This window comes from Bidens hawaiensis, unplaced genomic scaffold (assembly GCF_021521415.1).
Source record: "Bidens hawaiensis isolate Kalapana, Puna unplaced genomic scaffold, B.hawaiensis_p1.1 tig00004020_1, whole genome shotgun sequence".
In the NCBI taxonomy this organism is placed as follows: Eukaryota; Viridiplantae; Streptophyta; class Magnoliopsida; order Asterales; family Asteraceae; genus Bidens; species Bidens hawaiensis.
The window spans coordinates 610,327-754,195 of NW_027491236.1; the positions used below are offsets into that span (position 1 = coordinate 610,327).

Below are 143,869 nucleotides of genomic sequence, written 5' to 3' on the forward strand. Positions count from 1 at the left end.
CATTGGCGCTCGAAAGAACATATCGGGGGTAAACGGTGGCATGGGGGGAGGAATCGTCGGTTGTTGTTGGTTTGCATAGAACGGGTTGCTAAGGTCGACTTTTGCGAGCAAACTAGCCCACCACATACAACTCGGATCCCACGGGTTTTGATTCGGGTTCGAGTTTGGGTTCGGTGTTAAGCTTGAGCCCGTGTTCGGATTCGGGTTCGAGTTAGGGTTCATGATTTGGTGTGAAGATAAATGTTGTGTAGATGGTTAAATTTGGTATGAAGATGAATGTTGTGAAGATGGTTAAATTTGGTGTGAATATGAAAGTTGTTTGAGTAAAATTAAGAAAAAAGTTTGAATTTATATAGAAATGTTAATTTAAATTTTTTTTTAAACGGCTATATTACCGTTGGTGGTGGGACCCCACCTCACCCTTTCGCGCCCATCTTTCCCTCCACCTTTCCCCCCTCCGCGCCCCACCTATCGGCGCCCCTCGGCGGTGTTTGGAGCCCACCGTGCCCGTCTCCCCCTCCCTTCCGCGCCCATAACGCATCAATACAAAAGCTTGAACACTTGAGCGGTGTGAGTAGAAACACTTGAACAACACGAAGCATCAATACAAAAGCTTGTGAACAATGTTGGACCCATACCAAATTATTGAAATCTGATTGACGATAAAATGTTAGAAATATCATAATCATAGTCAGTTTACCAAACCCCATAAACAAAATTATTGCAACTTAAATAACAATAATCAAGTTCAAACACAATGAAACTTCACTTCCATACACTCCCTTACATTTTAATTGTCTAGTTCTTCAACTAATAATAAATCGAATACCATACACTATTAAGCACATCCAAACACCCTCTAATCATCTTATTTGTTATTGTCACAATAATCACTAGGGATGAGATCTTATCAAAACAGAAAAGTAACTAAAGTGTAAGCGTACCGATTTTGCTATGGTACATTGGTACCGGTATATAAAAAATACAGAAAATATAGAAACCGAAAAAGACCAATACCAGAATTGCTGAAAACATATAACCGGTACTAGTATAGTTTTTCCGTTTGTGATCGGTCGATACGGTACCGGTTCTTGGCAAAATAATAATTTATATCCCCTCCATCAAATTCAAGACCACGATTTATTTATTTCGTTCTTTTTTGTAAAAGCTTCTTTTCATTATCATTGGTAATCACCCATTACAGTGTTACACCCTTCAAAACTCAACAACTTTTTTAAAAAATAATGTCCTTTTTTGTAATTACCTATTTTCCACCACCACATAAGTTAATCGAAACACCTTTTTAAAACTCCTTTTTAAATTTTCATAAGTTAATGAGTCATTTTAATAAAAAAGTTTTTTTGGACTTAAATAAGCAATCCCAAAGACCCCAAAAACACCCTAAGTAATTGTGGTAACCAACATCCCTTAGAGAAATGATAGATATAGAACTTGCTATGAGCCTAGGGATGCTCTAATAAATTACAACTTAACAAGTTCAGCTATATTCTCACCCTAATTTAAGCAACTAAATAAAAAGTTTTCAGAGGTTGGTTGGGGAATGGTAATGTGTAGTATTAGGCAGCTGCTACATTAGTTATATATAGAGGGTTCTAAGTATAATTATGTATCTTATTTATACCTCTTCTATTTACCTTTACAATCACAATTCAATGCAATCACAATTTAGTACAACCTATCGTTTACATCTTCCTCTTATTGATCATTTACCAAGTTTATCTTGGTATCAGAACCATATTGCCTGAACCCTAATCACCACCATCAACCAGTAACCACCGCACAGTCATGGTGTGACATTTGTCAATTTCGGGTTATTTTATACTTGTATTCTTAATGTAAACCCGACCCATTTTGTATCCCGAACCTTTCGATATTATCAAAATGTTGAATTTTATGTTATATATTTGTTTTATAGTTGTCGGATCTAAAAAAAACACCCTTTTCAGTTCTTAAAATGCCCGAAAACGCTCAAAACGAACTCCAGGGACTAAAACTACCAAAATGAAGACTTGAAAGACCCATTTGTAGTTTGTGCTTTCTTGGGTCTATAACCAACTCATTTTCATGAAACACCCTTTATGAAAGACTCATTCAACTTACCCTATATATACACACCCATCTTCTTCATTTGTGCTTGCTCATTTCTTCATTTCTCTCTCAAATTCTTGAATTCTAAGGTTGTTCTTCATAGTTTGACTCTCAAGGTCAAACTAAGCTAATATTTCATTTTAACTAACTTCCCAATACTTAAAGCTTGATGTTACAACATATATATATAATATGCACTCCTTGTTTACCTTCGGTCTTTCATTTCTCCGGTCTCGGCCGGTTGAAATGTCGGGCTAGTAAGGCAAGGTTACATTGAGGACTTTGTAGTCCTTGTTTATATATTTAACAAATCTAACCATAAAACTTGTTGTACTTGCTTAACTTCTGCATATTTTAGTTTATTATTCATATTTTAGTTCCATGGTATTGGGTGTGGTGACTAGCCTCGGTTTCATCCTGAGTTGAGAACCGAACCAAAAACCGAACTTTCGTTTAAAAGCTTTATTGTTAACTTTTTGAATGTAAAACTTAAGTATTATTATTTATAAGTTATTTTACAAGTTTCATGGTAATTGGGTATGTGGTAACCATCCTCGATCTTATTCTGAGTCAAGGACCGAACCAAAAACCGAACTAAACTGAGTTCACTCGCTTAAGACACACAAGTGTGTTTTTAGCCACCAAAACTCATATTTTTCTTCAAGATTATATTTTAAATCAATTTTAGTTTATTTCTAAACATACTTGGCATGCCGGTAACCAACTTGATCTTATAACAAGTTCGGACCGATAAAGTCGTATACTCGCTTAACGAACGTTAAGGTTCTTCACAATAGAACTACATACTTGGTTAAGTCTATTTTGATTTTATTGAGTTATCTCATAACATTTATTATTTTGGGAAGTTAACTTTGAGCTTGGTCAATTATCAAGTCTCGAACCAACAAACCCGAACAATCGTTTAAACCTCCTTTTGGTATTCTTATAACCAAGGGTTTTGCAATATTGCATTTTAACCCACATTATTACTTAACATAGGTTGAGTAAAAAAAAAAGAAAACAAAACTAATGAATAGAATACCGAGACCCGGTTTCGAGTAAACTTATTTTACAAAACTCGTTTCTTTAATTTCTCAAATATTTACATTTTAAATCCTAAACTTTATTTATTTACTTTATTTGTCATCTATTTTATTTTAAACCCTTCCAAGACTACCTACTAATACAAGACCCGTTTAATATAGGTCTTGCTCGTTAAACCGATCTCTCCGATTATTCACGACACTATCTTTCAAGTTACTTGTTAATGTGAGTACCTTTTCATCCCCCGTTTTCCATCTTTCGTTTTGGGGGTGGCATTGCATACTTATTCAAATTCAAATGATTTATACTTGAGTCTTTAACCACAACACTTATTGTATATGTTTACTTAAATAAATTCTCGATTTGGTGTTATATGCTTTACGCGATTATGTGCAAATTCTTGAATGCTAAGGCGGGTAGCCTCATCAAAGTATGATCATACGTTAATTCCGAGTATATATGGTATCCCCATATAGAGAGGTGTCGTCAATGTATTCTTATTGACGATTTCATTATTGTCGTCAATGTACTCTTATTGACGGTTCGTCAATGTATTCTTATTGACGGTTTTTATTATCTAAATTGTTGCTATTATTTATTGTTTTCTTATACTAGTTGTGGATTTCATACTATATACTTATTGTCCAAAACTATGAAAATTGCTCACTAACCTTTGTGTTGACAAACTCTATTTTATGCAATGTTACAGGTTTGATGTTAGCTTGATTGGATTACTTGAAGAAACTTATCATCTTGGCTTTAGGATATTAGAAAATGAAAGAATAAGTTATTTGTTTATCTATCTATTTGGCATTTTGTATGAACAATTGTTGTGTTATTTATGATGATATGGATTTAAATGAGATGTTTAAATATTGTAACTTCATAGTGTCGTTGTGCAATGAGCAATCATGTTTGCGCCTCAACATTCCCGCCTTCATTAGTCGGGGTGTGACACATGGCCCTTCTCTCTGCTTTCTCTACATCCGACAAGACTTCCCACTATTCTCACAAATTTGGTTTTACCCTAACTTCCACAAACTATGGGTACTGGAAGGCTATGATAAAACCCTTCCTTGTCACTAATAACCTGTTTGGATACATCGACGGAACCATACCGTGTCCGTCACAAACTTTACCATCAGCTTCATCAGATAAGGAGTCTACCACAATGCCCCAGCCAAACTCTAATTATGCAGCATGGGTTTCAAACGATGCACATGTCCGAACCCTGCTTACTTCAACCATCTCAGAATCCTCTTTTCAACACGTTCATGGTGATACCTCTTGAGATCTTTGGCTCTCTCTTGAACGTGCGTATGCACCCAACACCTCTTCAAGAGAATATACATGAAGAACACAATTGCTTAAACTAACTATGAAAGGTGATGAAACCTTTTCAGCGTACCTAACTAGGGCACAAGAGTACAGCGATGCCCTCGCCAATATTGGTGAACCAATGAAGGAGAAAGACTTTGTCATGCTTGTGATTTTAGGACTTCGTGATGAATATAATGGTCTAAAGTCAACCTTGCTGGGTAGACAATTCTCAACCGTGTTTATTGAATTACATGGGCTTTTATCGGATTATGATTTCATGATCAAGAAGTCTGTCCCAGATATTGCACCTGTTCAAGCCTTCACAACTGTTACTACAGATCAAAATCCACCTGTTCTTGGCAGACCCTCTTCTGTTCCATCTGACACTATGCAGACTCTTCAACAATTAGTTGCTAATCTTGGTTTACAGCTGCAACCAGTCTTACAATGCTCTTCAGGTCAGTCCACACATGCCTTTTATGTGAACCGGTCATCAAACAACCGTGGACGTGGTCAATACAATCGTTGCAGAGGACGTGGTTATAATAACCGCAACCAAGGAGGAGGAAATCGAAGCCTATTTGGCTGGGCTTCTAATCAAAATACTGTCTATGGAACATGCAACAGATGTGGTATTAATCATATACCATCATTGTACGCTAACCGTGACCCTGCCACTATTCGGACGAGACAACCATCTGCCAACTATGCTGACCTTCGCTCACAGGCATCTTCTACAGTACGTGGTCATTGGTTCCCCGTGTCTTTGGAACAAATGTAGTTGCATGTAAATGGGTTTACAAAATTAAAAGAGATCAAACGGGTGCCATTAAGCGTTACAAAGCGCGTCTTGTGGCTAAGGGTTTTAATCAACAACCGGGTGTTGACTATACCGAAACCTTTAGCCGTGTTGTTAAATCCACCACTATATGGGTTGTATTGTCTCTTGCTGCTACACAAAATTGGCCTCTTCGACAGCTAGATGTTCAGAATGCATTTCTACATGGTGATTTAAAAGAAACGGTCTATCTACAACAACCGCCTGGTTTTGTTGACCCAACCAAACCAGACCATGTGTGCAAGCTACACAAATCATTTTATGGCCTTAAGCAGCCCTAGGGCGTGGTTTCAATGGCTCTCTCAGGCTTTATCAGATCTTGGTTTCAAGGGATCAAAAACCGATCCATCCCTTTTTATTTATTCTTCGAAAGAGACACTTCTATATATGTTGGTATACGTTGACGATATTATCTTGACAGGTAACAACCCTAAAGCTATTGATCAGGTGGTTCATAGCTTTGGCCGTTCTTTTATAGTTCAAGACATGGGTTCTTTATCCTATTTCTTAGGTATTGAGATTTCAAACAAAGGTCGTGATATGGTTCTCTCACAGAGGAAATACATTATAGAACTGCTGGAACGTGCTGGGCTTTCTGCTGCCAAACCGGTCCCATCACCAATCGCTACAACAAGCACTCTTTATATTGGTGATAGTGCTTCTTTTGCTGATCCAGTTAAATATCGCTAAATTGTTGGTGCCTTACAATACGTTACATTGTCCAGACCAAATATCACCTACGCAATCAACAAAGTATGCCAGTTCATGCACTCCCCGACTGAAATTGGTCTGCGGTTAAACGGATCCTACATTACCTTCAAGGCACGTCAAGTCATGGACTCTTAATAACTCATAATTCCAATTCCCGGTTACATGCCTATACTGATGCTACTTTTAACTCCATCAGTGCATTCTCTGATGCCGATTGGGCTGGGTGTGTCGATGACTGACGATCCACCGGGGGATTTGTAACATTCGTTACTTTTCAAACCCGAAAATCCGACCCATTTTCAAATTTTCGATTTTGTTTCTGAAGGTATATATTTATATATATCTCAAGTTTCATTTAATGTATTTTATATTAGTCGTTTTTTTTATTATTTTATTATTATTATTATTATTTTTATTTTATTGAATTCATTAAATCATATCGATATACCGTTTACGCGCATTATTTTTCTTCATTCATCGTTAATATTGTATTCACGATGAAGTTACGATCATCGTTTGTTTATTTTCTATTCGTTTGATTCAATAAACGAAACTCCGACGTTTAACGTTTTATTAAGTTTAGTCTATTTGTAAACTTTCGGACTAATACGAAAAATATCCAAGATTATAACTTATTATTACTTCTATGTATAATTCAAAGATAAAGGTTCAACATGTAAATTTATATTAATTCAGTTTTAAAGTAACTAAAAACTTGAAGGACTAAAGTGCAAATATGCTTAAAATAACTCAAACCTAGCCATTTCCCCTTCTGGACCCGTTTTTCCGGCGATGGCCGCCGTCCGGCGACAGTTGCGGTCGCCGGCAACCCTTAACACTCCCTAAATCTCGCGTTTTGACCCGTTAACTTGGCGTAATGACTTAAGACGTTAATAACCAACCATAAGCAGCATTTAATTGCGTTTAACGGCCTAATCAGACCCGTAATCACCGCGTATAACCGCCGGTAAACGATCAAAACTCAATTAACATCATTTAATCGATATTCGTACCATTAAACCTATAAATGGATTCTAAACATCAAGCTAAAATTGTCCAAAATATCAAACTCCACTAAAATACTCCCTGTAACCTTGAATCAATCCGTCAAAATGTTTACTCCGGCGACCATGGTTCTCCAACGACCCGTAACGATACAAGGTAATTATTACATCCATTGCCATAGATTTTATCCGTACATTGAAACCCCCAACCTTAATTAAGCAAACATGGAACAAGATAATCGAATCGAATTGTAGAGTTTTGGAGAAACATGATGAACTTGAACATGTACTTATTTTTTTTATTTCTGTTTTACACTCAAAACACGGGTTTGAACCCGGGTCAATGTCATATTTTTTTTTGGAATTTTACTTAATTATTTTATTTATTAAAATAAACCAAATAAACTATTTATAAATCATAACAAATCAAATAAAATTATTTTTGAACTAAATAAAATTTTTATAAATTATAATTTATCTTTTTCAACTAAAACCCAACTTTCATTTTCGTTAAACCATAAAGATCAATATATATATTTTTTCCGTTACTTTAATTCTTTATAATTCGTTAAAACGTTAAAGTTAATTTCGTTAATTACTTTGCAAGATAAAATTCCTAATTAAAATCCATACCTTGGCATTATCGTAAATTTCACATGAATGTTGAAGTTATGATATTAAAATAATTTAGATTTTCGTTAAGCATAAAAAATATTTAATTGTTATAAAACGTTAATATTATAACTCCTTTTCGTTAACGTTACAACTCTTTTTATAAGCGTTATAACAAGTTAAATTGACGATTCCCAAAATTTCCGTTCAAATTCATGCTTCGTATTCTTCCATATAACATTAGTTTATTAATTAAATAACATTAAAATATAAATCATTAAAATTCGTTAAAAAGCTTAAAAATATTTTTATAATATAAAAATGCCGTAAAATGTGAATAAAACATATCAATATAATACAAAATCTCTTTAACTAAGTTATTAAATTAACTTTACAATTTTTTTCACTCTCGTTAGTTAGAATTTTGTTTTGTTTTCAATTATAGTACGAGAAGTTCAATTGTTTCGGAGTATTTAACGCACTTTCGGTTTCGGTTGCTTCGGTTTCGTTATTGTGCTTTCGGTTTCCCTGCAATGTTTATCTTCAATTTTAAGGTGAGTTTCTCATCACCCCTTTTTAAACGTTTTCATATTTTGGGGTAGCATATGTATCATACAAAACTTCAAGTACTTACTATTTCGATTACAAGCTACAATTCATTATATGGACTTATGTGTTACTTGATTACTTGCTCGAATTTACTTGCACGTGGTAGCCTCAATAAGTATGATCATACGCCCCCCTTTACACTCAGGTCCATTTGTATCGAGTGGAAAATGGCCTCATTATCCGAGTACGTTGGTTGTTACCAACTGGAAAGGACCTTACTTGCGCGATTACCCGAATACGTTGGTTGGTACCAACTGGAACGGACTTTACTTGCTCGTTTATCACTTGTCCATGAATTGTATGATTTTTACGTATTATATCAAACTGTGGGAACTTCACCAGCTATGTTCATAACTGACTTTATTTTATACATATGTTACAGGTGTAAAGATACGAGGATGAAAGTTAGAAGACACATAGCATGCCTATAGGATATTCAAATGACAACTTATCATTTGTTTATTTATTTGTTACAACTTGTATTATTTGATAATTTGTGTTACATGAAGATTTAAATGAAATAATCTTATTATGGTAACCTAATAGTGTCACGTGTGTTTGAGCAATTTGTACATCACACTCAGGCGTTTTCGCTTTAGCCGGGGTATTACAGGATTTGCCATATATCTTGGCTCCAACTTAGTTTCGTGGTCCGTTCAGAAGCAACGAACTGTATCTCGGTCATCGATAGAATCCGAGTACAAGGCTTTAGCGGATACGGTAGCGGAACTAACTTGGCTAGAAACACTTCTATATGAGCTTCGGGTTCCCACGAAACCTGTTCCAACCTTATGGTGTGATAATCTAGGCGCCACGCATCTATTTGCAAATCCTGTTTTTCATGCGCGAACAAAACATGTAGAAGTTGACTTCCACTTTGTACGTGAGAAGGTTGCTCAAGGAAAATTATCAGTTCGGTATATCTCTACACACGATCAAATTGCTGATGTCTTCACGAAGCCATTACCGTCTGAATGCTTTCTCCTTTTGAGATCCAAGCTACAGGTCGTCTCCCGGCCTTAGCTTGAGGGGGAATATTAGGCAGCTGCTACATTAGTTATATCTAGAGGGTTCTAAGTGTAATTATGTATCTTATTTATACCTCTTGTATTTACCTTTACAATCACAATTCAATACAATCACAATTTAGTACAACCAATCGTTTACATCTTCCCCTTACTGATCATTTACCAAGTTTATCTTGTAGTGGTTTCAAAATATTACTAAGGTAGCGTTTGGTATGAAGAAATGAAGGACGAAATGGATTGACTCATTGTGAGAGAATGGAGAAAAGTGTGTTTGGTTGATCAAAGGAATTGAATGACTCATTACCTAGTCCATTCAATTCCCTCTAAAATACCCTAATTTCATTACATCCATAAAGCATGTTTTTTTTTCATTCCATTCCCATTTCACCATACATCACCTCCACCACTCTCCCACCACCGTCAACACCCACCACCACCACCAACTACCACCGCCGCCAACCACTACCATTGTTGTGACATTCGTCAATTTCGGGTCTTGTTTGTATTCGTTTTTGTATTTGTTTATTATGTAAACCGACCCGATTTGTAAACCAAAGCTTATGTTATAATCAAAATGATGGATTTATGTTACAATATTGTTTCACACTTGTTGGTCTTGAAAACATCCTATTTTTATTTGTATTTTTATTTATTTATTTATTTATTTATTTATTTGTTGTTTTGTGTTTTTGTCTTGATCCATTTTGCATGAAAACTCTTGTGTCTCACACCCATATTTGACCACCAACATTACCCTATATATACACCACATTTCCTCTTTATTTTCCCTTGCTACAACTCCAAAAAAAAAAAACTCCCTCAAATATCAAAGATTCAAGGTTATCTTCTTAAGTGTTCTTGAAGGATTTTGGTCTTTCATCTTAATTAGTTTATGTAGCCTTATTAATACTTGTTTATGGTTGTGCAACATATATATAATATACACCCCTTGTTTACCTTTGGTAGTTACTTCTACGATTCCGGTCGGTGAGGTTTCGAACCCCATAAGGCAAGGCTTCATGGAGGACTTCGTGTCCTTGATATATATACATCTATATAACTTGTTCATACATATTAATCTTGCTTATTTTAGTTTGTTGGTCATGTTTACAAGTTCCATGGTTATGGGTTTTTAAAAGTCTATGCTTCGGTTTAACCGTAAATAGCTCTAAACCGTAAACCGAACTTTGTTACTAGTTTTGTTTGTTTAAACATACTTAGTGTTAGATCTAAGTTTCTAAAATTATTTTTACAAATTCTATGGTTATGGGTTTGTAGAATCTTACCTCGGTCTTAACCCGAAACACGATCCGAACCAAAAACCGAACTTTTGTTTAAAGACTTTATTGTTAACTTTTGGTATTTTTTTATTTGTACATTATTATACAAGTTCTTTAGTGTTTGGACATGTGGAAACCATCTATGAACTTGTTGTGAGATGGAAACCGAACCAAACCGATTCTTGCTCGCTTAAGACACACAAGTGTGTTTTTTTTTTAGCCATCAAGACTTGTATATTTCTTTAAAAATAGTTACAAATTGATTTGTAAATATTTTCTTAAGTACTTGGAAATGTTGGATCCAACTTGATCTCATAACAAAGTTTGGACCGACAAAACCGAACACTCGCTTAACGTGCGTTGTTAGTTCTAAAACAATGGAACTACTTACTTGGTTAAGTCTTATTAAATTTTATTGAGTTATCTCATAACATTCAATATTTTGGAAAGTTGACTTTGGGTTTGACCAATTATCAAGACCCGAACCGACAACCCAAACACTCGATAAAAAAAACCCGTTTTAGTATCTTTATTCCAAAGGGATTTGCATTCTTGAATTTTACCCACCTTATTACTTAACAGAGGTTGAGTAAATATTAAGGTTAGATACTTTAACCCGGTTTCGAGCAAACTTACATTTTTAAAGGGTTATTATTATAAATTCTTAAATAGTCACATTTTAAACCTTGAACTTTAATTATTTACATTTCTCAACATTTATTTTGTTTAAAGACCTTCAAGACAACCTTTCTAAATTCAAGACTTCTTTTCTTTTTAGGCATTGTGCATTAAACTCGTCGTTCCGACAAATCTCCAAATTATCATCTTTCAAGTTTACCACTTGAAGGTGAGTACTTCATACCCCATTTTCCATCTTTTATTTTGGGGGTGACATTTCATACTTATTCAACAAAATGCTTTATATTTGAATCTTAAACCACAAACGTAGTTGTATACTTTACCTAAATAATTTCTCGATTTGGTGTTCTATGCTTATATGCCTATGTGTTTATCGCTTTTGGTTGGTGGAACTATAAAATCCTAGACTATTTGGCATCCCCTTATAGCAAGGTGTCGTTAACGTAATGCAATTAACGATAACTATAAAATCCTAGACTATTTGGCATCCCCTTATAGCTAGGTGTCGCTAATGTGTTTAGCGATATCTATTTATCCAAATTACCACTTTTATTTATCGTTTCGTATGCAAGTTTTGTGGCTATCTTTATTATATACTAATATGATCAAACTTATGAATTGCTCACCGACCTTTGTGTTGACAAACTTTATTTTATGAAATGTTGCAGGTTTGCATCTTGGTTGATTTATGATTGTGAAGAAAACGACATCAAAGACCTTAGGATATTAGTAAAAATGAACAATATCAATTTGCCATATTTTGTGATATCTTGTTTATGGTTATTTTATGGATAATTGTTATGTGACATTTTCGATGTTGTGAAATGAAATGAGTTTATTAAATATTGTCACTTTAATTAGTGTCATGTGCTTATGCACAATCGTTACACCTCGGCATGTTCCGCCGCCTTTGGTCGGGGTGTGACAATTGTCGTCCACTGCCAATGCTACCTCCACCACCGCTGCCATTCGTGCCAGCCGCCCACCACCGCCACCAGCCTGTCCCTATCATCAACTATCACCCCCGCCCCTCACAGCCATCACCCGCCGCCCACCGTCACCGATGCCCACCACTGCCTGCCACCTCCACTGTTACCGCCACCACCCACCCCCACCACCACCACCATCCACCTCCAACCACCATTATCTCCCGTCACCCACCACCACCCGCCACCACCAATCACCCTCACCACCCACCATTGCCACGACCGCCACCTATCTCCCACCACGACCGTCACTCACTACCATTTTGGTTTTATTTTTTCTTTTTTTCCTACCTGTCAAACAACGGAAAGTAATCATTCATTGCATTCCCATGTAGTAACCAAACATCTCATTGGAAAGGTAATAACTCATTCTATTACTTTGTCCATTCCATTACCATGTCCATTCTATTACCTCATACCAAACAGACCCTAATATTAATTTTCAAAACCATTAAAATATATTGTGCCTCATAGGGGTAACATCACTTGTTTCTGTTTCCTATATCTCCCCTCTACTCCTATTAAACCTCTAAACTTAGATACAACACCTCGTTAAATCACATTCTCTCTTCTCCAATAAAACCTCTAAACACATACAAAACTATTACAACACAAGCACAAGGTTTTTTAATAAAATCGTCAAGACACAGTTGCTCGGTTTTAAAACAAACTTGAAACGATTCATTTTCTATTCTTTATGAGTAAAGTGTCATTTTCGTCCTTGTGGTTTAAAAATAATGTGAATTTAGTCCAAAAAGTTTATTTTTTGCATATGGACCCTCCATTTTTCTCAATTCTTGCCAATTACATCCAAATCACTAACCTCGTTAAATTTAATCGTTAAGTCAGGGGTAGACATGTCTTTTCACTATTTTTTATTATATGAGTAAAGTGCTAAAATCGTCCCTGAGGTTTGGTCATATTTCCGAATTTCGTCCAAAAATATTTTTTTTCGCAAGTAGACCCTCGATTTTTCTCAACGGTTGCCAGTTTTATCCAAATTGTTAACTCGGTCTAAATTCAACTTTAACATATGGGTATTACTGTCCTTTTACATGTTTGTTTACATTATTGTTATTATGTGTTTGTTTGATGACATATATTAGGGATGAGCTCGGTACTGTACCGGTACTAGTACCGAAAATCCCGATCCCGAAAATCGCAAATGTTTGGTACCGGGACGGTACCGGTATTTGAGGTAAAATTCGGGAAATACCGGCACCGTACCCGGTCCCGAAAACTCAAAACCTTGGTACCGACGTTACCAAATCGGTACCGATTTTGCTCATCCCTAACATGTACAACATTTCACGATTCCTATGTTTGAATCCAATATATTATCCGTTTGTTTATTCTTCTTTATTTTTAGTCATATAAGGGGTTTAGTTCAGCGTAATAATAATAACAATGTAAACAAATATGTAAAATGACAGTAACACTCCTGAGTTAACATTAAATTTAGACCGAGCTAACAAATTGGACGAAATTGGCAACAGTTGGGAAACATCGAGGGTCCAATTGCGAAAAAAAATATTTTTGGACGAAATTAGCAAAATGTAACCAAACTTCAGGGACGATTTTGGCACTATACTTATATAATAAAGAAAGAGTAAAAAGACATGTCTACCCCTGAGTTAACGATTCAATTTAACGGAGTTAGTGATTTGGATGTAATTGGCAATAATTGAGAAACGTGGAGGGTCCATATGCAAAAAATAAACTCTTTGTACTAAATTCGCATTGTTTGCCAAACCACAAAAACGGAAATGACACTTTACTCATTCTTTATTATACATCATAAATCAAAACATGTATGAAGGAAGTTTCTTCTTCTGCTAAATAGTGAAATGTATATAGCCTTTTGTTTTTTATATGAGCATTGCTATACTTTTCAACGTTAATTATTTAGTTTTCAATACTTACATTTTACTTCTTAGTTGCAAAATAAAAAAACATTGAGAATCTAATGAAAGCTTAAACAACAATTTAGTTCAATAGTGATTCGTGCAAATCATAGTGACTACCACCCTATCGAAAATACGTGTAAAAATATTTTTTTTAAAGGAAAAAAAATTATCATAAGAAAAGGATTTCGGACGGGTTTCGGATTAGTTTTGAAATTTTTCGTGGGTTTGGGACGAGTTTGAAATTTGTAATATATCCAATTACCTGATAACATTGACCCATTTACCCGATTATATACCTAACGTACCCGACATAACTTTATGTTATATATATTTATTTTAGAGAAAATTACTGTTTGAGTCCTTGTGTTTTAAGACGAAGGCACAATGAGTCCCCGAAAAAATTTTTGAACTGGTTGAGTCCCCGTGGTTTCAGAATCGAACCATTTGAGTCCCTGCCCTTACTTAACTTTCAGGGTAAAACTTTCATTTTACTGAAACCACAGAGACTCAAATTGTTCATTTCAGGGTAAAACCTTCATTTTACGACGTCAGGTTGCAACTGAAGCACCTGATAATAATGTCCTACGAAGTACGTCCCGACCTATATTAATCAAACATTAAAACCCTAACAAATAATATTAATTAATAAACAAAGGTATATAGTATAATAACCCGAACTTTGATATTGGATAATAAATATATATATATATATATATATATATATATATATATGATAATAATAAAAATAATGGATGGGTTCAAACTCAAGACTAACCACATGTGCATTATTTTAAATTTCCATTTATCATTAAGTTGGCTTCTTCAAATTCAAACTTTCGGATATATCTGAGATGATCGATTCGTTTCTTTTTAAGCACCCTAACTCTATCAACATCAAAAAAAAAAAAAAAAACCTCGACATCTGCTCTCACACCTTGCCTATCTCTCTCCGCGTGACCCGACTCCGCTGTTGCTACACATTGGCAGCCGGCGACACCGCTGCCGCCAACCCTCACAACCGACAGTATGCCATCACTTCCCTCCTTGCAAACCTAGTGTTCCTATTCGCGACACGGTTCAAATTCCGACGATTTCGCCACCATTATCACTCAACGTGTACCGCCACTGTCGTCTTAACCTGCGGTTTCGTCCCGACTCCGACAGCCTAACACCGTTTGAGCCCTCGCTTTCGAACGCAACTGTTTAAAGAAACCGATACAGTCATCATCGTTTAACGTAACGCGCATCACCTTCGTTGTCTCCGTTTTCGTTCTTTCAGTCCGAACATTGAGGTAATGTATCTTAGCCTATTTGGTGAACAATTGTTTGATTACGTATTTCTCGTCCCGACGGCTAATAAATAGATAATATATGTTGAATTGGGTTGCCACAGACTCACGGTTATGAAGGTTAAATGAGAACCTCATGTTTTAATATGTATAAATGAATTTTATTTTGCATGATAATCAGAGAATTTTTATTATTTTGGTTTATTATCTAAATTATATAATAACTTATTATAAATAGTTTTACCTTTATAAATAATAACTTATTTATCTCACATAGAGTTTTGAGTAACCTAATTGTTTATAAGTTAACTAACTAAATCTACTTGGTATCTTTATTAGTTTTATGGAACAAAAATGTCATCATTATTTTATTAGTATTATGAAAAGTAATTGTGGTCACTAAATGGTTTACGTGGAAGTCATAACTCAACAAAAGTTATTTAATGAAATATCTATTAGTATATATATAAAAGTTTCAACATTAAAGTCTTGTCGTCGGAAGGTCAATAACTCAACATGTCGCATAAGTAAATTTAGTTTCGTCAAAGTTAATTGATCCATAAATAAACCATAGGTCCTCATAATTGTTGGAGACAAGCCAATTTATTTACTTTTGCTTAGCAACTAAGGTACGGTTTCTGGTTTCCTTCACTCATAGTATTAATTATATTCCGTTACTTCGTAGTACGGATTCTGGTTTCTGTCACTCATAGTATAAATTATATTCTGTTACTTCGTAGTACGGTTTCCGTCTTTGTTTCCTTTTAGTATTATTAATATTCCGTTACTTCGTAGTACGGTTTCTGTTTTTGTTACTCTTAGTATTAATTATATTCTGTTACTTGGTAGTACGGTTTCTGACTTCTTTCTCTCATAGTATTAATTATATATTGTTACTTCGTAATACGGTTTTTCTTTTCGTTACTCATAGTATTGACTCCATTCCGTTACTTTGTAGTACGAATTCTGTTTCTTGTTACTTTGCAGTACGGTTTCTGGTTTCTTTCACACGTAGTGTCAATTATATCCAGTTACTTCGTAGAACGGTTTCTGTTTTTGTTACTCTTAGTATTAATTATAGTCCGTTATTTTGTTCTACGGATTCTGGTTTCTGTCACTCATAGTATAAATTATATTCTGTTACTTCGTAGTACGGTTTCTGTATTTGTTACTCTTAGTATTAATTATATTCTGTTACTTGGTAGTACGGTTTCTGTTTTCGTTACTCTTAGTATTAATTATATTCTGTTACTTGGTAGTACGGTTTCCGTTTTTGTTACTCATAGTATTATATTTTGTTCCTTCGTAGTACGGATTCTATTTCTTGTTACTTCGTAGTACGGTTTCTGTTTTTGTTCACTTTTAGTATTGACTCTATTCCGTTACTTTGTAGTACGGATTTTCGTTACGCGTCGGCTATATTTTGAGTTCAGTTATTTTATATAATATATTTTAGTTATACGACTTTAGTTCAGTACTCTGTTACCCGAGCATTTCTGACTTGTCGTTGGGGCGTCAACGACATGGCACTTATCGTGACAGTGCGTAATCAAAGTTCACGGCGTCTCTGAAAGTACTCATGTAGTACCTTGGCCACTTAGAGGCGTATAGATCGATCTTAGCTCCGACTCCTGACTCCTGACTCCTGACATGGCACTTATCGTGACAGTGCGTAATCAAAGTTCACGGCGTCTCTGAAAGTAATCATGTAGTACCTTGGCCACATAGAGGCGTATAGATCGATCTTAGCTCCGACTCCTGACTCCTGACTCCTGACTTCTGTTTGAGATGGAACAATGTGTGCACGCCACCCACACCGTCTCCTTGGTGCATGGACTAGCTAGCTGTGTACCCCTCTGTTTAGGCTCTGGGTGCTTCCGTATTACACGACCTTTTTATTTTAACATCATCGTCGTGTATTTTAGTAATTATATTTTGTTTCGCTATATTTATGGTCCGTTTTGATATGTGTATACGCATTTGGTTAAATTTGAGTATATTCAGATTACGTCCCGATCGTGTATCGGATTATGTTTCGCATTTAATTATAGTTCAGTTAAATGTTACACGTTATATGTTACACGTCACACATTATATGTTACAAGTTATATGTTTCTGGCTCTGGGTGTTTTTGTTATAGTTCTGATATATTTCCGCATGCGTTTGACCATGTTCTGGCCAAGTGTCGGATCATACTTCCGAATTTTATTAAGTATATTTTTAGGTATAAAGGGTTGGTTTCGAGTTTGAATTGAAGTTCGTATATTTATTCTCTTACATCTGTCCTTACCTATACTATTGTTCTTTCCGTTACTGGGCAATTTTTGGCTCAGCCGTGTTTTCTTGTTTTGTTTTTTTTCTTATTTTGTTTTCAGGTAATCCGGGATTCTGGGAATTTAGTGATGAGAGATAAAAAAAATGAAGTGCAAGCTTCTAAAAGTTAATTCATTTGGTTTAATAATATGACGTAGGTTGCATTAATTTTTGTTGTATTTTGGATTGTGGCGTTGATTTGATATCTGTAATAGTGACACGTCAGCCTGCTCCGGGTTGGGGTGTTACAGTTATGGTATCAGAGCTCAGGCTCTTTCCTGTAGAAAACTTATACAATAAATAATTAATCATGTGAGTTAATGGGTAGACGTCGGGTTAGGATTCCTCTTTTTGTTCTCCGCGTATTCCGTAAATCTTTATCTTTCAGCTCATATGCTACCTTACTTCCAGATGCCTCCTAGAAGACGTGTGAATCGCCAAAACGAGAATGATGCTGGAAACGACCCTCCTCTTGCGACCCTTGTTACTAACGCCGTCAATGCAGCTATTGCGGAAATAGTCCCTAACATCATACAACAGTTGCAGCAAAATAATGCCGGTGGGAACAACGCCGGTGGGAACAACGCCGGTGGCAACAATGCTGGAGGCAACAATCCCCCTGTTGGTATTCATGTCTGGCTTGAGCGTTTTCAAAAGCAAAAGCCAAAATCCTTTAGTACTGCTAGTTCTCCAGTAGAAGCTGAAAACTGGATCGCGCACATCGAGAAACTGTTTGAAGTGCTGGGTGTTGAAGATGTGTTTAAGGTTCGGTTAGCTACTTACAAGCTCGAAGATGACGCTCACAGATGGTGGAAGACACTGAAAGCTTCACGTGGTGGAGACAATTATGCTGCTACACTTCCTTGGAATGAATTCCGTACTTTGTTTTACCAACAGTATTTCACTGATGCTGATCGCAGTGAATATTTGAGAGAATATTCTTCAATTATTCAGGCTAATGATGAGCCCATCGTTGAGTTTAAAAATCGTTTCAGTCGATTGGTTAGTTTTCTTGGCCCAACTGTAGGCACGCAAGAACAACAGACCAACCATTTCAAGTGGGCCATTTGTGACCGAGATAGGAAGTTTATCTTGAACCTCCGTTTTAATGACATAAATGAGATAGTTGATGCGGTTAAGAACCTTGATAATGATAAGAAACACCGCCAGAAGTCTTTTGATGAAAGCCGTAAGCGGCCAAGAGAAAATAATCAGGGTCAATCTTCTGCTCAGGTTGGAACCGAACAGTCCCTTGTACCCTGAGACCGTAGACAGCGTACTGATGGGAATTTCAACAATCAGCCACGAAATGGGGGAAATCAAAATCAGAATCATAGGACCGCACAGAATAATATGCAACAACATCATAACCCCACCAGAGCTCAACCACTTAATCAACAAAACCGAAATACTCCTCTGTGTGGCACGTGTGGGAAACGTCATGGAGGTGCTTGTCGTCGAGCTGAAGGTCGTTGTTTTAGATGCGGAGATGCAGGACACATGATCAGAGACTGCCCTCAGCGGGACCCTAGAGCTAATAATGGAGAAAACGCTAGACCTGCGCAAAAAGATTAGTTCTGGGGAAATTGAAGCCATGAACCGTTTTGATTATCCGTATTTGTTTTCGTTTTAGTACCCCGTATTTCAGTTTATTTGGGTTTGATTTCGTGCGAATTTGGATTTTGTTAAGTTTCACACTCTGTTTATCTGTCATGTTAGAAGACTCTTATGTTTGGTATGTTTGAAGTTTAGCATATTTGGGTCGTGTTTCGTATCATTTATGTCAAGATTTTGACATCATTTTTTTTTTAGTATATCAACACGTCATTTTTTTTTTATATAAGTTTAGTCTTTAAGATGTGTAATGGAAGGACGTTAGGACACACTCGTAAGGTAAATTGATGATTATGGTCGCGAACGTAACCATGAATTTACAGGTATGTATGTGTGCTACTAAAATCCATTTTGCAGCTTAATGTTCCTCTAATATTTAGATACGACATTGTCTTAAGTTTTCGCTATTATCTGCTAGTGTTACGTGTCTTTTATTATATATTTATTTATTTTTATATCAGTGTAGAAATGCATGTTAATATTCAAAATATGTTTTTGAAAATTTACGTTTTAAGTCTTGATTTTTTTTTAGTATTCCATTAGTTATCACTTTTTATTTCCACTTATAAGTCACATGTTTCAGTTATCTGTCTTTCGTTTTGGTTATTAGTTACACAATTTAGTCATAGGCTTTAGCTCATCAAAATTTATTTATTTTAGTTATTAGTTATCCACTATGTTATATGTAATTCTGTGTTCAAATGAAATTTTTGATTTCCGTTTATAAGAACTAGTATTATCCGATACAAGTTTTGGGTTACCCATAGTTTCGTTCAATATCATCATGGCAACGAGTCAGCTATTTCAGTTTGGATGGTTTTGATTTCATATGAATTCTGTTTTATATGTCCTAATATTTGTTTCCAAGACTTTGCAATTGTCATGTCTGAATTTATGAAAGTTTTAAGTTTGTTTCGTTTCCGTGATATCCGAAAGTAGGTGTCACCGTCTTACAATTTCGAGGACGAAATTTTTTTTTAGGGGAGTATAATTATAATAACCCGAACTTTGATATTGGATAATAAATATATATATATATATATATATATATATATATATATATATATATATATAATAAAAATAATGGATGGGTTCAAACTCAAGACTAACCACATGTGCATTATTTTAAATTTCCATTTATCATCAAGTTGGCTTCTTCAAATTCAAACTTTCGGATATATCTGAGATGATCGATTCGTTTCTTTTTAAGCACCCTAACTCTATCAACATCAAAAAAAAAAAAAACCTCGACATCTGCTCTCACACCTTGCCTATCTCTCTCCGCGTGACCCGACTCCGCTGTTGCTACACATTGGCAGCCGGCGACACCGCTGCCGCCAACCCTCACAACCGACAGTATGCCATCACTTCCCTCCTTGCAAACCTAGTGTTCCTATTCGCGACACGGTTCAAATTCCGACGATTTCGCCACCATTATCACTCAACGTGTACCGCCACTGTCGTCTTAACCTGCGGTTTCGTCCCGACTCCGACAGCCTAACACCGTTTGAGCCCTCGCTTTCGAACGCAACTGTTTAAAGAAACCGATACAGTCATCATCGTTTAACGTAACGCGCATCACCTTCGTTGTCTCCGTTTTCGTTCTTTCAGTCCGAACATTGAGGTAATGTATCTTAGCCTATTTGGTGAACAATTGTTTGATTACGTATTTCTCGTCCCGACGGCTAATAAATAGATAATATATGTTGAATTGGGTTGCCACAGACTCACGGTTATGAAGGTTAAATGAGAACCTCATGTTTTAATATGTATAAATGAATTTTATTTTGCATGATAATCAGAGAATTTTTATTATTTTGGTTTATTATCTAAATTATATAATAACTTATTATAAATAGTTTTACCTTTATAAATAATAACTTATTTATCTCACATAGAGTTTTGAGTAACCTAATTGTTTATAAGTTAACTAACTAAATCTACTTGGTATCTTTATTAGTTTTATGGAACAAAAATGTCATCATTATTTTATTAGTATTATGAAAAGTAATTGTGGTCACTAAATGGTTTACGTGGAAGTCATAACTCAACAAAAGTTATTTAATGAAATATCTATTAGTATATATATAAAAGTTTCAACATTAAAGTCTTGTCGTCGGAAGGTCAATAACTCAACATGTCGCATAAGTAAGTTTAGTTTCGTCAAAGTTAATTGATCCATAAATAAACCATAGGTCCTCATAATTGTTGGAGACAAGCCAATTTATTTACTTTTGCTTAGCAACTAAGGTACGGTTTCTGGTTTCCTTCACTCATAGTATTAATTATATTCCGTTACTTCGTAGTACGGATTCTGGTTTCTGTCACTCATAGTATAAATTATATTCTGTTACTTCGTAGTACGGTTTCCGTCTTTGTTTCCTTTTAGTATTATTAATATTCCGTTACTTCGTAGTACGGTTTCTGTTTTTGTTACTCTTAGTATTAATTATATTCTGTTACTTGGTAGTACGGTTTCTGACTTCTTTCTCTCATAGTATTAATTATATATTGTTACTTCGTAATACGGTTTTTCTTTTCGTTACTCATAGTATTGACTCCATTCCGTTACTTTGTAGTACGGATTCTGTTTCTTGTTACTTTGCAGTACGGTTTCTGGTTTCTTTCACACGTAGTGTCAATTATATCCAGTTACTTCGTAGAACGGTTTCTGTTTTTGTTACTCTTAGTATTAATTATAGTCCGTTATTTTGTTCTACGGATTCTGGTTTCTGTCACTCATAGTATAAATTATATTCTGTTACTTCGTAGTACGGTTTCTGTTTTTGTTACTCTTAGTATTAATTATATTCTGTTACTTGGTAGTACGGTTTTTGTTTTCGTTACTCTTAGTATTAATTATATTCTGTTACTTGGTAGTACGGTTTCCGTTTTTGTTACTCATAGTATTATATTATGTTCCTTCGTAGTACGGATTCTATTTCTTGTTACTTCGTAGTACGGTTTCTGTTTTTGTTCACTTTTAGTATTGACTCTATTCCGTTACTTTGTAGTACGGATTTTCGTTACGCGTCGGCTATATTTTGAGTTCAGTTATTTTATATAATATATTTTAGTTATACGACTTTAGTTCAGTACTCTGTTACCCGAGCATTTCTGACTTGTCGTTGGGGCGTCAACGACATGGCACTTATCGTGACAGTGCGTAATCAAAGTTCACGGCGTCTCTGAAAGTACTCATGTAGTACCTTGGCCACTTAGAGGCGTATAGATCGATCTTAGCTCCGACTCCTGACTCCTGACTCCTGACATGGCACTTATCGTGACAGTGCGTAATCAAAGTTCACGGCGTCTCTGAAAGTAATCATGTAGTACCTTGGCCACTTAGAGGCGTATAGATCGATCTTAGCTCCGACTCCTGACTCCTAACTCCTGACTTCTGTTTGAGATGGAACAATGTGTGCACGCCACCCACACCGTCTCCTTGGTGCATGGACTAGCTAGCTGTGTACCCCTCTGTTTAGGCTCTGGGTGCTTCCGTATTACACGACCTTTTTATTTTAACATCATCGTCGTGTATTTTAGTAATTATATTTTGTTTCGCTATATTTCTGGTCCGTTTTGATATGTGTATACGCATTTGGTTAAATTTGAGTATATTCAGATTACGTCCCGATCGTGTATCGGATTATGTTTCGCATTTAATTATAGTTCAGTTAAATGTTACACGTTATATGTTACACGTCACACATTATATGTTACAAGTTATATGTTTCTGGCTCTGGGTGTTTTTGTTATAGTTCTGATATATTTCCGCATGCGTTTGACCATGTTCTGGCCAAGTGTCGGATCATACATCCGAATTTTATTAAGTATATGTTTAGGTATAAAGGGTTGGTTTCGAGTTTGAATTGAAGTTCGTATATTTATTCTCTTACATCTGTCCTTACCTATACTATTGTTCTTTCCGTTACTGGGCAATTTTTGGCTCAGCCGTGTTTTCTTGTTTTGTTTTTTTTCTTATTTTGTTTTCAGGTAATCCGGGATTCTGGGAATTTAGTGATGAGAGATAAAAAAATGAAGTGCAAGCTTCTAAAAGTTAATTCATTTGGTTTAATAATATGACGTAGGTTGCATTAATTTTTGTTGTATTTTGGATTGTGGCGTTGATTTGATATCTGTAATAGTGACACGTCAGCCTGCTCCGGGTTGGGGTGTTACATATAGTTAGCTAGTTAGTTATAGACCACAGAGCAATTAATGAATAGCATACCTGAGTAGCAGTTACAGGCAATTTAAACGACGGCGTTGCCATCGGATTTGAAACCCTAAGTATGAATTTGTGTGTGTGTCGTTGCGGCTTGATTTAGACGACACACATACTGTTTGAGTCCCTGTGGTTTTAAGATGAAGGCACAATGAGTTCCTGAAAAAATTTTTGAACTGGTTGAGTCCCCGTGGTTTCAGATTCGAACCATTTGAGTCCCTGCCCTTACTTAACTTTCAGGATAAAACTTTCATTTTACCGAAACCACAGAGACTCAAATTGTTCGTTTCTGAAACCACAGGGACTCAAATTGTTCGTTTCTAAAACCACGGGGACTCAACCAGTTCAAAATTTTTTTCGGAGACTCATTATATTTTCACCATAAAACCACAGGGACGCAAACAGTAATTTTCTCTTTATTTTAAATATAAAATATGATTTTGATGTGAAGAGACGTTCCAATTTTCAAATCCCAAATGAAGATTCATTCTCTCTCAGGCCTGCCCAAGCGCCCACTTCACATTCCATTATTCTAATTTCCAAATTTTCAATCTCCACTAGGTTATATTTTGTCAAAACCAAATGAGAAACCCAAAACCCGACAGGTAATTACCCGATAAATACCGATGAGTTTGAGGGCCTTTAATAATCGGGTATAGGTTTTCACCTAAACCCGACCCAAACCCAACCCATTGCTACTGACCTTGATTACTTTAAATTGAGACCACGCCAAGTTATTAAACTCACGGTTTTGAACTTTTGATTTAAGTAGTTTGATCGTCTCTAAAAATAACAAGTATGATATGTGCAGAAATTAAACCCTTGAACATTAAAGAGGAGACACCTTAACACCACGTTGTCTATATATTACCAATTAAAATCAAACATAAAATAAATGAGCCCGTAGCGTACACACGTAAACAACTAGGTCGAAACATACATCTAGAGAACTTTTTGGACTGAAAAAAGAAAAACCATTTTAGTCTCACAAGTACATGCACAGTGAAAACATAAACAAACCATAAGTATAACATGATTAGTAATCGAAATATTTAAGAAACTTGATCAAACCTTTCAAGTCGGGTATGGAACTATAACAATCTCATGTCAACAAAAAACCAAAAACGAAAAAAAAAAAAAAAAAAAAAAAAAAAACAGTGACCCCGAACCAAAACTCTTAAGAGAGTATTTTTCTTTTATCTTTTTAACACTTGAAGCTTCTTTGTTGGCTTCTGATTCTTTTCCTGGTACCTTGGAGCTGCATATAGAAACAGATATAATTTATTTTAACTTGTTTACTTATGAACAAGTCAACCCAGTCAACTCACCCCGTTTGACCCAAATCCGAATTGACCAGTTATTAAACTCGCAGCATTAGCGATAATGTAACTTAGATGTGCACGACGTACCAAGTCCACTAGTATCCGAGTTTTTCATGATTCTTAGTCTTTTCACAGTGCCCAAAAACATCCTGGTAAAACCATAAAAAGATCAAGTAAGCATGACGAAAAACCGAGTAATACAGATCAAATGATACTCATTTGGTCAAACCCGAGTCTCTTGTAGGGTTAAAGGATGACTATATAACATAATACCTCCACGGAACGTCACCTACGAGCATCCAATCTCCTTCTTTATCTTCATAGGTTAGCACAAACTCAGAAGATCCATCCAAAAGCCGAGAGCGTTGTTGCTTTTCTCCACCTGAATAATATTTCAACCCGTTCATCAATTCGGTTTTCTTCTAACGGGCCAACCCGTCTATAATATTCAGTGCATAAATATAAATAACTTTGTAAGCATATTTGAAAGTGTAATAATTTATAGAAGAGTTGTTTTGGAAATATGTTTATGATTTCGACCCATTCATCAATTCAGTTATGCTTTTCTTCTAACGGGCCAACCCGTTTATGATATTCAGTGCATAGGTATAAAATATAAATAACTTTGTAAGCATATTTGAAAGTGTAATAATTTACAAAAAAAAATATTAGTTTTTTTTTTGGAAAAAGGATTTCCGGTCAACCATGCACGACCCGTTTAGACCCGAAACCCGACCCCTGGCCTGCCCATTTTGCTTGGATGAAAAACTGCACTTACGGATAGATGTGAAACTCGTGCATGCTTTCAAGAACATAATTTCAAGAGCCAGAGCTAAAGTTTCATAGCAATCATGTGCATTCAAATCGACTTTTCTTCCAATCGGCAGCCCGTCCATATTCACTTTCACAAATCCCGAATGCCCGGTTTCTTTGGCTGTAACTTCATCGTTCTTGTTTTCGTGGTCAATGTTTTTATTCTTCTTTGAAGTGTCGGTCCCACTTTCGCCTTCATTCTTGGAAAATTTTGCTTGGTTAAGCAAACTGTTCATCCTATAAGTCTTCACAGGTGGCCATCCCACCACCTGACTGTAATCAACATTTAAGCTCATTTCAGATCTACATTTCATAATTTTTCTAAGAAAATATATATAAATAGGGTGGCCCATGTAACCCATTTATATAAACGGGTTGTCGGGTTGTAATTTTAATCAAGTTCTAAACGGCCATAAACGAATTGACAGATAGTAATGAGTTGTAATCTGTAATCAAGTTGTAAACAGGCCATAAGCGGGTTGGTAGGCTGTAAACGGGTCATAATCAGATTGGACTTTTAAAATATTTTTTATTCATTCTAAATTTAAAGGGTTAACAGGTTGACCTATTTAGTTTAACGGGTTGTAAATGGGCTGTAATCTGTAATCAAGTTCTAAACTGACCATAAACGGGTGGGCATTTTGTAATAAGTTGTAATTTTTAATCAAGTTGTAAACAAGCCATAAACGGGTTGGTAGGTTGTAAACAGGTCATAAACAGATTAACCTATGAAACATATTTTTGTTCATTCTTGTTTTAAGGGTTAACGGCCAAGCTATTTAATTAAATGGGTAAATGGGTCAACCTGGACATGAGCCGTTAGATTAAGCCGCTTTAACATGCATTTTCCAATTTTAAAGAAACTTTCAAGCAATCTTTTTTTTTTGACATGCAACAATAAATGCGGACGGTACAACTCTTAAATGCATGTAACCAAACCATGTATCTTCAAAGAATTTACCAAGATTAAATGAAACATATTTTTACAATTTAAAGGAACATTCAAGCAAGGATCTTTTTTTTCTTGCTGTGCAACTATAAATGCATACAGTGCAACTCTTAAATGAATGAAACCAAACCAAGAGTCATCAAAGCATATCCCTATATTAAATGAACCATATTTTCACAATTTAAAGAAACCTTCCAAGGCATCAAGCAAACATCTCTTTTTCTTGGTGTGTATATAAATGCCTATAGTACAACTCTTAAATGCATGAAACCAAACTAGGGATCATCAAAGCAGATCTCAATTTTTTACTGACCCATATTTTTTCAATTTTAAAGTTAAAGAAACTTTTCATCAATATCTTTTTTCTTGGTGTGCAAATATAAATGCATATGGTAAATGAACAATATTTTTCCATTTTAAAGAAACCTTCAAGCAACCAACTTTTTCTTTGTATGCAACTATAAATGCATATAGTACAACTCTTAAATGCATGAAACCATACTAAGAATCATCAAAGTTTCAAAGCAAATCCCAAGATTCAATGATCTATATTTTCCCAATTTTTAAAGAAACTTACAAAGAAACATGTGGTTCTAAAGATGAACACGACACGATAACTAATCATGTAGTTCTTTCCAAACTAATCATGTAGTTCTTTCCAATCATGTAGTTCTTTCCAAACACGCATCAGTTTAGAAACAAGTCAACAAGACACGACCTCTTTAGGGACACGATAAATAATACGTGTATATTGAAACAAAATTGCCAAAAGTTTATAAAAGTCTTAACTAATACATAATAATCCTTAAATATCTTTGAAACAAAAATCCATAAAAGTCTTCATTATTAATATATAACATACATAAATAAAATATTTATAAAAATAAAAATATAAACATGTTATTAATAGATGTTTAACTTGTTTGGATGCTTAAATATCTTTGAAACAAAAATCCATAAAAGTCTTCATTATTAATATATAACATACATAAATAAAATATTTATAAAAATAAAAATATAAACATGTTATTAATAGATGTTTAACTTGTTTGGACGCTTAAATATCTTTGAAACAAAAATCCATAAAAGTTTTCATTATTAATATATAACATACATAAATAAAATATTTATAAAAATATATAAACATGTTATTAATAGGTGTTTATCTTGTTAGGACACGAATGTTTTAAGAGGAAACATGTCAAACCTGTGAATATCCGTATGCGTCCAACCCAAAACATACACAAACACAAGTGAAAGATGATGATAAAATAAAAAAGTTAACCTGTGAGCACCATTAGAAGAGGAATTGGCATAAGCACCAGATGCAAGACCCAAGCCTAATCCCAACTCCAACTCCTCCTCACCTCCATAATCTTCACCACCACCACCACCACCACCTAGCCTGAAAGTTGTGTCCATAGGAAGAAGAAGAAGAAGAAGAAGAAGAAGAAGAATGCAGAAATGGGTTGCAGAGTACAAGCAAAAAGAGGGAGAATTTGGGGATGTTTTTGTTTTGTTTTGTTTTCAGGTGAAAATAAAATAAAATGGATTGTTTTGAACAACTCAAAAGGGTTGAAGAAAAGATGTCACCTAAGAGGAAACAGAGCAGGAGTATGTGGTTATAGCTAGGGACCCATTTGTCTGCTCTTTTCATTATCTCACTTTTCTACTAAAACAAATTCTTGTCTACACATGCTTGCTCCACCTTTTACTTTCTAGTCTTTTTTATTAAACAAAAATGTTAGAAACTCTTTATTTAGCTTCTTCTCATGGTAATATGATGATGGAATGAATGTTTAAAACGATAACTCTATGTTCACAAAGAGATTTTGTTTTAACGACGGTGCATTATTAAGGTCTACGACGAAATGGAAAGCATGCTATACTGCTTTGAATACTTACAAGATTTGAAAGTTATTTAGTTTTCAGTGTATAAGGAGCAAAGTTACTTTATTTGATCACAAGTTCTTCTCCATAGCTCACTTTTGTAAATTGTTAATCACGATCAATGTTTTTTTTGTAATTATGATTAAAATTTAAATGATGACATATTATCAAATTGGTTTTAATATGGTAGTGTTAGCTTTTTTTTTTAACAAAATATGATCTAATATTAGTTGTTTTGTTCTTGATAATGTATATATTATATAATTAGGTTAATTGGTATCGATGATTTTATAATTTAGTATATCAATTATTTTAGCATACAATGGATTAGACGGACATTGTATTTGGTCTTATATTTTTAATATATTTAAAAAATGAAGGGTTGAAACAGAGGTTTTAATTTAATTTATTATTATGGTTTGTCCAGCATTCTCAAGACATTCACCATAAAACTTTGTTTGGGAAAGGAGACCCCTACTCATTTCATTAACAGCTGTCACAATCGATAACATCCTTTGTGAGCCCCCACCAACTTATTATTATTATTATTATTATTATTATTATTATTATAACTAACACATATACACACCAACACATACCTCTACATGTGTTTATTAATTTTTATTTTTCTAAAGGATTTATACATACATACATACCAATTGACTTGAACCTTTAACCTTACAAAGTGAGACGTATTTTCTTACACCTTAGATACCGCTAGGCAACATGTCCTTTGGTATCCATTTGTTAATTCTTAAGTGGCTTTAGATACACAGTGTGGTTTGAGATGCACCGTTGTAATGATTCTACATGCACTATTGTAATTTGTATAAACAGACAATTGCAATGAGTTTACATTTGTTGCACGCATCGTTGTAACTAGACAACTTACACGATTATAAGTGCATGCGAGTTAGGGCTGATGTTTTTTACACAAACAAAAAACTGTGTCATGTTTAGGTTAAACAATTTAACCCGAACCTGACACAATTGGCACCGCAAGCAACACAACCAACTAATACATGTGTAATAAAGAACCCAGAATTTAAGAAATAAAAAGATCGTAATAGACACCAAACTTTGTAAATGTAAAATCATTGATTTAAATACTATTTCTGTAGGTCAAAACCCTTTAACCGAGAACAGCACCCGAAAGCAAATATATCAAGATGCATAAACTCAGCACAAGCTTTTAAAAACCGCCTCATTACATTATATCGCTTTCTTTCAAGACTGTATAATGTTATATGTGAACCACTAAAAACATAACCGAAAGGGTTCACTCATGGCTATTTTTAGAAACCTGGCGAGGGTTGAAATAAGCCCAGTCTTGACGACGATGGTAGCCATTGCCCCTCGGTCTGGAGTAACCATTGTCATCATGCCCATTTCCTCGGTTGCTGTTGCTATAGTTTCTGCCTCCAAAACGCCCTCTTCCTCTTCCTCCTACATGTGGTTCAAAAAAGTAACTTGTACCAGTTTTGACCCAAAACAACTTTTGACAGTCTTTTAAAAAAACTTTTTTGTCATGTTTTTTGGATGAAGTATAGCTCAAATCAACCCGTTTGTAAGTTACAGATAATTTCATATGTCCCCTCAGAACTTGGTATAACATCAAATTTGCCCGATAAAATCATAACATCAATCATACCCATTTTCATATTCATGACATTTATACCCTTCCCTCGAACTTGCATTAGGATATGCATTTCATGAAATGGGTAAAATATCAAATTTGAGGTATTCTGAACGGATAATTTGATATCAACTTTTTTAGTCAAGTAAATATAATATTTAAGTTTTCAGGGGTAAAATATCATACTAACTAAAAAATATATCATAATATCAATACACTCTTCCCTTAATATTTGCATTAGAATATCAGAGTTTAGATAGTAAGGCAAAAGATAAGAGTATAGCGGTCATTATAAATTGTATTTAATGAAATGTGTAAATACAAAATTTGAGATACTCTGGATGGATAAATTTGATATTACTTTCTTTAGTTGGTTAATTATAATATTATGCAAGTTTTCAGGGATATGTGACTATTGACCCAATTAATAAGATACGCAATCATCTATTGATGATTACACAAAAGCTTTTTATAAATTGGTTGATTATACATACACACACAAACACACACACACACACACACAATACCTCCACCTCGATATGCATTGCTTCTATTTGCTCGCCTTCCTTCAATGTACACCTGCTGCCCGCCAATCTCAACAGTAGACGCCTACATGATTAATGTTTGAAATTTAATTAATAAAAACCAGTGACATTCCTAAAGAATAATTAGTTAATTACAAGATTTAAAAAATACTTGGTCAAATCTTGATTGCGGTATGAACACTGGTGATGTCTTCAAACTCAACAAATGCATAGCACATATCAAGGTCCTGCTTTTGGCATATTAGTATATTACTCAAATTAGAATCTTTTATAGCTAAAAAAAGCATTACACCATTCATTCATTCAATATGGTTAAAAAATCTAACCTTTCGGGTTCTGATGGCAACACCATCTGGCCTGATCTTACCAAATTTCTTGAACTCCTCCTCAATATCAGAGACACTTGCAGTTGATGGCACATTTTTCACATAAATAGACTTCACCTCAGCTGGTAGAGCCAATATACATATAAATAATATGTAATAATGCAAAATGGTTAAAAAGTTTCAGATGTCTATACGTGATAAAAAGGAGCCAAATTCACTATAAATCTACTTCAAACATACAAAAAGATGCCAAAGAAAGCAAGATAATTGCATCAATTGCTACAATACAGGTTTTAGGATGTGTCTTTAAAAAGTGATTGTGTTATTGAATGAAGCTAATCACAGCATCAGTTGTAACAAAAGGGGATAAATATTGGTGTTTGGATGAGTGAATAAAAACTATTAAAAAGGCACCTTCATCATCGACAGCTGATATGTCATCTATCGCCTCAGCTGAAGCTGCAACCGTCTGCTGTCCAGATGGCTCAGGCCTATGGTTCAACTCTAAAGAAACTGTACTCTTTGTGACAAGCTGTTCTGTAGATGCTGATGGTGCAGAATGCCCTTTAGCAGCTTGCAACTTAAACAACAATATGATAAAAAAATCAGCTTAAAGACAATTACATATTGAAATGTGTAAAGTACAGCATACAAAAATAAATAACATACAATGTAAGCATAAGTATGCTTTTGAGGCTCTCTTACAACTTCCTCAACCGGTGCCATATTGTCTTGTAGTGCATTCACAGAGTTTTGAACTGAACCAGAACCATTTGCCTGCCCAACATAACCGTTTTCAAGAACACTTTCAGCGCCAGTGGCTTGCAACTGTTGCTCTTGAAAACTGTAATTGTTAACAGCACCATTTTCTACAACTGTGACAAATTGTATAAATTTAGACATTATATAAAGTATATGCAAGTAAACATTACTGATGCAACGCAATAAAGCACAAAACCTTGCTCTCTAACAGCAGTTGTGGCGTTAAAGTTGGATACAAGATCGTTAGCGTTTATATACGCAACAGGAAGATGATGAATCGGTTGGTCATCAATGAAGTGAAAGATATCATTCAACACAAAGAAACCTTTCTCCTGAGGTGCAAGGAAGAACGTCTGCACAAAATTCCTCCTTCTGTTGTAATCTTTCACATGCACCGAACCCGAAACCAACACAAGCACACCTCTATCCCATGATTCAAGAGCGTTAACCGTCCTGATTTCTATTCCAGTATAATTTAAAGACATTACAAGAGCAAGGATTTGCTGCATTAAATACCGATTGCAATGTTTGTCACCAGTTAGTGTATAAATAGGGGGTATGCATAAAATGATAAAATGATCCAAAACTGGGAAAACCGAACCGAAGCAAAAACCGACAGTTTGGTTTTACATGTAATAAAACCAACCCACATTTATATATTTTTATTTTTTAAAGTAAGTTACTAGAATTTAATTAATATGTAACTCATATATTCTAGCACAAATGTATAATAACCAAATAGTTACTAATTAACAAAATGATTTAGGCCCAAATTTTATAACTTTGGGCCATTTTTTTCAGCACAACATCTTCAAACTCAAAATGAGAAACCGAAACCGAATCAAACCCAAACAATTGCAAATTAACTTACAAAATCAGCAAAATTAGAGAAAAAAATGAGGTTAACTAGAGACACAATTACTAAAATACCAGCATTGAGGTAGCATTCTCTCTGTTAAGACCATCAACACGAAGCACCGTGCTTCCATCACTATAAAACTGGTGAACGACGTCAGGTTGCAACTGAAGCACCTGATAATAATGTCCTACGAAGTACGTCCCGACCTATATTAATCAAACATTAAAACCCTAACAAATAATATTAATTAATAAACAACGGTATATAGTTAGCTAGTTAGTTATAGACCACAGAGCAATTAACGAATAGCATACCTGAGCAGCAGTTACAGGCAAGTTAAACGACGGCGTTGCCATCGGATTTGAAACCCTAAGTATGAATTTGTGTGTGTGTCGTTGCGGCTTGATTTAGCCGACACACATATTTGGTAGTGACGACATCATTTCAAATTTATACGTTAGGTAGTGGTGGTAAGACTAATGCGTTTATCGTTTTTCGTTACGCAGCTAGCAAGACATTTATCGTTTTTCGTTACGCGGCTAGCAAGACGTTAGAGGTCCAAATAGCTCAAGACTAAAATAAGAAGTAACACTATTGTACGTTTTTATATAAGATTTAATCGTGTTTACGTCACATTTATAAGGTCTCTTTGATGGTGGACACTTCCGGCGATACATCTTTAGTAGGTGAATCCGTTAAGCATGTTATGTATGCTAACATACTCAGTGTTGTGATCCACTATTCGATTGTGTATAAATAAGTAATTTTAAATTGAGATGTAGTTCAGTACCGATTAAACTATGTTTCAGGGTTCACGTGATTTTTTATTAGGTTTTAGAGGTCCTTGCTGGTCTATTAATGTTGGGAAACTAAATGTTCAAACGCTTGGATTAAGATTCCACCGTAATATACCCCTTTGAAATGATTGTATAAGATTAATGAGATGTTTAAATATATCCGTTGTAGGAACGAAGCAAAAGGATTTTGTGGGTGTACTAGAGTGTGTTTTGAGTTTGACGTGTTATCCATCTTTATCAGGCTTAATGAGGTTTAAATCGTTGTGAGAATTCTCAATCTGTTTGACCGATTTGATTCGTCCCTGATTTAGCTAATGTTGTTGACTTGGATCATTTAACATAAAACACAACCCAAGTCGACTCCTACACTCATAAATGTATTAAATTCATTGCCAAAATGGATTATAAAATCCCAATGAGTAATGAGTTGTCATGCTCACTAACTATTTCCATCTTTTGTCTCAAGAAGGTGTAAGCCGGTACTTTTACACATGTCCAAAATAAGTGACCGAAGTTGGAGGTGAAATTTTACCTAATGCTTGGATGGAGATTTGTAAGTTACATTTTGTATATGTTATACACCAATATACTTTTTCCAACTAAAAAAAGGACAATATCATTAATTTCTCTACTTCTAATTATGTTAATTTTTAACTAGGTGACGTCATATTCAGGCTACAGGAGGAAGAATCAGTAAGATAGAAAAAAATGTCGATAAGGAGAAAATATCGCCCAAAAATAGCCAACTAATGATAAGAATTGTTCACGTTTTAAATTGTTATAGTATAGATTATAGAATACAAAGAAAGCTTAACGAACTAATGGACGATACATTTGGAAATAAATGCTTGGCTCACGATGAATCGTATTCTTTATGGAATGTTGTGGTAGTCGATTTACTCCTCTTTCACAAAACGTCAAACATGATGTATTTTTGGTTATCTTTGCTAAATGGGTTTCTAAGTATCCCTAAACGTGGATTAATCTTCACGTGTGATTTGTTTACAATAAACCAAAAATTTTAATAAATGAATGCCTAGTGTGATGTCGCTCCGCACATTCTTTGAGGCATCTATAAATTAGTTAATACACTAACTATGGTTCTAGAGAACTTTGTTTCTTAGATAATTTATGGTTTTCACAAAGAAATTTGTATTGTAGATTATGAAACTATATAACATATTGTGCTCATATTGATCCTTAAATTGTATTAGAGTTAATATCCTTCACCTTAATCAGAGACAGAATGTACTTATCCACACTTGTGTTTTCAATTATGTTAGCCTTTTAGTTATAATGCCATTGTTAGGTCTAAATAGGCATGGGTTCTCATTTATTTTATATTGAGGGATCTGGTTGTCACACATCACCTTGATTTTCACGTTAGCTTACTAGACACGTAAACTGTCAATAAATGACTGCTAAAAAGTGGCATATGAATCCAAAAAGTGATATATGAAACCATAACCTCTTATTCTAAATTGTTTATGGTTTTGTATTTGTTTTTCATTAGTGATGATTGCATGTATGTAATTAGGGGGAGTGCATAAGTTAGTGTTGGGCTAAAACATAGCCAAAACTGTATTTTGGCTTATTGGCGGTTGGAATCCAATATATTCCGGGTTTTGGTTGTACATAAGCTTTCTTTTTTACATTAGAACTTCAAATGTTGTCTTGTAAAAATTGGTCCAAAATATTAAACTTAAACCTAAAATTTCTGAGTTTAAATTTTTGTCAACTACTAATCTATTATTATACAATATATACAAGATTCAAAACAAGTTATAAAATACCATGACTGAAACAGAACTATAAAACATAAAAAATGAGCGGTTTGATTAAAAGTTTTGGTTGTTATTTTTAAGTAATTTTGGTTTGCTTAATACCAGTAACATGTCATGTCTCATTTAGTTGCACGCTTTAGACCAGAGAGTTACTTGAAAATGCTGCAAACTACAATACAAAGTTAAAAAAACCTGAAAGGGGTATATCTATAAACTTGATTCTTACATAATTAAAACAAAAAAAATCTCATTAACATAAGATGTCAAAACATGTTATTTTAACTCCGAAAAATAATCCAACACCCAAAACAAGAAGAGAAAATGATGTCCTCAAGACTCTGACTTTGTCTCACCATCCCCTTCAGGCAAACCAAACAACCGAAGGTTTCGATCCATTGACCCAACTGCTAGGTATTTTGCATCAGGACCAAATCTTACAGAGTTTATCTTCCCTGCATTTCCATACCATATAAAAAAGCGTTGGTCAGTTCTTTCAATCAATAACAAGAGTTAATACAGTTCACAAGAAATGTTTTAATGAATCAAACCTGTGCCAGACAAATCAGGGAGTGTTTTAATACAGTTCCATTCAGACTTCACACTCGCCACTTGATAAACTCTGCAGCAATGGACGTACAATAAAACCATATTATTATAATGGCATTAAGTATATTATTATATACCGTAAATTTGGGTAGCATTGGTTCGAGTTAATTCATTTTTTAACGAGTCAAAATAGCTAAATGTGTGTTGAACATGATTGTTAAAACAATATCTCTACGATACTTATATAGATCGTTGAATAAAACCGTTTAGAAGATTAATTGCATTAAAACTCAATGACCCGCTTGATATAAAAGAGAGCCTAACTAACAAAAACAAAGTTATATTTGTAACCAAGAATTACCTTATGTCTGAGCCTCCTATTGCTAGGTAACTTCCACTGTGGTCAAAGTCCACTGTAGACAACACAAGAAAATCAGATACGTTAAAATGTCTCCAAACGTTAATATATTGAATATGATTAAAAACATTATTTCACAAAAAAAAATACAGCCTTTTAGCAAAAGATATACTAAACAGTATATTGTCACCGAGACCCTGATTCAAGCATATATTTTAAACATAAAGATAATAAGGGTTAGAAAATACCAGATTGTGTAGGGATATTCTCGTCATATGGGGAAAAAGTCCGGAAGTTTCTCAGTTTACGAAGATCCCACAGCTTAACACCGTCTTGAGCAGCAGTCTGACAAATTAAAGATACAAGCGTTGGTGCATAAAAAACTAAGTTACAGTTTAAGTGTAGCTTTAGCAAAGAGACACTTACAGCAAGAAAGTAACCGTTCTCTGAAAAAGATATTGCAGTTACTGCCCCAACATGCCCATCAAACCTTGCAACATTTGCCTGCAAAAAAATGAAAATAATGGCTCATGGGTAGACCGTAGAGGTGGCAATTATGACCCGTTTACTTGTGAATGGACAGTTTGGTTTATGTTTGTATCTCGAACTAGTCAAACCAGTTGAAATTGACTAAATTACTATAGATATAATAAAGGTTCTGTAATCAAGTTTGATATAACTACTTGTGAAAAAATATTTTATGAACAAAAAAGATTCCAGTCAACTCAAACCAAACTATTTGACTAGTATCAAAAGGTTTTACAATACTCGAAATTTAAAAACCCTAAAATTTTAAATATCAAATTATTGTGCTAGAATTTAAACAAGTTAATACGTCTTAAAAGCAATTAAATTATAAGACATGTGATGGAATGTTTGATTTAGATAAATATTGTAAACAAGGATTGTTTATTTTGATTTTTAAAGCATGGGTTTATCAAATCATATTAAAAGATTTAATATGTTTAAATAATTTATATCCTAGGATGCAATTTGAAACTTGAAATTGGAAGTCAACTTCCTGATTTTCCGCTAGTGAAATCGTCATTCCGTAATGGGATTTCAATGCCATCAATTCTAAGTAATTTTAGTAATAATAATAACAATAATAGTAAACACAATGAATGTTAAATACTGTTGTGCCATGATCTATTGAGTTATTAAAAATTGTTGAAAAGGGTATTTCCTAAGAATTTAAGTTAGTCATGCATGCAAGTATGAGGTTTCATTTAAAGTAAGTTAAAATGGAAAGGTTATATGTAATTTAGCAAACAAATGAAAGTTTAGAAAGAATATATATACAAACTTTGGATGGCCATGTTTTACTTCCGAAATTGCCGTTGTACAACGTGATCTCCAAATTCATTTCAATCAATTGATTTTGACTCAAAGTTAGTATCCATGATATAGTTTCCGAAATTGTTTCAACCAATTCCACCGCAAGAAAAGGGATTGGAAGATATTTATTATTCAAGCTTAGATCTTATCTATTAGCCTAATAAAAAAATGTTGCGAGTTAATGTTCTACGGGAAAATATTGTAGTCACCAAACCACCATCGCACCACATTGCAACCACTAAAATCAGCCCTCTATTAATGGTCGTTCCTACTCCGCCGTCACTGCCATAACAACCGCTGCCGGAATCGTTGAAGAACCGCCACCACCGCCGTATTTGTCGCCGGAGACAACCACCGCCGCCGCTTTGACAGCCAGTTCGGATCGCTGGGTGCCACCATCATCACGTCACGCTACAGCGCAGTAGTTGGCTCCGCAACCATGTTATTAAACTGCCGCTATCCGTTCCTTTTGTCGTTCGGTGATACTAGCCCCGTTGCGAAACCGTGAGGGCGAACTATAGTTGCCATCTCACTCTTTAATTGTCTGACAATTTAGCCTCTAATATGTTCGATTTTGCTTGGATATCTGGCTATTATACGTGTTATGGATGGCTTTTTCATTTGCTTCGCTTCTTTGGATTAAGGTACGGTTTCTGTATACTTTTAGTCATAGTATATTAACTCTATTCCGTTACTTCGTAGTACGGTTTCTGGTTTCTTTCACTCATAGTATTAATTATATTCCGTTACTTCGCAGTACGGATTCTGTTTTTGTTTCCTATTAGTATTAATTATATTCCGTTACTTTGTAGTACGGATTTTAGTTTTCTTCACTCATAGTACTGGTTCTATATTATATTCTATGTCCGTCACTTCGTAGTGCGGATTTTTGTTATTTTTCAGTTTCAGATTGAGTTCAGTTTATCCGTATGATATGTTTAATATTAAGTTTTTAACATGCAATAGGTTGTATATATTTTGTATTCATTGTTGCATGTTTCTGTTCGAATTTAGTTATATGAATTTAGCTTCAGTACTCTGTTACCCGAGCATTTCTAACTTGTCGTTGGGGCGTCATCGACATGGCACTTATCGTGACAGTGCGTAATCAAAGTTCACGGCGTCTCTAGCTTGTGCTTGTATAGCACTCTGGCCCCTAGAGGCGTATAGATCGATCTTAGCTCCGACTCCTGACTTCTGACTTCTAAGAGATGGAACAATGCGTGTACGCCACACGTACCATCTCATAGGTGCATGGACTAGCTAGTTGTGTGCCCCTCTGTTTCTGGCTCTGGGTGCTTCTGTGTGACACGACCTATTTTATTATTATTACATCACGGTCGTGTAGTTTAGTATCTGTATATGCTCTGTTTCTGATATGTTTTAATATGTTTATATATATGCATCTAATTACGTTATGACCATGTGTCGGATTATGGTTTTGATTATGTAAATCATTTGTTTCTGTTTCGGTGTGGATTTCGAGTTTGTGTTCGTATTAGTTTTGGTGTCAATTCAGTCCTTTCTTCAGTTCAGTATATGTGGTGTTTTCTGTATGTCCGTCTTTACATTACTATTGTTCTTTCCGTTACTGGGCAAATTTTTGGCTCAGCCGTATTTTCTTTTTTGTGTTTTTCTTATTTGTTGACAGGTGATCTGGGAAATCAGGGGAATTAGTGGTGAGAGAGAGTAATAAAGTTCAAGATTTTAGAAGACTATAAATGTTTTTTTTGGTTATTTGATGGAATCAAATTTGACTTAGGCTTTTATGAGTTATGCTTTGATATCTGTAAAAGTGACACGTCAACCCGTTCCGGGTTGGGGTGTTACAGGTTTATTTAATAAACGTTCATTTATGTTCATTAGCCCGTTCAGTTATGTTCATTTATTAGCGTGGTTTTAACTTTTAATGTCCTTTTAACCCAACATATTGTTGTTCATATTTACTTGATTCGGTTATAGCTCGGTTATGTTTGTTCATCTATGTTTAGTTATAATTGTTTGTTTTACGATCGTGAACCATTCATATAAATTGTTGGCATACGAACATGAACAAGAAATCCGCTCGTTTAATAGGTTGTGTTGATCGTTTGTTCAGAAAGTTAAACAAACAAACACAAACATGGTCCATCCATGTCCGTTTATTTACAGACCTAAAGAGAAACGTTGGACATACCTGACTCTTGACATCCCAGATTTTAACAACAGATCCAGAGGTACCAGTTCCAAGAATGAGACCATCAGGATGAAATGCTGCTGATGTATAACCATCAGACGCAGATGAATCTTCTACCTGCAAATTAGTAAAAATAAAAAATAATAATCTTAACTAAGAAGCCATCAATTATCAAATACTATATGTTTCCATGTAGAAAAGAAACCTGTGCGAGGCATAAGCTGGATGATAGATCATAAAAGCACCATGAACTGTCAAGAGAAGCTGTTACAAAGTAGTTATTTGTAGCATGAATAGTCACCGCTTGCACCTGCGAAAAAAAATTAGCACAACAATAATTGTTACTAAATTTCCAGATGTGTTAAAAAGTAAGTAGAACTTTAGATAATTACATGATTACCTCAGCTGTGTGATCCCTTAAAACATGCTTACAATCATAATTTCCATTTTCAGATCCTTGCCACACGCGTACAGTCTACACGCACAAAAAAGATGTTACTTGAATGCAAACTTTAATAAAATTTGTTTTTAGGTTGAAAATCGAACTAAAGACTCGTAAGCTAACTCAGAAATATAAAGAATGGTGAAGGTTACTTTATCAGCGGAGCCGGTAACAATCAACTCTCCATCAGCTACAAATTTGATGCTGGAAACCTAATAAAAGAAATGAAAGTTTAAAAAATTAAGTTGACAATTAAACAAGAAACTAAAACAAACTGATTATTAAATAGTGACAGCACCTTCTTAGAGTGACCGCTGAGGGTAGATAAGATCTCCCCAGAAGATCGGTTGAAAACTATAGCATTTGTATCAACTCCACCAGTAGCAATAAGATCCTGAGGTGCAGAACAAATTATTCTTCATGTAACTAAAAAAACAATTAACTATTTCTAAAATTAACTATATGACACTCTTATTGGTTTAAACAAGTTCCAACTTAAGTCAACAATGTAAGATCCTACTAATTTCAAAAACGTTGTTCAAATTTCCCCCTCGTAACTTTCAGAATCACCCCCTTAGACACGTATATATAACAAAAAAATTCAAAACCACCCAAATCTAAACACGTCGTTTTCATATTGACTGTTTCCTATGTTTTTATGTTTTCTAAAATTAATTAGAAAATATACTGTTCACTTAAAACAGTTAAACAATTACATCACTAAAAAGATCTGTTCAATGTGCCAAAAAACCTAAGAGACTATGATTTGCTCATATAACTTATGGCTTGTTTTGTACAATGAAACACATTAACAAAACATGATAAACTATTTCAAAGTTCATGTTTATATTTTTCCCCCTTTCGTAATCAATGAGACATATACACTAAATTTTAATTTTTAACTTTGTGAGAATTTTACATTTATTACACCTACAATTTTATAACTTTTTATGTGTGTTGAATTAACATATAAAAACTGAACTGTATACAGACCCAATTTATATATACATATTAAACCCTCATATACCAGATTTAACTGCTTTTTTTGTTTTTCACTTTATAGTTAATAACTGCCAGGTGCTGCCTTGTCATTTATTTTAACTTTTTTCTTAGTCTGCCCTTCACACACGGGAAGATAAGATACCAATTATAGTATAACAATACTACTTATAATATTGTTTAAGATGAGCGTAGAACTATAACAGCAAAATAATGTAAAGCATCAGGTATCTAATAATCATCAGAATCAAATCAAAACACAACAAGATGACATGTGAGTGTGTGTCATTAATTTTAAACTTTTTTTCTAAATCAGCTCTTCACACACAGGTAGATAAGCTACCAGTCATAGCATAACAATACTACTTATAATATTGTTTAAGATGAGCGTAGAACTATAACAGCAAAATAATGCAAAGCATCAGGTACTTACTATTTAATATTCATCAAAATCAAATCAAAACAGAACAAGCTGACATGTGAGTGCATGAATTTAAGCAAATCAAGTATATGCCCAAAAACCAAGTAGGCACTTCAAATAATAAGAAGATAAAGAACAGATACAATAACGGCAGTTTAAAGTGTACCTTGGACTGATGGATATCAATTGATAAAATGCCAGCTTTATTTGTTTTGTGAAGAGGATAACTGTTAAGCTGAGTATACCTCTCAACAGCCTCCACAGAAGCTAATGTAGGAGGAATCTGAGAAAAAAGAAATAAAAAAAATGTCAAAAATAACTCAAACTTCAAAACTTCATGCGAGTAGAGAAATAAATACCTGTCTTTTCTTTCTTTGCTGTGAAAGTGCAGCATTGCAATCCGTTAATTCAGTAATTATATTAGCCGATATTCCTGGTCGGATCTTCTTACCATCAGGACCCAAATCATCCTCAGCAGCTATCCCACCAAATATTTGTTTAAATGAGTCATGCAAAAACTTAAAAAAACAAGCAAATTAAAAAGTTTAGAAGCAGAGTAAATAACTAACCTCTTTTCCCATTGCTCAAAGCAGAAGCACTTGCTGTAACTGCTGTTGATGCAGCCATTGGTGCCTGCCTTTCTAGATGAGCAAGCATTGTCTTGGCTTCATCGAGTTCTTTCTTTAATCTTGCAATTACACGGCAAGCTGAATCATGCTGCCATACAGAAATACAAACTGTGAGTGAACATGAAAAACAAAGACCAAAAACTGACAGAACACAAAGCCACAAGCTGCATCAGACGCTTTGATTTAAGTTTAGCAGTTTGTTTTCTAAGAATAGAGAAAGTAGACAGTCCAGTTATGGACTTAGCGGTCCAACATCATAAGTCATAACCAATATAAACTATCATAACCAAAATAAACTCACGACATATCTGTGTGTTATGAATACAATCGCTACACGTAAGCCGACTTTTCTTGCAAAGTGCAAGACTTCAACTCATTTCTTTTAAGAACTTGATGTGGTTTAAATTATTAATATAACTATTGATGAACCAAAGTAACTAACAACACAGTCGATGGGATCTGATGCTGGAAGAAACACGATGCGTGAAGCCGTCAATGCAATGTTATAATGTTATATCATGTTGGCATCATTGACTGGAATTACATTTAAGAAATATATGCACTATCTAGAGATATATATACATCCAACTTTCAGAATCACAGATATGCATTTAAGAAAGGCTTGCACAGTGCAAAAAATTAGGAACATTGGAACAGAATATAAGATGCAAGGCATAAACAACTGGTTATTAACAGTACCTGGTATAAACAGTGACTAAGTTCCTGCCTTGTTGTATGTAGTTGTTGCTCTGATGCAAAAGCGGATAACACCAAGGCATCCCATTCCTGTCATCAAGTATAACAAACAACAAAACACAAAGGAGCTACGTTTAAAACCAGTTAAGCAGCCCAATTCATAAAAACCAGCAAATACTGCAAAACCAAGTAATAAAGCGAGAACAAGCAAACACTTACATTCTGGAACATTCCAAGCATCCCAGGAATACTTGCAGCCTGCACCGGTCTAGGTTTCACTACCTGCATGCATATCCATTAAAACTACATACAAGATTCCACATGCTAATAATGATCAAAAAAACAAATTTCACAAAAAAAAAAAATAGGCTATAAAAGTCCATGGGAAACAAACCTTGCCGGTCTTTATCGGAACAAGATCATCCATGGTTAAAGCTTCCCCAGTTACCGGGCATTTTCCGTAGTCCTAGCAAAACCAAATAACAAACTTCAAAAGAGATTGAAACCAGTAAAATTAACAACAATTAACCCTTATCATGAATTTTGTTACAATCAACACCATTGTATTTACTTCTCTCATAAACTCACTTCCTATATTCAATAACAGTTGCAAAATTAGTTCTACCTAAACCAATATTAGCATAGGAAGTCAATCAGTATCCATTATTAGCTTCAGTTGGTGCAATTTTGACTCTGTGCAACAATAATTCTCAAACTCATTCGTTTTGCTTTAACTCTAGAGCACATCGACACAATTTTAAACGCTATTCGGTGTGACTAATAATATAAATAAACCCGAGCAAAGAACCAGCACTCGCTAGTATGAATATCAACTAGTAAGCTTTGTAACAATATCGAATATCAACACCTATCTATTTACTTCTCTCATAAACTCACTCCCTATATTCCATAACAGTTGCAAAACTAACTCTGTCTAAACCAAAACTAGCACAGGAAGTCAATACGTATCCATTATTAGGTTTAATCGATCCGTTCAATGACTGCTTTAACCCTAGGGCACACCGACACAAATTTAAACGATATCCAGCACAATTAATAATTCAAAACCCTAGCAGAAAACGAGAACTCACCAGTATGTTTCGTTCAATCAACCGCTTCTCGAAGAGTAGTCCGGATGACTTAGAAACAACAGGCTCTTCCGGCACCTCGCCAGAAACTGCGGTAGCAATACAGAGCAACAACAATAAGTGAAACAGATAAGGTAAACAGCGAGTTGAATGATAATGAAGCTGGAATAAGTGTATATAGGATTAGAGATAGAAGCTTACTTGAGCAAATCATGGTGGAATGAGAGCTAGGGTTTTACACAGTCAAGGAAGCGGGAAGTTAAATGGATCGGGATGTAGTGTTTTCCGACTCGAGAAATCAAACCCAATCACTTTTTATAACACAATGGGTGTAGAAACCCTAAATATAAGGTTTTTAGATTTTTTTAGTTTATAATAAGTTTCTTCATTTCTTCGGAATCCTTCAAATCGGGATACACTCGTCTAAATACTGACAAACTTCATCGTATCAGGATACACTAATGTTTTGATCCGGGGAAAACCCTAAACTAAGGCTAGCGTATGTGGACACTCGTCCAAAGGCAGACAGTGTGGTAAGATAACACTTGTTCAGTTCAATAATCCAACTGGTGAGCGTCACCTACTCGTCAGGTCTTCCATCATCACCTGATGCTGCCGAAAACTAAATTATGGCACTAGAAATCGAGTCTATGACATATGAAACACCAGGTATTTTACTAAAAGAAATGTGTGCCTAAAAATCCCCTTTAATGGCTTTGTTTTTTGTCAATGGATCACTATCTCATTGGTATCGATTACAAGTTTATAACATATGAAATTTTGAGTTTCTAAGTTTGCTAAATAAAATGATTCTTTATTTAGGTTTTTTTTAATTATCTGGTTATCTTATTATTGAAAATTAAGTGAAAAAACTCTTGTATTGTACGTGTTAAATAAACAAATTATTAAATTTAATGTCAAATAATTGATAATAATAATTTATAAATTATAAAATAGAAAGAAATGAAAGCTAAAAGTAAATATTAATAATGATGATTTGATAATTAAGAAATGAAACCGAAACCAAACTTATCTGTTGCATGAGAAAAAATAAGTGGAAAAGTAAACAAGCGCTCGTATAGGGGTGGTAATGGGTCGGGTTTAGCCATTCCCAAACCCATACCTGATTATGAAAGCTTGTCCCAAACCCGTCGGGTTTTAATCGGTTAATTACCCATCGGGTTTCGGATTTTCCCATCGGGTTTCGGGTTTCCAATCGGGTTTTGTCAAAATACCCATCGGGTATACCCGGCCCAATACCCATCGGGTTTCCATCGAATTTTGACAAAATATAAATAATCGATTACAAATAATGATTACCATAAAATAAAATATCTTAAATAACTGCTATAACGAGTTTCAACAAATAATATATTTGAAATATTTAAAGTATACTATATATAAATATAGAAAAAGTTATGTCGGGTACATCGGGTATATGATCGGGTAAATGGGTTAATGTTATCGGGTCGGGTAATCGGATATATTACAAATCCCAAACCCGTCCCAAGCCCATGAAAAAATTCAAAACTAATACCAAACCCGTCCCAAACCCTAATGGGTCGAGTATTACCCATCCCATTTATGTCGGGTTTCGGGTTTTCCCATCGATTTCGAGTTTCACTGCCATCCCTAGGCTCGCATTATTGTGACAAATTGCACTCTAATTTACTTATTTATTACTAGGCGGGTGTCCGAACGCAAACCCTGCGAAACACATAGCAATCAAGAGTGTTCATGATTCGGTTTAAAGCCTTTAAACCTTTTTAACCGGTCATCAGTTTGGTTTCACGGTCGGGTTTTTTTTTTTTTACTTTCGCTCAGTTGGTTTGTTTCAAAATTTTCAAACTGTAGCTTGGTTTAGTTCGCGATTATGCTGAAAACTGGCCATATGAAATTAGACCAAACTTAAATGTTGTATGCATTTTAATCTCTTTTATTATTTAGTATTTGACAAGTTTTGTTATATATATTAGACATAGTTAAGATATAAACAAACAAAGTGTTTTTTAATACAAGTAACATGAATATTACAACTTTAAATTAACCTAATTCCAATATGATTTTTTATAATCTCTGTTCTTGTTATAATTTCGTATCCTAGGTGTTATTAATCTTTACCATTTATGTTGCTAAAATTATCATTTTTCCTATTTTATTTTATATAAGAGAGTTGGTAACGATTCGGTTTTAATTTTCAATGATTCAATTTTTGTTTGGACAACGAAAAATCGATACTATATGTTGGGCTCACAAGTTTAACTTATAAACCATCAAAAACCAGCATCAAGCATCCCTACGTAACTTATTCATTTTTTAAAAATTGAAAAAATTAAAACAATATCATACTCAAATTAAAGAGAATAAAATGTTCGATTTTATGATGCACTTTTTTTTTTACAAAAATACTAGCGTATGAAAAAATTATGGTTGTTTAAAAATCGTGTGGGAAAGTTAGTTTAAGATTAAAATTAAAAACATAATATGGTTAAATATGAGGGGACAAACTTGTAAAGTAGGTGAATTGTGTTTAAAAGACAAGTTAACCCCTTTTTACACATGTACTTTATGCATTAGCATTTGTAAAACTCTTAAAATCAAGTGTCTTAATTACCCTTGTCTCATGTATTATATATAGTATAGATATAGATATACAAATATTAACATAGTTGATTTCAATTCGTTTAATTTGAGAAAAAGTTGATTTGAGATATGCTTCATATCACACACGTCAAAGCCACTCACAAATTTGAAATCCTTTGTTCAAACTATTTTAGAACTTCAAGTATGAGTGGGCTTAACTTGACAAATTGGCATTAAGCTATATTATATGGCTGGTATCCCAATGTTTTTAAGTGCTACAATTTTAGCTAGTACAGCATTGTAACTACAATATCATATCAGCACTATGTGTTTCATCATTTAACTAATTCATTCATGGGGTGAAAAGATCGACACATTATCCGAATGTATTCTTGTTGTCACTACAGCATGGTTCAAGTCATAAAGTTCAAATCAAGTTCACGTACATAGACAAGGTTCCTCAATTACAGTATATACTCTTGAATGCCAAATATTTACTCTATTCACACAATTTATGACGGTTTAAACTGAGTATCAATCTTATGTTCATGAAACTTTCACAAAATCTTGATAAATTTAACAGCATTTTATAACCATGATTATAAGCAAACAATTTAACACCCATGCTATTAACTATTTGCACCTTCAAGTTTAAATTGCTCACACGTGATATACATATTATAGCCACTACTTATCACTTATCGTCTTCAAATGCAACATAAATCATAATGATGCAAATAACATTGGCTAATAATAAATTGACAGCATTTAGATTTTGGCAACAACTTTCTATATTGTGTTAGCTTTTTTCAGAAACATATACTAATGAAATGTTGGTTGGCTTATAATATTGAGATGATAGGTATGGCTTAAGAAGGTCAACTTCCGGTAATGAAATCCAGGATCCAACTAAACCCTTTGAACAAAGGTGAGTGATATGAAACCTTTAAATGAAAGTGCGTGTATTATATAGTATGGCTGTGAATTGTAGAATTGGTTAAAGTGTTAAAAACTGAGACTTTTGAAGAAAATGAAGTTTTAATCCAAGTGACTAATATTGAACTAAAAGATCAATTATAACAAACATGCTGAAATATCAAAATACATTATCCTAGTTCAAATAATTGGCTATAAATCTAAGTCAGTAGTGAGGTCTTAGCCAATATGCGCTAGTCTACTTGGTAGAGAGTAGAGACACATGCATCTTAAACCGGGTATTAACTAGTACAATAAAAACCAGTTTGAAACCAATTAAACTTTTAAGACATGAACCGATTTGTAATCGGCTTTTTCAATTATTACCGCTAAAATATGTTATAGCCCGTTACAGCCGTTGGGGACCAACTGTATATCCCTTTATGAATATTCAAAACCGGCTTTGACCCTTTTAACCCCCTTATGCTAGTATAAAAGGTTATTGGTTATTAGCGTTTGATTACACGACTTCTAAAGTTCTAAAAAACACTTAATGTGCACTTGCTCAAATTGTACCAAAACTAAAAAACTAAACTGATCCGGAATCGGAAATGAAAAAAACTAAAACCCAACCGAAACAAAATAATAATAAAAGTTAACCTATTTTGATCTAAGCTTATTCTACCTTTTTTTAATGAGCCATGATGACGCATACTTATTCTTACCCAAATTCATTCTAACGTAACAATCAACCTTACCAAGCCATCCATTTTACCACCTCCAAAGATAATGTTATGGCCATTGACTGTTTCTCTTTCTATCTCTTAGCCCGAGCTTCCCACTCAATTTATTGGATGTGTCCATTGATTGATTTTGGTCATCAAACTGTGCCAGGTTCTTCAATCACATTCCAGTAAGTGGAGTTTTGAGAATTGTAAAACAATTTGAGGGTCTATTTTATGTTAGCAGAGACTAACAATACCAATGATTGTTGTTTTTTAAAAGAGCAATCAATTATCTTTGTTCTCCGGATAACTTAAATCTCAACATAATGGCGAGATGCCTCAAAAGGCAATAAATTGACTAATTAGACTGCGTGTTGTTGGAGGCGTCATGGCCACCTCACCAGCTTGTTGAACACTTAAACCATGCCATGGGCCTCTTCCCGTTATCTTGGTTGTGCCAAAAGGGATTAAAAGGTGGGGTTCTCCACTAATTACAAATAGCAGTTACCCTACACAATAACGTTATCTTGGTGAACTCATGTCTACGTGACAGTGACACCACATTGATGTGATCTTTTAACTTTTCTAGTTAAACAACAATACCCAACCTTAGAAAAAGCTTTTCAGAATTATCAAAATACTTAATAGTTAAACAACAATACACAACCTTCATGCTCGCACGTCCCTTTCCATCCTCCTTTTCTCCTTTATTCATTGTTCTTTTTCCTCACGCTTCTCTTCCTAGAAAACTAGGCTTCCTTATAACATATAAAAAGTATTTAAAGAAAGTATAATATTGACATAGACTCACGGAGACTAGATTTTACTTTTTGCTGGATTAACTGTGCTTGACACGACATGGATTAGTTTTTTTTTTTCAATATAATATAATATTCTCTATTTCCATTATGTTACCTCACATATACATATAATATTCTCTATTTCCATTATGCTACTTCACATATACATATAAGTAATATTTAAGCAATTATATATATATATATATATTAAAAACCAAAGTTTTCTATACTTATAAATAAATATTCATCATTTGTACAAATTACTTAGCTTAGTATACAAACTTTTATAGCCTAAGGCTACTCCCATTAGGGATTGTATGTTCGGTCGGTCGGTCGGTTGTACTATCTCCAAAAGAAATTGAATATTGCTTTTAATTCCACAATCTAGTTGGTCCATCAACTTTAAGTCGGTTGGTTGTTGAAAAAGGAATAAAAATGAATTAATTCTCACATTTGAATTTATTATCCATACATTTGAAGGCTTATCCGACTAAAAAAAAGGTTATAAAAAACAAATTCTATATTTATGGATTGTTAAACTACTCCCATTCTCTACTTCTAATCTTTTTTAATTTCTTATTTTCGGTTATGGATCCAAATTTTTATCTCGACCTACCTTAATGTGAGAAAAGAATTATATTTAAAGTAAATAGTTTTTATTAAAAATATAAGTTATTTTAATTTTTCTATTAAATACAATAAACTTCTCATAATATATATTTATTCAATAAAAAAATTGGCTTGGTTGGATTATGAACAGAAGAAAAAAATTGAGTTTTGTTGGGTTGTGTAGGTAAAATAGAGAGAAATTAGTTTTTTAATGAAAAGTTGGGTTTGATCAGGGAGCTGTTGCGCACGTGTTTGCCTTTTCGTCCACATTTTCGACCACCGTTAACGCCGCCGTCTTCAATCTACGTCTCTCACTCCCGGCGTTTCTCACATCTTCTCCCCCTCTGTCTGAAATTCATCACCATCTCTGACTTCGTTTGGATTGTGAGCGGTCATGGCGTAATTGTCTATTTCTATCATGTTCATGGTACTGATCCATGAACGATCCCTTCGTTCTATCTCTTTTGGAAACATCTGATTTCATAATTATGTGTGAAGCTCAACGTAAGTTCAGAAGCATACGATTGCAGGTCTGTAATTATATTTCTACTTTTTTTTTTGTTGCTTTAGTTACAATTATATGATTCTTCAATTTGCATAAGGTGTGAGGTTTGCCTCACGTAATTAAGTTATCAGTTTAGGATTTCAATTGCCTGCTAATTGGTTAGCGTTTATCTGAAAGGCGAACTACTGTTTGTTTTATCCGTTCCTTAATTTTGGTAATTACGTGCGTTTCCTGTGATGTATTCGACTCGCTGCTATTGAACACATAATTTTGAATCAGCTTGCTTTAAATTTTCAGTGTGCAGTAATATCATAAATTTATGATTTTTGAACTTTTGCGAAGTTTAGGTTGAAATTTGTTCTTTATTTAATTGTCGCTTATTTAATAACACTAATTTGCATAGATGTTCAATTCCATTTGTTTCAAATGATGGCATCTGCTAGACCTACCATGATTCGTAGACCAACAATTGAGCCATTAGTGTCGTAAAAAGAAGTGGCCAGAGCGAATAACTGGATTTCAAGTACGACTAATAATTGTGGCTTTTAAATTCAACAGTCAGGGCATTTTTGGGTTTCCAAAAATTTGAAATTTAATGATAAACTAAAACCGGTCAGACCTGTGATTCAAAGTTGTTTACAGATTAATAAATCTGAATAGGGGAAGCTGCAAATGGGCCACGGATTGTCATTTAGTCAAACAATGGCAAAATTGGAAATTAATCCTCATATATACAAACCAATGCTTCGGATACATTTTTTACGAGATAGAATTTGTTAGTGGGTGACGGTTGCATTTCAAGTTATAATAATTTGGTTAGTGGGTCAGTACTCAGTTTTGATTTTGTGTTCATTTTTTGACTTAATAGTGTTATGAAAAACAAACTGCGTTTTCTGCTGCAATAGAACATGTGTTGGCACTTCATCTGTAGGATCTCAGGTAATATAAATATAGTTTTTTGCTAAAGTTTTGATTTTGGTTGAATATGGTTCGTTGTCGATAATTGGTAACATGGGTGGTTAGGACGGGTCAAAATTAGTTTACAATTTTTCAAGTTGACAATGCAAAAACACAATTCGTTTGTTAAATCATATTTTTTTCTCATGTTGAAGGGTTGACAAAAATATACAGCAAGTCGATCAGGTGAAGATTTTTGCAAAACTATGAAAAAGCAAATCACTTTAAAGTTAAGGACAAGTAGTATGATTTAGACCTGGAGATTTTCATGTGCGATTTTATGGAAGTATTTATCTTGATTTTTGCTGCATTATTTGGTGATTTGAAGAATTTGAGAGCCTTACCTCAGTTCTTATTTCGTGTTCATATTATGATTCTTATTTTGTGTTCATATTACGAGTTATAGTGTTACATACACCGGCGCAACGCGCGGGTATAAAACCTTGTTTTTAATTTACAACAAAAATTTATCACTTACATTTTACAAATAATATTTTTACATCAATTATTTTTAATTTATGTTTCTGTTTTAAGACAATTTTTATTTTACAATTAATTTCTAAATTGTTCCTTAATTTATTTCTCTTTGTAGGTCTCCTGGTAAACACAACACATCTCTGGCACTCTTATTTCTTCTACATATACAACTTACCTTCAAAACACAAAACATACACGCAATCTCGCACACACAAAACACCTATCAATACGTCTTCATGTGTGCTTCCCGGTTCATCTTCGCACAATAGCCAAACAAGCTCCCGTCATAGCATCGCCTAACCGCCTCTTTCGACAACAGGCCTTCCTCGTCCTTAGCAAGTGCATACAATATCGCCCACTCCATCTTCGCAGCGGTCCTGCATCAATATCACCAACCGCCAATTATTAAAATTCTCGGAAAATGTATTATGTTACGGAGGGTTTGTTTTGAGCTAACCATCCAAAGAAATCAAATGCCTGTCGATTCCCTTCGGTCATGTTCCAAATCTCTCCGAGTGTGAGCTTGTCTGGTACTGTTCTCGCATACTTGCTAAAGATATTCTCAAAGTGTACCGGCATGTATCTACAAACTAAATGACTTAGAACTTGGGGCATCTCTAAAATCTAGCTAGCAATCACATTATTCACATCAAGTTCTCATAATAGTTATGATACACATAATTCAGAACAAATACCACAAACAATTAATAGTATTATCGGGAAGATGCTAATATTCATTTCTATTATTTAAAACAATTATTAGTATTATTGGGAAGATGCTAATATTCATTTCTATTATTTTCAGTCAATGTAAAGCTCCGTCACGTGCGCATATTTACTGGTTATTTTTATCAATTAGCTATAACGAGTATGAATAACCTGATATTTTAAATGTATCGTAAAAGTGTATCGTAAAAGGGTTAAAAGGTTGACCTATTTAATTAAACACGTCAAACTCAACACCAATCTGTTTAGCCCATTTGTCTAAAATGTTGGCTGATAGTAATCCAAGTTGAAAATGTAACACTTTTAAATGGGACGTAAAAGGGCTAGCAGGTTCACATGTTTAATTAGAATTAAACATGTCAAATAAGACACCAACCTATTTAGCCCATTTATCTAAACGGTTGGCAGATAGTTGTCAAGATGCAAATGTAACACTCATACCTTCCTTCGGTATCGTAGGTCCCTGTGTGGCTCCCATGATTTGCCCTGTGTATGTTGTACACATATATGGGGAACAAAAGATTCGGAATCCACCCCTACAAATTCAGGCAAAATACTTCAGCGGACCGACGCACAAATGTAGTTACAAACATGAAGAACATACAGGGAGCGTCGGATAGCTCATTCCGATATTGATAAACAGAGCGGCTAGAATGGATATCAGCACATTGAACCCTAACTCACGCATACCTACATCGTTTCACCATTGTAAATGTACCTTAAATTCATACCTGGTGAATGCAAATATAAGCTAAATGTTGGATTTGTTGAGAGCTCACCGGTATAGGTATCCCAGGGGTAAATGATACCGTCATTATCACGATCGAAGAACGAAACATGCTGCTGGAGAACTGTCATATTGTAGTGGCTGTGCCCCAGCGTCCCATTCGGATGTTCGGTATCTGGAGCTACCATACCCCTTGCTAAATCTGAAAAATCATTTGCACCGAATCATCGTCATCAAATTATTCATAAAAGTTGTTTATAAGAACTTTACGAATATGTATACGCATTCAAAATCATTTGCACGGAATCAATATTCAGAGCCGGCTATGAGGGCCGGGTGGTCGACTGACCCATGCTCGCCACTGCGACACCCCTATAGGCCCGACTTCTTATATATTTTAAAAGATATGTGTTCTTGATATTTAAACCAAACTAAATAACCAATTTAAATTTTAAGGCCCAATTTTTTTACATCTACGGCCCAAAAAATCTTCACGATTTTATATATTTTGTTTGAGAAAAATATGTACTCTTAATATTTAAACCCAATTAAATAACTAATTTTAATTTAAAGACTATTCTTTTTTCGTCTTTGACCCAAAAAATTTTCACGATTCTCGGGGACGAGATGTCGATATTATCAAAGTATTCACAAGTTGTAATAAATCTGGAAGAATATGAACTCAGGATAAACTACCAGTAGTAATATACATCAAAATTTCATAAAAAACTTAGGCGAATCTGCATATCAGCATATGCATTCACTATCAAGTAACATGACACGTAGATGAAGTCACGCGTAACTAGGCATTCATCGATGAAGCCAGGATCACGGGAATGCATGAAACCGAAAAATCCAAAACATAACAAACACCAACGATTTAGTTTTTATGTTTTTATAAATTATAAAACCAATCTTGCTATTTTATTTTGGTTTTGCATGTAATAAAAATCGAAAAAGTTGAACCGAACCCAATTATTAGCATTCCTATTTTCAAGTAATTTATAAAAATTTAATAGACAGGTAATTCAAATATGTTAATCTTTTATATAATAACCAATTCGTTGTTCACTAATTATATGATGATAATGATGTAGTTAGTGAATCCTGACTGTGCTTCGTCTGGGTCGGTTTTCGGTTATAAGTTATAATCTTAGCTTCGTCACAAGAGCTTGAAAATTTTAGGTCGGAAAACCAATTTAGCCCAAAATAACAAATTGGGGGTTTAAATGAATTTGTTGATAAGAGCAATATCAGATGCATGCAAGAATAAGATGTTCAAAAGTAAATAAGTAAGAAAGAAAGATACAAGGTTTAGGAAGTTGAGTTTCGAGGTCCGTGCGGACTCTCCTCTCGTAAGTTAACGGTTGACAATCCACCTCAGGCGACAAGGCATTGGCGTCCCCCATTCCCATAACTTTTCCGGCCATAGTTACTTCTTGTTTCTTTGAATCTATGTAATGTAATGTAATGTAATGTAATGTATGTATCTTGGTAAGAGTCAACAGTGTCCGTCCGTCTTATATAAAGTAGTTGTTGTCACCGCTTTGGCGTGGCACTGGAGACCATGCTTACTATCTTTCTGCATCTGCCACGTATCACTTACCTCCCTCCACGTGGCCCCGTTCATTTCTTCTGCAAACTACCGGCCCAAGCCCTATGGAGGTAAATGATGGGCCTATTGAAGCTTAAGAGCCCAAAACATTGAAGCCTAAGTTGATGTAAAATGAACCGCTTTCTGTCCCGGCCCACTTCATATGGTAGACTTTGCAATGTAAAGATGCACAAATCAGTTAACCGGTAAATATGCTAACCGGGTTTTTTCGGGGTTAGACCGGTTTTTTGGTCGGTTACTAACCGGTTTTGACTGGTTAGAGAAACGGTTTTGACTGTTATACTGAACCACTTAATAACAGGAAAAAAACCGGTTTTTAATAAAATAATAACAAAAAAAAATCGGTTAACCGGTTTTTAACTTGTTTTGAAATCAATAATATAAACCGGTGACTAACCGGCGGTTAGGATCGGTTAGTAACCGATTAGGATTAGACCAGTTAGTAACCGGTTACGGTTTCGGGTACTAACCGGTTAGAAAACCTGTTCGAAACCGATTAACCGGGTTCTAAGTGCACCTCTACTTTGTAGTGTTATTCACTGAAACCGGCTTTGGACTCGCGCACCCGGTTAAACAAAAAAGCAAAAGAACCAGTTTATATCCGGAACCGAATCGATTTAATGTGTTCAAACATTCTTCCTCCTAAACCGGTATTTTACAAACCAATTTTTATAACCTGTTAACCAAAACATGTATTTGATACTAAAATATACAAATCCATATGTGTATTGTGTGTGTAGCACGTTTAAGACAAAACATATACATGTTGGAATTCACCCTTTGTGTGTTGTTCATGGGCTCCGGATCGGGGTGAGAACGCACCAACCGGGAAGATGAAATGTTACATGTCGGTATTTGGACGGCTGAAGGCTCGGTTGGTTTCTGTATGGTTTGCTCGATCTTTTGGAATCGCATTTGGGCTAGACAAGACACGGCTGAAGTGCTGAACAAACTCCGTCTATGTATTTGCTAGACCTTTTATCGATGTGATTTGATTTGTATAGGCGTATGGAGAGGGGGTATAAGGTATAAAGGAGTAAAAAAAACTACATAATCACAGTATTCATTTTAAATCCTCCATAATGTAGCTTTTAGAGCATTCTCATCCTGTTCTCTATCCCTATATCCATATATATCATATAATTACACTAAAAAACACTACATTTCTCTCTCTGTTCAATTAAATAAGATTTTTTTATTACAGTTTTCTCTCTCCATCCTATAATTTACAAAAAAATCACTACATTTTTCCCTAAATTTACAAAAAATCACTACCTTTCCTCTCTCCACCTTATAATTTACACTCACAACCCCACCCTATAATTTACAAACCCTCCTCACATAATTTTAGGGGATGGACTAGGAATGCTCTTAAACATTAGGTCATGGGGTGTGATCAAGTGGAATCAAGCGTGATCCAACGCGGTCAAAACCCACCGCGTGAATCGACACTTGCCGTGGATTCCTGCAGCCTACTTTTACATCAGTATAGTTTCTAATTAAGATAGAAATTAAAGATAAAGTTTAATCACAGTTAGTAATTTTTTAATTAATGAACTGATGTGACACTGATATGGAGATTCCATTCAAGTGGAAAGTGAAACACTGCCCCGCATCTTATGGAGTTAATGGAAATGTTGAAGGTTAACAAGCATAGTGATCAGTTAGATATACAAGACAAGTTTCTAATTAAATTTGGGTGGGTTTGCATTCAAGTGTAACGTTTTTGGTCGGATTTATTCTTTTCACCACTCACATTAGGTTGAAGAAAAACAAATAATAATTGAAAATGGCGTAAGTTGCATGGAATCCTACACTTGGTTTACCTTCACATAAAGGTTACCACCCCAACTCCACCACCACCACCACCACACGCTATCATAGAAACAAATATATAGTGGGTGAACCTGTTTTGATTCAAATCCATATGACTAATTTCTTTTATGTTGGTTTAAATCACGCTTGGTAGACTTAAATGTGCTATATCGCGTTTCTAAAAGTAAGCGAGGTGTCTAGTCTAAATGGCATTAAAAGTTTTTAGACACATAATGACAATAAAGCTAAAAGATATGAAGTGAATTGATTTATATGTTTGATGGGGCACCGGATCTTCATACATACATGCATACTTTGGAGGTAAAATTTAACTTTCTCATCAAACTTACAATCTTTTATCTGCAAATTGCACTACTAATTAAGCTAGGAATCCAAGTTTTTCACCATTCTTCTTCGCCAACCGAATCAACCCTTGTCTTTGTTTTGCATCTGCCCCTATCGATTTGCAGAACTCTGTGATTACCTAGAAACAAGTTCATTCATAAGGTCACAATCAAGATTTTTATGTTGTGTTTGTTAGTGTGTTTTAAAAGTTGATTTCATTTTCAAGTAGCAAATACTATATTCTAGTGTTTGGACATAATGACATTACAATTATTATATATATTTTTGTTGGTTATTTTACATGTAAATTTTTAAATAATCATTACATCACATAGCACTTTCAAAACGCAATTGTTCATACACATGTATATGAACAATGATAGAATGAGAACACTCCCGATCAAAGGATGATCATAGATTTTTTACTCATATAATAAGAAAATACCCATTTTATTCCCATAAAGGATTGACATTGTCCTTTTATTTTACATACATAATAAACACATTTTATCTTAAAAGATAACGTTTTTTTCCCTTCCTAAAAGATCATGTTTCTTCTAAGCGAATGGCAATTCGGAAGTTCACATTTCCTCCTAAAAGGGCGGGCATTGATTTTTTATTACCATATACAAAAGAACTCATAAAATTTACGGTTTCTTCTAAGCTGGTGACAATTCACAAGGTTAAACTAAGACGCTCCTTAAAACTCACATTTGTACACAAATATCGACAGTCTAAAAGTCAGTGCACCCTCTTAACCCTCCCTTAGTAGTTAGTTCCATCATAAAAAAAAACTACTAATTTCAATAATTTCGGCTAACAAGTCACAAAAACCGCAAGTGTTAAAAGTGAGGTGTATGATACCTGCGAGTGCAACGCAATTGCTTTCCCTCTAAGCTGATTAAACCGCTTCTTTCCAACAATGTTACGCGTAATAACAACCAATGGTGCAAATATCCCTTTGCCTTCATTAACATTTCCCATCATCGGTCCGGACCGTAACGGCTTCCCAACCCGAACCGTATTGGGTGTGGTCTTAGCAACCATGGCAGCATACTCTTCACCATTTATGGATGTCCCCCAAGTTCCATGGAAAGAAGATGCAAACCCTGTTGCATTAACTGATGATACTGCCATTGATATTCTTATGAATCCAAAGCAAGGATTGGTGGTGATGAGATTGGGTTTATTGTGTGTTTGTGGGTTTGGTGTAAATTTGAGAACCTTTGGTTTGAAGATGAAGGAGCATCATGAACCACATATAGTTTGTGGCTTGAATATTTTGCTTCATGGGTTATTGGCTCCGGTCCGGTCTGGGCCGGGTTTAACTTTAAGAGTTGTGTAAGTTCATCTAACGTGGAAAATGGAAATCTATCAGTGGTTTTTGATTGGTTGTGGGTTTAACTTGGGCCCACTGTTGGATACTGGATGTGGTGTAGTGGAATTGTTTTCTTGAAAATATATCGAGCCAAATTTTTTTTTAATATATATAAATAATTTTAATGTATCAAATTATAAAATATTTATTTATATAATAAAATAATTTAAAATGTAATGAGAAGTTAAGTTATTTTATATAAAATATATATAATTTTATATAAAAGTCTCTTAATAATTTGTTACACATAAAAACTAACATAACCGTTTTTTTTTCTAATAAAAATATGTTAACATTTTTTTACTATTAATTTCCATCCACATTCTAAGTTAAACAAACTTATGATTTTTTGAATTATTAATATATGTGAGAAAAGAATTGACTTGCTTTAATTCAATATTTTGATAATAAAAATAGCATTTCACAAACAAGAATCTCAAAATAAAATAAAATTGAAAACATATAAAATGGTTTGTAAATTTTATAAGTGTTACAAAGTTACAATTTTTTTTATCGATATTATAACATAATTTGTCAAATAATATTATATGATTTCATCCAATAATAGTTAGAGAGACTTTTGCGAAGAAAAAAAAAACATAAAATTATGTAGGATTTTTAAAGTATAAAGTATCGTTAAAGGACTTGTATAACTAAAAATGTACGATACTTTCTATGTGCAAAATAATTGCTTAGAAACTTTTTTAAGAAAGAAAAAAAAACAAGAAACGTGTATACTTTCTTAATGGTATTTGACCAATTTTATACCAATTATTTGCAAATCTTTTACGAGCCAGCTAGAAGTTAAACGAAAACGTATCTATTTTTATGTGTTAATATTTATATTTTGTTTAATAGATACCGAAAACTATATATGGAATTTAAAAGTTTGAAATACAAACACAACATGAATCTAAGCACAAAGTTCTAGTTTTTTTCTTTCTTTTTTTTTCTGAAATGATTTAGGCCTATTTCGATTTAATCCATAAACATGTGTATATAAACAGGGTGCTCAGATCTACCTAGCATAATCATGTTTGTAATTATAATTTTAAAAGAATATATATTTTATGTGATAACTTAAATAGATTGAATATTTTACAATAAAATTATAATGATTTCGGGTTTCCTTTTGTGTCAACCGATACATTATGCATCAAGCTCGATTTCATGCGTCTAACACAACTGCCAGTTTTGTGTCAAATTTCTAAGTTCGTGTTGTATCCAACCCACAAGCACAGAATGATACATCATATGGAATTTTATTTTCTTAAAATCTATCATCAAATTAAACTTTTATGTGAACAAAAGAAGTGCAATTACAAATACTGATTTAAGTGCAAAATACATTGCTATCTAGTGAAGTGTGCCATCATGGTAATAGGAATAACTAATAATTTTCAAAAAAAATTTGCCATGTCAACAATCTAATTCAACAAAATATAATCCATCAAGTTGAAAAGCAAATCAACTGATCAAGTCGATATAAATTAGGCATATGTTTTTTTACCTCTCCATAGGATTATGTGAATTATTACAAAAAGATGCACATTTCACTCATTTGCAGGGTCGATGCCGAGAGAAGTCTTCAACTTTGCAACCAAATGTGGTAGCGCCTTAATATTTTCATCAATCGACCGATTAACACATGATTCCATGTCCTGTGCTGCATCAGTCTTGATCTTTTGGAGTTTTGCAGACTCATATTTGTCTTGGCAAACCATAAGTGACCGATTCAATCGTTCCTATATGCAACAACAAAAGGTTAACTATTCTAGGCAACAAAATGACAAACGACAATATTTTTACGCCTTTCAACTTCAGTGACTTTAGAGGATGATTAACATGAAAAAACACGAAAGAGAAATTTGTAGCACTTCATCAAGTGAATATGAAAAGGAAAAATGATGTTATAATGGGGAATATTAAGTGAAGATCCATATAGAAAACAATGAAAAAAAAATCATGAAATATTGTAAGCAGCAACAGATTTGTATTCCGCCATGGATAAATGTTAATGACAACCATAAAATGTAAACTAACATAACAGTGGCCTTCAAGATCATTGCAAGATGTATTTGAACCACAATTGCAAGCAAATGCACAAGAAAAATAACATGTTATGAAGGTGAAAAGGCAACAAGACAACCAACATAATGGATCCACGACACACCACAAATCCTAAAAATCACCAAGCATAAAACTTTGGAAAATCGCAAACAAGGACCATGTTATCATTGTTCTTTTTTTAACAAAAGAAAAAGAAAAGCTTGCCAATTTTCTTTTCATAGACTTCAATGTTTCCATCAACCAACAAAATAAAACTTGTGGTTGAGTAGAAGAAAATCACCAAATCATCTTACAGTTGGTAGTGAAAGCAAATATGTAGCACCATCAAAATCTAAATATCAAAAGCACCGGATGAAGCAAGTGAAAATGCCTACTTTGACTACTAAGTACTATGATGTGAAGCATGCGTGTAGATCTGACTCAGACCATGTGAGTGGGTGAGTGAGTGTTATGTATATAGTAAATTCATCAAGGACTTCCCGACGCCCTACTTGCGGCGCGCACATATTGTATATATGTGTGAGCCCTCGGGTGGGCAAAAGTGAAATTACACTAATTTTGACGTTATTTTACTAATCTCGTGAAAATAACGTTAAAAGTGGCTGAAGGTTAATCAAGCATCATGTGGTGGTGTTGATAGCCAAAAGACAACGGTACATGCACCAATCGTAACCCTAACTACAAGTACAAACTCAACCAAAGGAGCATTCATGACATGAATCCAAAACCTTCCAATTAGCTATTTTGATTTGCATCAGAACACATAAACTAGCAAACTCCTCATCACATACCATAATATACAAATAATAATTTATAATTCCATAGCATAATCACAAGCAAACAGTAAAAGCCGAACGAAAAAACACACTATACTTTAGAAGATGTTAGTTAGTGTTTATTATAATTATCCAAATATCACAACTAATGAAATCATATATCCTAATTATGATATACCTGAAACTTGGCCATCTCGCCTTCGACGAGATTCTGAGCTTGAAGAACAGGAATGCTGCAATTCTCAACGCACCTGCTTATATCATCCTGCTTCCTCCTCCTGTCAAAGCACTCGTAAGCGCATTTAAAGTACGCTTTCTGCACATCCATCAATATTCACAGATCAAACTTTACTTTAATATAAACATAAACAGCAACAACAGTATAATAATAATAATAATAATAATAAAGCAGCAACCTGGAGAGTGAAATTGACGTGATCCTGAACGACTCCGAGGTGAGATTGAGCGGCGGAATTGACCTCGTTGAGCTTTTGCCTCAATCTCTCCGTTACGATTCGTTCCTCTGCTGCGTCGATGTGATTCATTGTGTCCAATTTGGGGGATGGATTTGCCAAAGGGTTTATTGAGGGTTTCTTTAAATATATTTATGTTATGATGCCCAAGGTTAGCGGCGCACCCGCCCCCTTTCCAAGTTATTTTTATGTTTTTTCTTACACTTTTCACCCTTGTAATCTATTTCTATTTCTAATTCTGGATTACAATCTATTTAAGGGTTTAACTCTCAAGGTTTAACTTTTAACTAGGAGGTGGTACTTAAAGTGTCATGTCCTTTAACTACTGCGTTGTGGGTTAACTAGATATGTAAACAAAAAGACGTGATTGGGTGGACCCTACCTTCTGAGCCCTTTTGGGCACTAACACGATAACGGGAAGGGGAAAGAAGGGGTTGCTTGGTTTAACACCGCCTTGTGTAGTGATGTTGCCCTTCACGCCCTCGCGCGTGAGACCATGCCAAATGGTCCAAGAGTGGATGTAACTTGTGTTTTAGTGATAAAAATTTGTATTATATCTAGACTCATGCAGTCATGTTTGTAGGATACCCATTACTTATTAGTCATCCTGTTTGTGTATATCATGGATACTAGTTAATATTTGTATATTGTTAAAAACTTACCCGTTGGATGCCCTTTACCATAAACCCGTTACTATGCCCATCTTAAAAACTAGCATGAAATATCATATATATTGATTTATAATTATATAACTTAAAAAAAACTTTAAGTTTTGAGAATATTTATAATGGGGGTTCTTTAACCCCAGAACTTTGACGTGGAAAAGAGAGGGGGGATTAGAGACAAGGTGGGTGGGTTGTTGCCAAGAATTGTTCGTGGGGCGAGAAGGGTGTGAAAGGGGGGAGAGAGATAGGATGAGTGACGTCCATGTGGGTTTTTGAGGTTTATAAGGCTCCGGAGTCCGGACGCTCTAACAACTTCAACATACTATTCATTAAATTTTTTAAGGTTGTACAAATTATATTTGGTTTAGATGTAAGTAAAGTTGTTTAACTGGACGAAGATCACCTAATACTATACCTTGCTTAAAACCAAGAGGAATTTAAAGCGAAGGTTGAACCACTCACTCAATTGACATATTTTGCATATCACACTCAAAAACAACTGTGGTACAAAAAATTGTTAACGAAACTGTTTTACTGGTTCAAAAATTACCAACCATGGGTCGCCTCACGGCGCCTCATTCTTTGGAGTGTTGCCTTACTCCGCAACATATAAACAGTCCACATGGACGACCATAGATGGTGTCAACTATCATAACAATTTCTTTATGAACGTATCCTACAGACGATAACCGTCATCATCAAAACTGGCATAACACGTTCTATAGTATGTCCAACATCCAAACGACTTAAATGGGTAACACATACCAAATTCAACAAAAAAAGAAACATAACCGCTACACGACAAACAAACACCTAACATAGGTTTTAACTTTCAAGTTTCAACCTCTACCCATAAAACCCAACACAAACTTTCATCTCATTATTTAGAGCTTCACTTGCCTATCAAATATCCAACTAAACGGAATAGTGGGCCCTTCTTTCGCCCTAGCCGCAGCCCTCTCCTCAAGCCTCCTAATTCTCACAGGCAGCCTGCATACATACTCTTGGGCCTTCCGCCCTTCACCCGAAAGCCCGGTCAAATCTGCCACCTTCCACCGACCCACCAAAAACTCCAAAATATCTGCATAATCTTTGGCCGTATACACACCGAGCCTTTGTGCAACAGCGGAAAAATGTTCAAACAGGTCATCATCTCGCCCATCATACATCAAGTGTGCGGGCATGGAGATTTTTTTCCTCATCATGTCAGCAAAAGCAAGAACGGTGCCATCAGGGTCGATTTCAAATAGTTTTTCAGTTATTTTTGTGTACGCGGTTTCGTGCCTTTTTTCATCGGCTGCGATTATACCACAGATTTGGGCCAGTTTTAAGTCCCCGTGCTCCTTTGCGTGACGGGCCGTGTTTCCATGAGAGATGAAGGTGGCCCGTTCTTGGAATGATGTGTAGATGAACCCGAGGTACGGGCTGTTTTCGGTTCGCGGATCCTGAAAGAGCAAGGTGCGTGGATAAAGGGCATAAATGTCATTTGCTAGTAGATACTAATTTAAACCGATTTGTTTATGAACCACTAGTTGATTTAGGCAAAGGGGTGTCCATGAAACAGGAAAACCGATCCACAACCAAAATAACCAAATCCAACCCAAAACCGAGGGTTTGGTTTTATATATTTTTCCAAGAACCGAATTTTTGGTTTGGTTTCGGTTTTGCAAGTACCAAAAAGAACAAATAGAACCGAACCCGTAAAAACCAAGTTTTGTTATTGAATTTAAGGATTATAAATAGTGTAGACCAAAAATTTTAGGCCCAAATGTGTGTCTTAATTATTAATTAAAGAAATGAGGCCCAAATATTATTTTGGGTCATTTTTTTCGGCCCAGAAAGTTTCTAGATCAGATGGCAAAACCGTGAAAACCAAAGCCGAAATCATTGTCAAAACCAAAAACTGAAAAAGTAAATTGGCTAAAAAAGCAGGCTAAACGGGTTTATCTCTTAACAGGTCAAATGAGTAAAATGGCTAAAAAAAGCAGGCCAAATGGGTCCAAGGTCACCCAAACTGCATTTTTAATGCAAACAACTTACTATATTACTTTACTTAAAAACTTATATTTTTCGTAAGCATATTTTAACAAAAACAATTTATAAACTTTTTCAGAAAAACAAACAAAATGTGATCACCATCATGAAATGTTTACCAAACCCACTATTTTTCTTCCACCCCAGTACTGACTACTAATGCTAGACAAAGAAAAACAAGAAAACAACTTTCATAACATAAACTTAAGATGAAAAATATAAAAATTACCATTCCAGACCCAATCAGATATTGAATAGTTTTCTGAATCTGCCTCATGTCGACCCTCCCTGAAAGGTAAAGATACTGATGCAGAAGGTCACCGTGCCTATTTTCTTCAGCAGTCCAAGCCCTGGTCCAGATAGCCCACGGTGTCGGGCTAGCCCCGGTCTCATCACGCACACCATCTAGAGTATTAAGCATTGTCTGGTAAGTGGGTAGAGCTTCCTCTGTAATCATATCTCCAACCAACACAACAAAGTATTCATCAGGAATCTCTTTAGCCCGAGCCCTTAACTCCTTCACTTGTTCCTCAAAACCATCAGATGCAGGTTCGGGCAAGAAATCCTGTGGTTGCCAACATTTTTCAACTGGTTTTAAGTGAACCAGTATGTTTTCTTCAGCCCAACCTTCTATTGATTTGAAGATCTCTATCTTTTGAGGTGGCATAGAGTGTGTCACCTGGAGGTGAACCTCACGTGGAGGGGTGAAAGGCTTTTTGGTACTTTCAACCCTGTTTGCGATGATAAGAACTAAATGAGTTCAAGAAAGGTTTAAAAGATAGATGAGCAGCTTATCAAGAAGTTGTCTTGGTTGAGGGATTCTTGAAGTAGCTGGCCAATTTAACTACCAAAAGGAACAGTTTACTAAAAGTTCAAACATACACCACCTACCTAATTAACAAGAATAGAGAAAACAGCGATACGATTGCAGGACAAGATAGCAATGATCATTTGAGAACATATTATAATCATTAAAAGAAATAAGATTATAAAAAAATACCACATGAAACAGCTTAAACATGTAGATGAAGAAAAAAGTCACTCAGAAATCAAGTACTGTCAAAGATCCACATAGTTTGGTTTAAAAAGATGTGCTTGGTATGATCAGGTAAACATCTCCACCTCATGAGCATCTGGGTCAAACTTGGTCAAAGTCGGGGTTTGTGGGAGGTGATATGTGAAAACAACCAACAAAAAGAAGAAAGTATCAATGGTTTACTTATAGAAAGGCTAATATGTAGAAAAGACGAGACAAATGCAGCTTTCGACATTTAAACGCCTTGGAGCACCTCACGCTTTTTTGAACCAAGGCACATACCAAGTTAAAATAAGACAATAACAAGAGGGACAAATATAAACTATAAGTCTACATTACTACACAACTTAACGAAACAAGTCAAATAAGTAGACTGTAACAAAAAAAACCTGAGAATTTAAAACACACTTAGATTAAGTAGCCTCTACCTGTTTCAGCAATAAAAGATACAAGCACCTATATTAATATCCCACAAGAAGTAACAATACTATTATTGATAGACTCTTAATTGCATTATCAGAACAATTAAATTCACTTATAGTAGATGTGAAATCAGTCACCTACTTTATACATGCCATGAATGATGCAAATCATTTGTAGCCTAATCAGCAGCCCCTAAAACTTGAATAACTAACAATAATAATGAAAGGCACATGACAATGAAAGAAAAAGACATTATGGCTAACCAATTTCAAAAGAGACCGACTCAATACCAAAAATAAATCATATGACATCTTGAAATATCTTCACCTAATCATAAAAATACATTCACATAATTCAACTGCTAGCAATCCAAATATACTGATAACCATAAAAACAACACTATTCCAAGGCATCATCGTCAGAAAAATATACATCCACATCATAGCATTTTCTAATACCAATACCGTACTGATACCGACCAGACACATTCCGTACCAGCACTGGCATTTGTTTTTTTCATGTTTTCGGTATCAGTACCAATCAGTTTCGGTATTTTCAATAACCCCGGTACCAATCGGTACCGAAATAAATCGGTACGGTCTTCGGTGTAGGTTTTACTTGTTTTCGGTATCTATATTTTGCAATACTTTGCAATACCTAACCGAATACCAGAACCGTACCGATACCGACCTAGCACATTCCGTAACAGCTACGCTATTTATTTTTTCATGTTTTCTGTATCGGTATCATTCAGTTTCGTTATTTTCAATGGTACTGAAACCGGAACAACTCGGTACGGTATTCGGTATCTGTAACTCTTCGGTACGGTACCGATCTCATCCCTCATCACGGTATCTTATCGTTCAATCCGCCACCTCAAATCTACCAATCGTTTTCACACGAAATGAAACAATCAGTTCCGTATTCAAAACGAATCAACAACACAGCTCATTTAACGTAATCAAAACACGTCTAATCATGAAATAAACACGCCGATTGAATAACACACAATAGCCGTTAATATTACTCACTTCGGAGTTGAGGATCCGAGCGTTGAAGCCATGGCGAATTTGGGAGATCTGAGATTCGTGGTTTTAGGAACAGCAATTGAACGATACATCTCCGATTGCAACGTCACCGGATTCATTCGTAGCGCCATGATTGATTGATGATGATATCTGTGTGTGTATTTGTGTGTGTGTTAGTGTGTGTGCAGTCGGCAGTTGTTGTTCAAGTGGTTTTTTTCCTCCACACAAGTGAGAAATGGGGACACTAGCAAAGACTGTTTATAAAGTATCAACTTGCCATTTTACACCATTGCCCTTGCTTTTTATTTTTATTTACCTTTTTACCCTTGGCTTTTTATTTTGCTTTCATTTTTTGCACAAGTTTAGCACCGTCCACGGCTCGAGCTCTGGCTAGCTGACCCGCATGTGTAGGCTTGGCAAGAGGCTACTCTTCAACTTTTCATCACTAGTGCAAAAAAGGTTTTATTTTGACAGTTTTGGTGTTTCGCTACCGCTGAATAAATATAACATTACCCCTGCTTGTTTAAAGCTCAACCAAATTAAAATTTCAAACAAATTAAAGCTCAACCAAAGTTTAAGGCCCAAACCAATTAAAACCCAATGACCCATTAACCATATTTGTTTTATGTTTGTTGTTAAGTTTAAAATTTATTTTTTTATTGCATTTCATACAATGTAAACAAAACAAAAATAAAAACACGATAATAAATAAATTTAAACACATGTGGTGCAGATTTCTCTTGTTCGGTTTTTGAAAACTTGAAATCGAGTCATTACAACCTCTTCTTTTACTTTATCAAACGTTTCTTTTTCGATAGCACAGATTAAAGCATTGTTTAAATACTCATCATCCATTCGATTGCGGAAATCTGTCTTGATAAGTTTCACTTTAGAAAAACACATTTCAGCGGTTGCGGTTGCAATCGATAAAACTAACGCTAGCTTTAATATTCGATAAACCAAAGGAAGAGTGGCGTCCTTTCCGGTTTACCGAATATTGAAGCCACCACTGAAAGGTGTTTTATAAAATGAAGCTTATCAAGACGAATTTGTGCAATCGAATGGGTGATGAGTATTGAACAATGCTTTAATTTGTGCGGCCGAAATAGAAACGTTTGATACAGTAAAATAAGAGGCTATAATGGTTTGATTTCTAGCTTTCAAAAATTATAAAGGAGAAATCTGCAACCAATGTGTTTAGATTTATTTATAACTAGTTTGAAGTCCGTGTATTACACGGTCAATTGATGAAAATTTTAAGTTTTAACCATTAAGTGAAATACAATCAACAAAAATGATCATATAATGTTAATAAAGTTACAATTTACATTAAAAATAACAGAAATTAATAACTAAGATCACACAAATATGTTGCAAATAAGTAAAACCTTCAATGTATACTACATTTGTGATTGTTTTGGTCGGTATACACTGTTTATCAAAAATAAAAATCTTTAGTCCATTTCTGCTTGTAACTCTTGATAAGGTAACAAATAGGCCTGCTTATAACTCTTTTGTGTCACAAATAAGATTCTTCAAGTGCATTCCAACCCTAATAAATGAAAACGTATCCATGAAACCAACAAAAAAAATATCCATGCACATAAAATATCATACCTTTTAATTAATATGATGTCATTTGAGATCATATGCTAATGAATGAATCGGTTATGATTTACATTTAATAAAAATATTGAATTCATATATTGAAATGACTTAAAGAATAAGGACTATATATTGAAATAGGTTGAAAAATGTGAAGATGGCTATGGGATTGACTAGTGGCAAGAATATGTAGTCTTTTATTAGAGACGACGGTAGGAATTAGTGTTTGTTATTCAGGTTGGTGTGTGTTATGAAAAGAATTGGACAGAATAATAAAAGGATCCGGAAACTATTATTTGGACGGGTTGACCCGAAATAAAAACCATTTATTGAATATGGGTTAAAAAAAGTGAGGAGTCATGAGGGATTGACAAGTGGCACAATGAAGTAGTCTTTTATTAGAGTAGTAAGATAATGTTTCTATTTTTATTTTGTTTACATTGTATGGAATATAGTAAAAAAAAAGAGTTTAAACGTTACCCGCTGAGATTTTGTTCTTTATCCGCAACTGCTAGCTGAGCTGGCTCAGTTTGTAAAGGAGTTGAGCTTTAGCCAAAGTTGGTTCGCTCTTTTGACTCGCTAAATTAAAGTGTTAATAGTTTATAGATAAAGTAAAAGAGATTTAGTTTGTTGATTTTAGCTCTCTGTCATTTTGTTTGAGAAAAACATTGAATGATTATGCTATTAACATTTGATAAAAATAGTCAACAACAAAAGGCTACACATTTTGGTTACTTAATGACACAATAGTTATTGAAAGGCACGCATTTAAATAAGCAAATGTCCTAGTATTTGATAATGATTATGCTATTAATCATTTGATAAAAATAGTCAACAACAAAAGGCTACTTGAGTTTTGTTGGGTTGTTCACAAGCTCAAGGCAAGTTTAATATCGGATATTAAACCATGTTAGCTTAGTCCAAATTTTCGTTAAACTGAGAATTTGAGTTCAAACTTAGCTAGGGCAGCTTGGCTCGCTTACAAAAAACTGGCTTGTTTGTTCAATAAACAACAATGATGCTATTGTTCAATGATGTTGGCTCATTTGTTCGTTAAACTGGCTCGTTTGTTCAATGATGCTATTGATAACAACTTTGTAAATATGTGGTTGTCTTTGCTAGTTTTTTTTTTTCAAAGTGTAAACTTTATAAACATAAACAACAATAAACACGCCCCCTCCCTACATAAAAAGCTACATCAACTAAAAATTACACCATTTAAAACAACCAGTTAACTTAAAAGGCGAGTATTTGATATTCCTAATAATGCCGACAATTTAATATCCCCGGTAATCTCTTCTATCTTGATCTCTTTTCCTTTTATAGCTTCTGATTCATGGCTTTCGAGATCCTATAACAAGAGATGATCACTGTACGTCCGATGAAACAGTTCCCTACTTAATGAGTTCACTGTAACTTTTTTTAGCGTCGGGGATAAATTCATAAAAACAAAAGATAACAAAGAATTCCGATCTAATGAACGTTGTTTCACTTGATTTTTAATCCGTGGAAACGTATTCATCATAGTCTCTTCAGTTATGCTCTCAGGATGTCTTTTGTTACATGTTAATAAATACAATTGTTCTGTAGAAAGTTACAAATCACATTTAAAATTTAAAGGCACAATGAAAAGCCTTTTATACCATTCATTGATAAATTCATAATCTAACTCGGATCTTAAAAATTAGCACATTATGTAATTGTTTTTATTAATCTTCACTATTATTTTTTGGTCGTTGCCAGTTCTAACTAACGAATTGGTTGCTGATGATCTCATATTTTAACGTATTTGTTCTCAATGATCCGCGACTAATAGAATCACAATGTTGTTAGTTGAACGTCGCCGGAAAAAAACGTTTTTGAAAACTCACATTTTTCCGGAACACTCAACATTTTCATCCTAAGCATCTCTGTAACATTGGATTAGACCTTTAGGAATCTTTTTATAGTAAAAGTCCCGATTATTGAGGTCTGCGGAACCCTAGAACCATCATCAGAATCGGTTAGTGGTGCTCAAATGGTGGTGGTTGGTTGGTGGTGGCGGCGGTGTTCAGGTTCAGTTTTCCGGCAATAAAAATTTTGACTTTTCCAATCGAAAACTTTTTTCCGACTGCTTACAAGTAATGACGTTAGGATTCTGTTAGTCACGAACCGTTGGAAATAAATACGTTAAAAGATGAGACTGTCAGCAGTCAATTCGTTAACTGAGACCAACATCGACCAAAAGATGATAGTTAGGAACTTAGGATTAATAGAGCCCAATATATCTTTCTTGAATAATGCTTTAAAGATATCTTACTTTATCCATCAAAACTTATATTTTGTAAAATATATATTTTATAGATTGAGAATGGATATTTATGAAGTTCTTCCTAATACTTATATAGCATAATTGTCCACGTTTGGCTAGCTCTAATATAAGAATAATAATTAACATCAACTAAATAATCAACTAAACTAGCTATAAAAGATAAAAGAGAGAAGTATTGTTTCCGTATGCTGTGGACTAGTGGCGGAAGGTTAGGCCTTGTGTTATTTTTATGAGGTATAATAATTAAGTATCTGAGTTAGGCCTTGAGAGGTCTCAATTATTTCAAGCCCACCCGAGTTTTCGTCCCACCGTGTATTGCACATAGAGTTTTGCTCCTGTAGTTGCACGCTGACTGTCAAGTGGCAGCCGACGGTATGATTTCCCGCATGAACGTCCAAGAAAAACTCTGAAGCCAACATGAGCTCGATTAAAACAACATAATTTGGCCAGAGTGAAGCAACAAACTGATTTAGAAAGTGTGGTCGCCTAAATACAAAAAGAAAGCCACCGTTTAAATGAAAACATTGTTTGCGTCCTTCTAGTGAACAAGTGGATACATACTACAACCCCAGTTTGAAAATTTGAGAACTTTGACCCTTTAATGCCGACTTTTTCATTCACTTTGAGTTCAACCGTCTAACTCATGTTAAACTGAAATGAGGGGGATGAAGGGTAAACGTGTAAAAGGAAAAATAGGTCTAAATCAGTGTTTTGAAACCCGGCCCGGCCCGGCCCGACCGGGACCGGTCCCTATATCTGGTCAGGTTAGGGTATTTGGTCCGTTTTCTAAAAACCCGGTCGTGTTTGGCGGGTGGCAGTCAGCCCGGTGACCTAGCGGGCCATCCGATAAAACCCATTTTTTCATTAAATCCAAAATGAAATGTGCATGTCAGAATTCGAACTTAGGTCATTTACGACACAAAAATTTTAATAATTACCTTATGAGCCAATCAACCAAGTTCATTTATGTCTTTATTAATCAAACATAACTCATATATATTTAAAAAGTAATGTATAAAGCATAAATAAACATTAAAATTTGTTATTTTTATGATTTTTTTATATTTATATGAATTATACATACATATATATACATATACATATATATATATATATTATTTATGACGTTATCAGGGTCAGACACCGGTCCATCTTCCCGAGTCGGTCCGAACTTTGCCCCAGTAAATCTTTCGGGTCAACGTCAGGAGCATGTCTAAAAACATTGTTCTAAATAGTTGTTTTGAGGAAAAGTGGGAAACTGCCAAAAGCCAAGCAAGTAGTGAGGGGGTGGCCAATATTGCCAATAGGCAATGAAAGTGACAAATCTATATTTCCCTTAATACCCTTGTTACTATACTTATTGTCAATTCAACTCCTTCCACTTTTAAAATCTTTACCTTGTTATCATCGCCATTTATTTTCAATTTTCCTTTTATATATTTGTTTAATTATGGCACGTCAACTATGTATATGATATTTGCTCCACGGCCCCAGAACACAAAATACTAAATGTTTGTTTTTTAATGTGAAATGCGTGTGTACAGAGAACATAACGAATTAAGATAAATTTCAAGTGACGTGATTGAATTTTTTTTTATTAAAATGCTTATGTCGGAAATTAAAAGTTTTTTTTTCACGGTTTTATGAAATTTTGTGTTTGATTCTTAACTATGGTTTAGAAAAAGGTAAAATAAACCAACCAGGTTGGTTGGGTCAGCCAAATGACTGACCTGTTGAAACGGTTTAGTTTGACAGTTCAAACAAGTATATGCAAAATTTTATTCTTTCAGCGATTTATTTCATGTTAAATCGATTGTTTTGATTTGTTTGTGAAAAAGTATATGTTGATAATATGCTCAAACAAAGTCTCCCTCAAACAACACTTCATTTTCAAATTCAAATTTTCTAGATTAAGACGTATTTAAATTATGAAATTTTTGGAGGAGTGTGTTTGGCGATTTGTTTACATAATAACATGTGTTAAAAATAAAATGAAGATCCTTCCTGTAGGGGTATGGTACTAAACCCGGTTTTACGACCCTAAATTTATTATGTTTGGCTTATTTTATTATATGGACTAATACATTGTTATTGGGCTGAGGGGGTTTTGTGGAGGTAACCCTAACTGGGCTAGGCCCATTAGGGTACCATGATGGTGGTCATGAGGCTCCCTATATAAGCAGGTCTCCACCTCCTTATTAGGGGTTGGTCATTCTCAATAAGAGCCACCACCATATTTTTGTGTCTGTGAACAAGAGATCCTCGAGATTTCTTAGCGGTCACCTCCACACCCCCAAAAAGCCGTTGCAGATCCCAAGCAGCCGGAGAAGAAGATCAAAACGTGGTTCGTTCATCTCAAAATCCGTGGAAACATCGTCATGGATCAGGTCAGATTCATCTCATGCTTCGACATTGGCGCCATCCGTGGGACGGCAATGAACCACACTTCGCTTCTCGTCTCGGCCCTCCGATCTGTTCATCAATATCTCAGGTCTACGGTTTTTTCTTCCAGATATGTTCTATGGAAATCTAAAAATCCGTAGATCCAAAGAATACTTCCAGATCTGGAAATACACAGGAAGAGATACCACCAAACTTTTGGGGAAAACCCTTAGATCTGTGTTTTTTCTAAGTGAAATATACCAAATCTAGTTATGATTTTTTCAGATCTGGGTTCGTTTGAGCAACAGTCACACTTCATATTCATAGATCTATAAATCCTATCATATCTGTTGGTTTTGCATAAAACCTACCTGATGTGGATATTCAAAATCTCTAGATCATGCGCGCCACCGCGGATCAAAATCGCTCCCGGCGATCACTCTACGCCACAGCGGGTCGCATGCGCGCTCCCGGCGATTACTCTGCGCCACAGCTCATGTATATCACATGCTCACGCATACCACATATGCTCAAGCATCAAGCATGCTCACGCGTCACATATGCTCACGCATCACGTGTGCTCACGCATCACGTATGCTCGTGCATCAGATGCTCACGCATCTCAAACGCTCACGCATCACGCATGCTCACGCGTCACATATGCTCACGCATCACGTGTGCTCACGCATCACGTATGCTCATGCATATCAGATGCTCACGCATCTCATACGCTCACGCATCACATATTTTATTGGGCTTCACGTATGCTCATGCATATCAGATGCTCACGCATCATGTATGCTCGCGCATCACATCTGCGCGCGAGCATGATTGTACTCATGAGACGAGACAATAGTCTAATCCAAAGCAACGAATGAGTCATACTTAAAGGTTGGGAATCCTCATAATATCCCATATGGCTACGCGCCACACTTAAAGGTTGGGAATCCTCATAATAACCCATATGGCTACGCGCCACACTTAAATGTTGGGAATCCTCATAATATCCCATATGGCTACGCGCCAAACTTAAAGGTTGGGAATCCTCATAATATCCCATATGGCTACGCGCCACACTTAAAGGTTGGGAATCCTCATAATAACCCATATGGCCACGCGCCATACTTAAAGGTCCGGCTATGAGCCGCACAAGCACCTATGACATCGTTATTATTATCTGGCCATTTGTGCCTCCATCACTATTTTGAAGACAAGCCGGGACAGTCATCCTGCGCAGAAGAGGCCCTTTTAGGCCAGTCATTATCATCATATTACAGCTCGTAAGACGCCTCGCGCGCAAGCTTCATTATTTTCACAGCTCGTAAGTCGCTTCGCGCGCAAGCTTTATTTTTTCATAGCTCGTAAGTCGTCTCACGCGCCAGCTTAATTATTATTATAGCTCGTAAGACGCTTCTCACGCGCAAGCTTTTATTATTCTCATAGCTCGTAAGACGCCTCCCGCGCGCCAGCTTTTATTATTCTCATAGCTCGTAAGACGCCTCTCGCGCGCAAGCTTTTATTATTCTCATAGCTCGTAAGACGCCTCTCGCGCGCAAGCTTTTATTATTCTCATAGCTCGTAAGACGCCTCTCGCGCGCAAGCTTTTATTATTCTTATGGCTCGTAAGTCGCCTCTCGCGCGCAGCCTTTATTATTCTCATAGCTCGTAAGACGCCTCTCGCGCGCAAGCTCTATTATTCTTATAGCTCGTAAGTCGCCTCTCGCGCGCAGGCTTTATTATTCTCATAGCTCGTAAGACGCCTCTCGCGCGCAAGCTCTATTATTCTTATAGCCCGTAAGTCGCCTCGCGCGCAGGCTTTATTATTTTATAGCTCGAAAGTCGCCTCGCGCGCAGGCTTTATTATTCTCATAGACCCGTAAGTCGCCTCGCGCGCAGGCTTTATTATTCTCATAGACCCGTAAGTCGCCTCGCGCGCAGGCTTTATTATTCACATCTTATTCATGCTAGTGCACCATCATTATCATAACGACCACAACACGTCACCATCATGAAGAAAACCTCCCAAAACTCAAAGACAATAAAGATAAGGCCGAAGAAAAGGGAAAAAACCGCCTCACCTCATAAAGTCCAGCGCTCCACCTAAACCCTTGCGCGCCTAGGAGCAACGCTGGACTTGGGGGGCTTGTAGGGGTATGGTACTAAACTGTAACACCCCGACCGATGGCGGATTATACATCGGGGCGCCACGTATTGTTTCATTACTCGCGACACTATTTGGGTGTCAATATTCAATAAATACATTTCATTGCGCACGCGCAGAACATGACATAAAGTAACATAAATCATATCATAACTTAAAATATTCAAATAACATAAACTTGTCTTGTTACATTTTAAACTAGGTCCAAAAGAAAAGAAAACATCCTATGTGTCCTCAAGCTTCCAGAAACAGCTACAGCAAACCTGAACATGTGTTAAAATAAAACGTCAACACTTGCGTGTCGGTGAGAAATCAAGTTTAATAGATATAAATAGATAACAATATCTGCGCGCATCATGTGTATAACTGGTGTTCAACAAGGGTGTAATCAGATTGTGATCAAGCCTTAGATCATAGCTCATAGTTCAATCCGTGCTCCCAATTGAGCACAAAAACAAGAAAACTGTGCAAGTGTAAACAAAAGAGAAATCATAAACGATAGTTCTCCCGTGTTCATCTAATGGATCCATGAAAACTGCGGAATAGGCCGACAAGACGGTTAATGATCCACACATACAAATAAACAGCCAAGTCTACGTCCATAACACATGGGGTTTTGCGCGACAAAAGTTTATAAACAAGTTTAAGACTCAAGTTTGTACGAACACATGAACATCCCAAAACATTAAAAATAAAAAGGGATTAGGTACGAGATTACTCACCTGAAAAAGGTGTGTTGAAAGATAATGCAAGACCAACTTTTAAATAAGCACAAGTTAACCTATAAATAAGAGGTTATTGGTTTAACGATTGGTTTTTATGTCTTGAATATATGTAAGTTACTTAAACAAAATATATATATTTACCGAGATCTGGGCAGAACAGAAGAGAAGACGGAGGCAAAGAGAGTGGAGGCGGCTGAGGAATTAGGGCAGAGAGCAAAGGGAGAGAGATATGGGGAGTGTTTAAGTGTAGTGTGTGTAGTGTTAAATAACAAGAAAATAGTATTATATATAGGGAAACCCTAGGGAACACAATCCCTAGAAAAGAGGAAAAGATCTAGACAAATCAAGCAAAAGATATTAAAAAGCATAAGAATCCAAAAGCAAAAGATATGGAAAGATATGCCGGCAGCTGCAGGGGATGGAAAAGCTGACAGGTTACAGGTCAAAGCATGGGAGGTGTCAGATAAAACACTGTTCAAGGCATGCAAAAGAAGATTTCAAAAGATTATGTCAGTCACTTTTTCTGTCAACCAATAGGATTGGTGCGCATGCTGCGCCGAAAGTGGCTTTTCGGACAGATGTCGGAACTGACCTAAAGAGTTCAAACAAAAGATAAGATATCTCAAAAGAATACAGGCTGACCTAAACTGAAGAAAAGACTTAAGGTTTAGCGCGAGAAGACTCGAGCGCACGCGCGAGGGCGAAGGCAGACAGAGGACAATCCTTAGCGCGTCGCGGGAAGAACTACCGTTCTTAGCGCGTTGCGAGAAGAACTACAATTCTTAGCGCGTCGCGGGAAGAACTACCGTTCTTAGCGCGCTGCGAGAAGAACTACCGTTCTTAGCGCGTCGCGGGAAGAACTACCGTTCTTAGCGCGCTGCGAGAAGAACTACCGTTCTTAGCGCGCTGCGAGAAGAACTGCACTTCTTAACGCGCTGCGAGAAGAACTGCAATTCCTAGCGCGCTGCGAGAAGAACTGCAATTCCTAGCGCGCTGCGAGAAGAGTTCGTCTCTCGAATCGCAGGAACAAGTTGGTCTTCGCGCAGGCTTCCTTGTAAGGAGTCTGGCGCGTGGAGCTGCGCAGACATCCTTAGGCGGGAAGAACCAAAGGACAAGCAAAGAGTTAAGAGGAAAAGGGGTTCAAGGCTCAAGGGTTAAGCAAAGGGGCGGGACGGCGACAAAGGAGAAAAGAGGCGGGACGGCGAAAAGGAAATATTATTATTAGGAGTAAGTATTATAAAAATTTATATATATATATATACGATTTATTAAATGTTAAATTTACAAAGATTAATAATCAACTTTTAAATCATAAAAAGAATAGGATCAGAAAACGGGTACCTGGGTCGGGTCGGATTGGGCAGTTGTCACAGTCTCCCCTACTTTAAGAAATTTCGTCCCGAAATTTAACTCGAAGTAGGTTGCGCAGAGAAAAGGTGCGGGTACTTGATCTTCATCTGATCTTCCCTTTCCCAAGTGAACTCGGCTCCGCGCTTGGACTGCCAACGAACTTTAACAATAGGGATGCGACTGCGCTTGGTTTGCTTTACCTCGCGATCCATAATCTCAACAGGCTTCTCAACGAAGTGCATAGACTCATCAACTTGAACTTCATCAAGTGGTATGTGGAGGTTCTCGTCAGCTAAACATTTCTTGAGATTGGATACATGGAAGGTTGGATGCACATTGCTGAGCGCGGGCGGCAGGTCTAGTTTGTAGGCAACTTTTCCCACCCTTGCAAGAATCTTGAATGGACCAACATAACGAGGCGCAAGCTTACCTTTCTTCCCAAAGCGGACAACACCCTTCCAGGGCGACACTTTGAGGAGAACAAGATCACCAACTAGAAATTCGAGAGGCTTCCACCTGCGATCTGCGTAACTCTTCTGTCGGCTTCTGGCAGTCAGCAGATGATCACGGATCTTGGCGATTTTATCGGTTGTCTCTTGAACTAGTTCGGGTCCTGTGATTTGAACTTCACCCACTTCGTTCCAACAAATCGGTGAACGGCACTTTCGACCGTAAAGTGCTTCAAATGGGGCCATACCGATGCTGGAATGATAGCTGTTATTATAAGAGAACTCGACCAGAGGTAGGTGTGAATCCCAATTACCTCCAAAATCAAGAACACAAGATCGAAGCATATCCTCAAGGGTTTGGATGGTTCGCTCAGACTGTCCGTCAGTCTGAGGATGATATGCAGTACTCATGTCCAAACGAGTTCCTAGCGCAGATTGGAGAGATTTCCAAAAGCGAGATATAAAACGGCCATCGCGATCGGATATGATGCTCAAGGGAGTACCATGACGGCAGACAATTTCCTTGACATATAGATGCGCAAGTTGTTCAACACGGTAGGTTTCACGAATGGGCAGGAAGTGGGCAGACTTGGTCAATCGATCCACTATTACCCAAATGCTATCATGTTTGCTTGCGGTCAAGGTTAACTTGGTGATAAAGTCCATTGCTATACTTTCCCATTTCCACGTAGGAATTTCAGGTTGTTCGAGCAAACCAGATGGGCGTTGATGTTCAGCTTTTACCTTAGAACAAGTTAGGCATTTAGCTACGAACACAGCAATATCCTTTTTCATACCAGGCCACCAAAAAGAAAGGCGCAAATCTTTGTACATTTTGTCAGCACCAGGATGAACTGAATACCGAGATTTGTGCGCTTCACTCAGTATGACAGAGCGAAGATTCTCATCATTGGGGATCCAGATGCGATTGAGATAACAGAGAATTCCACTCAGATTAGGGACAAAATGCGCTTCCGCGCCACACGCTAACTCGGCGCGAAGGTTGCCATTGCTGATGGATGCGCGCTGCGCGTCACGAATGCGTGATTCAAGATTGCTTTGAATCGGCGCGAAGTGAAGCTGCGTGCGCGGCAAGATACAGTTAAGTTGGCTGGGTTTTCGGCTGAGCGCATCGGCTACCACATTAGCCTTTCCAGGGTGATACCGGATCTCACAATCGTAATCGCTGATGAGTTCGTTCCATTGACGTTGTCTCATGTTAAGTTCCTTTTGATCAAAAATGTGCTGAAGGCTTTTATGGTCTGTGTAAATGATACACTTAGTCCCATAGAGGTAGTGTCTCCAGATTTTCAAGGCAAATACAACTGCACCAAGTTCGAGATCGTGAGTCGTATAATTCTTTTCGTGAATTTTGAGTTGCCTTGACGCGTAAGCGATAACCTTGCCTCGTTGCATAAGTACACAACCGAGACCTTGGTTGGAGGCATCACAATACACGACAAAATCATCATTACCCTCAGGTAACGCTAGAACAGGAGCTTCGCACAACAATTGCTTGAGCTTCAGAAAGGCTTCTTCTTGCTTCGAGCCCCAAATATACGGTTTGCCTTTGTGCGTTAAAGCTGTTAAAGGCAAAGCGATCTTTGAGAAGTTCGAAATGAATCGCCGGTAGTAACCAGCTAAGCCCAAAAAGGAACGGATTTCGGTAGGAGTGGATGGCGTAATCCAGTTCTTGATTGCTTCAATCTTGGATGGGTCGACATGAATACCCATCCTGTTTACAACATGACCAAGAAACTGTACTTCATCCGACCAAAACTCACACTTGGAGAGTTTGGCAAAGAGTTGCTCGGTTTGAAGCTTTTGCAACACCAACCGAAGATGTTGCTCATGCTCGGCCTTGGTTTTAGAATACACCAGAACATCATCGATGAACACGATCACGAATTTATCCAAGAAAGGCCTACACACCCGATTCATTAGATCCATGAAAACGGCGGGTGCGTTGGTTAAACCGAAGGACATGACCAAGAATTCAAAATGGCCATAGCGGGTTCGAAAAGCAGTCTTGGGAACGTCCTCTTCGCGGATACGCAACTGGTGATAGCCAGAACGGAGATCGATCTTGGAGAAACAAGAGGCACCTTGGAGTTGATCAAAGAGGTCGTCAATACGCGGTAAGGGATACCGGTTCTTAATAGTGAGCTTGTTCAGCTCGCGGTAATCAATACACATGCGAAACGTACCATCTTTCTTTTTAACGAACAACACCGGAGCACCCCAGGGCGAAGAGCTAGGGCGAATGAATCCTTTAGCGGTCAACTCTTGAAGTTGACTTGCCAATTCTTGCATTTCAGCGGGTGCAAGTCGATAAGGAGATTTGGCTACGGGGGATGCGCCAGGGACAAGATCAACACGAAACTCGACTTCCCGAGCGGGAGGTAAACCAGAAAGATCATCGGGAAAGACATCAGGAAAGTCACGCACGATGGGGATTTCAGAAAGTTTCTTCTTTCCTTCATCGGGTTTGACCACATGGGCTAAGAATGCAACACATTTCTTCCGCAAAAGTCTTCGGGCTTCAGTGCATGACATAAGTTTAAGACCGTTAGATGGTTTCTCGCCGTAGATATGCAGATCACCATTTTCCCGAGGTATGCGAATCAACTTCTTGGCGCAGAATACTTCGGCGCGATTTTGCGAGAGCCAGTCCATTCCAATAATCACATCAAAACTTCCAAGAGGCATGGGAATGAGGTCGATTAGAAAATCGTTTTCGTTAAGGTTAAGCGTACAATCTTTGATCACGGAGTTTATTAAAATAGTTTCACCATTAGCCAATTCAACTGAAAAGTTTTCGCTTAAGTTTATGCGCGGTCGCGCAAGTTTCTGCTCAAATGCGCGAGAAATAAAACTTCTATCGGCGCCAGTATCAAAAAGTATAGATGCATATTGTCCGTTAAGTAAAAATGTACCATTAACCACGTCATTATTCGCTTGCGCTTGGTGCGCGGTTATATTAAAAGCTCGTCCGCGCGTCACTTGGTTCGAAATTTGGTTAACCGGATTAGCTTGCGTAATCTGAACTTGTAGTCTCGGGCACGCGTTCCGGAAATGACTGGGGTCACCGCAGTTATAGCACGACCTGGGTCGTGGATTAGGGTATGTTGGTTGTGGGTTCTGCAGGTAGGTTGGTGGTGTTTGCGCAATTGGGTTGGAGGGAAGGACTCTACAGTTCTCAGCAGTGTGACCAGTACGGCCACATCGGTTACATTGTCGACACGGGACTTGAGTTGGATGGTGAAGTCTACAGGTTGGGCAAAAGGGTTGGTTTCCTGTGTAGGGTTTCTTAGTTGGCGGGGCAGGGAGTGCTGGATTGGTTAAGGCATAGTTGTGGACTACAAGAGGTGTTGGGTAGGTCGACAGTGGGTTAGGCGCGTAAACTGGAGGTTGGTAGGTGGGTTGCTGGACAATGGGCGGGATGGTAAGCGCATAGGCTTTGCGCCTGCGCTTGAGGTTGTTACGGTTTGAGGGTTCTGGTTTGGTTTCTGTTGGTTCTGGGACAGTCTTGGTGGGTTTGGTCTTCTCAGCTCCCCGCAGGAACAGGGTTCCTGCCCTGACATGGTTGTCGCTGAGCACAGCGGCCAACTCGATGGCGTCAGAGATGGTTAGTGGGTTCCTGGCCCATACAGAATCTTGGATTTCCATGGGGAGACCCCCAAGGAACTTCTCGATGGCTCGGCGGGAAGGGGTAACTAGGTGTGGGACAAGCAAGCTTAATTCATGGAAGCGCGTCGCGTACTCGCGCGCTTCGCCACTGTACTGTTTCAGGTTCCAAAACTCTTCCTCCAGGCGCTTTACTTCGTTGGGAGGGCAGAACTCTCGCGTCAAGATTTCCTTGAATTCCTCCCAGAGCATGCTAGAAGCAGCCTCTGCGCCACGCGCATGAGCTACTCCGTTCCACCAAGTAAGCGCCCTTGATTCCAGGACACTAGAGGCATATAAGGTTCGTCGGTCTGGAGGGCATTGGGTATGGAGGAAAGTGTTTTCAATTTTCTCGAGCCACTGGAGCATCACGGTGGCTCCTTCAAGCCCTGTGAATTTCGGAGGGTTACCCGCATTAAAGGACTTAATATTGTATCCGGAGGGGTTGGGATTAGTTTGGTTTAAGGCTTGGGCTATCGCGGCGGCCATTTCCTGGGAACGTTGCTGCCTACGTCTGCGCGCAGCCTCTCTCCTCTGATAACGAGCTGATAGCGGAGGCATTCTATAAAAGTTTTAGTTTTCGTTAATATCTTGGTATATGAAATCGTTTTAGCGCATAGTATACCGTCGTAAAGCTTGTTTCGCGAAGTTAAATGCTGTCAAATTTTGAAATAAAAGTATGAATTTAAATGCAAACTTAATACAGGTAATGAATTCGAATTGAAAATCGACCATTCATGCATCACCATGACTTTCCGAATTCTCAATTTAAAATATACGAGTAAATGAGCATTGAAGGTTGACCATTCATGTATCACCATGACTTTTCAAATCTTCAATTTAAAATATCGAGTAAATGAATATTGGAGATTGACAATTCATGTATCACCATGACTTTTCAAATCTTCAATTTAAAATATCGAGTAAATGAATATTGGAGATTGACAATTCATGTATCACCATGACTTTTCAAATCTTCAATTTAAAACATAAAGTTAATGGTAATTGAAAATCAACTATTCATGTACCACCATGACTTCTCGGATTTTCAATCCCCACAACAAACGAATATGTAAGTAAAGAAATAAATTGAAATTTAATAAAAATCGAAAGATCGCGAATAAAACATGAAATCAAGTGCTGCGTATGCGCCAGCATATTTTATAAATATCGAGTAAATAACAATTAGCGCGCAAACATGAGATATTTCTCATGCGCGAAAAGGGACTCTTAGGTATTATAGGTCGTTACGTCTAACCACCTATCCTAAAGTCACGGAGCTCTGATACCAATCTGTAACACCCCGACCGATGGCGGATTATACATCGGGGCGCCACGTATTGTTTCATTACTCGCGACACTATTTGGGTGTCAATATTCAATAAATACATTTCATTGCGCACGCGCAGAACATGACATAAAGTAACATAAATCATATCATAACTTAAAATATTCAAATAACATAAACTTGTCTTGTTACATTTTAAACTAGGTCCAAAAGAAAAGAAAACATCCTATGTGTCCTCAAGCTTCCAGAAACAGCTACAACAAACCTGAACATGTGTTAAAATAAAACGTCAACACTTGCGTGTCGGTGAGAAATCAAGTTTAATAGATATAAATAGATAACAATATCTGCGCGCATCATGTGTATAACTGGTGTTCAACAAGGGTGTAATCAGATTGTGATCAAGCCTTAGATCATAGCTCATAGTTCAATCCGTGCTCCCAATTGAGCACAAAAACAAGAAAACTGTGCAAGTGTAAACAAAAGAGAAATCATAAACGATAGTTCTCCCGTGTTCATCTAATGGATCCATGAAAACTGCGGAATAGGCCGACAAGACGGTTAATGATCCACACATACAAATAAACAGCCAAGTCTACGTTTATAACACATGGGGTTTTGCGCGACAAAAGTTTATAAACAAGTTTAAGACTCAAGTTTGTACGAACACATGAACATCCCAAAACATTAAAAATAAAAAGGGATTAGGTACGAGATTACTCACTTGAAAAAGGTGTGTTGAAAGATAATGCAAGACCAACTTTTAAATAAGCACAAGTTAACCTATAAATAAGAGGTTATTGGTTTAACGATTGGTTTTTATGTCTTGAATATATGTAAGTTACTTAAACAAAATATATATATTTACCGAGATCTGGGCAGAACAGAAGAGAAGACGGAGGCAAAGAGAGTGGAGGCGGCTGAGGAATTAGGGCAGAGAGCAAAGGGAGAGAGATATGGGGAGTGTTTAAGTGTAGTGTGTGTAGTGTTAAATAACAAGAAAATAGTATTATATATAGGGAAACCCTAGGGAACACAATCCCTAGAAAAAAGGAAAAGATCTAGACAAATCAAGCAAAAGATATCAAAAAGCATAAGAATCCAAAAGCAAAAGATATGGAAAGATATGCCGGCAGCTGCAGGGGATGGAAAAGCTGACAGGTTACAGGTCAAAGCATGGGAGGTGTCAGATAAAACACTGTTCAAGGCATGCAAAAGAAGATTTCAAAAGATTATGTCAGTCACTTTTTCTGTCAACCAATAGGATTGGTGCGCATGCTGCGCCGAAAGTGGCTTTTCGGACAGATGTCGGAACTGACCTAAAGAGTTCAAACAAAAGATAAGATATCTCAAAAGAATACAGGCTGACCTAAACTGAAGAAAAGACTTAAGGTTTAGCGCGAGAAGACTCGAGCGCTACGCGCGAGGGCGAAGGCAGACAGAGGACAATCCTTAGCGCGTCGCGGGAAGAACTACCGTTCTTAGCGCGCTGCGAGAAGAACTACAATTCTTAGCGCGTCGCGGGAAGAACTACCGTTCTTAGCGCGCTGCGAGAAGAACTACAATTCTTAGCGCGCTGCGTGAAGAACTACCGTTCTTAGCGCGCTGCGAGAAGAACTAAAATTCTTAGCGCGCTGCGAGAAGAACTGCAATTCTTAACGCGCTGCGAGAAGAACTACAATTCCTAGCGCGCTGCGAGAAGAGTTCGTCTCTCGAATCGCAGGAACAAGTTGGTCTTCGCGCAGGCTTCCTTGTAAGGAGTCTGGCGCGTGGAGCTGCGCAGACATCCTTAGGCGTGAAGAACCAAAGGACAAGCAAAGAGTTAAGAGGAAAAGGGGTTCAAGGCTCAAGGGTTAAGCAAAGGGGCGGGACGGCGACAAAGGAGAAAAGAGGCGGGACGGCGGAAAGGAAATATTATTATTAGGAGTAAGTATTATAAAAATTTATATATATATATATATACGATTTATTAAATGTTAAATTTACAAAGATTAATAATCAACTTTTAAATCATAAAAAGAATAGGATCAGAAAACGGGTACCTGGGTCGGGTCGGATTGGGCAGTTGTCACATAAACCCGGTTTTACGACCCTAAATTTATTATGTTTGGCTTATTTTATTATATGGACTAATACATTGTTATTGGGCTGAGGGGGTTTTGTGGAGGTAACCCTAACTGGGCTAGGCCCATTAGGGTACCATGATGGTGGCCATGAGGCTCCCTATATAAGCAGGTCTCCACCTCCTTATTAGGGGTTGGTCATTCTCAATAAGAGCCACCACCATATTTTTGTGTCTGTGAACAAGAGATCCTCGAGATTTCTTAGCGGTCACCTCCACACCCCCAAAAAGCCGTTGCAGATCCCAAGCAGCCGGAGAAGAAGATCAAAACGTGGTTCGTTCATCTCAAAATCCGTGGAAACATCGTCATGGATCAGGTCAGATTCATCTCATGCTTCGACACTTCCCAAATATAATTGCTAAATATTATAGTAGAATGTTTGCTTAATAAAAATACAGGAAAATGAAAAACTATAGCATTTTATTTCTATTACTTGATTAGTCAATGAGCTGGTGGTGAAGTGCTAAGTGAGAGATATTTTGTATTTCATGTGACTCAAGTTCAATTCATACTTCTGATATTTAGTTTTAGAGGCACCAGGGCGATGATAGGAGACTAGTTGATCCTTGAATTGAACGGATTTTATCTCACTGCACTATCGTGCCTTCGGGCGAGTGTTCACAGATGTTGGCCTTAGGCAAGAGTTTCCCGGATCGAAAACGAAAGTATCCCGATGTGCTGAATTTAGGTAGTAGTCCATTTAGAGTATTTGTTGGCCGTTAAAAAAAATTATAGATTTCTCTCTTTCTTTTACGTTACATTTTATCTAGTGATCAATTATGTAAATTCTCGCTAATCAAGTAATGATGACCGATGTTAACTTTTTACTTACCCGGCGGGGATCACTAATTATCTTCCACACACAAAATACATGGCTTTACATAAACACGAGTAAATCTACATAGAAACAACAACGTAATTTTATTACATAAACACCGATAAACTTTGAAGTACAACTAAAAAGCCAAGCATTAATGATAGAACTCCATATAAAACTAAAATAACATACCTTTATTGTGTAAAACCGTTTTAACATGTCGTAAAGAAAATAATTAAGTTGATCCAAAAATCCAAGCTTAAGATAACAGTAGTACCACAAATCATCATCATACAAAGTTAAAGATGGCCATGAAGCCGATACTTTTAAGGCCAAGCCCATTGGACCCATAAAACTAGTACTTTTGGGTAGGAAATTGGGAAGTCGTGACTTCAAGTTATTTATCTTTTAATAACACCTGTAAACGAACCGAACGTTCGGTGAACATTCGTAAACCATTCGGCGAAAAGTTTGTTTATATTTGTTTATTTAATAAACGAACGAACTTGAACAAAAAACTTGTATTCATTTAATTAAACGAACGAACATGAACACATGTTCCGTTCGTTCATTTATGTTCGTTTATTTATATTCATTTATATTCGTTTATGTATTAATAGAAAATAATTAAATATTATCTAGATAGGTCATCTGCTTAAAGATTTTATATTTGTTAATTTGTGTTCATTTAGCTGTTTTCATTTAAGTTCGTTTATGTTTGTTTGTGTTCATTTATATTTGTTCATGTATGTTCGTTTATCTTTTTTCAGTTATGTTCGTTTAGATTTTAAACAAATGAACACAAATGTCCCTTTTTAAATAAACGAACATGAAAATAAATATTTGTTCAACTAAGTGTCTATTTTCTTTTTAAAGTTAAATGAAAGAACACCAACATGCCATTTTTCGTGTTCAATCGATTCCTTTATAGGCTTTCATTATTCACATTGATGAATACATCAGTCTTAATCTCTAGGATTTTCTGATTTTATTTGTGTTCGTTTATGTTCGTGAACACATTAATTTTCTTAATGAACGAACATGAACACAAAATCTCGTTCGGTAAGTGTTCGTAAACACATTATTTTCTTAACGAACGAACACGAACAAGGCCTTGTTCATGTTCGCTCGGTTCATTACCACAAGTAAACAGAGATAATAGTCATAATACTTGTTCATCTCTCTTTTTTTAGCTCGTCCTAAAAAGTTGAACTTTAAAACTTCAAATTTTGAATATTTCGATTAGATCAACTTGAGTAACTCGGAATTTGATTTATTGAACTCCAATGGGAGGGACTAGTGGGTTCAGCTTGGGTTTATATATTTCTTTTCATTTTTCTTATTTTTATTAAATTAAAATCTTTTATTTCTAATTATATATTTATTTATTTACATTTTGCATTAAAAGCTTTATCAAAGGGAAAAAGACTAACATGACGGTATTAGTCTCAGAGACTGGCATGACAAAGGAAATGTAAGCCAACGAGAGTCGTATACAAAAACAAAAGGAACCAAAACCGAGGTTTTGGAAAAACCATTATAAAAATGAAAAATTAAACTCTATATGTTATTTAATTCTTTATTGCAATTGTGTATCTAATAATATTTATTACAAATTATACATAATAAAATATAAAATGTAAGCGAGTCTAGTCAACTTCGGTATATAAAGCTCGGTTGGAACTCGTTTAGCTCCGGTTTGAAACCAACTATTAACAGACAAAAACCAACTTTTATACACTCAAAAAACAGATGCTTGTTCGTTATTACACATCAACATTCTGCATTCAACCAATACATAGATGATCAAACACTCACTATATCCCAAAAAGAAGATTAAGTAAAAAAAAAGAATAAAATCGAAGAACTCAAACCCACCCAAAAAGTTCAAATAATTCAAACAAATCTGTTAAATGGTTTCCTCCCAAATCCTGCTGGCATAGACATGGATGAATCCATACTCATGCCCCCAACTGACCGTGGTGATCTATGTTTTTCCAATAACACCCTCGGAGCTGGCATTGTCGTTTGATCCTTACCCGAACTTCTTTTATTCCATTTAAACGACGAACCGATTGTTTGCGTTAATGGGAACGAAAACCTTCGTTTCGACGACGCCTCACTAGCTGCATTGCTCGTGACCACCCGGTCCCCACCCGTTAGCCTCGCTTTGGCTCGAGCTGAAACAGTTGGATTCATGTAGTTCGGGACCGAAAATGGCGGACAGCTCATCAAACTATCGTCGTCTTTCACCGGGTAAGTTGAGCTGCTTGCACCACGTTTTGACTTGGAGTATTTCATTAAGTTTTGAGTTGTTAATGGTGTGGTGGTTCGTGTTGGTGTCATAATGGGTCGGGCCCGAATCTGGACCGTTGATTTTGATGATCTCGGTGTGGCAGTTTCGAATATTGGTGTGGGTGGTGTGAACCTGGAGTGTTTTGTGGGTTCATCGGACTGTAACTGTCGTTCTAACCAGTTCCACCACCATGGAAAGCCGCCAGACCGGATGTCGGTTAGAGCAGTTTGAGCTGATTTTGGTGTGGCTTTCCATAACTGAAGATCAAATGTGATGAAAATGGGTTTGATATTGGAGAACTAAATGATGATGTTTTTAAGGTTACCTGATGGGAGTATGCATAGGCCATGGCTCGTTCTCGTTTGATCATGGCCTCTATTTTTCTTTGTAGTCTTGCTTCTCGTACTTCTTTCGTTATTAAGCTATCGTCCCAGTGTTCTTCGCCTGGTTCCTGATGCATCGCGTATCCGAAACCGAACCGAACCAAACCAAACCATACATCAAGTTGCGAACCCACAACTTTTTAGGTAAAACCGTAAAGGCAATAATAAATAGGAACCGAGCCAAGCTCAGGTTAGCTCTAGATATAGAGCTTGAAATGAGTCAACTCGAGCTCTCGTAAGTTAAACGAGCCAAGCTTAGGCTCAGCTGTGCTCATGTACACTGCTACCAGTTTTTGATGAGTGGTTAGACTGGTTTCGAGTAACGAAAATTCTCTTTTGGAATCTTTTTATTTAAATTTAAGATTAACTTCTCTAATATACGTATGAAATTTGCCAAACAAAAACTAGAAAAATGGTGATGTTGTATTTCTGTATAGCTAAATTAAATACTCTTTCTTCAAATAAAATCTTCATTATTTTTCCTTATAAAAAAATAAATAAATAACAATGTATTTCTTTTACTCTTTAAACATAAAGAACATAATAATTTACTATTTACATGTAATATGTAGATATTTTTTAAAATTTGTTACGACGTCATTAACTTTTTAGTTAGATCCAACTAGTAAACCATAGCGAGACTAGTTCGATGACCGATCCAGTTTTCAAAATTGATTTTAGCCACTTGAATCTATGGACCTAAGTTATAAACTGAACGACATGTGGTGTACAAAAGGAAAGGAGATATTACCGGATTACTGAAGTTCCATTTGCCAAGTGAAGAGTCATTTATGTTTGTGTGTTGTTCAAGTGCTTGGTTTTCCAACATTTGTATTCTTCGTGACTGAATCTGTGTCTGGACTCTCACCAATAACTGCATGTGTTTCATTGCGTTGACTGTTTGCCTCTTCACGTTTTGGCCTCTCACCACTCCTTGCAGCCTCACGAGACCCCTCAAAGCTCGAAAATTCCTCCTCGCCTATGCAATATACTCAACCAATACAAAAATGTCAAATACTCGAACATCATATAAAAAACTTACCAGGCACGCTTGAAACTGAAAAAACATCAGTAACAGAAACAATCAAACCCAAATGAAAATCAACCGTTAGGTTTTATGTTTTGGCTTTGGTTTTGTTTGTAATTAAAACCAAAAAAAAAAAAACGAATGCAACTGAGTTTATGGATTTTCATTTTTAATATTGAATGTTAATTAATATATAAGAATTTAATAAATAGTTTATCCCAAATATTTTAGCTCAAATGCATAATAATCAATTAATCATTAATTAGCAAAAAGATTAGTCCCAACTTCATTATTTTGGGCCAATCTTAATTAGCCACAAACTTTGAAGCCCAAAATGTAAAAACGAACGGTTTTCAAATACCCCCCCCCCAAAAAAAAAAAAAAAAAAAAAAAACTGAAATTTTGGTTTTGATTCGGTTTGAGCCCAAAACCTACCCATACCTGTCCATACACACCCCTACTTACCATATAACCTCTATAAGCAGCCTGAATTATGGTGGCCAAACGATGGTGGTGTCTAATAGTTGGCTCTGGTCTATAGCTGGTTTCCTTGTGCCTTTGAACAACTCTAGGAGGTGAACTATAAGGAGAAACCACCCTAGGAGACGTGGCTCGATAAGAACTAACCCTAGGAGAAGTGGCTCGACGAGAGCCAACTCTAGGAGAAGTGGCTCGATGAGAACTGACCCTAGGTGAAGTGGAAAACAAAGGTTGTGAGGTTGTCGGTTGCTCGACGGTTGTAGGATGACCGATAAATAACAATTGCTGGTCAACTTCTCCCAAGATTTTCTCGATGCTGCTCGGTTCTCTAAATAAAGGAATGAACGATCTACTCTCGCCATGTTTCAATCGCCCTCGCCCCTTCCTTTCGTGTGAGGTTCTCCTCTCTATTTCCTGTGACCAATACAATCATTAGAAATCAAGAAACACGACGTTTTTAGCTACAAATGAGGATTTAGTTGAAGAAGTTAGCCATAAAGTTTGAATCTTTGGCTTACATTTGGTAGTTTGTCTTTAGAACTGGATGTGAAAACCCTCTTGATTGCCGAAAACCAACTCCCTGTTCTACCCATGTGTTCCTTACTTCTTTACATTACTATCTCACCTTAAATGATGCAAGTATAAGAAAACCGAATAACGAATAACAACAGTCAAAAAGTACGAAAGAAAAAAGACGAAGAGTTTGCGAATATTTTAGCATACCAAATCAACAAACAGCATATGATAAAGAAAAACATTCATATTTACCCGAAAATAAGTCTAAAATCCTATGCTTGCATTTCATCAAACACCTTATGTGCATCATAAATTTTACACACATAATTTGAAGTATAAACATGCAAAAGAACAGAATTAAGAGCCAGTTCATACCTTAGCACTTTTCAGAATCAAAAGCTGCTTCAATTAACCATCTTCCTCTGACATGGCTTGGTGTGACATGAATATGAATCTTACTTACATTCACAGCAACAGTAGCTTTAATTACAGAGTAAATGGTGGAATTAGAAGATTGATTATTATTACTATTATTAATATCACCACTTTATTGTCAGTCACCCCACCACACCACCATACATCCACCTTTGTAGTTAACAATTTCATTTCAACACGATGCAGGTTTGATTTATTTAAATAAGTTAAAGGATGGTGATGGATGGATGGATTTGGCCGCTTACCCACTTGAACAAACAAACCTTGCTTAAATTGGAAGAATAATAATATTATATTATAGGCTTAAATGAAATAGCTTTTCATCATCATTATTATTAATAATAATACTACTCTACTATGGAATTGAAACTGGTCCATCAGAATCTCCCACGGCGGCGCGTGGAGAACACGCATACGGATTGTGGTGGGCCCCAATATGACCGTTTTTTTCCCGTACTCACTACTTGCTTCGCGGAAAATTCTTCCCGAGTCATCATTTGATATCGAATTTTTACCATGTTGTACACTTGGTGTAGGGCATGTATTCGGACATCGTATTTGGATGTATGTGGGCGGGTATGATATTAAGTGAGATTATGTTTTTAGGCTTGCAAATGAATCGAACGAACACGAATAAGAGTATTGTATGTTTGTTCATTTAGCTTTAAACAAACATGAATAGTTACTTAAACAAATATTTGTTTTATGCCAGTTCGTTTAAAAAAAACAATGTTCGTGTTCGTTTGATTAAAATCCAAACGAACAGTACACAAAAAGGTTATTCATTACCTTTCTTGACACCACCATCATTGCTTGATTACCGCCACGACTGTTGTCGGCACCACCACCGACGTTATTGCGTTTTTTTGGTAATTTTTTAGTTTGAGGTACAAGTATAATTTTTTAGTTTGAGGTACACGTATACTTTTTGGTAATTTTTTATGTGCCTACCAAACAACATTAATTAATGATTTTTTTTTGAATTCTTATTGGTTAACCAAAGGTTAACCAAAGGAATGACAATGATCTTTTATAAGTGTATACAATTATGGCTAGTGAATAGTTTGACTTGTCTTTATTTTTAGATTAATTTTTTAATTGATGGACTATATATAACTTAAACATGCTTTAAATAAACAAATAAAGATTAATACATTTTTTAAAAGCATTTAGGATGAGATTGCATATATATTTTGGTTTTAAATAGTTAGAAGTGAAAGAAATTTGACATGAGATTGACACAGCAACTTCTCTAGTGTTTAATTGAATGAGTGGAGCATAAGCAAAATCACATCACTTAAAAGTCATATATTTCATCATAATAACATCTCTTTATAGCCTAATTGCCCCCCTAAACAAACTTCACTTTCAATTTTTGTTACAAGTCAATGAGAACCCTATATTAGTATACTGTTCTCACATAAGTGATATTATCATTTTTCGGTACTATTTGAAAATGAACTTTTTATATTTGTTAAACAAATTTTACATAAAAAAAACATTAAATTCGGTAGGTAAGAGGCTAAGAGGCAGCTAAAAGAAGAAAAGAGGATGGTTTTGAAGTCACTAAAAGGAGAAAAGTCGGCTAAGCCGTCGTCTTTATTTTAAGCGTACTTTGACAACATGACATAGGCAATTAAGTAACTTGATTTGTAGTCTAAAATTAGTCTACTTGTGTCACGTGTCAACTCCTTGTTGATCAGGAGGTGTGAGTGTGTGACACCGTGACCCATCTGAATTTATATGACTTTCGGTGCTAAAAGACGCCAACTAATTCTTAGCCTCCTTACCCTTTTTGGGGCAATCTGATAGGTCTATGGATGTTTAGAATAAAACAGTTAATGTATGTATGTATGTTTTTTTAAAGGCTCAATATTGTCAAACCAGTTAGAGATAAAGAAAACAAAAAGAAATAACTGACAAAGTTACAGAATTTAACAGGCTAGCACTTCTCATTTCTAGTAAATCAAGTTTCAAGATTTATTAAAAATATTAGCTATCGTCTCACCATTAACCTGTAGCTAAGATCATGAATTGGAGTTGGATTCTGGCCCAGTCTGTTTTAGCCCATTACTATCCTATGCAGGCATGCGTACTAATTACTAAAACAATAATCATACATTCATTATTCATACTCTACATTCTACAATACCATGAATATGACGTGCAAAATCACACTATACTAGTATACTCCACACCTTGCATGCATGCCATGTCATTCTATGTTTGAAAATGGAGTTTTTGGACTGAAAACTATGTAATATATATTCAAATACATAGCCATGTGATTTCCTAATATTTGAAATCTCGATTTTAGTTGAAATATATAAAACTAGGTATTGTATTGTCGTGTAATCATTAAATGTTTTAAATTGGATTTTGAGCTGTAAGTGTACACGCCAATGCGGTTTGCAAGGGCGGAACAACATATTTTAGTCCACACTACAAATTAAACTTTTCTTCTAGTTCTGCCACTGAAGGTTTGAGTTGAATAGTACATCGACTATATAATCTAAATTCATGTAGTTATCCACCTAAATTCAAAATGGGTTTCATGCGTTTAGCAAAGTGTGTTTTAGATCATGTATCAATATATGTTATTATTTTTGTGGTAGATAACCCTACATGTATGCACTTTAGTGTTTCGTTAAACATGTGTGATATGTTGTTTCGTATAAGAAACAAGACATGAACATTGTAATAACCATGCTAATTAGTAGAAGCCTTGGTTGTTGCTTGTAATATGTTTCACAAGCAACTTGAATAACTGATTATAAGATTAAATCAACACAAGGGAATAGCTTCGTAAGGGTCAGCCCCTGATGGGTCACTTTGCGGCACCCTATTGGTAGTATTTTTTTGTTTTTGATTTTTGGTTTCGGCCCGTAAAGAACGTAATGAAAACTAACGTGTGTGAATTTTGTTTTTGTTCTTTCTTTATTAGTTTGTTTTAGTTACGTACCGTGCCGAACGCGACGGAAACCGGTCGTATTTGCGTAGACTCATCGCGTTTTGTTTTAGTTCCAGTATTATAACGAGAACCGACTAAATGCTGATTTTTGTTTCTTTTAGTTCCAATATCGTAATGAACATGACGAAAATCGACTGAATTCGCGTAGACTCAACCGCCTCAACGCCCGGGATGTATAACGGTCGGGTTTTACCAACGATCGAGTTTTACCGACTTACACCACACCATTGGTCCACCCCAATTTTTATAAATTTTTTTGTTTTATTTTTATCTTAGTTCCGATACAATAACGCACGTAACCAAAACCGACCGAATTCACATTGACTTACCGTATCAACGCTTGGGTTTTACCGACCTGCCCAACGCGTTACGCCGGGAAAAACACTAGTTCAAATATAATAATTTTGACGTGCTATAACTAACTATAAACGTTGTATAATAATTAATAAGTTTAGTTTGCTACAAACTCATACAATACGTTTATTTTGAATGATGCTAGAAGAAGCCATATTATTTAACCTTACTACCCAAGAGCTATAATAAAACTGAAATTGATGAGAACCAAAAACTCACATTTGTATAAGTTCAAACACATGACTAAACTATTTATCAAATATATTGCATGCTCACAATTCACCCAATGGTTTCATTTTCGTCTCGATGTAACGATGATCGGTAACTTCCGTTTCGTCTTAACAGTAGGAAAATACACAATTTGATCTTCTTCAGCAACCCAAGTGTACGATGTTACAAGATGATGAAGAAAAATACTAATTTCGAGCCTTGAGAATTCCAAACCCGGACATAACCGTTGCCCACCACCAAACGGTGTAAACTTGTTGCTTTTAACACTCGCTCCGGTTTTCTACATACAATTACAAATATCATAAATCGCAAAAAATTAAAATATTAATATTAATAATAATAAAACATAAGTTAGTTAATGTTCTTTTATTTCAAATGAATGAACATGAAAAAAACATTTGTTCATTTAGTTAAGTGAGCAAACATGAACACACGTCTGGTCCATTCATTCAAATTCAATTCGTTTATGTCTGTTTCGGTTACGTAATTTATGTACATTAGTTAATGCTTGTTTAAGTTCTTTGTTAATATATTCATTTAAAATTTTTTGACCCACTAAAACTTAGTCTAGTTTAATAACTTTTTATGCCTAACATATTGGTCTTCACAATACTTTTAACTGGTTTTAGCCAAGTTATGTTCGTTCATCTATGTTCCGTTATGTTCGCTTCTGAACTGTTTGTTTATACCGGTAAGGAACATAAAAAAACATGAATTTGCTCATTTTTTAACGAACTAACACGAAAAAGAAAATGCCGTTCATTTAACTATGTGTGTCCGGTCATTTATTCGGTTAAAGTTAAACAAACGAATCACATATATAGATTATAAAAAAGAAAAAAAAAACAGAAACTAACATTATTTACCTCCCATCTCCATGGATCAAATTCATCAGGATTTTCATAAATCTCTTCATCCATATGAACTGAAGTTAACGATGCCAATACACACCATCCTTTCGGGATCAAATATCCATTGATTTCTACATCTTCAAGAGCTTTTCTCCAAATCGCGTTAATAATATTAGCCATCCGAAGAGTTTCACTTATTACCTAAAATTTTAATAATGTAAATTTAAAGATCTTGCTACAAACTATTGTGTTTAGTAACACGAAACTTACGCCTTGAGTAAACTCCAATGACACATAATCAGTCCAAGAATACTCTTCACACGATTCATCCTTTCGTTTCTTTAATTTGTCGTTTTCATCCTGAGGTTTATGTAAAACTTGCTCAAAATATTGTAATGTGTTGTAGTGGCCCATTTGGCCTGCATACACTTTTGTGTTTCTTTTAACATTAAATACTTGTATATGCATACATATAAACTAGGGTTATAAGCTTTTGACACAAAAAAAAAATAACACGAACCCATTTAGCTAAAGGGGTTGTTTTTGTGTCAACCTGTTGGGTTTGTGGGTTGACTTGTTTAACCCATTTATTATAATTATTATTATTTACAATATGTGTTATGTCATAAGTTACATTGGTTGGGTCAGCTTCAAGGTGAACCTACGAACCCGTTTAGTTAAAGGGGTCGTATATTCGTGTCAACCTGGTGAGTTTGTGGGTTGACCTGTTTAAGAATTTATTTTCTAAATTTAAAATGTGTTTTGTTGTCATAAATTACATCGGTTGGATCACTTTTGGGTTGAATCCGAGAGCCCGAATAGCTAAAAAGGCCGTGTTTGTCGGGTTCACGAGATGACCTTCTAACCAGTTTATTTTTTATTATATATTTTTAAAATGTGTTTTATGTTATAAGATAGATTGGCTGGGTATTTTATGCCATAATATAAAACATAAAAAGGAATTTGGCATAAGATTATATCATAGTTATCAAATGCGTTAGGCGCACTCAAGGCGCATTGGCTTCATTCGGGGCCTAGGCGCAAGGCGCAAAAAGAGCGAGGGCCTGAAGAAAAATAAGCGCATTTAAATAAAAAATAAAAAATATATTATCTATATGAAAAATCATACTATTTTTCGAAAAACAAATAAACAAAAGCTATTATATAACATTTCATATCATCTAATTAGTACCAAAATAGTCAAAATTTAGATGTAATTCCAAAACTTGAATAACAAAATGTATCAATGTACTGCCTTTGACTTCTCCTAGATCTAAGCTCCAATAGCACCCTTTGTGTTTCTTTTGCTCGGCTTTATGTTCTCATGTTCTTGGCATAGACAATGCCAAAGCGCTCGCCTAGGAACTAGAGACGCATTTATCGAGCCTCGCTTGAAAAATGGGCCTAGGCGCAAGAAGTGAGGGCTTTTAATAACTATGGATTATATAACTAAAATATAATTGTTTATATAAATTTGTATTTATTGTGGTAAAATTGTAATTTCAAAGTATTAGTATGCGAAGAAACGGGGTTAAACAGGTCTTGTTCGTGTCGTGTTCATACGCCTGGCACAATTTTTCGGGTTCGTGTCATGTTCAGGTTGGTGTCAAATCTTTGGGTTCGTGTCGGGTTGAGCCCGCAAACACAACCTGCTTAAACTTAGGGTGACTTTCAACCATCACCTTAAGCTATTTTGTTTGCTTTCACTTAGTTGACTCGTTTGAGATAAAACACAAGACGACCTACATACCACAAGACACGCGAGAGACGTAGGATTATCACTTAGGTATTTGATAGCGAGGGTCATGATCATGGGCACTGAGTCCTCCCCGGGGATCATCATCTCTATGATGTTCCCACTAATAAAATCCAACGGTAGCCGTTGGTGGGCCCCATCCGATTCACCCGTATCCCTCAATAACACATCAATCACATCACTCGGTGAACCTGAACCTTTTTCTTCGTTTTTCTCCATTTCCGTTTTCCTATCGTTTACTATCTTTCTCACCATCTTTAACATTCTCTCTTTAGCCTGCAAACACGACTTACTGTCACAATCCACTAAGATTCAACACTGTCTTAATTATGTTACAATTCACTGCGATTCAGCACAATCTTATTTGTGTTTTATCATGAATTAAATTAATTACCTGGAGGGATTTATACATACGGAAACCTGGAAGTTTTACGGGCAAACAAATCAGGCCTTTGATGACTTCCATGAATTCTCTTTTGAGGAACTCCACATCTTCACCAGGCTCCACACTCATCAACACTCTCACAAGAATTTCGAAAGTTATCTGCATGATAAAAACAAAGATGAAACTTGAGATGGATAGTTACAGAAGAAAAAAGAATTCGTACCCATGTCGAGTTTATAAAAAGCAACGTTCTTAGCGATCTTTAAGAAGTTTATGTTGATATAAGTTCAAGAAAATGGTCTGTTTGACTAAAATGTCAAACGTATTACATTTAATACAACGAAACATTAGTAATGCCCACATCAAATTTATAAAAAGCAACATTCTTCAGTGATTAAGAAATTGTATGTTGATACAAGTTCAAGAAAATGGCCTGTTTGACCAAAAAGTCAAAAGGTCTTACACTTTATCCAATGAAACTTTTAATACCTGAAAAACCCCAAATGGACATTTAACCACATCAAACTTTTTTAAATTAAAAAGTCAAAAGGTCTTAAAAACTTTCTTTAGTGATCTTGATGAAATTCTATGTTGTCGTAAGTTCAAGAAAATGGCCCATTTGGCTAAAAAGTCAAAAGGTCTTACATTTTATCCAAGGAAAACTTTTAATACTTGAACAAACAGCAGAATATTACCCAGATCAAATTTTATAAAAATTAACATTCTTTAGTCATCTTGATGAAATTCTATGTTGATATAGGTTCAAGAAAATGGTTTGTTTGACCAAAAAGTCAAAGGTCTTACATTTTCTCCAATGAAACTTCTAATACCCACATAAAATTTTATAAAAAGTAACAATCTTTAGTCTTCTTAATAAAATACCAAGTAAACAGCCTGTTTGACCAAAAAGTCAAAGGTCTTACATTTGATCCAATGAAACTTTTAATACTTAAACATACCCTACCGGGCATTACCCATATCAAACTTTATAAAAGGTTACATTCTTTAAGTGATCATGATGAAGTTGCGTGTTGACAAAACTCAAGAAATGATCTGTTTGACCAAAAAGTCAAAGGTCTTACCTTTATCAAATGAAAGTTTGAAACTTTTAATGCTTGAACAAACCCAATTGGACATTACCCATACCAGACTCTAAAACAACTAACATTTATATGTTATTTGACCAAATTCCATATATCAATCAACCTGAAGTCCTAAAATCAATCTGTTAAGACCATAAAAGTAAAAGATTTTACCTTTTTGGTTTCATCTTGAAGGTAAAGAGGTTGTTGCATATTTTCGCGATCCATCCAAGACAACAATGTGAGCTTGACTGATTTCTGAATATCTTTGGTTATTTGGGCTTTCAACTGAGGAGACCTCAAAAAACCACCAACAATGGCATGCACTCTTTTTTGTAACCCTCCATTCATTTGCAATATTGAAGACTCACCAAGCAACTCAATAACTGATTTGGGATAACTCGGTATGAAAACATTGCCTTGGTTCTGTAAAACAACTTTGTTCACATCGGGGTCGGTCGATACAATGATCGGTCTACCCAAAATGTGTGTCTTGAACACCTTCCCATAACTATGGAAATTAAAACATAAGTGTTTTAGGACTTAACGTTAGAATTTATGTAAGTACAGGGTGGTAAATTACTTAATAGAGAAGTTAGAGGGGGTTTATGTAAATATCAAAACAAGTGTTTGATAATCTAATTTCAGGGGGACTTTTACTAACCTAACTAGTTTAAGGGACAATTTATAATTTTCGAATAATGGAAATGAGATAAAGTGTGTGTTGCAAAAATCCCGACTAGGCACCGATTAATCGCTAGTCCCCACTTCACAGATTAATTTGGGCTAGTAGGCTAATTAATTGGTCAATGGTCAAATCCGGCCAAACCGGCGGTTTTCGGCAAGATTCCGACCAAAACCAGCGGTTTCCGGCAAGATTCCGGCCAAAATCAGCAGTTTCCGGAGAGATTGAAGCAAAAACTAGCGGTTTCCAACGAGATTCCAGCCAATTCCTGGCCAAAATATGTGTGTGTATGTATAAAACTGAAAATTACATATAAAAATGTGCGTGAATATATAAAACTGAAAAATATACATTAAAGTCTGACCCAATTAATCGCTAGTCCCCACCCCACCGCCCGACTACCGACTAGTGATTTTAACAACACCGGATAAAGTGATAAGATCATAAGGATTTGTATCTAGGGTCCCATGGTCATGGCAATCATAAAATCAAACATTAAAAAAAACTGATTTTAAGTAAAGAACTAAAAGTTTTTAGTTGTGTTAAACAAATTGTGAAAACTTTTAAAGTTTTGTTTACATATTTCTGAGCTCAATTATCCCTCTGAATTTTATTGATTAAAAAGTAGCAAATTATAAAATAGAGAGAAAAAGTCTATAGTTCATGTATTTATAAATAAAAAAGTGATCATTAGAAATGTGATAACATCATTGCAGTTATGAAGCTGTTGGGATGATCAAATGCACTTTTACCTATTATTACAATTCTTTTGTTTTAAATCATTTCAAAGATGTTTTTTTTTTAATTCTTATTACTTTTTAGTAAAATAGATCAATCCTAAACCTGCTTTATATTCCATTTGACCACTAATATTCATTATTAACTTAATAAAAATGTTAAAAAGTAATGGGAATCTCACTATAAGAAAAATATAACTTTGTCCCTAACTTTCATTTGTATCGTTTAAACTATAATATTATGCTTTGATTTATGACAGTTTTAAAATAATCATAACATTTTGTTTTGGATTAAAAAAAAGTTACTTGCTCATTAGAATGTGTGTTATGGTCCTTGTGGAGAGGCGCCCAAGGCACCACCAGCATTACTGCCCCCGCCCCGTCCCTATAACGCCCCAAAACACCTGAGGCAAGGTCATGGGGCATTCTGTTGCCATGTCGGACCAGCTAACGGCTTAAGTGGCGGATAGAGGTACTTTTCGTTATATTGGGGTCATCCTTGAAAAGTAAAAATTTAAAGGGTGTCACATTTGTTAAAAATTATTATCGGCCATGGGTAATAATTTAGAAAAAAATAGGAAAATTGGAAATAAATAATACCAACTTCTGTCTATTTGCCGATAATAATCCCAACTTTAATAGTCACTATTTGAGGTCCCAACTTCAACTATTTTTGTCAATGAACCTCCATTAAAAAACATTTAAAGTTGTTAAGTTTTTTCCCGAGTTTCAAACCGATGTTTTAGGGCTTTTGATCAAAAAAACGATATGAGTCGACCGATGTAAAAGTTATCTCGAAAAATTGATCCAATCGACAAAACAATGTTTCAATTCAGGTGTTTGAATTTCCAATTAACAAAAATCAAGTCAAAAAAAGATAAGTTTTACATCAGTCGAATCGTATCGTTGTTCCAATCAAAAGCCTAAAGCATCGGCTTGAAACTCGGGAAAAAAGTTACCGGCGTTAAGTGCTTTTTAACGGAGGTCCATCAAGACAAAAATAGTTGAAAGTAGTGATTTTTAAAGTTGGAATTATCATTGGCCAGTACACAAAATTTAGGATTATTTATTTCCAATTTGCCAAAAAAAATATTATAACATTTTTGAAGTATGTATATGAAGTAGATAATCCATTTGGATTATTATTATTAAAATTAGAAATAATAATCTAAGTAACAAAGTACAAGTGAACAAGGAGTTAAAACTTAAAAGAGGCTTACATAGACTTCCTTTTCTCCATGAAACTGACCGGACGAGAAGTGAATCCAGCGGCAATGAACTCTAATGTTTCTCCGATCAACGGCCAGCCGGCGGTGCCTCTCGGCGGTTGCAGGCGGCGGCCACCGCTCTCCTCCGCTTTATCCCGACTTCCGACCACCAAATACTTGTACAATAACCATCCAATTAACACCACTGTGCAAATTGATTCCCAACTTCCAAACGTCAATTTCATATCGATCGATGAAAATGGGTATTGTATTTCTTTTTTATTTTAGTTATTATATTATTAATGAGATTTTGTAAATGCAAATGAAGCAGACAAGAAAGAGGGGTTTTGTTTTGGTTTTGGGTGATGATTGTGAGTGTGAGAGGGGAAGAGAAAGGACAATCGTGTCCTTGTCTGTGTTCTACTTCTTTACTGCTACAACACCGTATCTTTCTATTCAATTCTATGATATTTTAATTTAATATTTTTCCTTTAATAATTCAAAAGGCAAGGCCTTATTTGGCATGTAAGAGGCAAATGGACGGGATCTTACCTTACTGTACTATTAAAGTAAAATTATGTGGACGCATGATGCTTAATACAGGTCGCACACATCAGCCTACCCATGTTTCTAGTTCATGCATCAACTCAACTTCATGTTCTCATGCATGCACCACTAGTTTTAATTCTAGTTTGTTTTATTATTTAGTATTATTATAGGTAATGGGTCTAAATATTAGGATAGTTTGTTGTTTCCTTGTTTACTTGTTTTGCCTATAAAAGGTTGTTTATATTAGAACCAGGGAGCAATCCGCCGCTTTGCGGCGATGGACACGGACTCTATTGGTATTAGCTATGTACGTACCCGTACATACATTAAACCCAAAACACAAATTGGTAAACACCAAGAATATACTTGTATAGCATATGATACAAAAAAGTTACATTTTTAAAACAACGCTTATTCGGTCGGTAAAACACAGTTGTTGCATTTGGTCGATGTCAGCTAACTTTGTTACGTTTCAGAACTAAACCCAAAAAATAGTTCCGTCAAATTAACATTACTAAAACAAAATCATTGGCGTTACGACGACTCTATGCGTATTATATATCAATTAGGTTCATTATATATAAAAGAACTAAACCTAAAAAATAATTTTGTCATGTATAAAAGAAATAAACAAATAAGACCTATAACAAAAAAAAAATAGCAACAAAAAAATAGATGCTAATGTGAGGGCTAATTTATATATCAATAACTATGGAGCATTCCATCAACCACCAAACCAACTCAACAATTTGAACAAATCTTAAAGGTAAATACATAAATAGTCAAGGCCCTAAACCCTATAAAACTTTTGTGGCACAAAAGTTTTCAATTATACTAATTTATAATTGAAGTAATGAAAATTGTGATGAAAAGTTATTTTAATATCTAGTTTTTTTATCTTGTTCTTTGGGAGTGTTTGTCTACTACAAAAGGCTATCTATCAGTGTCGTCCACATAGGATGCCACATAGACTCTTACCAATTTTAACAATTGTTCAATTAAGTAATTTAATTTATAATTAAACTCAAAGTTTCATTAATTTGTATTAATTACAATATTACATTTCAAGGTTACTATAATTACATAATTGACTATGTTTTAAATTTGTAGGCGTGATTATATTTTCAGTTATTTCAAACTTCTAAAACTTTGTAAATTAAATATGTTTTAATATGTTTCTTATTTAATATTTACGTAAAATCATTTGTTAACATACATTCATAATTTTATATTTCTCCAAATAAATAATCATATATGTTCCGTCCGTGTGATACACGGGCAACTAACCTAGTAGATTATTATGAAGGAACGAAAAATAATTTGTTTGGTTGGTAAATTAATATTCAAACGTGTTTGGTTGGTAAAAAGAAAAAAAAAGAAAAACACCTAAATACAGTTTCAATTATATATCCACTTTGAAAGTATAAGGACTAAATTGATATTTTGTGAAACTGACCATTGACGGACTATCGGGGAATAGCCGACGGACCACCAGAGGTCAGGTTAAGCGGCGGTCCTTCGTAGGTTTATGCCAGCGGCTCGCTACACATAATCATCTAGTTTTAAACATCATAGCAATTCCCAACTATCGTAACATCAATTAAGAACAAAAAATTAGTTAGCTCGAAACATAAAAAGCACATAAATAATTAAACAGCCAAATGACGATACAAAATACGTGACAACATAAATAAGAATGTCGGTAAATACAAGACAAAGTGGATTCCACGAATCATAATTACGGTTTTCAGTTTTCATGATATTAGATCTATTTTTCTCAAAATTCTCGCATGTGAAATGAATTTTATCAATAAGTTTAACAAGCTTAATAAAATACTATGATGAAAACCTTAGAAAGAAAATATTAAAAACTTAAGTCCATAACACACCAAAAATTGAAAATTTTGATGTCCTACACATTATCTTCTTTGTAAAACCTCTCTTCTTTTGATAAGTATGAACTTGGTATCATACCGGTAACACGATCCTGATTTTCATAAAAGTTTGATATCAGTTACGAAAATATTCTATTCAGTACTAATACCGTAAACAAAAATTCGACAAATATCGATACTGAACCAAACTATACCATACGGATCCCAAAACATCAAATAATTGGACCTGTTTTGATACCGGTAACCGGTTCCATTTCCAAACTTCCAACCATTTTTATACAACCGTTCCAAAATAAGAATCAAAGCCATCCAAAAAACGCCACTCCAATTATAACAAAGTCATCGATCCATTCAAAGCAATTACTTGATCTTTCCGTTTCACTTGCACGTTCTTCTTCATATTATTATTATTAATGGAACATCGTTCTTCAATACTAATCCCTCTGTAATTCGTTCGTTCCCAAATGACGATCACCGAAACGAGTATTGATGCTTTGCTTCCGTCATGGTGGGAAGTGGAAGTGAGCGTTGCCGCCTCGTTATTCGTCATTGCCGCCTACTGGTTCTTCACGTACGACAGCCACACCGCCGCCGGTGATCGATCTCTCTTCGATAATGCATCTATTGGTGCCGCTGATGGCATTGATGACAGAGATAAGGTATATTTGTGTTGATTTTGTGATTATTTAGGGTTTATGAATTATAACAGTGATTGTGGTTGTTGATTTTGTGGCATTGATAATTATAATGTGATCGTGTTCGGTTTTTGCCCTAATTTGCGTGTGAATGTGTGATAATGCCTTGATTGTATCAATGTGATCATGTTGATTGCAATTTGAATATAGTGTAAACATGATTCTTAGAATTGTATGCAGTTTTCTGATTTGGTGTTTATTTTAGGCGAAATCGTTACAAAAGTAGAAATTAATAAGGGAGTAAACCGAACCGAACCGAACAAGGCTTTGTTCATGTTCGTTTGTTGCGAACAGTGCACGAACACACCTAATCGAATGAAATTTCTTGATCATGCTAGTTCATTAAGGAAATGAACGTGTTTGTTAACAGTTCAAAAACACAAGCGAGCAAACACAAGTGAACTATATGGCAAGATTAGAAAAGTTAATAATGTTGCTTAAATTTATGTCACAAGATTAGAAAAGTCATGAAAAAAATATTAAAACACGTTGATGAACAAGCATAAACAAACAAACATTAACGAACGTAAACGAACACATGATTGAACATTCACGAACACAGTTGAATGAACATAGCCTGTGTCCGTGTTCTTTCATTTAGTTAGTCGAATTAAATTCCTTGTTTGTGTTCGTTCATTTGTTAAATGAACGAATATAAACGACTTCCCGACGAACGTTTCGGTTTGCTTACAGCCCTACTAACACAGGTTCTAATGGGCTTAGGATTGTATTCTAACGGTTTCAATCTGACCCCAGAGAAGTCAACAGTTGACTTTTTAGTGCTGATTTGTTTACTATTACCTTTCATCTTCCAAATGTGAAAAGAATTTTTGATTTGCTAACTGCATTTCTACAATTAATTGTAGATGGATCAATTGAAGGGTGACTCTAATGGTGGCTCTGCTTATATAATAAAGGTATTTCTAAATGAACTGGTCTTGAATTTCTTTACAGTTAAGTTTGTCACCATATTATAATGTATTGATGTTACATTGATGCGCAAAATGGTCAACAATGTAGGTGGAACTGTTAGCAGCAAAGAATCTTATTGGTGCTAATTTGAATGGCATGTCGGATCCTTATGCAATCATCACTTGTGGTACAGAAAAGCGGTTTAGGTAATCCTTTTAATCTGCAATCATGCAGATAATAGTTATTATCTCCAAATTGCTAGTTGATGTTGGTTATGCTGGATGATATGATAATCATTATTCATATTGATTCTTTAGTTCAATGGTTCCCGGTTCAAGAAATCCTATGTGGGGCGAGGAGTTCAATTTTTCTGTTGATGAATTGCCTGTAAAGGTACCTATTGACCATTATTATTTTTATACTGTACCATTCGTGTTGAGAGTTAACATATTATTTGATTCTTGATTATTGAACAGATTAATGTGTCAATATATGATTGGGATATAATTTGGAAAAGTGCTGTTCTTGGTTCGGTTACCATTCCTGTCGAAAAAGAAGGTCAAACCGGTGCAATATGGCATCCCTTAAGTAGTTCTCCAGGGCAGGTAATCTAATCTTAGTATTAATGTTAACGATGCCTTAATTTGACTGATCAAAGATGTTTAACACATTGGTATTTCTTTCAGGTTTGTATCCAAATTAGAACAACAGATCTCTCCAAAAACTCTTCCAGGTAGAATTGTGTTTTATGTCACATGTTAGTGTTGTGTTTAATAAAGATCACTAATTTGTTATTGTTTCGTAGGGATTTAAAGGGCTATGCTGGTGCTAACCCTAGAAGGCGGATCTCAACACATAAACCAGGACCAGTAGTTGTTCATCAGAAACCCGGGCCTTTGCAAACCATATTTGATCTTCTACCAGACGAGGCAGATATCTTTAACTGTTAACTTCTATGTTATTATATTATATCAATAATAATATATTTTTTATATTTCAGATTGTTGAACACAGTTATTCATGTGCAATGGAGAGATCATTCTTATATCATGGTCGTATGTATGTTTCAGCTTGGCATATATGCTTCCACTCTAATGTATTCTCCAAACAATTGAAGGTTAATCTCCTTTTTTTCACACATAATATCGGCTTCCAATCACATAGTGCTGTATTGTTTGTAACATTATTTTCATTAGTATTCGCATACTATGATATCTCTGTTTAAGCATTATTGGTTCTGTTGACGATGGTCTTCTTCACTTCATTTTGCAGGTGATTATTCCTTTTGGTGATATAGAAGAGGTTAGTTATATTTTCTGGGCTTGGCTTCAGTATTTAGTATTAAAAGTTACGATAATAATGGTTTTTATATGCAGATAAGAAGGAGCCAACATGCTGTCATTAATCCTGCTGTAACAATAGTTCTTCGCCTCGGTGCTGGTGGACATGGTGCTCCTCCTTTGCGCAGTCCAGATGGTTAGTCTCAGTTATTTGCTTATTTACAGATGGATCTCTTTCTCTTCAGAACTCCAAAAAGTTTTAAGAACTTCTAGCAACCAATCATTTTATTTATTTATTTATTTTGTATATTTAGTATTATTTGAGGGTAGTGTTGTCATTATAATTTGTGATTACATATATGTAATCACAAGTTTACATACATGCTATAACCAATTTACATATGTGTGTAATAACCAATTTTGCGTATATGTGATCATAAAATTATGTATAATAAAATAGTAAATTGCAAAACTACTCTCTGTTAATACTATATTATAAAATAAACAAATAAAATGATTGGTTATTTGGAGTTCTTAAATGATCCTCATCCCATATAACACATAAAATTTCATTTTATTACAGGCCCGATGATATATAACTGCTGTATATACAATGCACAAAATTTCATTTTTGGTTCACTGTTTTTTGAATTAATTTAATTACAGGTCGAGTTAGATACATGTTTGCATCATTTTGGAACAGAAATCATGCAATAAGAACTTTACAACGTGCAGCTAAGAACTATCATTCAATGATTGAAGCTGAGAAGAAGGTATACCTTGCTCCAAAAGAATTTTGTACAAGTCGCAACTTTGATCCATTTACTTAGAAACAGGCCAATTTGTTGTCCATTATATCTTATCGAGTCAAACGGGACAAATCAAAAGTTGGGTCAAACTGCATTTTCAGTGAATACAGACTTCAATCTCTCTATTAATAAAAAACTTAGATTACTGTTACCATGATAACTTTTCAAAAAGGTTATTATGGGTCAACCTGACCTGCTTCATATAATGACACATTTACATATACAGGAGCAACAGCACTCAGAGTTACGTGCGAGCAGTAGCTCTCTAGTTCACAAAAAACCAGCTAAGGTTTTAGCAGAAAGTGTGGTGAAGAAAAAGGAACCATTCGTTCAAGAAGATGTTCTCACTGGCATATACAACGTATGCACCCTTACCATTATTAAGTGGCTATTTTAATAATATAATTATATTAAAGTTTTAAATATTTATTCAGGAAGTTTTTGCAAGTACCGCTGAACAGTTTTTTGACTTGCTGTTGAGTGATGGTTCAAATTTCACAAACGATTATCGTTCATCCCGAAAGGATACGAATCTCAATGTAAGGATTATACTTTGTAACCTTCATTCATAGAGTTTCTTCTTAGGCATCTAGTGAACCGAACAAGACATACTCGTGTTCTTAACGGTAATCGTTTGTTAAGAAAATGAGCGTGTTTATGTTCATTCGTTAATAGTATAAACGAAGGGTTTGCAAACATTAACGAACAAATATAATTGAAAATATGTGAATGAATATATATGAACACAACTGAGCAAACACCAATTCAAAGTAAACGTAAATATCAGTTGCTGGGCCTAAAATATTCATAATACTTGACTAAAGGGCAACACGCCTAACAATGTGAATGAATGCATAAATGGACAAACTTCAACAAATGTAAACTAACAAACATAAATGAACGTTAGCGTATGAACAGAAATGGACATAATCGAATAAACATAAACAAACGTGCACAAACATAAATGGAAGAACGAGACATGTTTACTGTTGACGTTCCTTCATTTTACTAAATAAACAAAATGTTGTGTTCATGTTCGTTTGTTTACGCAAATAAACAAACACAAACGAAACTCTGGCCAAACGGTTCACTTACGGGCCTAAATATCTTCTCATGCTTTTCCCCTATTTTCATATTTAAAATTTTATTATATATCTTTTTGAAAATGTAGATAGGCCAGTGGCATTCTGCTGATGAATATGATGGTCAAGTTAGAGAAATAACATTTAGATGTCTTTGTAATAGTCCTATGTGTCCACCTGATACTGCGATGACAGAGTGGCAACATGCCCTGCTGTCTGCTGACAAAAAATCCCTGGTGAGTATTTTTTTTATTGGTTTTTTTGAAATTAAACTTTATTAGCACCTTATTGTTAGTTTGCTTTATAGGTGTTTGAAACCGTACAACAGGCACACGATGTTCCATTTGGATCATACTTTGAGGTATCTTTCAGCATCATTTACGAACCTAACACGAAATTTGCGGGTTTGGGTTTAGTCTAAGCGGGTTTGGGTCGTGTTTGTGTCAACCTGGCGGGTTGACCTGTGTATTCTGTCTTTTATAAACATGTTTTGTATAATAACTTTTAACTATTTGTTTTTTTTATACCAAAATTTGTAAGTTTCAAAATAAATTGGCATAGTATGAACACAAATGTTTAAAAAGATAAAAGTAATTTATAAATTTAGTATTTTAAAGTATTAACATGTAAAATGATTAATTTTCTGGTAAAACTATAACAGGCATGTCACTTCTATTTGGCAAATAATCGTAATTTTGTTGACACTTGTTTTTCTTCTTTAACTATAGGTGCATTGCAGATGGATAGTTTTGACTACATCTGAATCTTCATGCACTATTGATGTTAAAGTCGGTAAGTTCCATTCTACTATTCTAGATTCCATTTATATTCGATAATCACGTATGGTTCTAATGGTGTGTCTGAAAGTACTTAATTACCCTGCTGGTTGAGTTGCAGGCGTGCATTTCAAGAAATGGTGCGTAATGCAATCTAAAATTAAATCGGGTGCCATAAACGAGGTAAGACTTGACCCTTATAAGTTATACCTACATTTAGCTATCCACTAATTACTACTATAACATAATTAATGTACATAATTGTATATATTATGCAGTATAAGAAAGAGGTGGAACTCATGCTAGAAGTGGCTCGTTCGTGTATTAACTCCAACACCACCAATGAGACGACACAAAATGTTCCTTCCACATAATACAGCGCGGAACCTTGCCATACACGACAATGCTTCGGTTTTAAACATTTTCTGACATTTTTCTTTAATTATTTTTACTTTTTTATTTATTTATCGGGTTACAAAAGAGTCCGTGTCAGTCAAGGGATTGTTTTGTGGTTAAAATGCTGTATGTAGTTGTCTTTTCACCTTTTTTATATAAATTCTAATTCCTAATAGCATGTATAACTTTTTAAAAAAATTGGGGACTTAAATTTTGTTTTGACATCTTAGTCTTGGCTGAAGTAGTAACCTAACCAGTCTTAAACATTCAGTTACTGAATTGTTATAACTTATAAGTAAGCTATTAAAATCTAGTGTTGCTTGTCATTTGGAGTAAAGCCTACTACATCCAACTAAAACCAAATCAAACCAGCATCATTTCCAGTCATTTGTAGACTGCAACGAAGACACTAATTCATGTGTGTATATTTTAAACAGTAACTTCTACGTAAGAAGTGTATGTGCAAGCATATACTATGCAACTGCACCCATTAGGCCATTACAAGCAGACACTTTTAAGTTTTCAGTTGCTTAAATTGACTTGGGCCGAGAGGATTAAACATGATTTGCTAGATCTGCATCTCTCCGAGGACATGGTTGAGGATAATAATTCTTAGAGACGTAGGATTAAGGCTAATGACTTTTAAGAGAAATGTAGAGTTTTGGTCTAGGGACTTTTCTTTATCTTATTTTGAGTGCTAAATGATATTTTGCTATAATATCTTATTCTTAAACTAGTATAACACATATTTGCTATTCATTACTAATATTACTATTTTTATTTAGAGAAAATTCCTAAAAGAGCCCTTTAATAGTGAGAGATTCCAAATTTGTCCCCCCAAAATCATTTTTCCAGATTTGTCCCTCTTTTAACACATCGTCAACGACGTGTTAAGTAGTCCCGCCGACGAGATAGCTAACACATGGTCAACGATGCGTTACGCATCCAAACATATGGTCAACGATGCGTTAGGCCTCTTGTTTGTTTTTTTAATATTATATTATCATAACTAATTTTACTTATATTTGGTTTTCTTTTATAACTTTTAATATATAAAGTTTTATATAATTTCGAATATACCGTTGAGACGTGTTTTTTTATCTATCTGTTGACATAAGATTTTTTTTAAACCATGTCGGATCAAATTTTATTGAATATTTCGATATTAATTTAATACCGCTCGGTTTGAGTAAAGTTTATGTCGATCTGTAAAAAAAAAAGCATGTCTCAACGGTATATTCGAAATTATATAGAACTTTATATATTAAAAGTTATAAAAGAAAATCAAATATAAGTAAAATTAGTTATGATAATATAATATTAAAAAAAACAAACAAGAGGCCTAACGCATCGTTGACCACGTGTTTGGATGCCTAACGCATCGTTGACCACGTGTTTGGATGCCTAACGCATCGTTGACCATCTGTTTGGATGCGGATGCCTAATGCATCGTTGACCATGTGTTTAGATGCCTAACGCATCGTTGACCACGTGTTTGGATGCCTAACGCATCGTTGACCATGTGTTTGGATGCGTAACGTATCGTTGACCATGTGCTAGCTATCTCGTCGGCGGAACTACTTAACACGTCGTCGACGATGCGTTAAAAGATGGACAAATCTGGAAAAATGATTTCGAAGGGACAAATTTGGAATCTCTCACTATTAAAGGGTTCTTTTGGGAATTTTTCTTTTTATTTATCTACATCTATTGCTGACTACTTTAATTATTTTATTATTACCTATTTATTTATTTATTTATACATGTATGCTTTTTCTTTATTGACTAGAGGTAAAGCTTAGTGTTTCTTTTACTTGGTACCATCCATATGATTTTGGAGCTGGATGTCTCTCTGGAAGCAACTTCTTTATTTTTTGGGATAGAGCTATTGTTTGCCTATATCTCATCTTCTCCAGACTCTGCTAATAGCCTATTGGTAGGATTTTACTGGTTATAATTGTTGTATTAATGACTTAAACGGGAGCATTGAGAAGAAACTATTCAGTCTCATGACAACCATAATCATGCTCGAGCATTAGAGGCGTAAAAAACCGCCTTAGGGATAAAACCGATTTCTAAACATACCTAGTTATCGGTTTGAGGAAATATTCGTTGAGACCGGTTCGTATCCCGAAACTGAGCCAACAATCCGTCACAAACCGAACCGATTTAGCCCCAATCTGGTTTTAACTTCCGTGAACCCAGCCCAAACCGAATCTCAAACCGGCTCGATTTGGCCCAAAATCGGTTTCTATCACTCTTAAACCGACTTAAACTAACCGACCAAATGTGAGCCAGTTAAATTATAAGTTATAACCCTCCGTCTCGTTTAATACCGTTTCTTCACAAATCATCACACGTTTCGTTTTATTCATTTCATTCGCATCCGGAAACAAGCACTCCGTCTCATCCGTTGATCCCGATTTCCGGCCACCACCGCCGCCACCACCACCACCACCACAGTCGGTACACCGTTAATTGAAGTTTCGTACTTTGTATCATTTCCATACGTAACAGACACCGGTAAGCCACCAAACTTCTCATCTAGGGTTTATTTGTTTCCGTTTATAATAATTAATTTTCAATTCGAATTATTAATTAATACTTTTCATCATACAATTAGGAATCAATCATGCAAGCACCTGTTGCACCGAAGAATAGGTTAGAATTCCTCAACACACGCCCTCCGCCCAATTATGTAGCCGGATTAGGTCGTGGCGCCACCGGTTTCACCACTCGTTCCGATATCGGTCCTGCCCGTGCTGCGCCTGATCTTCCTGACAGATCCGCTGCTGCGGTTGGTGCTGCGGGTCCGTCTGGTGTAGGCCGCGGCCGAGGGAAGGGTCCCGGTGAGGAGGAAGAAGAGGAAGAGGCTGAGGATAAGGGATATGATGAGAACCAGAAGTTTGATGAGTTTGAAGGTAATGATGTCGGGTTGTTTGCTTCGGCTGAGTATGATGAGGAGGATAAAGAGGCGGATGCTGTGTGGGATGAGATTGATAAGAGGATGGATTCGAGACGGAAAGATAGGAGGGAGGCTAGGTTGAAGGAGGAGATTGAAAAGTATAGAGCTTCGAACCCGAAGATTACTGAACAGTTTGCTGATCTTAAGAGGAAGCTGGTTACGTTATCTGCTGCAGAATGGGATAGTATTCCGGAGATTGGGGATTATTCGTTGAGGAATAAGAAGAAAAGATTTGAGAGTTTTGTGCCTGTTCCGGATACGCTGCTTGAGAAAGCTAGGCAAGAAAAGGAACATGTTACTGCTTTGGACCCAAAGAGTAGAGCTGTGGGTGGAACCGAGACGCCTTATGCTCAAACGCCAGATTTGACTGCTGTTGGTGAAGGTCGAGGGACAGTTTTGTCTTTGAAGTTGGATAGGCTTTCGGATTCTGTTTCGGGTTTAACTGTTGTTGATCCAAAGGGGTATTTAACTGATCTGAAAAGTATGAAGATTACCAGTGATGCTGAGATTTCGGATATTAAGAAAGCTAGACTTTTGTTGAAGTCTGTGATTCAAACTAATCCTAAGCATCCACCTGGTTGGATTGCTGCTGCAAGATTAGAAGAAGTTGCTGGAAAGATTCAAGTAGCCAGGGATTTGATTAAGAAAGGCTGTGAAGAATGTCCAAAGAATGAGGATGTGTGGATTGAGGCGTGTCGGTTAGCAAATCCAGATGAGGCCAAAGCTGTGATTGCTAGAGGTGTTAAAGCAATCCCTAATTCGGTTAAACTCTGGATGCAAGCTGCAAAACTTGAACATGATGATGCAAGTAAAAGTAGGGTTTTGAGAAAGGGTCTTGAAAACATTCCTGATTCTGTTAGGCTATGGAAAGCGGTTGTGGAACTTGCCAATGAAGATGATGCAAAGCTTTTGCTTCAAAGAGCTGTTGAGTGTTGCCCGTTACATGTGGAATTGTGGCTTGCTTTAGCTAGATTGGAAAAGTATGATGCAGCCAAAAAGGTGTTAAACAAGGCACGTGAGAAGCTTCCAAAAGAACCTGCGATTTGGATCACTGCAGCCAAGTTAGAAGAAGCTTTTGGAAACACATCAATGGTTGGAAAGATTATAGAAAGGGGTATTCGGGCTTTACAGAAAGAAGGTGTAGAGATTGATAGAGAAGCCTGGATGAAGGAGGCTGAAGCTGCTGAACGGGCCGGGTCGGTTGCAACGTGTAATGCGATTATTAATAATACAATTGGGATTGGTGTGGAAGACGAGGACCGTAAGGTGACATGGGTTGCTGATGCTGAGGAATGTAAAAAACGAGGGTCGATTGAAACCGCCAGAGCTATTTACGCGTGTGCAATTGCTGCTTTTAAATCAAAGAAAAGTGTATGGCTTAAAGCAGCCCAGCTTGAGAAGGCTCATGGAACCCGTGAGTCATTAGATGCATTGCTTCGTAAGGCGGTTACATACACCCCTCAAGCCGAGGTGTTATGGTTAATGGGTGCTAAAGAGAAGTGGCTCGCGGGTGATGTTCCTGCAGCAAGACACATTCTTCAAGAAGCGTATGCTGCAATCCCTAAATCTGAAGAAATCTGGCTTGCGGCTTTCAAGCTTGAGTTTGAAAACAATGAGCCCGAACGGGCTCGTATGCTTTTAGCTAAAGCGCGCGAACGTGGTGGGACTGAGCGTGTCTGGATGAAGTCTGCTATTGTTGAACGAGAACTCGGTAACAGTTCAGAGGAAAGGCGGTTGCTTGATGAAGGGTTGAAGTTATTCCCATCTTTTTTCAAACTATGGTTAATGTTGGGTCAGCTTGAAGAACGGTTAGGTCGATTACCACAAGCAAAAGACGCATATGAGTCGGGTTTAAAACAGTGTCCGAATTCAACTCCTCTTTGGCTCTCACTTGCAAATCTTGAGGAACGAATGAGCGGGTTGAGTAAGGTTCGGGCCGTGCTGACGATGGCTAGAAAAAGGAACCCGAATTACCCTGAATTATGGCTCGCTGCGATTAGAGCCGAGTCGAGACACGGGTCGAAAAAAGAAGCTGATATTTTAATGGCGAAGGCGTTGCAGGAATGTCCGACTAGTGGGATATTATGGGCTGCTTCTATTGAAATGGTTCCAAGACCACAAAGGAAGACCAAGAGTTCTGATGCTTATAAGAAATGTGAACATGATGCAAATGTGATTGCTGCTATTGGGAAACTGTTTTGGCAAGATCGGAAGGTGGATAAAGCGCGCGCGTGGCTTAACCGTGCAGTTACTCTTGCACCCGATGTTGGTGACTTTTGGGCTTTGTTATATAAGTTTGAGTTGCAGCATGGAACTGAGGATGAGCAGAAGGAAGTGTTGAGGAAATGTGTTGCTGCTGAACCGAAACATGGTGAAAAGTGGCAGCCGATATCGAAGGCCGTTGAGAATTCACATCAGCCTGTTGAAGCAATTTTGAAGAAACTGGTTGTTGCTCTTGGGAAGGAAGAGAAAGCTGCAGAAGATAATAAACATCAGTGATGTCTGTTTTGACTTCTTTCTAGTTATGTTTTCTGTTCTGTTGACCGTTGACCTGGCAGGTATTGTTTTTATATTTTGGAGTGTTTTTGCTATATTTGTTTTACCTTTAACGATATGTTCTTATCCATAAAATACTTTTGAAATGTTTTCAGGTTTAAAGCCTCTCTATGCTCTCTGTGTTCCTTTAGATTTATTGATGTCTTCGTGGTGCATACTTAGGTAAATCAATTTAAAGAGTTAAAAATGCATGTGTTATTTAGATTTGTTGATATATTTATGGTGTATAATTTATCAGTTAGATCACTCAAAAGAGTTTAAAGGGAGTGGGGAGCAAAAGGCCGAGTTGGTTTTCAATTTTAAGCTATGTTGGTATTTAACTTGCATTTTTTGAACTACATAATACATATAGTCCCAAGTTGCATTAACCATATTATGGTCTTCTGCTGCGATTACAATTTTGAAGAATCTTAGGACCGCTTCTTGAAATCTTCAAATTAAACCGATATTTTGCCTTATAGAAAAGGTTGGTGTTAAAGAGACTTGTTTGGAAGAGGTTTTTGCGGGTTTGAGATCTAGATAATAGAGATCATAGACGTGCTTGTTTTTAACAGTCCTACTATTTTTATGGATTGTGATATGCTCACCATTGATAATCATATTTATGAATACCGTGAAACGAACACGACCTTAAGGTTAACATATTGAAATGCTGATATATCTAGTATTCTATCCATACATTATATATGTGCGTGGCCTATATAGATCATACATTATGTATGCGCTGTGATGCCCAAGACAGAAGACATTCATGGTTCATACTTTTATATGAATTCTACTTGTAGATAATGTTATCTTTTTTATGTTCATCTAGGATACTAGAAAGATAAATCAATGAATATAAAGGGTAATGTGGATTCATCTAAATAAATCCAAGATTTTTACATGAATCTGAAGGTATATTTACATAATTTATTCAGTTAAAACAATCATCAAATAACTACCCATTACCCAATAACACCATATTCAGTCTGATCATCCAAATGACCTTAATGCACATTTATTTGGTGTACTCAACTACCTAATTAATTCGAGCACGAATTCTGGCACTTCAGCTACTCAGGTGTCTCTACTCCTCTAGGGTGAGTTTGATTGATCAAACCATATCTGAGAAGGTACAAAATCTTCATAATTGTACCATTTTGTTCGCCACTATAATTTCATGTCTAAATTAGTATTCTGATTTATTTTTCGCTATACCTAAATTTTCAGACTCACATTCGTTATGTGACTAATCGAATTGAACCTAACCAATGCTTAAAACCGATTAACCAAAACTGATCATCGACTATCTTCTACAATCAATAGTTTTGATTTTGGTTTGGTTAGGACCAAAACCAAACTAAATCACACAACACACCCTTTGTTGCCCACATTCAGTTGGCAGGGATGGTAAGCGAACCTGAAACCGATAAACAGACCTACCCCGAAACATACAAGACGAGTTTTTTAAATATGAGACCAAGTATGATATTGTTTCAACAGTTTTCATAGGCATAAGACGAAAATAGTACTAGGTGATACCTGACATGATTACACCTAAATACACGTTTACCTAAATTATATAAATTTGTTTTATTAAAATAGTAACAATTTTATCTGGAGACCCGCCAGAGCAGAGTAAATAAAAACGGATCCGAATGGGTGAAACCAGGAATTAAAGCTTCGTCGTCTTCAAGTCAAAACATCATTCACTCATCGATCGATCGATCGTTAAACTTAAACATGCGGAGCTTAATTTGTGCCACAGTATTAATATTAGTGTTATTATTCGTTTGTTCAAGAGCAGAACAGCCGAGCGCTAAGGAGTGTGAGGATCTAGGGTTTACAGGTCTCGCCCTCTGTTCCGATTGTAACGCTCTCGCTGAATACGTCAAGGACCAAGGTTCTCTTTTCTTTTTAATTCTCCTCTACGATTACATCTTCATCATATTATTAATATTTTATACATGTAAATTGTTGAATTTCAACGGTGTTTATTGCTGTTTTGGATTTGTTTGAGAGATTTTGTAATTCAGTACTCTGATTTCAGTAAAACCGATCGAGATTTGTTTCAAGCTAGGGTTTTGACATTAGTAGGCAAGACTACCCTGATTCAATGCAGAATTTATTTTTTATCACAGCAAGCTTTCATTCCAATACTTGCTTTCGCCGCCTTTAGTCTCTTTTGTTTTTACTGATCTGAAACCCTAATTTATTATTTATGAACAGCAAGCATTATCATGTTTTTTTATTTCTAAATTAATAATACTGATTGCTGAACAAACTCGCTAGACGCAAGTTGGGTGGTGGGTACCGACTAGCGATTAACCAGATTCAAACTTGTATATGTAATTTTTGAAAAAATATATATGAAAGTTTACATAAATACAAAGTTCACCTAGTATAGTTCAAACATAAACATAACAAACCCGTGAGAAAAACAGGTTAAAACTAAGATCTGGTTGTCTTTCAAAAAACATACAATTTGGGCCGACTAACGATTAGTTGCACCTGTCAGCTGAAAATTATCAGTAGCCCACTAATTTGCGAGTAATTCACGATTAATCGACGATTAGTCCCAATTTTTACGACACTGTATGACACCCTAATTTAATGCGTAATCATGCTTTTGATTTCTACATTAATCTAAGTGAGCTACTTACACTTGTTTGATCCATTGCAGAACTGCTGTCTGATTGCAGAAAATGCTGTACTGAGGATTCTGATGACTCTACCAGCAAGGTCTCAAATCTGTACTTTCTGTTATTCAATATTGTTCTTTATAGGTTTGTTTTTTTTACTTCATGTAGTATTTGTGTTTGTCTATGATGGATTACAGATTATCTACTCTGGTGCGATTGTGGAAGTATGTATGAGGAAACTCGTGTTCTATCCAGAGATTGTTAGTTTCATTGAGGACGAGAAGGAAAAGTTTCCGTCTGTTAAAGTTCAATATGCGTTTAACGCGCCACCAAAGCTGATCATGTTGGATGATGCTGGACAACATAAAGAAACTATAAGGTGTGTTTATCGCTTAGTTTTTATATGCTTCAGTAACGTTTTATGTGATAAAAGTGTTTGATTTTTGGAAAAACATATTTATTTCTAACATTTGTATGCATAAGCAAGTAGCACATAGTAAAGAGAACTTAAAGAAAGTTGAAAGGGCTATATGACTGTACCTTTGTGTATGCTATAAGTTGCCAAATATGATCAAAAAAGTTTCGGTCCATTTGACTCTATTTCTCTTTTTAGCCAATTTATTTATTTTACCAATTTGACCTATCAAAGATAAATATGTCAAATTTTTACATTTACATCTAATTAAGTTGTCTGCATTGTGCTTATTGCTTGAAACTTTTAAGGCCTTATGCTGATGTTATTTTACGCAGAATTGACAACTGGAAGCGTGAACATATACTTGAGTTCTTGAAGGAGAAGCTGAAGCCAGCATCAGCAATTTGATCGGTCAGTTGGGTTTGTTCTTGACATTATCTTATTATACCAGTTTGAACATTTTTCATAACGTTTTATTTTTGCAACTTGTAGAACAACTATTACTACCTTTTTTATTATATGGTTCAGTTCTGTACTACTTTATATACTTGAGTGATGTTTTGTCGTAGCGATATTTGCTGTCATGTGAATTTGATGATATCCCTTGTAAGTGTTTACAAAAATATGTACACCAACCCGTAAGCACATGCAACCTTGCGTTATCCCAGGAACATATGATAGTTCTTTACGCTCGCTTTATTCGGGCAATAATCTACCTGAATTGTCATGTGGATTTGATGATACCCCTTGTAAGTGTTTACAAAAACTATGCAAACTGAAACGGAAGCATGTACAACCTTGTGCTATCTCTGGCAACATGTGATAGTTCATGCACGCTTTATTCAGGCAATAATCAACTTGAACAAGCCAAAGAGTGAGTTAACCAGTGAGCTTAATTCGAAATTAACGAGTCAACTCGACTCGTGTATTTACGACGCTGTTTATAGGGAGCTTTCTTCGAGCGAGCTTTAAAACGCTGAACTGTTTGAATATTTTAGGAATTAAGGCCACTCTATTGGTAAGTGTATATAGCATGATGAAATAATAAACCAACAGCTTGAAAAGAAAAAAGAAGACAGCTAATGAGTGACCTGTATGGGCTTATGGAGAACTTGCACTTCACTCCATTCAAATGACCCGTATTTTGCACTTTTATTAACTTTTTTAAAGGGTTTTTTTTTTTTGAATATTTTTTTATTTACTATTGGGTATTTCTAATGATGAAATTAATATTTTTTATCGAAGGAAAGGAATTTTTTTATTGAATTAAGCACCCTTATACAAATATTTCTACCTTTTATATGGTTTTAAATATATCCTTCTATTTTTTTCTAAAATATATACATAACAAAATATTTGTTTATGAGAGGTTGTAGGTTTGAGTTTCATTTGTGACAAAATGTCATGTGCGAGCCAAATATTTTACTACATTGGGCCTTCTGATGGTAAGTTCCCTTGAAATTTGTTGGTTGTTCAATAGCAAAAAAAACTTTGTTATAAAACTTAAACCTAGCATTAAACGTTCATCAAATCTGTTAAATATCATTGACAATATTAACAAAGTGTGGAGAAGTTGAATTAATAAAAATTATTAATTACCTTGCATGCACTAATTAATGATTACTAATTGATTAATTAAAGTAATTGATGTAACAAATTAAATATTTTTATTATGACCTCACATAAAAGGTTTTACTTTGTAGATTGGTTTTTAATTTCTCTCTTTCTATAACTACAATTTTTTTATTATGATTTTTCTTTTAATACTTTGGCATAAAACTTAAACCCCGCATTAAACATTCATCTTCAAATCTATTAATTATATCATTGACAGTAGTTAAAAAAGAGTCTTGAGAAGAAGTTGTATTATTGAAAAAACATTGATGACCTTGCATATACTAATTAATGATTACTAAGAACAGTTTTTATTGCATGATTATCATTGATATAAACTCGATTTACTCAATGCTGGTTGTATGTTTCTTCATTTCGTTAATAGTTATGCTAATGGGCTTGCTCTTAGCAACAAAAATAAAATTTAAGATTGTCATTAGTCACACTGTTAATATGGATTATTGTAGTGTTATGACTTGAATTATTAAAATTCCATTGATGTGTATTTAATGAAATTTGTTGTAAATCTATATGTAATTATATACGATACAGTTTTATTTAAGATGCGATTAAGTTTAATGATCACATAAAAGATAATAAGGAAATAAGGCTAAGAAAATAGGTATTTTAAATAGTCTTGACGACTAGATTCTTGATGTTAATGACTAGTTTACAAAGCTAGCCGCAACAACTATTTTAGGCCAAGAAAAATTCATGGATGAGTATTTTGACGTCCTAAACTTGTCGGGACGACTAGTTTAGGTAAAAAAATAGCCTGGACGAGTTTTTATGATTTTTTTTTACTTTTCTTAAAATTATATAATTATATTTAATTTTACTTATAATTAGTTTTTCTTTTATAACTTTTAAAATGTACAGTTTTATTAAAATCCAAATACACCATTGAGACGTGCTTTTTTGTTATCTACGCCCGGATATAAGATTTATTCAAACCGAGCTGGCTAAATTTATATCGAGGTTTTTTTTACCTGCTCGGTTTTGAATAAATTTTATGTCAGCACATAGATAAAAAAAAGCACATCTCAATGGTGTATTTGGATTTTTGTAAACTTTATATTTTTAAAAGTTATAAAAGAAAAAACTAATTAAGAGTAAAATTAAATATAATACTATAATAATAATAATAAAAGTACAAAAAAATTCATAAAAACTCGTCCAAACTATTTTTTACCTAAACTAGTCGCCCCGATAAGTTTAGGGCGTCAAAATACTCGTCATTGAATTTTTTTAGCCTAAAATAGTCGTCGCGACTAGATTTGTAAACTATTATTGACACAAAAAATCTAATCGTCATACTAGTTTAAAATACCTATTTTTAGCTTTTTTTTTATAAATAATATCTAAAACTTAATATTTGTTTTTATATTGAGAATTTTAGAAAAAAAAATGATGGTAAATAGTTTGTTTGTTGTCATTAATATTTGATTGTTTGGATTATTAAAATTTAATTTTTTATAATAAAATAAAAGACACATTAAATGAGAGTATCCGACGAACGAGGTGAGAAGTGGAAGCATGTGTTTGCCAGCATTTAATAATCAAAAACTATTACGCAACACACACCCACTCTCTTTATTTTTCTGCTTCATTCACCGTCACTGCCTCCTCTTATCCTTCACCTTCATCTTCAACCTCAACGTCCATCCATGCTTCTTCATCCTCCAACTACATGGAGAAACAACGAAGTTTCTCAATCAGACGCCCTAGATTCTTCCTCCTCTCTCTAACCCTCTGCTTCTCCATCCTCTTTCTAACCACTTTCTCTTTCTGGGTCTTCAAATCCGACCCATTATTCCTCAATCAAGAAACCCATTTCCAGTTAACCCAAATTAAACCCACCTTCAATTCAACTCGTCTGCTCAATCTGAGTCAAACCCATTTCACAAAACCCACAAATTCGTCACAAAGCTCGTTAATTTTTGATGGGTTTGGAAGAAAACTGAATCTTGGTCAACTCCCAGATGCGGGTTCGCGCCAAAATCCCAACTCATCCACACCACTTCTGGTCAATCGGAGTCAAACCCATTTCACAGCACCCTCGAATTCATCAAATTCATCAAAAAGCTCGTTTATTTTTGATGGGTTTGGGAGAAAACTGAATCTTGGGGTGGTTTCGCGCCAAATTGTGGGCGTGAATAATAATAGTTTTTCGGTTATTAATAATGTGAATGCGAATGTGTCTAGTTTGAAGAAGGTAGTTAGTGACAAGATTCAAGAAGAAGTTGAAGGGAAAAAGGGTGAAAGATTAGTGTGTGATGTGACAAATGGGAAATGGGTATTTGATGAGGAGGGTTATCCTTTGTATAATACTTTTAGTTGTCCTTTTATAGATGAAGGGTTTGATTGTGAGGGCAATGGGAGGTTGGATAAAGATTATATCAAGTGGAGGTGGAAACCTCAAGATTGTGACATACCAAGGTAAGTTTTTTTTTTTCTTTTTTTTTTCACTTGCAAATATTTATCTTTGATTAGATTGTGTTTTGGATATGATTATCTTGGGTTGGATTGTGTTTTTAAAGTGATTATTTTTGTTAGATTGTGTTTTAAAAGTGATTATCTTCAATTAGATTGTGTTTGGAACTTGGAAGTACTTATGTAATTCTTGTTTTGTAAATGTGGTTTGGTGTTTGATTTCGAAAGATTTGATTCTACATAGGTTCAATGCAACAAACATGTTGGAATTGATTAGGGGGAAAAGAGTAGTGTTTGTTGGTGATTCTATAAACCGGAATCAATGGGAATCTATGCTATGTTTGTTAATGAGTGCCATAAAAGATCCAAAAAAGGTGTACGAGGCACGCGGCCGACGGATTACCACAGAGAAAGGAAACTATTCTTTCAAATTTGTGGTAATCATTTAATAACTTAATAACCATTTGTATCAATCTTCTTGAATTTCTTACATGAATTTAACATTCATGTTTAATGACTTAATTTCTTGGTTTTAGGATTATAAGTGCACGGTTGAATACTATGTTTCCCATTTCTTGGTTCACGAGGGCAAGGCAAGAGTTGGTAGGAAACGCATGCAGACGCTGAGGATTGATACGGTTGATAGAGGCTCATCAAGGTGGAAAGGCGCTGATATTTTGATCTTTAACACTGCGCATTGGTGGAACCACTATAAAACAAGATCCGGGTGAGCTTACACTATTCGACACCTCATTATTAACTTGTCCCGTTAAATTTGGTTTCTATTCGTTAAGAAAATCTTGACTATTCTAAAATGTCCAATATGCAAATTATTTCAGGTTCCAACCTTTAAAACATGCTTATTATAGTTTCTCTTTTATTTAATATCATATCATGTAGTTAGCTCAAAATTGAAGTGAGTGTGCATCAAACTTTTGGCATCTAACACTATAATTTGCAGTGTCAATTATTATCAGGAAGGCGATACCGTCCACCCTCGTCTTGATGCCACATCAGCTTTCAGAAAATCCATGACAACATGGGCAATATGGGTCGATAAATACATAAATCCAAGAAAAACTCATGTCGTGTTCAGAACTTCCGCCCCTTCCCATTTCAATGGAGGCGAGTGGAACGCAGGCGGTCATTGTAAAGAAGCTTCTAGACCCCTAAACCGAACTGCCACCAATAACCATCCAGACAAAAATGTGATTGTTGAAGAGGTTATTAACCAGATGAAAACGCGTGTCAAGTTGTTAAACATAACGAAATTGTCAGATTACAGAATCGATGGTCACCCGTCAATTTATGGAAGAAAGGGTGGAAGTGGATCGAAAGGCGAAGATTGCAGCCACTGGTGCTTACCTGGAGTCCCAGATGTTTGGAACCAAATCTTGTATGTTCATTTACAGTCTATGGTTAGAAAAAACATGTACATTCAATGAAATATTACTCCATTCTTTTTTTTTTTTTTCAATCAGGTTACATAAAAAGGTGCACTCCTGTAAGTCGGTCTTTTAATCCCGCATCCTTCTTGCATCCAAGCCCACTGGGTCTCCCCAACCAACAAAACAGAGGCCCATATGCATATTACAAATATAAAGAATAATAGCTTAGTTCAAGTAATTATAAGAAGGGAGACAAATGAAAATGTTGAGAAGGATAAAAAAACCCTACAAAAAACTTAACTTAAAATAATAAAAAAAAGCGAAAAAAGTAAAAAACTAAAGTATTTCCTCATTTTTTCTCGTTCAAAGAAAAAAAAAACAATGTTGAAAAAAAAGATTATTGTGTCTTTTTATTTATCATTGTGTTTTCTTGTTTGTTTTCGTCATTGATTGTACATTTTTTCCTAAGCATTGTGTTTTTTATTCCTTGATATTGTGTTATATTTTGCTTAGTATTGTATTATATTTTGTGATCTAATGTACCTATAATTTATTTATCATTGTGTTTCTTTTGTTCATTTTTGTCATTGTGTCTTTTCCTTGATTTTTTTTAACGAGAAAGACGGGGGAAACATTTTAGTTTTTTTACATACTTTTCACTTTTTATTTATATTTTAAGTTATGATTTTTTTTTCTTGATTTTTTTTTATTTTTAAGGGTTTTTTTTCTCTCTTATTTTTGTCTCACTTTATGTTTTACTTTATGCTAATAGCTTATATTTCCAATAATTTGTCGACTGCCCAATTAAAAAACAATAGCATCAACCGAATCAGTATTTTGTTTTTTGTAAATGCCACTTAGATACACCATAAAACCCTTGATATTAGCTAAGAAAAGGATCCATGTTTTTGAACTTACCAGGACCTTATTTATATAAAATATTTAGTTTGCATATATATATATATATATAAATATATAAATATATATATATATATATATATGTATATGTATATGTTTGTTGTCTTGCCGCTTGAAGGACATATTTTCTTGTATAAATAACCACACATAGTAACCCAAAAACAAGCATAGGCACAATGATGATGAGCAGGTTTATGACGGTATGCATGATCATAACACTCGTGGTGGTCGGAACTACGACTACTACAATGGCATCAAAACCATTTCCGTTTGATGAACGTCCCGATGAGGTTTGCTGCTACCCCGGGTACCCATGTTGCACTGTCCCCATTCCTCCCAGTACCGATGAGGAAGATGGCATAGTCCTTGCACCATCACCTTCACCTTAATTATATATATGGCTCATGGCCAAAGGAGATAATACTTAATACTGTCTTAGTTTGTAAGCAATATAATAAAAGATGATGATTATACCAGCGTTTATGTAATAAGAAGAGTTTATAATCTTGGTGGTTCGAAGCGATTAGTGTTTCGTTCGTTCATTGTTGAATGTATTATATATCAATAGTGCGTCGGGTTAGAACTAGACCAAAACGGGGCTTGAAATAAAGAGGTTGAAAATAATAAAAACCAAATGATTTAGAGAAATGAACCAAAAGGCGGGTTTGTGAAAAGTTAAAATCGATAACCAAACCGAACATAATAAGATATGGGGTATGTTTGGCAAAAACTTTTAGGAGCTTTAAGCTACAAGCTTTTAACAAAAAGCTCTTATTTAATAAAAAGTATTGTTTGGTAAGAGCAGCTTAAAGCTTTTGAGTTTGGAGAAAAAGCTCCAAATTGAAACGCTTACGACAGTAGCGTTTAAAATAATTTACAAGCTTTTTAGAGTTTATAATTACCTAAATAGCCTTCCAATATATATTTATCATTCCCCACCTTCCTTCACACCGTCTTATCAATTATCAATACAAAGCAATTATCAATACAAAGGTTTCTGCAAGCAAGTTTCGTGAATTCGTGATCTAAAAGCAGTGAAAGTAAAGGCGAGTATTACTTGTTTTCTGATTTCATTGATTATTACTTGATTCTGATTTTATATATGATCGTTCGTGACTTCGTGAATTCGTGCCGTATGCGATTAAGCTGTTATTGATTACGTATGATTAAGCTGTTATTAATTCTATATATGATCTTTGATTATTACTTGTTTCTGATTTCATTGATTTCACATGATGAAGAGGTAGGTCCCAGCAGAGACCAGTTGGTCCCGCAAGACTCACCTTGAACAGGGTTGTCTGCGCAAAGGCCATCTGCTCCCGCAGGACCCACCATGCTCATAGAATCTTACGCGCAGTACGCAAGCTGTACACGCAGGGAAAGCCTCCCAATGGTGAAGTACCCCGCCTGTTCCCGCAGTTGCGGATACAAGCCATCAGGGAAGGCTACCCGCAGACAGCAGGGCTACACGTACAAGATTAGCTACTTCAGCAGTCACGTGAAGGCATGAGCAAGGCGGGAACAATCCCGCCCAAATGAGCCAGTCTGATTCTGAAAGATCTTTTGTACCATACCTACCAAGGTATGGATAGGACAGACGATCTGACCAGAACAGCCCATGAGCCAATCACAGGGTGACAGCTCACCGACAACAGTGCGAGGAGGAGCACCCTCTAGTACTGTTTGTCACTATTAGCCGCTGCCTACTCACCAACCCTCACTGTGGAGCAGGCGCAGCCTACAGTTGGTGGAATAGTATTACTGTTGGCCGTAACCTATTCACCAACCAGCATGGCCTGCGTACAATCCACAGTCAGTGGGACGTGCATGGTCTACAGTTGGTGGAATAGTGCAGCCGACTTTATTACTGTTGGCTGTAACCTACCCACCAACCAGTATGGCCTGTGCGTAATCCACTGTTGGTTGAACAGGAATACTATTCAGCCGGCTGTACCTTCTAGAAAACCTACCTTCGGCTATAAATACTCCAATATCTTGGAATGATAAGATCATCTACAATCTCGTATAACTTACTTGATAACTGCTCTTATAGTATTCATATACTTTTATATTCAAAGAGCAATATAGACTGATTCTCACGCCGGAGGGTGGTCACAAGGAGGAACCCCCCCTTCTCAGTGACGAGCTTACGGTGTCTGTTTTGCAGGTTCCCTGAAGTACAACTTACTCTGCTGGACCTAACCTTCGTGGGAAACATTACCTGGCCCCCAGATTACCTATAATCTGCCCGGGGTTACTTAGTGTTTCTTCATTGGCGCCATCCGTGCATAAAGCTAGAACTATATCTTTCTCCAGTTTTTCAAAACTTCCAAGATGACTAGAGAAATTCCGGTAACCACAACCCCAGCCACTGGGGTTAACACCGGCAACACAATGTTTACAAACACTACCCCAGCCACCCAGGCTGGGGCAAGTGAAATACATTTTACGAACACTACCCCAGTCACTCATGTAGGGGCAAGTGGAGTAAATATTCCACTGGGATTCCCTGATGCCCAGCTGGAAAAGCGACCTCGAGCCCCTCGCCAAACACTTGATCAAGTGAAGGCATGGGCCGAGGCACGTCAAAGAGAATTTCAGGCTGAGTTGGACGAACGCTTGCGTTCAGTCCAACAAGCTGAGGAATTCGGTAGTACTCGCCAGCACCTCAACATGAGTAGTGAGTACGAGTACTCAGACGGCGAGGGGGAAGACTCCGACACCGACGCGAACCCTCGCCATAGGGCGAAAGGGAAGCGTAAGGAAACGGATCCCCAGCCAAAAAGGAACTTTGGGGAAGCATTCCAACCAGTCACGGAAAAAAGCTCTCGCGACTTCTCCAAGGCCTTTAGACCTACTGCTACAAACGCAGGAAGGTCAAAATTTGCAAGGGACATTGCAGAAGCAATCGCCCCGAGGAGTGCCAAACAAATGTCCAACGTTGGCACATACGATGGTCTATCCGACCCAGATGACCATCTGAACAGGTTCATTGCGGGGGCAACCGTCAGTAACTGGACGGAACCCACGTGGTGCTACATGTTCCAGATGACTCTGGTAGGAGCAGCCAGAGCATGGTTCGACCGTTTACCGGTCCACCACATTTATGACTGGGCAGACTTCCAGAACAAGTTCAGTCAACAGTTTAGTCAACAGAGGAAGCACACTGAGGAGCAGTGGACGATCCTCAACTGTGTCAGAGAAGAGGATGAATCCTTACTGGACTTCATCACCCGCTTCAACTCCAAGAAGGTGAGTCTGGGCAACATCAGTGAAGACCTCGTTCGCGCCGCTTTCATTCAGGGCGCTGAATACCCAGAACTCATCCGCACTCTGACGGGTAAAGACGGTATGCCATCCACGTGGGATGCCATAATGACGGCAGCCAAGCGCTTTGCCGAAACAGAGAAACAGCTGGGAAGAGATCTCCCCCACAATACAAACCTCTACACGCAGAGGACAAGGGAGAATAATGTGAGAACCGCCCGGCTAAACAAAAAGAGGCGGCAAGGTATTTGGCAGTCAAGGATAAACTTTGATGCCCCCTCAAGCTCTCGCCCTTTGGTTGGCGGAAGGGACAAAACGCACCCTTTGAACCGGAAAAACCGCTGGACGCCACTCACCAAGAGCGTCACGGAGATATTTGCCACGGAAAAACTGCCATGGCCAAAAGCTCCAGTGATCCGACAGAAACCCAATGCGGATCAAAGCAAGTCTTGTGACTTCCATGGGACAAAGGGCCATAGCACTGAGGAGTGCACATCCTTGAGGGACATCGTCGAGACATTCGTCAAGGATGGGAGGCTCGCACACCTCGTGGCATCTATCAAGAAGGGAGGAAGGAACGACAACAGGTACAGGGGTAACGGACGGAAGCCCGTCGACATTAGCATCAACATGGTCCATGGTAAGGTCAGAGGAAGAAAGAGACCAATGACCGAACCATGCGCATGGAAGGAAGCAGAAGTGCGCTTCCCGCGAGTGCCGGGAGGCCCAAACAAAGAAGGCCCCATTGTCATTAAAAGCCAGCTGGGGCACTACATCACCTCCCGCACCCTCGTTGACAATGGCGCATCGTCGACAGTGATGTACAGGCAGTTCTTCGACAAGCTCGATGATGAAGACAAGGAACGCCTGGAGACGGTCTACGCTTCAATGGAAGGGTTTGACGGCAGCATGAACACTCCCTTGGGCATCCTATCTTTCCCCGTCACTCTCACTGATGGGAATTATTCACGCACGGAGGATGTGGATTTTGTTGTGATGAAAAAACCACATCATACGTATGACATCCTATTCGGGAGAGACGGGATGGCAAGATTCAACGCTGTGGTATCCTCAGTCCACGGCATGATGGGATGGCCGACAACTGAAGGCGTAGCGATGATCACGGGCATTCCCCAGGTATGCATCGCATCTGTCTCCTCTAAACCCAAACCGAAGATGGCCAAACAAACCATCACTGAGCCTGAACAGTGGGCATTCAATGGGAAATATCCCGATCAGGCCGTTACCATTGGCCCGACAATTGTTGATCCAACACGCACCTTACTCAAGCGCTTACTGCAGCGAAACGCAGACATCTTCGCGTGGACACCAGCCGACATGACTGGTGTACCCCGGGGAAAGGCAGAGCATAAGCTCAAATGCGATCCGGCCGTAACGCCGATCGTACAAAAGCGCAGAGTAATGGGGCCCGAGCAAACCAACGCGTGCAGAACCCAAGTCAAGGAACTCCTTGATGCGGGCATCGTGCGCGTTAGCAAATATCAAACATGGGTTGCAAATCCCGTAATGGTACCGAAGAATAACAAATAATGGCGCATGTGCATAGATTTCAAAGATTTGAATAAAGCATGCCCCAAAGATTGTTATCCGTTGCCAGAAATTGATCTCAAGGTGGATTCGGTGGCACCATTTCGCCTTAAATGCTTCTTGGATGCGTATAAGGGGTACCATCAAATCCACATGGCTGTGGATGACCAGGACAAAACCGCCTTTCGGACGCCCGATGGCACATTTTGTTATAAAATGATGCCGTTCGGACTTAAGAACGCGGGGTCCACGTACCAACGACTAATGGACAAAGAGTTTCACGCCCAAATTGGGAGAAACTTGGAAGTCTATATGGATGATTTGGTCATCAAAAGTCCCGAGCCAGAGACGATGTTGAAAGACATTGAGGAAACTTTCAACACGCTCAGAAAGATAAACATGAAGCTCAACCCGAGCAAGTGTTCATTTGGGGTGGAAGAAGGGAAGTTCTTAGGGGTCATTATTACTAAAGATGGCTTCAGAGCGAACCCTGAAAAGGTCGAAGCCATTGTCAAAATGGAATCACCTACCACCATAAAACAGGCTCAAACACTTAATGGACGACTAGTCGCGCTTAACCGCTTTTTGGCAAACCATGCGGATAGGTCGTTCCCTTTTGTGTCAACACTAAGAAATTGTTTAAAGAAAACGCACTTCCGCTGGACACCAGAAGCGGAAGCAGCTTTCCAGGAGATTCGATCACGCCTGATCGAACTCCCAACACTCACAGCACCACAAGCGGGAGAGGAGTTAATCCTATACCTCTCCGCAACAGATAGAGCAACCGGGGCAGTCCTGCTTGTAGAACGAAAAGGCATCCAGATGCCAATCTATTATGTTAGCCGCGTGCTGGCAGACGCGGAAACCCGGTACTCTACCCTGGAAAAACTGGTCTTGGCACTTATACACGCTTCACGCAGGTTGAGACGATATTTCCAGGGTCACCCAATCACTATTCTCACCAACTTCAAACTCTCAAATGTTCTAGGCAAACCCGAGTTATCGGGACGCCTAGCCAAATGGGCAATTGAATTGGGAGAATATGCGATTCAATACAAGCCGAGACCAGCCATTAAAGGCCAGGTCCTGGCTGATTTTATTGCCGAAGTCCCCGCTGCGCGGGAGAAAGAGTGCCAGGAGGAGGTTCAACCCTCCCCAGCACACGAAATCGATGAGGTCTGGCGACTCTATACTGATGGAGCAGCTAGTAACGAGGGTTCAGGCGCAGGGTTAAAATTAACAAACCCAGCAGGCCAGGAATATACTTATGCTATTCGGCTGGATTTCCCAAGTACGAATAACGAAGCTGAATATGAAGCATTCCTGGCCGGATTGAGGATTGCGCGAAAGATGGGTGTAAAAAATTTGGAAGCCCACGTTGATTCCATGCTAGTGGCAAATCAAATAAACGGGACGTACACGGCTGTGAACCACACAATGGCCCTGTACCTTGCCCAAGCCAAAGCCATCATGCGCGATTTTAATGATTGTAAAGTGATACACGTCAAGCGCAGCGAAAACAAATCTGCGGATGCGTTAAGCAAGCTTGCATCACTGGCCTTCACCCACTTGGGAAAGGACATCCGCGTGGAACTCCTCGAAACACCATCAGTCCCGCACAAGGAAATTTGTGTCATCCAAACCGGTACAGAAACATGGATGACCCCAATAATAAAATACCTTGAAGCAGGAACGTTACCAGAGTCGAAGTCACAGGCAAGAAAACTACGCTGTAAAGCACTAAATTATCAGCTGGTCAATGACACCCTTTACAGACGTAACTTTCTTGGCCCGTTGTTAAGATGTGTGGACAACCAAGATGCTGACTACCTCCTGAGGGAGGTTCACGAAGGCATCTGTGGAGTACACGCAGGCCCCCGCGCTGTGGTAGCCAAGCTAAACAACGCGGGATACTTCTGGCCGGGGATGCATATGGACGCGTTGGCATACATCAGAAAAGGCAGATCTTGCCAGCTTTACGCACCCAACACGCATCGCCCGAAAAATGATCTTGTTCCTGTCACTTCCTCGTGGCCATTTCAGAAGTGGGCCATCGACGTGACAGGCCCATTTCCAACAGCAGCTGGGAATGTTCAGTTCCTAGTGGTAGCCATTGACTACTTCACCAAATGGATAGAAGCGAAACCTTTAGCCCAAACAACCGCAAAGCATATCAAAAAATTTATTTGGGAATTTATTATTTGTCGTTTTGGACTTCCACAGAATTTGGTAAGCGACAATGGCACCAACTTTGCTGACAAGAAGCTGCAGCAGTGGCTGAAAGAACTTCAAATCACCCACACCTTTACCTCAGTGGCACACCCGCAAGGTAACGGTGAGGTGGAAAGAGCAAATAAGAGCATCGTCGAAGGCATAAAGAAAAGACTCTTGGAACATAGATCCGGTTGGGTGGACGAACTTCCACACGTCCTTTGGGCAAACAGAACGCTGAAGAAGACCAGTACGGGAGAAACCCCGTTCAGTCTCACTTATGGCACTGAAGCCATGATCCCAGTCGAAATCGGTTTACCCTCACCAAGGGTCTTAATCCAACCAGAAGACAATGATGCGGAAAGACGGTTAGACCTTATGCTAGCCGAAGAGCGCAGAGACTTAGCCGCCGTGCGTGAAGAAAACTACAAACGACAAATGCAAAAATACTACAACACGCGGGTAAAACTCTGCAACTTCAAGGAAGGAGACTACATACTGCGTAACAACGAGGCTTCGAACCAACAACGCCCAGGAAAGTTGGCCCCGATTTGGGAAGGGCCATACATTATCAAAGAGGTTCTGGGAAAGGGCGCGTACCGGCTCGAAAGGCTCGATGGCACTCCCATCCCTAGAACATGGAATGGAGCTCAATTACGCAAATGTTATATGTAGATCAATTCCAACTTGTAAAGAAAAGGCCTAGAGCCACTTCTAATGGAAATGATTCTCCTTTCATGATGTATTGATAGCTTGTAACCTATGAACTTCCCTTACAGGAAGAAGTAGTTGCGTGTGGAAGGCGGCAATACCCGCATAAACACAACGCCAAAATGTTAAAAAAGTTCTAAGGAAAACCTACACGCAGGTCAGATGTAGGTAAAGTTTAGCCATCCTTGTAAGTGCAAGTGACGGTCTTACCCGCACAATCACATTCAAGGAAGCCAAACTTAACTTACCATCTACCACGTTAAAAGGTTAACTTATGAACACTTAAAAAAGGATAAGAAAAACCTACACGCAGGTCAGATATAGGTCTAAAGTTAAAGCCATCCTTCTAAGTGCAAGTGACGGTTACACCCGCACAATCACGAAAGAGGGAGCAAAAACTTTAGTCCATTATCAACCACGTTCAAAGGTTTAACTTAATGCCTTAGAAATTTTGAAAAACCTACACGCAGGTCAGATAGAGGGTAAAGGTTAGCCATCCTACCAAGTGCAAGTGACGGTTTTACCCGCACAATCACGAAGGAGGAGGCGAAACTTTAACCCATCATCAACCACGTTCAAAGGTTCTTATTCTAAACACTTGGGAAATTGCTAATTTAAACTAAGTATGCAAGTCATAAGTTTATAAAGCAAAGAACCCAAGGAAGGAAATAACAATCTTATACGCAAAGAGATTAATATTTCACAATCATTTACAAGAATGGCTGGGTAACTACCCGCCTAAAAGAAATCTATACAAAGCTAAGTCTATCCTACCAGCGGGAAGGGATCTTCAGGATCAGGCTTCAGGGCCACCTCCGCTTGGGCCAGCACCATCAGAGCGCGGCTGCCCAAGGAAAGCCTTAAGGATGTTTAGCCCATCATCAGCAGCAGCAGCTTCATTCACCTTCTCCACCACTGGATGCGGGAAGGCAGCGTACTGGTTCACAGCTTGGTCATAAGCAGCTTCAGTGTTAACATTGAATAAAGGGAAGTTGGAGGGCGGAAAGCCTCTCTCAGCAAACCCTAGACCAAGCAGGAAGCCAGTCTTCTGCCCATCCTCATGAGAAGCGTTGAGGGCTGCGCTCATCGCATCGTCATAAGAGGTCTCTGAAAGGACCTGACGCACAACCTACAAAAGAATAAAGTTAGAACATTTTCTAATTACGAGCAGAAAGCGTAAAGAAAAAGAGGATACCTGAGGCAACGCTTCTCGAAGCAACCATTGGAGGGTAGCTTGACTTTCTTTACAAGCACGTTCGGCTCCGCTTTTATCAAGGTTGGCAAGTTGAACTTCCTTGGCAGCAGCTTCTTCGACGCTTTTGAGTTTCCTTTCAGTACGGTCAAGCACCCCCCTCTGGTCAAGGATCTCCTGCAGCTTCTTGGCATCTTCCATTGCCAAGGCGTCATGAGCATGCTGAAGAGCCTTTAATTTGCATTTAAGCTGCTCATTCTCTTCGCGAAGTGGCTCAGCAACAGCTTCAGCCTTGGCAGCCCTCTCAGTTGAGTTTCGCGCAGTCTCCTTGGCCAGCCGAAGCTGTTCATTCACAGCTTGGGCAGCCTTGGAGCGGGCCTCGAGTCGCGCCTGGACTTCAACCTCAAGGGCCTTGAATGCCTTCTCCTTCTCGGCTGCGGCAGCGGCCAACTGCCGGTTCTCCTCCCGAAGAGCCCGCGCTTCAGATATATCTTTGGCGCGAGCTGCTTTTAACTTGTCGTTTTCACGACAAAGCAGCTCGACGCGGGGCTGCGTTCGGGCCTGGAGAACCCGAAGCTCATTGGTTAGCCTACCCTCTTGGTAGCTAGCCATGGCTTCCCCCAACGCACCATGAGGAGCAGCGTGGCGAGCCCAGTCCACGCACTCCACAGGGGTGCGAAGGGTTGTTCCTCGGCGTATGTTCCATCTTGGAACATACACTTCATTGGAATCCGACACTGCAAAAGAAACAAAGGCAGTTAGGAAAAGATGATAAAAATATACAAAGGAAAAAGAACCCTACGTACCTGTAGGGTCAATAACAGGCCGATAGCCGCCAAACCCATCACCTGAACCTAAAGGAAATCCATCCAACAGGTCAGGCAGACGGGAAGGTGGCATAGATCGGCGGGAAGCCTGGCGCATACCTGAAGGTCCGGCCGTCGGTGCCGGTGGCGCAGGTATAGTGGCAGCCGCTGTGGTAGCCATGGTTGGCGCCACCTCCTCAGCAACAGTAACCGCCGGCTCCGTGAAAGATGCTGTAAAAATTGCACTCACGGCCGGCGGAGACACCTTCTCAGCTGGAACAGCCTCAGGAAGGCTGGAACCAGCGGAAGCAGGCGTAGACGCCTGGGTCGATGCCTCGGGAAGGCTGACCGAGCCTACCGTCATTGGCGGGGGAATACTTGCTCCAACTCCACCCTGGAATGCGTCAACATCCACACCTACATAAGCAAAAGTGTTAGAAAAATTTATTTTAAACAACAAATCTAGACAAGAATTATGGGGGTACTTACGGGGTTTCTTGAGCTTGAACGCACGGACGAGCGGGGGCGAACCCGATGGAGCCGGCCTCTTGACACCGGTAACCGTCGTTGCCGCTGCCTCCTCGGAGGTGACACCTGCAGCCTCCGGAGCGGTGGTCTCTTCACCACCGGGCTTCCCCGCCACCTCTGCATTATCTGACTCCGAGTCAGATAGGACTACCGGGTCGGCCGTAGAGGCCACCTTCTCCTTGCCCTTCGCGACGGCAGCCTTTCTCTTCCGCACCAGTGGAGGACCTTCTGCGGATTCCTCAGAAGAAGAAATGTCATGAACTCCAGCAGCAGGCACAGCTTTGAGAGGTTCAGGGTAGAAGATAGGCTTACCTGGCCGTCGGTGGCTCAGGATCTCTTGGCCTGGCGGGTAAACCTCCACGAACCGACCCGCAGTCTGCTCGAGGATGGGCAACTCGTTCTCGTCCAGAGCACGAGTACCCATCCGCGCAGGACCATCTTCCTCCCGTGGATTCAGGAGCGACTGAAGATCGTTACCCTCTGAAATCAACAAGAAAGTTAGAAAAAATCGTAGTCAGCAAAAAAGAAACAAGACATACCATAAGGGGTAGAGTTCGAACCATATTCAAGGACGATCGGAACCTTATCCGCATTCGCCGCCTTCCACACCCGGCTCATCCCCAGCATCACCATCGCCGACTCCGGAAAACGGAAAACCGGGGACTGGACCCGGGATATCTTCGAAAACCATTCCGCCTCCTCGTAGTTAAGGGCGGGAAGGTTCGGAAGCGCCTGGCCATTCTTAAACTTCATGGCGATGGGGACGGCGCGAGCGGATATGAAGAAGAACTCTCTTCTCCATGAGCGAAGACTCCGCTCGGTGGTACAAATCTTTAAACCCTTTATACGGGTTGTAAGAGTGTACCACCCCTGGATGCACCTCCAAGTGTAGAAGGTCATCAGACGGTCAACAAAGGGCTCAAGGCCCAGTATCCGGCACACCCACTCAAAGTGCCGGACCTTGGCAATGGCCATGGGGTGCACCTCTGTCAGGTGCACACCGTGCCTCTCCAGGACACGGTACACAAACTTTGTCAACGGAAACCTAAGGTTTCCGTAGACAAAGAATGCAGCATAAACCCCGATCTTGCCACTAGGGGCATCGTACACAGTATGGTGGGGTTCAGGAAACTCAGGCTCGAGAGACTCGAGCATGAACTTCCTGACGATATACTGGTACAGATCGACAGGAAGAGAACACTGGCATTCGCCAGCAGTCTTCTGATCATCAGTATCATGAGAAGACATGGTGGAAAAAAGAAAAAGATTTCAGAGTAAGGCTTTACTGAACAGAAAAATTTGCCGGAAATTACTTGAGAAGAAGAAGAAAGGTGAAAGTGTGAATTACAGATAACTCTCTTCCCCTTTATATAGTAATCGCAATTAATGCGGTGAATTTAATGCGGAGGAGAGAGAAATCAAAGGTGCAATGAAACTATGACACGTGGCAAAAAACAGGCTGGCAACAGCTGTTGAAAGGACGTGTGCCAGTAATTTCGCGGCCACGCGCCAGAAAAATCACGCCCACGCGCCTGAAAAAGCGACTTGAATGACCATGTTCTGTCACGTCACCATAACTTCCTGCACGTCCTGACACAGTCAGAAGAAACTGTCGCGCGACGTTTCAGAGGTTTGGACTGTTCTTATCTTTTCACCAACTCTTCGAATTTCAAAATTCAAAATTCGAAAATATTAAAAAGTAAGCGGGAAAATCCCCCCTTACCTTGGCAAACAAGTAACCGTAAGACGGATGCGGGTACAGTGTTAAGGCGAAACCCTTTACACACCTAGCACCCGCAGGGAATTGAAGCCAAGAAAACCTTGGCAAACAAGTAACCATAAGACGGATGCGGGTACAGTGTTAAGGCGAAACCCTTCACATACCTAGCACCCGTAGGGAATTGAAGCCAAGTATTCCTCGGCAACCAAGTAACTATAAGACGGGTGCGGGTACAGTGTAAAGGCAAAATCCTTCACATACCTAGCACCCGCAGGGAATTGACGCCAGGAATACCTTGGAAGTAAAGTAACCGTAAGACGAGCGCAGGTACAGTGTTAAGGCAAAACCCTTCACATACCTAGCGCTCCGCTGGGAATTGAAACCAAGAAGGATCTTCTGGGCAATGCTTGCGGAAACGGAAATAACATCCCCGCATAGCGGGAGCGTCGAGAACTACGTTGTTTGAAGCTCCAAGATGGAATTGGTGGTCTTAACATAATTGATCACTATGTTCGAAACTACCAAAACCTCATGGAAAATACATACAACTGGGACTCAATGCTCCTGACTTGCGAGGAGGTTACAGACCTACCCGCATCATACCCAAAGACCAAGCAGGAAACTCGGGCATTTCTGCAAGTGACAAGGACTTCCCATGGAAAACCTTACAAAACCCTTTTCAAAACCCTTTGCTTAAGTCCAAAAGTTCACCTCACTTTATTAAACACGCATGAGAAGAACATTGGACTGGGGGGACTTGAAGAGGTAGGTCCCAGCAGAGACCAGTTGGTCCCGCAAGACTCACCTTGAACAGGGTTGTCTGCGCAAAGGCCATCTGCTCCCGCAGGACCCACCATGCTCATAGAATCTTACGCGCAGTACGCAAGCTGTACACGCAGGGAAAGCCTCCCAATGGTGAAGTACCCCGCCTGTTCCCGCAGTTGCGGATACAAGCCATCAGGGAAGGCTACCCGCAGACAGCAGGGCTACACGTACAAGATTAGCTACTTCAGCAGTCACGTGAAGGCATGAGCAAGGCGGGAACAATCCCGCCCAAATGAGCCAGTCTGATTCTGAAAGATCTTTTGTACCATACCTACCAAGGTATGGATAGGACAGACGATCTGACCAGAACAGCCCATGAGCCAATCACAGGGTGACAGCTCACCGACAACAGTGCGAGGAGGAGCACCCTCTAGTACTGTTTGTCACTATTAGCCGCTGCCTACTCACCAACCCTCACTGTGGAGCAGGCGCAGCCTACAGTTGGTGGAATAGTATTACTGTTGGCCGTAACCTATTCACCAACCAGCATGGCCTGCGTACAATCCACAGTCAGTGGGACGTGCATGGTCTACAGTTGGTGGAATAGTGCAGCCGACTTTATTACTGTTGGCTGTAACCTACCCACCAACCAGTATGGCCTGTGCGTAATCCACTGTTGGTTGAACAGGAATACTATTCAGCCGGCTGTACCTTCTAGAAAACCTACCTTCGGCTATAAATACTCCAATATCTTGGAATGGTAAGATCATCTACAATCTCGTATAACTTACTTGATAACTGCTCTTATAGTATTCATATACTTTTATATTCAAAGAGCAATATAGACTGATTCTCACGCCGGAGGGTGGTCACAAGGAGGAACCCCCCCTTCTCAGTGACGAGCTTACGGTGTCTGTTTTGCAGGTTCCCTGAAGTACAACTTACTCTGCTGGACCTAACCTTCGTGGGAAACATTACCTGGCCCCCAGATTACCTATAATCTGCCCGGGGTTACTTAGTGTTTCTTCACATGATTAAGCTATTACGATTTGATTGATGATTATTGATGATACGTGACCGTGTGCGATCGATGTGTTAAAACCGTTCTATGGAGTGTAAATCTGGTGCGTGTGAACATTAATTAACTTGCTTGTATTGTTTTTTGACAAATTAGCTTTCATGACCTGAAGGAATGAAATTGGAAGCCCTTTACTTAATCATGTTTCTGTATATTTTAGATTAATTGCCTAATAGGAAGCCCGAGCTTGACTAGGCTTTAGCTCGGCTCGTTTAACTTACCCGGAGCTCGAGCTCGGGTCGTTAGTTATAGTTAAGGATGACTATTCTTGAGAAGCATTGAATGCAAAGCATTAGGTAAACAAACTTGGAGAGTAAATAAGCTAATAATTCAATATATCTTTTAGTAAAGAAACAGCTACTGAGCTAATAATTCAATATATCTTTTAGTAAACAAACAAACTTGTGGAGTAAATAAACTAAGAATTCAATCTATCTTTTAGTAAACAAACTGGTAAACGAACAGTTCATGGGTTTATTAGTAAAAATAACTAGGTAACAGCTGCCGCGTTTCAGCGACGCACCGATGCGGATTAATCGGTATCGTTTAAACTCGGCACGTATCCAACACTAAGTTCTAGAAATAAATCAAGAAAAATCTAAAATGGTATGTCACACGTATAACTTATGATCAAAACGACACAAAGACACTAACGATATTGGTTTGGTTCGGTTCGTTACGACATCGGCTTTAAAGTCAAAAAATGCACAAATGATCAAAAGAAAAATGCATATTTCTAATAAGCCAAACTTATAATGGGCACACCTTTTGAATAACTTTTCTATGATATAACACATACAAGGAATGCTCGTTAAACCCGTTCACCATCAAATATGTACGGTATATTAAGGATAAGGACATAAAATTAAGTTATTAACACAACATAATAAAAAAAGAAACCAGTTTTTACCTTATAGAGTCAACATAAAATTTGGCACCGGTACCGAAAATCACAAAATTTTGGTACCGGTACCGGTACCAAAATATTCGATTCTTCAGAGCTACCCATCGACAAACGCCTACGCCTCAACCGATTCCAACGGTCAAAGTCACTGCAAATGCAGTGTCTTTCTTCACTTGCAGCTGCCCATCAATACAAAGCACTGAAGCAGTGTCTTTCTTCACTTACTCACTCACTGCAAATGCAATCCAGATTCCAAAAATCAAGATTATATTTTCTTTTACCAAATTTTGCTTCTATACGAAATACTTTAAATTTGTTTTTTTAGTATAAATAAGTCTCTCTATCATATAATACAACAATATGTAGAGTTGAACTGTAATATACGGAATTTTGGAGTGATCAAAGAGAAAAAAAAAAAAAAAAAACTTAATAAATGATGAGTAACTGAAAATTTGTTAATCTGAACATATATTTTTTTTATATAATAGTAGTAATAATAAATTTTAATTTGTGCATATTGTCAATAGCTAGTATTTGAACGTAATGTGATATTTGATTTATGAATAAAAAAAAAATATATGTATGAATAATTATCCAAATCCTTGGAACCAAGCTTAATCCTATTTTTGCTAGATGTATATATTTTGAATGACCCTTATCCCTTCCAACTTATTTACGTAAGCTACAACTAACCACCTACAAATTCTTTGGAATGAATCTCTTGTTGATCAAGTTTCCTTTTTTCAATTTAAATTCTCTCAAATCCTCAACTCTTAAAACATAACCATTCTAGGGCTTCCATGCGACGTCACTGCTCGCCATCCTTCTCCGGTTCCGTTGCGTTGCCGCCAAAGCTTCATCTCGGTTATGTGTTTTCTGGCCACCCATCCCAAACCTCTGTTTATCTCTACCGCATTCTCCACCATCACCTTCTGTTGTAATTAAGTGACGAAGAGAGTCGTCGCCGACGCCGCGCAACTAACATTATGTTATAACCGGATTCACAACCATCGTGCTCGTGTACTTCCACCGCTCTCGCTCTTTGATACGTTCAGTTTGTGTTCGGCTATATATTGAGGTACCGAATCAAAACCTTAGTCTCATTTGAATTTAAAGATATAAATTTTGGTATCGTTTCGATTTGTTCCGGCGACCGCGGTTCGTTTAGTTTTGGTTCCGCGAAGAATATGTGTGTTGTAGATGGGTGCGGTGTGTGAAGCATGTGTATGTCATATTTGTTTATTGTGTGTGTATGGCGTGAGTGTATGGTTCTTGATAACAAAGCGTTGTATGACATTTGCTTTAGAATTGAGAATGCTGATGACTGACGTGTGTGTTTGCATGAGTGCATATATATACTGTGTGTGCATGGTGTGTGATTGAATTGTGTTTAAAAGTGTTGGGTTGTGTGTGTGGATGGAGACATGGAGTTGTGTCACTTGTGTATTTTGGGTTTCCAACCATATGATATCAAATTATAAAATCATATTCACATTAGTTGATAAAATAAACTCAACATACTTTATTAGTGGTATTTAATGTATTAAATGAAATTTGTTGTAGCAGTAGGAACGTTTACATCAAAATTGACATAAAAACTAATTTTTTGATTTAATTGTTTAAAGAGTAATATTTAATAAAGATGTGCATAATTTGAAGTCATCGGCTAAATAAAGAGATAAATGAAGGCTTTAAATTTTGAATTCAAGTAACCTACTAGTTTTCCTATTATGATTTCCCTTTGGCTTTAAGAAACTGATATACATCTCTAAACTATTTAAGCACCGGCCATTCTTGTTTGATATCAAGCCTGCATCTCCCAAATACATATATCTCTAGCTATCTCGAATTCCGCTACCACTTGTTTATATATACAACCAACGATTTTTCCATCGCATCACACCATCACCGCCACGTCACCGTTATACCCCTACCACAACCACCGACGTAGGAAACAAAGAAGTAAGATCACGTCTTGTCATCCGCCGCTGCACCATCTTGTGACACCGCCACCTCCACGTCAGTTGGAGCTATCGCCGCCCTTCGTCACCTTTCAAACGCCACTCAAATCCATCACCGCAACACCAGTCACATCCACCACGGCCGCCGCGTACCGCCACCCTATACCGTCACTGTCTCTTACCATCTGACATTTTGCTCCGCTTTTCAGCGACTGTCACGCATCCGTGTTCGATTCAGATACGTTCGGTTTTGTTCGGCTTATGAGGTAACGAATTCGAGCTCACCGTATCTGTTTCGCGACTGTTGGTTATGTTCCGGCGGCTACAACTATTTTATATGTTTTTACGTGACTGAATCTAACAAAACAATTTATTAAATTAGTTGAATACCTCTCTGGTTCCTCGTTTGCATACATATTAAAGACATGAGAAGCTTTCCTTTAATATATACATGTGGGCCATGTTTATGTTGCAGGAGTTTGATAAGTGTTTTAAAATTATTGTGCAATGGCTCTCATGCTGCTTCAAAGTAAATAATAAAACTAAAAAGTAGCCATACAATTGGTTCTCCTATCTTTACAACTAAATGAGATAAGTGATATAGTATTTTATAATCCAAAACTTACTGGTGTAGTTGTATACAAACATTGATATTGTACTGGTTTCATTCAACAAATAATAATTATTATTACTAATTATTTGGTTTTTTTTAAGATAACATGTTAGTCTTATGAGAATCGTAGACAATTTTGAAAAGAATTATGTTAAAAGTATAAAGTCTGTCGCCGGAACATCAGCCAACCAACAAAATGGGCAGCGCAACTAAGCTAAGCCAACCTGATTTGATAGTAATTAAATTGTAGGTCCTCTTTGTCATGAGCCGCGAATTTTGTCTTTTTTCTTTGCTTGCTAAACTAAGGTACGGTTTCTGGTTTCTGTCACTCATAGTATAAATTATATTCCGTTACTTCATTACGGTTTCTGTTTTCGGTTACTTATAGTATTGAATCTATTCCGTTACTTTGTAGTACGGATTCTGTTTCTTGTTACTTCGTAGTACGGTTTCTGGTTTCTGTCACTCATAGTATAAATTATATTCCGTTACTTCATTACGGTTTCTGTTTTCGGTTACTTATAGTATTGAATCTATTCCGTTACTTTGTAGTACGGATTCTGTTTCTTGTTACTTCGTAGTACGGTTTCTGGTTTCTGTCACTCATAGTATAAATTATATTCCGTTACTTCATTACGGTTTCTGTTTTCGGTTACTTATAGTATTGAATCTATTCCGTTACTTTGTAGTACGGATTCTGTTTCTTGTTACTTCGAAGTACGGTTTCGGGTTTCTGTCACTCATAGTATAAATTATATTCCGTTACTTCATTACGGTTTCTGTTTTCGGTTACTTATAGTATTGAATCTATTCCGTTACTTTGTAGTACGGATTCTGTTTCTTGTTACTTCGTAGTACGGTTTCTGTTTTTGTTACTCTTAGTATTAATTATATTCTGTTACTTGGTAGTACGGTTTCTGTTTTTGTTTCCTCTTAGTACTATTTATATTCCGTTACTTTGTAGTACGTATTCTGTTTTTCTTCACTCATAGTATTGGTTCTAGTCCATTTTATATTCGATGTCCGTCACTTCGTAGTGCGGATTTTTGTTATCTGTCAGTTACAGATCTAGTTCTGTTTATTCGTATGATATGTTTATATTAATTTTATAGCATGCAATAGGTTATATATATTTTGAATTCATTATTGCATGTTCCTGTTTGAATATTTTTAATTATACGATTTTAGTTTTTGTACTCTGTTACCCGAGCAATTTCTGACTTGTCGTTGGGGCGTCAACGACATGGCACTTATCGTGACAGTGCGTAATCAAAGTTCACGGCGTCTCTGAAAGTACTCATGTAGTACCTTGGCCACTTAGAGGCGTATAGATCGATCTTAGCTCCGACTCCTGACTCCTGACTCCTGACATGGCACTTATCGTGACAGTGCGTAATCAAAGTTCACGGCGTCTCTGAAAGTACTCATGTAGTACCTTGGCCACTTAGAGGCGTATAGATCGATCTTAGCTCCGACTCCTGACTCCTGACTCCTGACTTCTGTTTGAGATGGAACAATGTGTGCACGCCACCCACACCGTCTCCTTGGTGCATGGACTAGCTAGCTGTGTACCCCTCTGTTTAGGCTCTGGGTGCTTCCGTATTACACGACCTATTTATTTTAACATCATCGTCGTGTATATTAGTAATTATATTTTGTTTCGCTATATTTCTGGTCCGTTTCGATATGTGTATATGCATTTGGTTAAATTTGAGTATATTCAGATTACGTCCCGATCGTGTATCGGATTATGTTTCGCATCTAATTATAGTTCGGTCTAAAACGTGGTTTTATATCCGCAATAGTTTCAGTTTTATTTCAGTATGTGTTTTGTCTTATGTATGCCTTTACCTGTACTATTGTTCTCTCCGTTACTGGGCAATTTTTGGCTCAGCCGTATTTTCTTGTTTGTGTCTGTCTTATTTGCTAACAGGTAATTTGGGAAATCGGGGAGATCAGTGATGAGAGTAAAATGAAGTTCAAGCTTTTTAAAAGTTAATTCATTTTTGTTTAATAATATGACATAGGTTGCATTGATTTTTGATGTATTTTGGATTGTGACATTGATTTGATATCTGTAATAGTGACATGTCAGCCCGCTCCGGGTTGGGGTGTTACATGAACACAAACATAACAATATCTAGAAAATTTAGAATATGATAATTGAGTAAAGATAACATGAAAATAAAAAAGAAAATAAAGAAAAAAGGTAGGGGCTATTTTGTCTTTTGATGATCCAAGGGGAAAGTAACACAACATCCATTGGCACCGGTACGGTACTAGTATTGAAGGTAAAAATAAGGAAAATACCGGTACCGTACAGATCCCGAAACTCAAAACTTTGGTACCGATTCGGTACCGACGGTACCAAATCGGTACCGATTTCAGTACCGGT

The 143,869-nt window shown here is 36.8% G+C and overlaps 13 protein-coding genes across 13 annotated transcripts; 4 read left to right on the forward strand and 9 right to left on the reverse strand.

Moving 5' to 3' along the window:
- Positions 1-24,720: 24,720 nt before the first annotated feature.
- On the reverse strand, positions 24,721-28,048 carry LOC143625079 (auxin-responsive protein IAA13-like). The gene is made up of 5 exons (XM_077095534.1): positions 27,901-28,048; positions 25,632-25,939; positions 25,127-25,235; positions 24,941-25,002; positions 24,721-24,789 (listed from the first exon to the last, which is right to left on the reverse strand). The coding sequence occupies exons 1-5, from the start codon at positions 28,035-28,037 to the stop codon at positions 24,728-24,730; spliced, it is 678 nt and encodes a 225-aa protein (XP_076951649.1). The 5' UTR covers positions 28,038-28,048; the 3' UTR covers positions 24,721-24,727.
- Positions 28,049-29,425: 1,377 nt separating this feature from the next.
- LOC143625014 (nuclear transport factor 2-like) lies at positions 29,426-32,989 on the reverse strand. The gene is made up of 8 exons (XM_077095485.1): positions 32,948-32,989; positions 32,705-32,839; positions 31,971-32,277; positions 31,682-31,887; positions 31,427-31,592; positions 31,013-31,134; positions 30,669-30,735; positions 29,426-29,951 (listed from the first exon to the last, which is right to left on the reverse strand). The coding sequence occupies exons 1-8, from the start codon at positions 32,987-32,989 to the stop codon at positions 29,785-29,787; spliced, it is 1,212 nt and encodes a 403-aa protein (XP_076951600.1). The 3' UTR covers positions 29,426-29,784.
- Positions 32,990-35,413: 2,424 nt separating this feature from the next.
- On the reverse strand, positions 35,414-44,184 carry LOC143625081 (pre-mRNA-processing factor 19-like). The gene is made up of 18 exons (XM_077095535.1): positions 44,109-44,184; positions 43,911-43,996; positions 43,214-43,285; positions 43,039-43,101; positions 42,823-42,909; positions 42,064-42,211; positions 41,854-41,972; positions 41,661-41,777; positions 40,373-40,468; positions 40,227-40,286; positions 40,033-40,107; positions 39,838-39,942; positions 39,633-39,749; positions 36,545-36,622; positions 36,367-36,463; positions 36,122-36,173; positions 35,763-35,833; positions 35,414-35,666 (listed from the first exon to the last, which is right to left on the reverse strand). Exons 1-18 carry the CDS (start codon positions 44,119-44,121, stop codon positions 35,545-35,547), a joined length of 1,578 nt encoding a protein of 525 aa, XP_076951650.1. The 5' UTR covers positions 44,122-44,184; the 3' UTR covers positions 35,414-35,544.
- A 7,484-nt stretch (positions 44,185-51,668) lies between these two features.
- LOC143625082 (peroxygenase-like) lies at positions 51,669-54,361 on the reverse strand. Its single transcript, XM_077095536.1, has 6 exons — positions 54,241-54,361; positions 52,984-53,133; positions 52,809-52,894; positions 52,646-52,740; positions 51,936-52,061; positions 51,669-51,855 (listed from the first exon to the last, which is right to left on the reverse strand). Exons 1-6 carry the CDS (start codon positions 54,359-54,361, stop codon positions 51,702-51,704), a joined length of 732 nt encoding a protein of 243 aa, XP_076951651.1. The 3' UTR covers positions 51,669-51,701.
- Positions 54,362-56,652: 2,291 nt separating this feature from the next.
- LOC143625083 (protein PROTON GRADIENT REGULATION 5, chloroplastic-like) lies at positions 56,653-58,124 on the reverse strand. Its single transcript, XM_077095537.1, has 2 exons — positions 57,571-58,124; positions 56,653-56,845 (listed from the first exon to the last, which is right to left on the reverse strand). Exons 1-2 carry the CDS (start codon positions 57,841-57,843, stop codon positions 56,741-56,743), a joined length of 378 nt encoding a protein of 125 aa, XP_076951652.1. The 5' UTR covers positions 57,844-58,124; the 3' UTR covers positions 56,653-56,740.
- Positions 58,125-59,431: 1,307 nt separating this feature from the next.
- Positions 59,432-61,475, reverse strand: LOC143625084 (uncharacterized). Its single transcript, XM_077095538.1, has 3 exons — positions 61,347-61,475; positions 61,109-61,246; positions 59,432-59,829 (listed from the first exon to the last, which is right to left on the reverse strand). The coding sequence occupies exons 1-3, from the start codon at positions 61,473-61,475 to the stop codon at positions 59,638-59,640; spliced, it is 459 nt and encodes a 152-aa protein (XP_076951653.1). The 3' UTR covers positions 59,432-59,637.
- A 1,429-nt stretch (positions 61,476-62,904) lies between these two features.
- LOC143625085 (stearoyl-[acyl-carrier-protein] 9-desaturase, chloroplastic-like) lies at positions 62,905-66,758 on the reverse strand. Its single transcript, XM_077095539.1, has 3 exons — positions 66,593-66,758; positions 64,332-64,833; positions 62,905-63,513 (listed from the first exon to the last, which is right to left on the reverse strand). The coding sequence occupies exons 1-3, from the start codon at positions 66,718-66,720 to the stop codon at positions 62,953-62,955; spliced, it is 1,191 nt and encodes a 396-aa protein (XP_076951654.1). The 5' UTR covers positions 66,721-66,758; the 3' UTR covers positions 62,905-62,952.
- A 20,566-nt stretch (positions 66,759-87,324) lies between these two features.
- Positions 87,325-90,245, reverse strand: LOC143625086 (protein IQ-DOMAIN 13-like). The gene is made up of 5 exons (XM_077095540.1): positions 90,171-90,245; positions 89,638-90,066; positions 88,897-89,124; positions 88,088-88,213; positions 87,325-88,019 (listed from the first exon to the last, which is right to left on the reverse strand). Exons 1-5 carry the CDS (start codon positions 90,243-90,245, stop codon positions 87,363-87,365), a joined length of 1,515 nt encoding a protein of 504 aa, XP_076951655.1. The 3' UTR covers positions 87,325-87,362.
- A 3,961-nt stretch (positions 90,246-94,206) lies between these two features.
- LOC143625087 (3-epi-6-deoxocathasterone 23-monooxygenase CYP90C1-like) lies at positions 94,207-101,121 on the reverse strand. The gene is made up of 7 exons (XM_077095541.1): positions 100,876-101,121; positions 98,408-98,744; positions 97,161-97,310; positions 96,761-97,042; positions 95,281-95,370; positions 95,026-95,211; positions 94,207-94,439 (listed from the first exon to the last, which is right to left on the reverse strand). Exons 1-7 carry the CDS (start codon positions 101,106-101,108, stop codon positions 94,221-94,223), a joined length of 1,497 nt encoding a protein of 498 aa, XP_076951656.1. The 5' UTR covers positions 101,109-101,121; the 3' UTR covers positions 94,207-94,220.
- Positions 101,122-103,737: 2,616 nt separating this feature from the next.
- On the forward strand, positions 103,738-109,252 carry LOC143625089 (BAG-associated GRAM protein 1-like). The gene is made up of 18 exons (XM_077095542.1): positions 103,738-103,966; positions 104,869-104,919; positions 105,023-105,120; positions 105,232-105,307; positions 105,391-105,519; positions 105,601-105,647; positions 105,720-105,843; positions 105,915-106,031; positions 106,187-106,216; positions 106,291-106,390; positions 106,861-106,967; positions 107,230-107,364; positions 107,438-107,542; positions 108,175-108,321; positions 108,393-108,446; positions 108,814-108,877; positions 108,983-109,044; positions 109,140-109,252. Exons 1-18 carry the CDS (start codon positions 103,772-103,774, stop codon positions 109,233-109,235), a joined length of 1,737 nt encoding a protein of 578 aa, XP_076951657.1. The 5' UTR covers positions 103,738-103,771; the 3' UTR covers positions 109,236-109,252.
- A 2,420-nt stretch (positions 109,253-111,672) lies between these two features.
- Positions 111,673-114,779, forward strand: LOC143625164 (protein STABILIZED1-like). Its single transcript, XM_077095596.1, has 2 exons — positions 111,673-111,780; positions 111,881-114,779. Exon 2 carries the CDS (start codon positions 111,890-111,892, stop codon positions 114,719-114,721), a length of 2,832 nt encoding a protein of 943 aa, XP_076951711.1. The 5' UTR covers positions 111,673-111,780; positions 111,881-111,889; the 3' UTR covers positions 114,722-114,779.
- Positions 114,780-116,503: 1,724 nt separating this feature from the next.
- On the forward strand, positions 116,504-118,288 carry LOC143625090 (uncharacterized). The gene is made up of 4 exons (XM_077095543.1): positions 116,504-116,663; positions 117,444-117,502; positions 117,600-117,781; positions 118,153-118,288. Exons 1-4 carry the CDS (start codon positions 116,504-116,506, stop codon positions 118,223-118,225), a joined length of 474 nt encoding a protein of 157 aa, XP_076951658.1. The 3' UTR covers positions 118,226-118,288.
- Positions 118,289-121,109: 2,821 nt separating this feature from the next.
- On the forward strand, positions 121,110-123,328 carry LOC143625091 (protein trichome birefringence-like 6). Its single transcript, XM_077095544.1, has 5 exons — positions 121,110-121,534; positions 121,598-121,870; positions 122,109-122,301; positions 122,401-122,591; positions 122,826-123,328. Exons 1-5 carry the CDS (start codon positions 121,122-121,124, stop codon positions 123,307-123,309), a joined length of 1,554 nt encoding a protein of 517 aa, XP_076951659.1. The 5' UTR covers positions 121,110-121,121; the 3' UTR covers positions 123,310-123,328.
- The last annotated feature ends 20,541 nt before the right edge of the window (positions 123,329-143,869 follow it).

Bases quoted from the DNA above. Each gene is read 5' to 3' on its own strand.
- LOC143625079 (XM_077095534.1), bottom strand. From the start codon at position 28,037: ATGGACACAACTTTCAGGCTAGGTGGTGGTGGTGGTGGTGGTGAAGAT. The intron at 25,003-25,126 runs GTATTATGTTAT...TGGTTTTACCAG, and splicing joins GTAGGTGACGTTCCGTGGAG to GATGTTTTTGGGCACTGTGA. The intron at 24,790-24,940 runs GTACGTCGTGCA...TTCTATATGCAG, and splicing joins CTCGGATACTAGTGGACTTG to CTCCAAGGTACCAGGAAAAG.
- LOC143625014 (XM_077095485.1), bottom strand. From the start codon at position 32,989: ATGGCAACGCCGTCGTTTAACTTGCCTGTAACTGCTGCTCAG. The intron at 32,840-32,947 runs GTATGCTATTCG...TGATTAATATAG, and splicing joins TGCCTGTAACTGCTGCTCAG to GTCGGGACGTACTTCGTAGG. The intron at 32,278-32,704 runs GTATTTTAGTAA...TATTTAATGCAG, and splicing joins AGAATGCTACCTCAATGCTG to CAAATCCTTGCTCTTGTAAT.
- LOC143625081 (XM_077095535.1), bottom strand. The intron at 40,108-40,226 runs GTAACCTTCACC...TTGTGCGTGTAG, and splicing joins TTACCGGCTCCGCTGATAAA to ACTGTACGCGTGTGGCAAGG. The intron at 39,943-40,032 runs GTAATCATGTAA...TTTTTTTCGCAG, and splicing joins TAAGGGATCACACAGCTGAG to GTGCAAGCGGTGACTATTCA.
- LOC143625082 (XM_077095536.1), bottom strand. From the start codon at position 54,361: ATGGCCGGAAAAGTTATGGGAATGGGGGACGCCAATGCCTTGTCGCCT. The intron at 52,062-52,645 runs GTATGAGTGTTA...TTTAGTTTGTAG, and splicing joins ACCTACGATACCGAAGGAAG to ATACATGCCGGTACACTTTG. The intron at 51,856-51,935 runs GTTAGCTCAAAA...ATATTGATGCAG, and splicing joins GCATTTGATTTCTTTGGATG to GACCGCTGCGAAGATGGAGT.
- LOC143625083 (XM_077095537.1), bottom strand. From the start codon at position 57,843: ATGGCAGTATCATCAGTTAATGCAACAGGGTTTGCATCTTCTTTCCAT. The intron at 56,846-57,570 runs GTATCATACACC...ACTTGTTTCTAG, and splicing joins CAATTGCGTTGCACTCGCAG to GTAATCACAGAGTTCTGCAA.
- LOC143625084 (XM_077095538.1), bottom strand. From the start codon at position 61,475: ATGAATCACATCGACGCAGCAGAGGAACGAATCGTAACGGAGAGATTG. The intron at 61,247-61,346 runs GTTGCTGCTTTA...ATGGATGTGCAG, and splicing joins ACGTCAATTTCACTCTCCAG to AAAGCGTACTTTAAATGCGC. The intron at 59,830-61,108 runs GTATATCATAAT...TGTTGCATATAG, and splicing joins GCGAGATGGCCAAGTTTCAG to GAACGATTGAATCGGTCACT.
- LOC143625085 (XM_077095539.1), bottom strand. From the start codon at position 66,720: ATGGCGCTACGAATGAATCCGGTGACGTTGCAATCGGAGATGTATCGT. The intron at 64,834-66,592 runs GTGAGTAATATT...CATCGCAAACAG, and splicing joins CTCGGATCCTCAACTCCGAA to GGTTGAAAGTACCAAAAAGC. The intron at 63,514-64,331 runs GTAATTTTTATA...TTGCTCTTTCAG, and splicing joins ATCTGATTGGGTCTGGAATG to GATCCGCGAACCGAAAACAG.
- LOC143625086 (XM_077095540.1), bottom strand. From the start codon at position 90,245: ATGGGTAGAACAGGGAGTTGGTTTTCGGCAATCAAGAGGGTTTTCACA. The intron at 89,125-89,637 runs GTAAGTAGGGGT...TATATTGCATAG, and splicing joins CTGCTTATAGAGGTTATATG to GCGAGGAGGAATTTTCGAGC. The intron at 88,020-88,087 runs GTAACCTTAAAA...TTTGATCTTCAG, and splicing joins CCTATGCATACTCCCATCAG to TTATGGAAAGCCACACCAAA.
- LOC143625087 (XM_077095541.1), bottom strand. From the start codon at position 101,108: ATGAAATTGACGTTTGGAAGTTGGGAATCAATTTGCACAGTGGTGTTA. The intron at 97,043-97,160 runs GTAATTAATTTA...TCGTGTTTGCAG, and splicing joins GTATGTATAAATCCCTCCAG to GCTAAAGAGAGAATGTTAAA. The intron at 95,212-95,280 runs GTAAGTTTCGTG...TTAAAATTTTAG, and splicing joins CATTGGAGTTTACTCAAGGC to GTAATAAGTGAAACTCTTCG.
- LOC143625089 (XM_077095542.1), top strand. From the start codon at position 103,772: ATGACGATCACCGAAACGAGTATTGATGCTTTGCTTCCGTCATGGTGG. The intron at 106,391-106,860 runs GTTAGTCTCAGT...ATTTAATTACAG, and splicing joins TCCTTTGCGCAGTCCAGATG to GTCGAGTTAGATACATGTTT. The intron at 108,322-108,392 runs GTGAGTATTTTT...TTTGCTTTATAG, and splicing joins CTGCTGACAAAAAATCCCTG to GTGTTTGAAACCGTACAACA.
- LOC143625164 (XM_077095596.1), top strand. From the start codon at position 111,890: ATGCAAGCACCTGTTGCACCGAAGAATAGGTTAGAATTCCTCAACACA.
- LOC143625090 (XM_077095543.1), top strand. From the start codon at position 116,504: ATGCGGAGCTTAATTTGTGCCACAGTATTAATATTAGTGTTATTATTC. The intron at 117,503-117,599 runs GTCTCAAATCTG...GATGGATTACAG, and splicing joins CTGATGACTCTACCAGCAAG to ATTATCTACTCTGGTGCGAT. The intron at 117,782-118,152 runs GTGTGTTTATCG...TATTTTACGCAG, and splicing joins CAACATAAAGAAACTATAAG to AATTGACAACTGGAAGCGTG.
- LOC143625091 (XM_077095544.1), top strand. From the start codon at position 121,122: ATGGAGAAACAACGAAGTTTCTCAATCAGACGCCCTAGATTCTTCCTC. The intron at 121,871-122,108 runs GTAAGTTTTTTT...GATTCTACATAG, and splicing joins CAAGATTGTGACATACCAAG to GTTCAATGCAACAAACATGT. The intron at 122,592-122,825 runs GTGAGCTTACAC...TATAATTTGCAG, and splicing joins CACTATAAAACAAGATCCGG to TGTCAATTATTATCAGGAAG.